Below are 144,179 nucleotides of genomic sequence, written 5' to 3'. Positions count from 1 at the left end.
TTTTTTTACATGCTAATGCTTTAATGGCTGAAAGGCTGCCTGATCTTATGTTTGAGGGGAACAGGTACCTTCAAGGTACATTGAAGGCTTATATTACCTTGAAACATCGAGGTGTACTTCCCTAATAAACTCAATTGTTCATGTTTTGAGCTTGTTCAAAACACACCTCATCTAGCTCCTTCGCATGTTTTGTAGCCATCATTGCATCCAATTAATTAAGGTTTTTAGATGAGATAAAAAAGTCAATGGCACGAGCGAGATTAGTGAATTTAATGATTTAAAATGAAGTAGACTTCACTAAAGCTCTCCATAGTGCCATTTCATTTGTCGTCGAGAATCCAAACCGATTACACGACATTTTAAAAATGGCAAAAAGGAGGGAAAATTCAAAAGGTGCGGTTGAGATGGGAAGTTAGTGTCCGAGTGGATCGAGGTCACGATAGCTCAAGTGGTAGAGCAGCGGCGTATCAAGCCGAAGATCGTGGGTTCGTATCCCGCTCGTGACACTGGCTTTTTTATCTCAACTAAAAACCTTAATTAATTGTAATATATTAATTGGTCAAGCGGACCACGAAATTAGTGAATTTAATTGCATCCAATGTTCTCCTGAATTCTTCTTTGTAAACGGTTAAGACTTTATAGGATGATATAGTGTTTCTTGGATCAAGTCGAGTGTGTATTTCTGTTTTTTTTTCTTTTCTTTTTTTAACATTTGATAGTAAGGTAGAATACAGATGCATTGCTGTACATAATTACATTGTAATTTCAATAGAAATAATAAATAACTTTAAAAATATTGAAGGTTTACAAGTAAACTGCCTATTCCAAATTAAATCAAGTCCTCTCATTGGAAAAGGATAATAGACTTTCTCTGCTGAAATCGAGGTTTTTTTTAGGGTTTTTTTCTAATTATTTAAGCCGCGAGTTTCGATTCAAAGAGTTAAATTGTATTAATGACATTTATCATAATTAAGTCATTTCCGTTCAGTTTTAAAATTAGTGTAGTATTTAAATAGGCATTCCTTTCCGCATGATTATGTAAGTCGTAACTTGTTACCAGTTAGTAAATTACGTAATTAACATAGATTCATGTCGGCCGTATAATTGTTTTGAAATGTATTACACAAAACCAAACCACTCATCGACATCTGCTCTTGAGGTATTGAAATCCCGCCTGTAAAATATGCAAATCGTCGCCGGATTGTGTGCTAGTGTGTGTTTCATAAGAAGTGCCACCAGTCGCCAATGACCGGTGAACGTGGGTGTTTAAAGGAGAAGGCAGGAGAGACAAGGAGCTATTTGGGTTGGGGACGAAGTGGGAAGGAAAAGGCGAATCGTACCACCTTCGGTGCCGTGGGACGCGAGTGTAGGCTAGCTTTCAGCCCACAACAAAATTCCCAGCTTCGTCTTTCACGGGCCTACTCAGAAAATAACTTTGGAAAATTTATTGGAGAGAAAGTGCCGGATCCGAATCAACGTGTCCGGAGGAATTCGCCTTCCACCAATACTTTACGAATTTGAATTTGTTCCCTCGCTTTGTTTCCGAAAGTTCGTGCTGCTGTTAACGCCATCCACGCCACCCGACCCAAAAATGTTTTTATACAATAAACTGTGAATTTTCACATCTACGATTAAACTAAGGAAACCATAGTTTTCCAGCGTTAAAAAAAAGATCTCCCTGTTTCTCCCTGGGCAACCAACGATTGTTCTTCTTTTCCTTCGATCCCGAGCCTTTTTCACAGCCTGTAATCCGATTGAAACTCCTCGACAGTTTGGTTGAGAATAGATTAATGGTCATCACTGTATTTGTAAAACTCCTAATGATATTAATCTTGTGTGGTCAGTTTGTATTTAAGTCACTACCACAAATCTCATGTTGTATATTTAAAATATTTCTTGTCTTTGTCAAAGTAAAAACAGTCTACAATTTATGGGTTCTGCTGCTGACCGTCAGTTTATATTACACTTTATGTGTCTGCACCCATTACGCACTTTTATTATCAACGTACCTTTATTAAGAAACTTATTGTTATTGTGAATGAAAAGAGACACGAGCAAATACGAAGAAAACCGAGTTAATGGTTAAAATTATTTTAAAAAGTTTATAATTATATACGTAAAACAGTTATGTTGTGACTTTTTGTCATCAAATACATTCGACAGATCTATTCATGAGAAGAAGAAAGAATATACTTTACAAATAGTCCTGGGGTTTAATTATATCGTGTTTCTTTCTTGAAATTGCGGCGAGAATCTTCAGTACGCTGCATCTTGAAGTTTTTCGACCGGTTGATAAACAATTTTTTTGGGGGTTCACACACGCCGATGCCGACCGACATATGCTGAGTTCGTTAGCCTTATCGGTATTTACTAGTTTAAATAAAAACAAATAACATTTGTCAGTAAAAGAAACATTAGGCGTTTTTTTGTTCTAAGCGTCGTAAGATGCAACTTCCGCCAGAGATTTTTTTACACGGACACGTTGTGCGCTAACCCCTAAGATTGATGGGATTATTAACAGTTCTCGTTAATTCTAAATACGCTACAAACAATTTCTCGTTCGGATTAGGCCGACGTGACAAGCAAAAGAGAAAAGTTGTGATAACATCGATATCGAGAGGACCAACAAGAACAAACCAGCAGAACATTTTAGTATAAGAATTGTGATCAATGGCAGCTTCTCTCAATTCATTCAGGATCGATTATACCGTAAATGATTCATCAGATCCATTAACAACCATTTACAATGTTTCGCTTAAGTTCTAAAGGAATGACAATATTGAAATCGTGCTAACAACGTTTAGGAAGAAGTCAAAGTCTTTTTATTCAGCATTTATTTGCTGAGCATTAAAATTTATCCTTATGACGGAAATTGTGAGATTTTCTCCTAGGGCTTGCGCCTTGATGTTCTTTAGCCGTTTCCGATCATTCTGCCGATGTCTTTCATGTTTCGGCTACTCGCCATCTTCAGTTCTGGGTCCTAGAGAGAAACACGTCTAACAGGTCAAAATAGCGAGGGTGTGCAGTACAAAATGATCGGAAACGACCAACCTACAGGTACACGAAAGAACGTTTAAGACAAGCTTTTCGTTATTTAGGCAATATAGAAAATTACAAAATTACACGAAGCTGCATAATTTGGTGTTAATTTTTGTTAATTGTAGTCCAAGATAAGCACAAACGACACGAAATGAAATATTAAATATCAATGTAAGAACTATTCATTAAACAATAATGTCATTAACGAAGAAAATGCGATCATTCCATATAATTTTAACGACAAATTTGAATTTATTTTTTTATATTTTTTTAATGGCGATAAATTTTGACACGTGTTCTGTCTAAATTAAACTCATGTGACCGAATATTTAGATTTTGGTATTGCTTTGTACATGCCTAAATTTTCAGTTGTACTTTTGGAGTGCTAAATTTTTTCTGTCGAAATTTATTGTAATTTTACGTAGTTAAAACAAATTGAAAAAAAAAATGCTTCGTTCTAAAGTGAGTTTTGCGACAAAATTTTTCAACAGGAGATATTCTTCTATTCCCGAGGAGTGCCAATCCGAGAAGAGGGTAGGTCGCCTTATTTTGAACAGACTCCCACTGTTTTACTCGTGTGGGTCTAATTGGTAAAATTCGCATAAGATGTTTTCCGTGACACGCCAAAGTTGTGTTTTAGTCGGGGTTGGTGATCGGCATTTATCAGGACTGCAACGGGAAGCAGATGTTGACCAACTCGGGGGAGGCGTACGACAACGACTACGGAGGAAGAATTAAGTACATTATGGAAAGGTGAGTGACTTTACCATTCCCTCGTCCCTGCGACTTACAAGAGGACGTGGCCTTAGGTTCAAACTTTCGGAGGGGAAAGCGAAACTGTTGCATAACATCAGCGACCAATTCTCAGCGACCGCCGTCGCATCTCTTGGAGAGCCGTCGAAGACCTATTCGGAGACCGAGAACCTCGATCAGTGCAAAGAATCCATCAGAGTGGCAGCGGCTGCCGGGGCGAGAGCCCTCCAAGACAGCGGGATAGAAAAGATTTTCGTCGAAGCGTTCAGGAACGCGGGGGCGGCTGCTGAAGGGGCATTGCTCGCCACTTGGAGGTACCAAGATTTGAAACAAAAAAATAGACAGAAGACAGAATGCACGATCGATTTCTTCAACCCGTCGGCGGAGTAAGTATGCCCACAAACGACTCGGAAGTGGTCGTTTAAAGAAATAACAATCGTGCTTTGTTTCCTTCCATGGATAACTTGTAGCGAAGAGTGGAATCGAGGTTACGCCAAAGCGGAATGCCAAAATATCGCTAGGATGTTAGCCGAAAAACCAGCCAACATAAAAACACCGATGGGATTCTCACAGGTGGACGTAAATACATTTAAGATAAAAAAAATTGGCATAATCTGTTCTTTCTCCCCTAGTCGGCGGTGGAAATTCTATGCCCTTGTGGAGTTTCGGTCGAAATCAAAGATAGAGATTGGATGGACGACAAACAGATGATACCGGCTCTCGCTGTAGCTCGGGGTTCTTGTCATGCACCGCTCTTTCTGGAGCTGAGTTACTGCGGCGGTAGCGAAGACGACAAGCCCGTCATTTTAATCGGTAGAAACTCCACCTCGACTTTCGAATGCAGACAATTAAAACTTGCGATTACAGGGAAAGGGATGACGTTTGACTCAGGCGGCCTCTGCTTGAGGCCCTGCGAAGGGATGGGCGAACACCGTGCGGACGTGGCCGGGGGTGCAGCCATCGTCGGTATAATGAAAGCACTGGCTGTGCTCAACCTGCCGATAAACGTGAACGGTTTGATCCCCCTCATGGAAAACATGCCCGGCGGTGCTGCTGTCAAACCGGGCGACGTCGTCCTCACGAAAACCGGCAGATCGATCAAAATCGAAAATCCGGCATACGCAGGGCGAGTGACACTGTCCTCGGCTTTGATCCACGCGGCATCCTTCAGCCCATGCCTCGTCATTAACATCGCGACGCTCACAAGTGCGTCTGCGTCTGTCGAGCATGGCCCCCAGATAATCTTAACTCTATCGTCATTACAGGTGGAGAGACCATGGCTATGGGCTCCGTGGCTTCTCCGACATTTTCTACATCCGACGTCGTCTGGAGGGAACTGAAAAAAGCAGCTGCGGAAACGGGAGATCGCGTATGGAGGATGCCATTTTGGGATCATTTTACCAAAAACGTTACAGGTTGAGCGAGACTTAATTATTATTTATTTTTTATTTTTTTAAATATCTTTTTTTTCCAGAACTCCCGACAGTCGATGTGGACAATGTCGGCCTAGAAAGGGGCGCGCCTCTTTGCAAAGCAGCAGCATTCCTCCTTGTCAGTTTCCATCATTTCTTCCATATGGATTTTTAAAAATAAGTTGATTTGGTTGTTAGTTAATACGATTGTTGTAAAAAGCCTCGTTGGACATAGAAGTCACAAGTGTTACGGTTACTTATGAGTATGCATTTGCCATTAGAAATTTGCCTTTGAAGCCGACATAACCAAAGAAATCGTCTTTTTTCGAGTGACGCGGATTTACGATAGACGAAATCCAGTCGATCGCCCAATCGAGTTTCGCTTTTGGGATCAGTAACGAATCTGATAACCCCTGATACGATAGGCAAAAATCCGAGAAAATTTTTGTACAGTGGAACCCGGGCTTATTATTTAACCACATTTTATAATTTGTAATTCTATGTTACCTGATATATGTCCTATAATATATTCAATGTCACTTTTTAATTATATACTTAAAATTAAAACTTATAAATTAAAGTGTTGTGAACTCGTCGATATGTCGACAATGGTGAAAAACAGCGCAAGATTCCCTAATGGCAACATTAAATCTATTTATCAATCTTCAACCTTTCAGGAATTTGCTCCTAAGGTCGATTTCGCGTATATCGACATAAGCGGGACCGGAAGAGAAGCCGAAGACTGCCCAATCTACTACAGGAAGGGGCTCATGACCGGCCGCCCTGTAAGAACCATAGTGCAATTTTTATCTCAGATGGCCTGCCCGCAAGATATTCATTCCTCGCCTTGCTGAATAAACGATTCATATCCTCAAAGCTCTTGTTCTTGACTAGTATTTGTTTGAATTATGAACAATGATGATTGAAACACAATCTCCTATATTTATATACTTTTTGAACTTTTTCTCTAACAAACATTTCTCTTTTTACCCTCATGACTATAAATATGTAAAAGTGGTAAAATAAATGCTTGCTTATTAAAACCCGATATAAATGTGCGTGTGTATATTGTTACGTACGTTGTCCGTAGATTTTAAATGTTATTGTTTGAATTCTCCAGGAATGTTTGACTTGTTTCCCGGTCAGAACATGCTTGGCCAAATTCTTTTCTACCGTCATTTACTCCTCGGTTTTCCTTTCCTAATCATCCCCCTATCCCATTCTCTCCACATGACACTTTTTCCTGTATTAATTGCGAGCATATTAACAAGGATTTCAATCTCTTCCATAATATATCTGAATGACGCATCCTCGGCAATCTAGAGCTTATGTCAGATCGACTCCACAAGACCATTTCTAGGGCTTAAAACGTCTTGTATTTTCTACTTTATTCATTGCCCAAAATCCTTAAGATACAAAAAAATTCAATGTATATGACTTTTTGGATCCTTATCTATTTGCCGACAGGAAGGACAGAGTGAGCTCAAACGGCCTGCTCTTCCATTCAAGGTCCTTCGGTCAATTTCTTCAGTGTTCCCCCTTGGTATTCAATTACGGAACCCAAATATTTGAAGTATTCCACTTTCCGAAAACGCATGATGGCATCCTCTACGCTTACTAATAAGAGAGCGTTGAGACATGTTTAAAATAAACTGCAATTGTTCTGTGTGCTGAAGGTCTTGTATGACAATGTACTGAGTGAAAACTGCCGAGAGGTGCAGTGCCAGAACTTGGCCTTTTTCTTCGTCAGATTTGACCCCAATATCCAACTTCACGTTGTAGGGGGTGTGAAGAATGTTTGTTTTTACCTAAGAATTTTCTTTGATGCTGTCCATTAGGGCATGTCTTCGGTGGTAAGGATTGCGTGAATTGGAGTCTTGGTCATTAAAGAGTTTTGTACATTTGTTAGGTGTCTAGTTAATTGGTTGAAAAGTCTCTTGTTAGAAGGGTATCTGCTGCGATGCCAACTAGCTCGCGCTCTCCGTTTACAGGTTATCAATTCTTGCAAGTGAGGAGATAAATTTTGTGGTATTTTTGAATATTTAGTCGGTTCAGAGTAGAGTTAGTCAAATGTTCTATAGTATCGCCTAATTGTTGAGGTGTTTTAAGTGATGTTTTGGTCTGGTTTGTGTTCTAGTGAGTCTCGAAACAAGTTCCATTAACTTCCGTTTATATGTTAGGTGGGGGATTGATGTCGAGTGTGATGACAGGGCTGTGATCCGAATATAGTCTTAAACAGTCAGTGTATGAGGATATAATGTTGGAACAGATTAAGTAGTCAAGCAGATCAGATCTTTTGAACGGAGATGTTGGCAATATGTCGGTTGAGATGGGGCGATGATAATACATTATTGGGACAGGATATTTTGAAAAAGAACTTCGCATTGAAGTCGCCATCGCAGATGAATCGAGAACTAAGAGAAGATAGGGTAGAATGTAACTGATTCGTATTGATGGTGCGGTTAGGTGACAGACCATCAATCAAAATCCGTTCCATTTTACCCTATTTTTTCATAGTTCTCGATAACTAACCTATAAATATAACCTATACTATAGGTTATTCCAGAATTTATCAATTCCTATGTGGAAAAAACTATTGATTTTTTTAATTGCCGTATATCAGCGTCTAAGGGATGATTGGTATTGATTCATGGACTTCTTCTTTACGAAAAACTAATTCACTATTGTTTTTCTACTTATGAGAAACTGTTTGCTTTGATAAAGTGTTTATAGATAAATTGTCTTTCAATTCGCTCTCTGGTAAGAAAATCAAACCAAAAGTCTTAAAAAATTCACCATTCTTATTGGAATAACTTAGTGGAAAAAATACAAGTCAAAATTATGATTTTTGTTGTGTATTTTTTAATTAATCAATGTCCATTTATGAGAAAAAGGGTGTGTACTCAACGTGTCATAACCATTTTTAGGAGCACCTTGAATACACCCACTCATAAAGAAACGAATATAATTATTGGGGTAACGAAATTGTCTTTTATGACTTGGAAACTTAGAGTTTGGTTTAATTTTAATAAATTATTTTGTAGCTGTTGTGTAGGTCATTTGTATTAACATGTCAGCTTCAATTTAATGACAGCCAGTTGATAATAAATATCTTCACAAGTTATTAAATAAACCAGTTTTTAATTTTTAAACATTCTGACCATTTTCTTTTAAGTATTAGTATGTACTCGATAAGCCAATTTTTCTAAGTCTGTTGAACTCTATAGCTCACTTTCACTGAGTAATAACGGCCCAGAGTTGGTCTACAAAAGTAAAATATTAGAAGTCATCAAGTAGGTCGTCAATATAAAAATTTGTCGTTAAAAACGTTTCAAACTAATAAACAAAGTAAAATTTTCAAATCCCTTTGAAATGTCATTTATTTGACTACATATATTTATAACTGATATAACACTTTGGTACGTATTATCACATTCTAAGGTAGTCGTTTAAATCACAAATATCAAAAGAAAAAATGAATCCGCTCTTCTTACTAATTGTAACAAATATGGATTAATCATGATTTTCTAAACTCCAAATTCACATTACGTTTTACTAATTCTACAACATGCAACGTATAACCAAAAAGCACCACTTTTAGGATGAGAATGGTTAGATAAAATATTTCTTAAATATAAATAATAATTAAATAATGTCTCTTAATTTGAAATATAACAGTTAAATGGTGGTGTTTAATTATTTCGGTTGAATGAAGACCAGTGGCAAAGATTATCCTCCATTATTAGCTAATGCCATAAAAATAATAAAGGGAGTGAATCAAAAATAATGCGAATAAAATAAAACACAAATATAGATAAATTAAATGTTCTGTTATTTTATATATTTGTTAACGTTTACATGTTTACATTTTTTAATTATATATATAGACTATATATATACATATACATATATATGAATATATGTATATATTATTTATAGGGTATATACAATAATTATGCTTTTTCGAAGCATAAATTTGACTTTATATAAATAAATTGTTACCACACAGAAATCCTAGGNTTGCAAAATAAATTAGATTGACATTAGAATGAGTTAAAAGACGCCTCAAATTCTTGTGATGTTTTGCCGTTCTATACGCATATGTATATAAAGATTGGGTAAGAATTTATTTATAAGGTTTATTTTTTTTATTTTTTCTCAAGTATATATATATATATAAAAATTAAATGCATGTTAAATAAATTATATGCATTATGTACAAGTTGTTTCTTCTTCCCTTTTCTTACGTCTTGAGAGGGGAGGAGCGACTAGATAATACTGTTTTGTTCCGTAAAGGTTTTGAGGAAGGGGTGGCGAGGGGGGAAACTTTGTCGTTTGTTGATGATTTTTTGTTCTTCGGGGGAGTGTGACTGCTCTTAGGCCGCGTCACAGGAACACCCCCGGCGGGAACAAGCGACATACGCGGACGTACACGAGTCCGAACACGCTTTTAAAGGGCAATAACAACAAAGGCATGGGAAAAATAACGCCGTAAAACCTAAACAGGCCCACCTCGGGAGCCAACCCGCGCTCGAACAGGAACACGGGTCTCTCGAGTAGGCCTGCCCTTCCGTCGAACAGTGGTACATGATGCCCTTGACGCAGCAAAGGCACGAGGCATAATCCACGCAGGATTCCGGCGAACAGTAGCATAAATCCCGGCAGAGCCATGCAGATGGCGGTTCTGCTGGATTCCGACACGATTCGCACCTGCACCTCCCGCACTCCGAACAAATGATCGAATTGTCCTGCTGGAGCAACGGTGGCGCCGGTTTCGAAGGTTGAGTCCTGTGCACTGGTACGAGTACATCTTTCTTATTGTTATTATCCGGAAGGTGGTGTCTAGAATGCCTCCCTTCTCCTCCTTCCTCTTGCAATGGTAGGTGTTGCTGGCGTAGCCTCTGCGTCGGATGGGGCTGGTGTAGCCTCGGAAGTGGTGTCTCAATGTATTCGTTTGCCGCTCGCTGACCTATCGGTCTCGGAGCTGTGAGACTCACTCCGCTTTTGGCCATCTCCACCTACACCTGTAAGACAGAAACAACAATTCGTTATTCGCACATACTTCAAATCAAACTACCTAATTTACAATTTAATATTACAAACAAGTTTAAAATGTCAAGTTAAGCTAAATAATCTGGATTAAAATGCAATAACCGATCAGCCCGTTTCACCAGCCTACAGTCAGTCAGTCAAAGGAGTTACAGCTCTGCGATGCAGGCCAGAGAACTTAACTGAACCCTTTAACTGAACTGCTGGTATTTCATCACAAAACAGCCTAAATATTCATTTAACAATTGTTGGGATTATAGGCAGACTTTCAAAGGACACAATTAAATGCCGCATTAAAAAAATATAAAATACGTCAGAAAATAATCGCTAGCCAGGAAATTACAATTTCCAATCTCGAGTATATTAAATTTTTCAATATTACATTCAGATTGATTGATTATGCTGTGACAACTGCGCTTTGTCGTAAATTAATCGAATTAATCTTTCTTTGATTGTGCGTTGCTGACATTTTCAAGCCGAACCATTTTAATATATACGAGTAGATCAACAATTATTTTTGCCCTGGGTTTATAATTAAAAATGACAATTACATATTCACGGTTAAATCATATTCTTTTACGTTCTAATTAATCATAAATTAATTAGACCTCCCCGCCTCGCCCCGTCTGTTCAAACGACAATTTAACCAAGCATTGTTGCCAAGTTATCACAAGACGAGAAATGTCATTGTTTTTTGTTTTGTTTTTCCGCAGAAAAAATGTAAGCAATTAAGTGATACACCAAAATTAAGCTCCTCGTGGCATTTGAACAAATAAAACGTTGCTTTAAACTCGGGACTATTTGTAAAGATGTAATAACATCAAAGTTGACAGAATGAACACAGCAATGGGATAAGACTGCTGCAAGCATAGATTGCCGGCCTGCCACCTTTTGAACATTAAAAAGCCTCGAAAACAGCGTCTGCTCGCACGCTAGACTCTCTATTTTTAATCTCCTTCCCCTCGCCATTGACTAATACACCCGCTAAAGAAAAATATATCCGGAAATAGCCCGGGCTATATAAATGAATTATAATTATGCCAAAAATGAGTCAGACTGTGAAAAGCTAAAGTTCTATTTTCGATTCAGAAAAGATATGGAATTAAATCGACTACACACCGTTATTATAATCGAAGCAAAATGTAATCTAATCGTAACTGTTTATTATTGGTCCACCCAGTTATGTAACAAATGTCTAAACACAAGGGTCCGTTGGGAGAGAGAAAAAAACACTCAATCACTTCTCCACGGTCAAAACCAAAATCGAGTCTATCGGAAAATTGTTATTTTGAGCGGACGTTCCGATTAATCAAAGAATCGATACCCTGATGGGTTTTGGAAATGTGAGAACAAAACCACTCCAATTCGCGTGTAACCTGGTATTGTTCTAATATATATCGACTTACTCGTTCTTATTTTTCATCATATTGAACGACAATTTCGACGACAATCGAACCGTTTCAAGAATTAAAAAATTGTCATCTTCGTGAGCCTTGCCTAATTATTCAAATCCAGCCCGTAAATAACATAATAAAATGGGAAAGACAGTTAGGCGTCGAGCTAATCGCAAATATTTACTCTCTGATTAAACTGGACGAGCGATTACAGGTGTTTACACCTTCGAAGCATCTACTTCAATAAATTGTTGTATATTTTAGAGTGCATCGAGTCTAAATAAATAAAACTGGTGATACTTGATTAACGCTCGAGAAAGTCAATAATTTATAAACGTGTCAATTGACAATTAGATACTCATTTCAAGAGTATATAGAAAATAAACACATAAAAAAAATCATACACGCAACGCAGAATAACACCGATATTCCATATTTTGATATAATATACACAATAAAACGATGAAGTTTGTTCGTAGAGAGTCGATCGATTTGACGTGGCTTTTATGACATGATGAATAAACTCCCGGAACAATCAAAATTTTCATAAAGAAGGAAAAGCAAATCGGCCTCCCCCGATTGCTCAATCCTTCCATTAAGCGTTAACGGTACGTGACAAATTGTTAAACAAATCGTGGAATGCGTTTGCCGATTTCACACCATCACGGAGTCGAGGAAACAAAGTATCGACCTGCCTCCGCGATGATAATGACTTGGGAAAGGAATTAATTAATTGCAAAAGAATGTGCGGAACCCAGGAAAGCTCAAATTAAAATTATCCATCAGCAAAATCGTTTCCTGTTAAGAAATATGCAATTGAAAATTATTCTTCCCAGTCTAAATATTAGAATCACTACCAAGTTTAAATTGATTAATCTTTTTTTTTTCTCTCGCATAAACGTTAATTTAACTGCCGTTGCAACGAATGCTCTAATTAGTCTGAACGAGTGATGAATTTATGAGTTAAATCAAATCGAAACGATAACATTCCTATTTTAGTATAACAGTTAAATGATAAAGAATAGCCGATTTGGACAAAAATTAAAGCTCAGAAATGATGAAGGTGGGGTGAGAATGTAGATTTACTTGTTGTAAATGATGGTTCTACTCACAGATTTGTTGTTTACCACTATCTGGATTTCAAGCATAAATGTGTTTGTAACACCTTCAACCTGATGATGAGCGTTTAATGCTTGAAATCTGGATAGTTGTAACCAACAAATCCGTGAGTAGAACCATCATTTACAAAAAGTGAAAATTAAAGCGTGATTAACGGGTCATTAACCGTTTACTCTTAGAATTTGTAACAGGACAAAAAAAAGTTTCAGCTCTAATTTTACTGTTGAATCAGAGAGAGTGGAAAAGGTTAATTATATTTTAATCAGAGATTATTTTTCAATTTATTCGATTGATTGTTTGAAAGTGAAAAGATTTCTTTCGATTTAATCCAGCTGTTGAAATCAGAAAGAGAAAAAATATTGCGATGTAACATTCAATTGTACAGAATGAAGTGTTACTAAAGAGGGGGCATCTGTGGTCGTATCGGTTTAGGAGTTGACACGGCGGTCATAACTGTAAGGTAAAGGTCCCTGGTTCGAATCCAGCGGCCTTTCATTCGAACCCGACTTACAAATTACTACTCATTTCTTTGTTAATATTATCAAATAAAGATAGATTTTAATTTGGATAGTAGATTGTTTACTTTAACTACTCCTGCCCAATAAATGTCCAAATCACTGTGTTCGAAGGGTAGGTACACATTCTTCTTTCTGGCTTTGGAACACGCATTGTGAGGAAAATGCATCTTGTGTATCCTGCTAACAAGATGAGCACGTGAAAATGAATATATCGCCAAATTCAAAGGGGAATGCCGTCAGGTCGCAATATAATATATACCGTGTGGCCCGAGGTAAGCGTAAATAAATCGCTAATCCTTCCAGATTGTAATTTTTCACACAAAACGAAGAAAAGAGTTTGTAGAAAACGTGCCATTTCCAAAAATTGTGGCATAGACAAGGAGGAGGTCAGATGTCTGGTTTTCGTCGGAAGGGCCCTGCTCGCGTACTACTCGGACCCCAACAACGATATTCAATTACTCGAGAGACCGGACGTTGAAAATAACCACGGCGTCCACCTTGCGAACATCTGTTTAGGCCGGTATCTCGTTAATGAGTTGGCACACGCCTATTGAGCAGGAATGCCAATAAAGTGTATTTAAAGCGTGTGCGGGGCCGACCTTCAAAAAGGATCGTTCCATTAATAAAAGCCCAATAAATGAAAATGGGGCTTTTTTTCAATGGGGCCGAGGGTGGAGATGATATCGGCCGGATTCCTTTTGTGGGCCGGGATTTCGTCAGTCGGCAGATCTGCGAGCGTGTGCGTCCGTCCCTCGGAGAGCGTGAAAGAGAATGAGGTGGGGCATAATTTTAGGGAGTGGGCTGCTGCTCCTTCCATTCAGGTCGTACCGCTATGTTGCCGTCCCAGATGGATCCCGGTTAAAACCGACAACGTCGACGTCCAAACCGAACCCTACGCGCTCACAAACACCAACACAAGAATGCCCACCTCTTCCCTTCCCCGGGGGAGAGTCCCGGTCTCGAAATTCTTCGGAACCACTTCGAAAAAGGCAAGTTTTCCTACAAGGAAACTTCCCGTACAATCGATCGGAGTCTAGGTGAAAAATACGTCTGTCGCGGTGTAAAAAAATAATCCAAATAAAAAATTATTTTTACCTATTAATACGACAGAGAAAGAAAATAAGTCTCTAATACAGGAAAAAACCTATATAAATGTTCACAGAGGGTAAGTTTTCGAGTACTCGATTAACTCGACATACCACAAGTTTTTACCATTTTTAAGTAAAAATTCTATACGTCGACTGTTACACGTCGACGTGTCAAAACAATACGAGAATACATAATAAATCGTAAATAAACTAGTTCTAAAAATAAAATGAAAACATTATTACTTCTAGCGGTTCCATTCCGGGAATTAAGCCAAAAAGAAAATCGTTAACAGAAAGAAAACGGATGTTCACGAACTGACAAACCCCACGGGATATAAAACACTGAATTTATCCTTTCTTCAGTCTGATATTTTACAAATTATCTCACTGCATCGATAGACAGAATAGAAAAAACAAGTGTAAAACCGATTGGGCAACACGAGAGTTTAGAATAGTTTAAAAACCACACCTCATCGGTTCTGTAACGATAATGACAGTTTCTCCTTAGGCATAAATTCTGTAACGGAATCTATTTCTATGGGGTAACGAATAAATCGCTTTATTCGTAGAAAACAAAACGCCACAGAGCCATGGCGGCGTTGCAATTTAAAAAGTCAATTAACCTAAGTTCGTGATTTCAAATCAGGACACAAATTCAACTCGAATAGAAAGTTAATTATTATAATTATCAATATTATAAGAGTCATAAGCCGAAACATTGAAAATAATTAAATATAGACTTTTTAATATTTCTATCTGTTTTTGTCCGACTATTACTTTATGCTGCGAAACTGTTCAATTAAACCCAATCAACTAATGAACACGTTATATTTTTATTTCTCTACTATAAACTGATCTTGTACCTGTCAGGATGAGAACTTGAGTGAAATGTCTAAATGAAAGACTATCGTTTTGAATTGATACAGGCCTATTTTATTTAAAATATCACTTTCTAATTTCATGTCGAGTTTTTAATAAAAAATAGAATTGTATGTGTTTCCATTGCGAGTGAATTTGAAAAGAAATCGGTCGATGATCGAGATTCTCCATCGTCAATGAGATTCAAGGAGAGAAGGCGCCCTCAAAACTCGGTTATGACCTTTTCAAACATATGAATGTTGTGTAAAATCGATTTTTCCCCCATTTCGATTACAAAGATTCCGATTATAAAACTCGGAATCGAGTTCACGGACATACCTCAACCTCAAAATCCTCTCAATCCGATTAGTAAAACGTCAGAAGGTGAGATTCCTAATATGAACCGTGGAAGCGTGGGACTGGAAGAGAGGAGTGGAACCGGAAATCGGCCTATTAAGAGGATACGAGGGAGGACCGTTTCCTCTCTAGAAATAACAGACCGTCCTGGCCTGTCAGGGCTTTTTCCGAAGAGGGATTTTACAGGCTTTACAACATAATAGAAGTTAACAAGGGGGCCAGTCCGGCCTAATTACTCCCCGTCCGGAATAGCCGGATCCTCTTCTACACGCCCATTTCCAATTTTTGGAAACGTGACGAAAATAATTAGATTTTCACTTTCGACCCGCGACGGCAGATGTGTCCCATTCGGTAAAGAAAAAGTCAAAAACAGTTCACATCCCGACTCATGCAGGGGCTTCTGGCGATTTTCCGCTTCTTGCCTGTCCTTTGATTCTGATTATCAACTCTTAAAAAACTCCCTTCAACATCGGCCAAACCACATTTACTCGCATTGGGGGAGAAATGGAATGTGACACAACAAAAATGTTCCTATTCCCCAAGAACTGCAGCCTTTTGGCTTATTACATTTCATCACCTTATATAAATCGTAAATGTACGAAAATATAAGAAGATAAATACTTGCCAAATTGACCGAATAATTCGCCTAACGAGAAAAGACATAAAAATACAAATTATAACGACCTATAATACTTTTTTGAAACTACGGGTTCATCGGCAACACAGCACACAAGATGAAATTTCACATTTAACTTGTAAAATTGTTGCAGAGTGATCGACAGAGGGGTATGGAAGAGTTTGTTGACAAACAAATTGGAATCTCGGACGATAGTGCGATTATACGCTTCTAAAATCACGATTATTAACATATTTTTCCAAGATTTCGAGACACTGTACAAAACGTAGCTGCTATATAAACTAAGATCTTTCACCTTTGATTCGATGATGCGAAATGTACTCAAATAGATATTTTTTGGTTTTGTTTGTCTTTCCATGTGGACAATTCACACAAATCGGGAAAGACATACCGAAATATAACTATAAACTAACAGGCGTAAACATCCGGCAAGCAGGCGATTTTCTGCGATTTGTGATAAGTTCACTTCGTTACAATCACTTTGGAGTAAGAACGACTAAAATAATTTGCACGACGAGTGTACTACAATCAATAGGATTAGTACAATCCGATATCACCGAATTTGTAAGAGTCTATAGACTCTATAGTGTTTAAAGAACTTTTGAACTAAAAAAAAAGTGTTTTGTTTTATAGGAAAGCTGTGTGAAAATTGAAAATCACGAGAAAAGGAGATATAACTGGAAAATTCTGTTTCATTCTTTGCTGAGGCAAATTTTTATTTTTATTGAAAATATAAACTTTTAAAATACGATATTGTTTTTAAAAGAAAAATAATCGTATAAATTAAGTCAATAACAGTGCAGAAAACCCGACACTATTTCATAGTTGCATTTGTTGTGAAGGTCAGTAATTACGCTCCAGAGCAGATGTGAATTTAAAAAGAAGTGTCAACGGATGAAGAAGGGGAAAAGATGTCACGAAAAAAAAAACAAGAAAAGAAAAAAAGAAAAAGCAGAAAAAACAGTTTATTTATTCGAGATGAGAGAGAGTCCTTGTAAATGACCTCAAGAGTGCTGCCCGTGTTACACGGGGAACGGACTTTTTACCCCCACCTCGAACAAAGTTTTTAAGGCCGGTGTGCGAGAGGATCTCTTTCTCATTTTTCCCTCGGCCCGGGATAAGTTTCAGTGCCTCGGCATCACTGAGAAATACGTCGACGGCCAGTGTTAAATTCGAGGGAAACTTTTTTAACAAGCTCTCAGGGGAAGCACGCGAAGTCGAGTCGTTAAATAAAACAGACCCGGGGCGTCGGAATGCGAACGAGATGACAATGTGGAGATCGAGATAATAAGACTTTATAAATAAGATAATCAAATACAGTAGTACTGATCCGTGAAATTATGAGGCCTCATTCACTATAATAAAAATCTGAAGGAAAATGTCCAAAGGAAAATTATCTATCGACTACACCTAGTCAAATCCGATGTTTATTTGAGAAAACAAAACTCTTCCTACGAATATCAATTTGTTCCGCATGTGTTGTAACTAATTTCCTTCTATAAAAAATGGATTGAAATTATCGTATCATGTCAAACCGTTCAATAAATAAACTTTTACACACTTTATTTACAAACTTTTATCTTCTTTCTCCAAAAATTACCTCACCGATTTCAAGAAACATTTTCATATAAGACTTTCAATTGTATATACAGGGTGGTTTCAGGATTATTTAAAGTTTCGACTACAGTAACACCAATTGTCCCTCACCCTTCTATGTCTAACCTTGTTTCTTGCCGAAAAACAGCCGTAGATATTACCATCTGAAACGTAATTCCCATTTATTAGATCAGAAACGTTTTAAAGATAAATTATATCCATTATCTATGATGTGTAAGCGATAAATAAAAAGATCTGATATTAGAAAATGACCTAGAACTAGAACCATACGGACGTGAATAAATTTATCAGAGTAGGGGGGAAACGAGATACAGTGTTATGTAATGTGTAGCATATTAATTAAAACAAAAGTACTAATTTTAATTGAAGTTTTTATAGCGGTGTCGACGTGCGCGAAAACACGCGGACCCGAGCGTCGAGGAAAAGTGAATTTGAGAAAAATCGACATCGTTCGCATATTCAAAAGTTAAAACTGGACATCCGTCTTAACAAATACAGACATTTGAAAAAGCTCGAAACCTATCGCAGGGTCCATAAAGAGCAAGAACGCCCACATTTCAAGCAACCGGAAACGTGATCTACATAATATAATTTTGCGGGGATGGCCATATTTCGACATCGTGTAGAAACTAGGAGGAGAAATTAAAGTGAAACCCAGCAGGGAAAAACGGGACCGCCACGTGTCGTAACCCTCCAAGAGATCTTGGCCGGATCAAGAATGAAAAAAAATTTACATCATTATTTGACAAAAACGTGGGCAATTGTTGACTGGACAATGATCTTATGTTATACTGTATCACTTTTATAATCGAGTTTTGATTTTATTTCGATTATTAGTTTCAATTTTGTTTCTATGCGTACTTGACTTTTTTCTAAGTTATATCGCTTATGTTATAAATCAATTCAAACTCCCAGTCCAAATCTTAAGATTCTTTTTTCCCATTTCAACTGACGAACAATCGATAAGTTGCGTATTCCGTAGGGGTGGGTATGTGCCCGACAAAAATGACTTGCTGATCGGTCAATGCATGTGTCTAGACTTATCACATTAAGAAAGAAGTGAAGAAAGGATACACATTTTTTCACTATATGCAAGACATTATTTTATACTCCGACGATTGGTTCTTGACCTTTTTTTTAAAGTCTTGATTAAAGCATCTTGATCATTTGAAAGGACGGTTTTTCGAGAATCGCACGAGGCCAACGAACCAGATGCAATTATTAATAGAATGCGGCTTGAACGAGAATCGAAAAGAATGGAAATAAAGGTAAAAACGAGACTGAATAACGCTTCAATATAGAAACGTTTATGTTGCAGGGTTAAAGAGGACAGGACGGGAATCACGGTCCGAGGGTGGGTCGCCGAGAGTGGGAGAAAGAATGGGACAGAGAAAGAAGTAGAAGAGAGAAAGAGGAAGAAGTAGAGGGAGATAAAGGATACCGGAAGCGATCAAGGTCTCACCGGAGAGGGTTCTCTTTCTCCATCGGATCTACAGCGGCCCTCGGCGGTTTTGGTGAAACGTGAAATTTGGCCCATGGGAGAACTGGTGTACCTCGGTTCAAAGAGGTTTCGCTTCGAAGAGGGGGTCAACACGTGTCAACTCGGTTTGACCTTACAAGGCAGTCCGGGCCAGGTCGGATCCTTCGTCTTTACGTTCCTCTCACCTCTATTTTCGCACGGATTTCGATCGAGAAATGGTCAGATCCCCGATTGCGAATCACTAAACCTCCTAGCAAATTAATTAACACAATTAAGGAAATTGTCGATAGATTGTAATTCCGAGAAACGAAAAAAAAACTGCTAACTAGTGTGATTTTTTCCCCTTTCGAAGGAAGCGGTTTTGCGATAAAAGACACTGTTTTCGAAAAATTTACTGCGGACTCGTCGAAACCTATATCACATCCTGTTTTCACGATAAAGGAGTCTGCGATTCCCACTTTTGTAAAAATAAAACAATAAAAAATCGAACTTGAATGTGACAGAACATCTAGTTCACTGGATAATTTTTGAAAAATTTAACAAATAAAATAAAATAAAATCAAGTGATGTTAACAAGGAGAGATTTCACATCTCAATCGAGACCTAAACGCCTAATTATACAGTTCGTTAACAAACTTGTTTAAATAAATTAAAAAAAAAACTTCTCAATGTAGATAATGTAAAATGAAACGATACAATAGGGTATATATACATTGAAGGGAAAAAACAATCTAGTCGTATTACTTAAGACTGAAGACATAATTTAAAAATAAATTTGTAAGATTTCCAACGAAGATGATGTTTAAAATAAAATAAGAAAAAAAGAATTAAGATTTCGAATATTTTCCCAACGCTTAAAGACAAGCAAATCATTTCAATAACGATTTACCCATCTTGCTTCCTTATTTTCATATAAATTAATATTAATTGAACCAATTTATTCACTATTAATCATTAATGCTTTTTAAAAACAATCAAATTCCCGCCTAGAGTAATTGTGCACAAAATATCAGTCGTCCAGCTACAAGATGATGTAGGAATTTTAAATGTTTTAACAATTAAGTCAAACCCCACTACAATTTTTCCATAGTTGACTCTTGAATTAGTTATTAACATTTAATAGTTTTGTTTCATTTTTTCGGATTTTCGCATCGGCTCCCCCCCCCCCCGATAAGGAAATCTAACTTGGAAAAACTACCAATTTGTTCTTCTCACGGTCGATCGAACACGGGTATAATTTTTTGAGAAATTCTATACTTTACAGTACGAAATCTATAGCTGACTTGTTTTCTCACCGGCGACCTGCTTAGAAATGCTTTTTTGCCGTAGATGCCCATGAATGAAAACGGCGGCGTGCAAGTCAGCGAAAAAGAAATTCACCTTTCCAATAGCATTATTTAATACTCGTTTTCAACCGAAATTACTCAAGACGAAGATGAAAATCACTTCAGTTTCTCGGAAAGGTTTCGTTTTATTGCAACTGCAGGTCAAAAGGGGTCAATTAGTCAAATTCCACGTGTGGCGGATTACTTTTATCGGCCTTTACCCTTAAAATAAAACTTGGAACTGAATGAAAATATTCATAAAAATGAAACTATACTGGCCTCACAAATGTTTACTCTCAACAACACTGAAATTGATTTTTTCTCCTCACATCCTACGAATTTCTTCGAGATTTTCGCCAAATGCCTTTTCTTGCGTACGCATTACTTGTGGGCAGATTTGGAAGAAAAATATGTAATGAAATGCACTATAAATAATAAGTAACAATGAAATTTACATTTTTATCGATGCTATTAAAAACAAAAATACTTCTCTCTGAACAAGCAAATTTTTCAAGACTTAATTGTAAAACAAACGAAACAATCGGCGATAGAAACTGCACGTAAAAGCTTTCCGATTTATATACACTGAACTTGGTTGCTTCACAACATATTTCATTGGCGATTAATAAATACTACACTTAACGATAAATTATAAATTACGGCTGTATTTTAGATTTATCAGTTTAGTTTTTACATTATCTTTGTATTTTAAAACATTCATAATAATTCGAAATTTTACTATTTATTTTTATTCAGATATCGATTAACGGTCACTAATCTCTACACACTATTTATTTTAAGTAAAAATTTCAAGTTCGTCTACCGGAAACGTGTTTCTGATTTCTTTCTCCCGTTCTTTATTTTTATTTTTAACGAAAATTTTATTACATACGATTATTATGCAAGTAAGGAAATGCGTGGAAGATTCTGGGCAAATCCTCTGTTGTTTGCTTAGATTTTCTCGTTAGAAGCACCACAATGAAAAATTAGGTACGTATCATTTTTTAAGCTACACAATGCCAATATTATTCTATGATTTTTATAAATTATATTAAATGTACAATTTATTCTAGCATTTTATTCAAAATAAGTCGATGCGATAATACTAGAGATGACACATCGCTTATTATACGCACATACACATAATAAGCACACTCATAAGAGTGACCAAAAGACATTAAAATTTAACTGACTTTTTGTTACCTAGTTTTCCTCTTGATGCGTTATAAAAAGCAAAACCAGGTAATAAATTGTTAGTTTAATTTTAATCTATAACTAAATGATTTTCCGGTGTTTTGGTGAGATTTCTTTCAAACCATCAATCGTAATTAAATAGTTTGTTTTAAAACTCATGAATTTTTGATCTGATTTAATTTGGTTTGCATTAAAATAACATGCTGTAATTTATACAACGATTAAAAAAAAACTGATAGTTTGAAATAACAAAATACGCCTTTTTCCCCCTTTGAATATACAGGGTGTATCAACTTCTACAGTCCACCCATTTAATTCGGAAACGATTAACTTAACCATAAAAAAATGGTCTTATACAAACCCGTTAATTTTGGCTAGGAATCGCGTGGTGGTAACAGTTTTAACATACTTTCTCATCTAGCTGGGAAATGACGCTGACTTTGTTATTTTAAATGAGAATGCCACATTTTAATTGTACAGTTCGATTCTAGAGCTTATTTTATGCCACTTTTAATGAAAGGAAAATTTTTATAGGACTGACCATTTCTGAGTTATGCGCGACGGAAGATGCGTGCAGGGTGTTTTTGGCACCAAAAATTAACTTGGAGTTTGTATAAGCCATTTTTTGTTCAAGTTAATCGTTTCGGAATTAAATGGGTGAACTATGTTAGTTGATACACCCTGTATATCAATGCATATAAACCATAAAATACGTTTGCTTTTAGCCAACATCATCGTCCTAAAGGGCCATCCGTTCGGGAGAGATGGTTGTATTGATCAAAGCCAAATGATAATTTAATTATTATTAGATGTAGTAATAGTTTTTTTCTATCCGTCAAAAGAAATCATAATCCAGCTCAGCACCGAGGATGTTTATACAACAAAAGAAAGCTTGGCATGAAGATGGGCGTTATGCTGAGTCTGACCTAATACCTGATAATTAAACCCATAAACACACACGGTCGATCCATCACTCATCACCACACCAACATCTTTCTGGAATCAGGCTGACGATTTAATTGTTTAATTGATTCGACGAAGGATTCGAAAACGCTGCCGATATTTGGTCATCATACGCAATTAACAGGGCAATATTGTTTTATTATTTTTTTATATTTGGTAAAAGAAGAGGGCTTTGAGCCAATCGTTTTAAAAACCTACGCAAGTGGGTCGGTACTTTTTGAAGTGAAGCACATTTCACTGATGACTTTTTGGCCACTCGACTAGAATTGAAACTCAACTAAGCCGAATTGAAAATATTAATCGTGATTATGGACCCGTCCTCTCGGATAGGTAAATTTCGTCAAAAACGGGAGCGTGGGAAGAGAGAATTTTATTGAATCGTTAAATGACGGGACGAAGGGGAGGAGGAAAGGCGGTGCTTGAAATATTTCCTAAACGGGTAATCATCTAACGGGTGACTTCCGGCAGATTCTTCAAAGAAAAAAATAGGTTTTTTTTCTCTACCTGGGCTGTACTTTTATCCTCTCCTTAAATGGTCAACAGCAAATTTCCTCCTTTAATTTTACATATTTCCGGTGGGTCGATAATCGGAGAAATATTACACGGGAGATCGGTATTCCGCCGACGGACGTGTGGGGGGAGGGAGTGGAATTGTGTGAAGTGACTGTACAGGAAACGGCGACCGGATGTTTACCATGAATGGACGGCCGAGGGAGGGAGATAGAGAGGGCATGAGGGAGAGAGAGCGAGTGTGAGAGAGAGCGAGCGAAGAACGGACCGAGGGTGGTGAGAGGGAGCGAGGGGGTGAAGGAGCGTGGGGGCACGGGTGAAAGAAGGGCGAGAAGAAGGACGGACGAAAGAGAATGAGAATAGAAAAGAGCGAGAGAGAAGGTCGGCCGGGGCGGGGAGGGTGGAATGAATTGGTCGGACTGGTGGGGGAAATCCATTCAACTCGACACTGAATGAACAGCCGTTGTATAACAGCTATCTCTTGTCCCTTCCCGAACGAACGCAAAACTTTTACAAACTCATTCATGGCCAAAATGTGTGATGGCTGAGCGAGGGGGGCGGAGGCACCCCGTGGAAAGAATTTTTAAAAAAATCCTCGACGGGAAACGTGTATCAACCCCTCTTTTTTCTTCTCTTCCCCCCGACAGAATTAAACACGAGAGGCCGAGAAGAAGCAGGAAATGGGACTTCCTGTTTCTCCTGCCTCAAATATGGCCTCCCGGGACAGGACGTGACGTAGATATCTCCTTCTGACCGATCTAGAAAAAAAAAGAATAGGTGAAGAAATCGTGGAAGACGCTCCGAAGACGAGAGACGGGCCGAGGGGCGGGATCGGCGGGCCCGTCCGGGGGCGGCTCCGGCGGATAATAGTTTCGACTTTTTATGAATGGTCGTATTCAAAAATGAATGAACGTTCGATTAGATCTGTCCCGGGGAGGAAGGGGGCAAAGCCGGGGGAAGGGATTGTGAATTAAAAATGAATACTTGAGTAGTCACCTTGGCGGATACGTCATATCCTGTCAGTCCTAGTTGTGAATGGGATATCCAAAGAAACTATTATCATCACCGGACACATCCGCCCCCACCACTCCGCTCTTTTCCGGTGGCGGCAGATCGTCCTACACGATCCAAAATAATAAAGGAGAAAATTTCTTATTTACCTGGTTCGACATCGGCTCCATACTCTTTCATAATAGTTCGCTCGCACTAACACTTTTCACACTTTTTCTAATATCAAAAAATTATCACTTCTACTCGGAAAAGAGTCCAGGGAGAAAATGATTGCGTTAGACAGAAAAAGCTTGTTTTGATAACGGCGGTGCGGAGTGAGCGAAGGCCTCGTGGAACTGTTAGCCTACGGTGGCCATCTTGTATGCCGAGTCTAGAACGCTCGAGAATGCGGCTGATGGTCGTCACGTCGGGCGGCGGGGCTCTCTCTCGTCTCGGGTCCGGCGAAGGGAATCCGGGCGTGGGCTCGGGGGGCGTCGGAGGCGGCTTTTCTTCCGGGGGCTGTGCCTTGGGGCCTCTAGTCAACGGGATCGTCTTTACCGTCTCTCGGTCTCTTCCCAACTGAATCCCGATTGAATGTCGGCCCCGGCCGGATGGAGGGGGCGCCCAGTTCAATGGTGGCGTCCGCCGGGCGGCCCGCGCATGCGCAAAGCTCTCCGCCTCTTCCATTCATGCCTCGGGAGCCGGCCTCGGGCCGGGCCCCAACGGCCGACACGCACTCACGCAGACGATGCGACACGCACTCCGCGAAGTCCGAGCCGGCGGACAGCGCGGAACACGCCCAATGTACCTGCATTCTCAAATGACAATCTGCGCCCACTCCCGTCCGACACAAAATTGAACACCATGAGATGTTACTTTTCCAAAAATTAAGCTTCTCGCGTTGTTGCTCAAAAAATATCGATTATTTCACAACACTTTAATTAAATATTGCAATTTTGGCGTTTCCGATCTTCTTTTGGGCCTGTGGGATGTTTAATCGTGTCCTTTTCTGCACAAGTTCAGTCAGATATCAACACCCGATAAAGGGGCGAGAGAATTGCGTTTTGTTTTTTGTCTTTGATTTATCGTGGAGTACGTCCGGGCCGATGGCAAAATGCCGAAATGCGTCATGACAGGTGAAATCAGCGAGAATTGGCGGACCGTGAGCATCAGAGATCTAGTCTCATCAGCTGCAAAGCTCAAGGATCTCACATTTCATACCATACAAATTCAATATCGATCGTCCTGCAAAAGCGACATTGATCCTTATGTTTAGTCCAAATTTTAAAATTTCTATGAACTGCTTTCTATCCTTCTTTTGAACATGTTGGCCTTAATAAATGCTACGGATGCATATTTTGCCTTCTGAAAGTCTTTTTGGTAACCTATTTTGAAAACAATTTTAAGAAATTATGATTCCGTGATGTTCAACAAATATCCTTTCTGAACTGCTGACCGAGCAACGACAGCGGAAACTGTTGATGTGATAGAGAGGAGACGTAGTTGATATAGTCAGATCGGAGAATTGTAAAACATTCGTGTTGTTTCAGATTTTTACAATAATGTATGCGATTTTATTACAAATTAGCAATAATGACCTGGAAAAAGACCTGGAACTCTTCACATTTTATCCCAGCCCAGGCATTCATAACGTACAGCTAACACGGTTCATTATAAAGGATTCCCTGCGATACATTTTATAGGATAAATGTGTATGTTTAAGTGAAAAGTGTGCAGCCTTAAAGACAAAAAGAGATTTCGCGTCTCTGGCATTTATCAAATAGAATTCACATTGGAGCAGATCAGATTGTCCTATTAAAAACATGTCAAACTGGACGCAATGTAATGCAGCTTTCATTGGTCACGTTCTAAAAATTATCTTGATTTATTGCTGCTTTGATAGCAGCTGTCTCCTCGCGAAACTATCACTTTAGTAATTTAGCTCCGACCTAATATAGATATATTTTTGTAGATTTGACGTACACACGATACGACACGCTATGCAGTGTCATTTATGCTTTCTTTTTTGTAAAACATAAAACAGTTTGTGTTTTTTAGCCAGGTTTTCCTGTACTCGTTTATAAACCGGATTTTCAATAATAGATCATTTACAAAAATAGGCAGCTAAATGCCTTAAAAATGACCTGGGCATAAAGCACTCATGCTCGGAGGTATTTAGGAGACTTACATTTTGAATCACCGGATATTTTTATTATTATTATTATTACTATTATTTTTATTGACAGAAGTAATACTTTATTCGTCAAGGAGTGAGTACAAATATATAGTTTTATATCAAACATTTTAAAATTGCCTGTAAAGTTAAAACTAAAAATAATACTTATTAAACAGCGACTACAATTGATAAGTATCAGTATAAGTTAAGCAGTATAACATATAAACATAACGTACAAAAACATAAAAATACTGATCATTGCAGGAGTACCTAAAACGTAGCTTGTAGCTTTGATTGTATGTATAATTCTAGGAGAGAAAAAAATAAAATGAAATAAACAAAAAGAAAAAGATACAGTTTGGGAAATTTTACCATCCTTACAATTTTACAATACTTGTTAACTGAAGAAATCAGAATTCATATTTTATACATATTTGTGTAGTGTTTAGTGATCATTAGTTAATGATTATTTGGAGATCGTGAGATGCAGTCTGGTGTTTCGTAGTTTTTAGAAAAACATTTTCTTTATCGTGTTTTTCTAAAATCTACGAAACACCAGACTGCATCTCACGATCTCCAAATAATCATTTATACATATTATTTATCACCGGATATTTCATAAAAATTTTATATAGATTAAAATACAATATTATATAATATAGAAAGAGAAACCACGTCCAACTTTATATTTCACATATATTCACTTATAAAAATATATCAATCGTTCATCATTCAAATCACATATCAACAAGAAAAGATGATTATAATAAAAGATGCAGATTATGCAAGTTAAAGCATAAATTTTACTCAAGGTGTGTATGATTTTTATTAAAATAACGCGAGCTCCTGTATAAGAAAAAGTAGTGAAGCGTGAAAGAAGGCGACGGATGTTCGTCAGTGGGTGAATTCTGAACGCCAACACAAGAATTTCTCGTGTCGGTAAACGAAGAACAGATGTTCCTGTTGCGAGGGAAAAACACATCCAAAACCAAAATTACTAATTCGCGAAGAAAGAAGGTTGTCAAAGAAAAGTTAAGGTAAGTCGATTTTCCAGCAGTCTTTATGAATTTGTGTCCTTGGTTCGGCAAGAATGAATAATGAATAGGATGTACAAAAACCTGGAAATACTTTTTTTAAACGAAGGCGTTTGTGGGTTCTTATATTTCTACAATTTACCCTTTCTGCTAGTGCAGCTCGTTGTATGCTTGAAATGCAACCGTTCTAGATTCGGCATACTTTATGTTCGATAAAAACTTACTCACCCTATAAAATTTATCGTTTCGCACGATCTCTGATTTGTCGCTCGCGTTCAGCAGAGATAAAAGGGGGAATGAATGGGTGTAATCTGTGGTTACAATTCACTTGATCCCGTTCATTGAACATTTTTATCTTTCGGATTGATGTCGGAGATTACTACAAACTCCGATTCTCCCCTTTCCTCTCCGAATGCTCTTATATATTTAAATTCAAGTTGTATCTAGACGGCACTAAAACTGTTTCAATAAAAGTTTTATGGAACTCGCGGTCGCTACTCGCTTACCGTCTTCAAATAATTCCGAGGGACGTTCATCTTGAAGTAAACGACGCCATGTTAATTGGGTTGTGAAAAGCGGAAGTCTGCTGTCCTCAAAATTTCCCGAAGGTCGGAATAAAGTAATATTCAATTCAATAAAAAAATATTGAACGTTTTCATATTGATGATTATTATGTTACATCGCAGGGTTAATATACTACTACCTGCCTCATTCGCCCATTCCGATTCTGCTGTTGAAGTTAGCAAAATGGTCTCCCAATTTTTCCAGGTGGATCTGGGGTTAGATAGGGCTGTGTCCTTAGGCCCTTGTTGTTTTCCTAATTTACTAATCACCTTCCTGATACTCTAGATTTTGGAATTCGCTGCTCTAGTTTATTAATACTAAAGACTCCACTATGATGACGCCTTACAGAGAAAAATTAAAGGTTTAGAAAATTTTGCTATCAATGGAACCTGACAATAATTTAAATAAATCCTAAATCATAGTTTATCGTCGGGGGGGGGAGGCAGGATGGTATGTTGGGAGCACTGCTTCTTTGGAGGCAATCGAATTGACGTTGTGAGTGAGCCTCTTCGCCGAATTCTCTCTGACATCTCACCTCAAATAGAAAATTTATACGGAAAAATTTGCAATAAATTCGCTTTGGTCCAACCTCTCGTACTCTCTACCTAATATTACGTTCAATGAGTCCCGGGTTTCGTGGGTATCAGCGTTTCAATCTAGTCGAATTTATTCAGCGTTTTTTATTCGTAAATTATTTCAATTAATGAATTTTACGGCTAACAATATGCTCTACTTACAGAATCAACTGACCTTTTCATGTACACCTTAAAACACCACCTTACTTACTTAAGCAGGACACTTACGCTGCCTGACTTCAGACTTCCTAAAATTACAACGTATTATGAAAAGAGAGAAGTGGCTCACACAACATGTATTTTAACAATGTTTTCAACAAGCACGTACACAGAGAGAAGAGAGAAATTGAGAGCTGTCAAGGTGTAGCTTTGGCAAAGATTCTTTAACCATGAGCTTATTATGTCTGGCTCCTCTAGAGGTCGTCCATTTCACCTTTTGTTTCAGACGGGCCCATTCTGAAATGGAGGAGTCTATGTTTATGTCTTCTTATCACAATTAACGTTCTGGGCCTAGTTGCTCTTGCAGATCCCTCTCATTCCAGTTTGTCTCAAAATTCCTTTGTACCCACACACCCAACATAGTGTTAGGTAGTGAGATATGGTATGGTCTGCAAGGTGATGAACATATAATTTCGTCGTTACCGATGATTCTGGTCCATTTATTCTCGCTTGGTCTGTCGTGGTATTTTGGCATTTCGCCATCTTAAATATTTGGTCTGTGTGATTTCTGTGAAGTGAAGTATCTTTTATAGATACGTGAGGGTTGCAGGCTTGTGTCGGCGTTTTATTTAGTTTTGTTTTTTATAATGGCCTTTAGTGAATTAAGCATTGTTTTTCATTGGTTCCGGTAGGTCTTTTTTTGCAGTGTTTTGAAAGATGAAAATTATTATGTCAATTGTTGTTAATTAGCCAAGTTTTCAAGTATGTATGTTGATTTTTCGACCTTTTGTACACTGTGTAGTAGTTTCATTTATGACGGTACCGTTGAGGTTGCGTGATGATTTTCTATCATGGGTCGCTTAGTTTGATTTTCCTTCCTTAAACCATCTGATATGTCCTTATATCTTCATATCTTTATTTTCGTCCAGTCCGTCGTATTTGTCTCCGCATTCGACTGTTTTAGTCTTGAGGGTTGGACATGTGCATAAGTGTTTTTTTTAAATGATGTGACAGCAACACCACCAGGCGGCGTAACCATATGTTAATATAAATTGATTATCAATATAAATAATAAATAAATTTATAAATCAAAAGTGTACTCTTATTGGTCAAATAATCTCTGTTCCACAGCGGAAAAAGCAATTTACGCTGTTTTGCCTTTGTTTACAATTGCATTATTATTAATTGTTATTAAATGTAAAATTCAACCAATAAACCATAAAATGCAGCTATTTAACGTAGTTTTGAAAAAACATTTCCATGTTGTTTTTTATTCTGTTATTTTTTACATTTTTGGACGTTTTGCTATTTACACTATCATCAGCAACTTATTGTAATTTTTGCGTTTTGAAGAGTTAATTAAAGATTTAGGGCCATTTTTCGTTAAAGTTGGGATGGTCGAAGACTGGAAGAAGAATACGTATTTATACTGTTATTTTATGTAGTGCACAGTCCATCCCTAACTATTTAACAATTTAAGGAAAAAGGTATTTTAACGATGGTGACCGTGGCACTATATGATTCCAGTGAGAGAAAAACTTGTTCATATTAGCAATAGACCTGACAACCTGTCCACTACACTACAAACACTTCGAATACTGTATCATCAGAAAACAAACCTATAAGTAATTAGTCTTGGTAGATTGTGCAAATACAACAAGAAAAGTGTAGGGCCAAGCTGAGACTACACAGTGGAATTATACGTACTTTGGACGTTTGGAAGACATTCTCCATTTTATACGTCTATGTGAGCAATGGTAACGCTTCATCGTTTTTGAAACCTTTTTTAAAAAAATTTTATCTCTTTTATATTTTTATTTTTTATTATCAAGATGTGGCCTACGTTAATGTTAATACCTACGAGTTGATGTTAATTGAAAATTAACATCTTGTACTTCGGAAGTGATTAATCCCGAATAAAAAATCGCACCAAGAAGAAAATGATTATCGAAGGTCAAAAATATGAAGTGTCAGTAAGTGATGTAAACAAAAAATCCACAATGTGAAAACGGCTTTTCATCAGGAGCATAAAAATTAATCAGGCAAAGGATACGGGGCCAACCATATTTAGCAATTAACGAGGAACAAGGCATTGTATACAGGCGACCAAGTCTCTGGCCTAGTCTTTATACATACAGTCTACATATCTCTGAGTCTCTATCCATGCCTATAGACAATCGGTCGACTATGTATGCAAGTGTGTACGAGACCTTAGACACAACCAGGGTTCTGCAAGTAGGTTTTCTACATGAAACCTCACTCTTGTGGTCGGGCTTTAGAGTTGAAAAAGTCTCAAAAGGTAGCTCCAAGTTCTTTAAAGCAAGTATTTATAAGATGATAAAGTAAATAGTGTTTTCCGCGAATGTCAGGATCGGCCCGATAAGTCGCCCAGCTTGCCAAATGACGTCTGTGCCATCCTTTCTACTACCGTCGGTTTCTCGAATGCAAAACGAGATGATGGCCTCAAGTGTGTACGTCTGGTCCGTTGAGGTCGTGTGGAGGCGGGCCGAACGGATGTCAGTGAAAATAGACAACCGGACGCCGAGAGCTCGTCTATTTATAGGGGTCGAGATGGGAAAAACAACTTTTCACGTTCCTCAGTCGGGCTCGGCTTCTTTCCTCCTCTCATCCACGATCTCGGCTTGTATCAACCTTCGGAAAAGCCGGATGGACTTTCGGGGCCGCCCCGGCGACGGATACCCGCGACCCTCTGCCGGTCGATAACGGCTCTTTCCACTCCGTTGCAAGCCTCATTGAAAGAGAAATTCTTCTCAAAAATAAACAGACACTTGCGCAACATTTGGCATCCAGGCCTGTTTTTATTTTTAAAATTCTGCGATCAATTTTATTTTCAAAGTGCGACCATCGTAAAAGCAAACTTCGACCTCAGTTTTACACGATTTGACCTCTTACAGAAGGAAAACAAATTTACAATGCAAAAATTCTAACCGCAACACTGGTATGAAGACTTTCCGTAGTTTGACGGAGAATCGACCTTTTCTCCACGGGCCAGATTTTTGCATTTTTATTTTGTAAATATAGGCAAAAAAACGGTGTATTTATTCATTACGCAGTCTCAAGCTTCTGTTAAAATGTATTTCTACCTTTGTAACGAATATCTGTTTTAATTGTAAAGAGTGAGGCTTGGGATGTAGTCGTTTGTAGTGTGATCTCCGATCATCCCGGTCCGCTTGTTCCCGTCGGTTTTGCCTGTCAGACGCGTTTCGGCATTGTGCCATCAACCCTGACTTATTCCAGAATAAATCGAATACGACGACAAAACAAAATACGATCCCGACACACCCCTTCGTGTTTTACAAACTTATAAAAAAGGTCTGAATGACACATAGGGCGACCACCGAAGACGGCTGCAACGGGCTGACAAACTAAACCGGCGTGAATAGGCCGGTCATTTAAACTAAAAGATTAAAATGTGTTTCAGTAATACATTTATTATTAATGTATTAATCAATATAAATATTAATAGTCATAATTGACATATTAATTATTTTAACCTTACCTGAACCGGAATCCGCAGGATCGCGACCATACATTCATTTTCTGTTAATACCTTTATGGTTTAGTTATTAGTTGATACTTCTCGCTAACGCGTTCGTTGAGAATTTGTTTCGCAGCGGGGGTTAGCTTCCTTTTACCCACTTCTATGGCAACAATTCAACTCCACATTTCCTTGGGTGTCATCTCGTTTCCATTTCGCTAACAAACGCCTGCAAGGAATTCTGTTTGGCACACATTAGAATCCTCCTTAGACATTGCCACCTTGAAGTGCTTGTAGGTTTTCTAAGGTCGGGCGTATGGTAAAACGTCGTAGCGCCCATCTCTTTTTTCAATTGGTAGCCTTGCGGTTGTCATTCTACCAAGGGACACTTTGGAGGTGAACCCTGCCCACTGTTTTAGGTAGTTATTTGCTGGGACGTGGATCGCCTTCGTCGTATTGTCTAGGTCGGTCGATATGTTGCCCGTAAGCGGGGGGAACTCGACCGATGGAGTGAACGTGGGCCAGTCTTTCTTCGTATTCTGAAAAGAGTCAATGATTAAGATGGTGGTCACTAAAATGGAAATCGTATAGCGTGTTTCAGGCGAAGCTGGATACTAAGAAAGATGTATTTTCGTCCATACATATTTATGTGGATTTATTCGTATGCAATAATGTGAAGGTGGTTCCTTCAATCACACTTTCCAAATCCTCTCCTTTAATGTCAATATGATTTTAGCCACACCGAGAATTATGGGGGTTAAAATCTCCTATAATCAAGACTTGGCTCATAATCCGAGCAACAGTTCTTATCGGCCTGACAAATATATTGAACATAATGTTATTTTTATCTTTTCATTCTCAGCGTTAATCAGACTGAATGCTGCAATAATTCAAAAGCTTCACCATTGAAAAGAAACAGTTTAACCCATTACAGGGAACATTTCGCCTCGAATTACATCTGTTCTAGCCAACATAAAATGTTTATTGTTGTAATTATTAAAACGGCAAAATTGTTTATGTCGATGGAAAAAATATTTCATTTGAACCTAGTTTCTATCAAAAGCCGACAGTTATTTTCCTTTAATTTGCCTGGAAGTTGCAAATGATTAATTGAAATGTACTGCGATGATTTTTTTGTTATCCCTTTTGAACTGTAGTGCAGTCGTGCAAAGTCCTTTGGTAGTAAGCCAATTAATTAAACCGGCCACGCGGCTGCCGTCCAATATTATTAGTTATAATAATAACGGCTTAGTTATTTCTCAATAATTAATAGCGAGGAAAAAACGCAAAAATTCTCAAGCCTTTCCCTATTAGCTGGTTAATTGACCTTCCTCTCATATCACGTGTGAATATAATAACCGAGCGAATTCCAAATCGTAATCCGTTGTTAATTGTTATAATTCACGCGGAGTGAAAAAAAGGAAGGAACGATCGAGGGATCCGATATTAAATTTAACATCGAGCACATTTGGGCAATGTTGTCCGGCCGAGAGGAAAAGCGACAACAGGGACATTTGGCGGATTTAATTAATTCGTTCGAGGAAAGGGGACGTTAATACGAGTCTGAAGGAACGAACACGAAAAAAGCCGGGATCGTAGGAGTTGTGCCCTTGACGACTTCGGCCTCATTTTTCTCTCCTTCTTGTAAACAAGTTTGTAGACATTAACTTCTTTGGGAACAAAATTTAACAATTTGAACTATTGCACTTTATATTCACAATTTTTACACAGTATATAGTGCAATAATACAATAAAGAAAACGCGAGCACACATCTTGTACCTTGTTTTACTGCAACCCTAAGAGTGCTTCCTACGTTTCATTGAATTTCTAAATCAATTGCCAAATGAAGAATTCTAAAACTTCAGATCTTATGTAATAAAATAACGCAGCTACAAAAATAATTGTCGGGTGTCGTATCCAAAGAAATAAAAAATAAGTATAAAGTAGAGGTAATATTAATGCAAGCTAGATCCAATCGTTCGTCAATTTGTATGTTTTCAGTTGTAATTATGTACTAAAATTATATAATGATAGAAATAGATATATGGAAATCAAACTAGAAATATAATGATGATGAAAGATAGGTAGGTAAATAGACAGATAGATAGGAAGAGAGAAAGAAAGGGAGAGAGAATAAGAAAATGTGTAAAAGGAAGCGAAAGTGTGAGAGGAATAAAACGAGGAGAGAAAGAAAGAGAGACAGACAAAATGGAAAGGAGAGAAAGAGGAGAAAGAGAGAGAGAATGTAAAAGGAAAAGAAAGATGAGAGAAATATTGAATGGCAGAGAGAGACAAAGTGAAAAAAACGAGAAAGAGGACAGAGAGAGAGAGTGAGAATGTGGAGAGGGAGGGAGGTGATTCTTGACCCTTGGCCACAATCACAGTTAATTTTATTTCTTGATTAATATGTTTGCTTTAAAATATGTAAATTGTTAGAAGTAAATTTAATTTTTTTTGTATCTTTGTTGAAGTCAAAATATGCAAATATGCATATGCAAGATAAGAAGAGGGAGAACTGGAAGCAAACCTATAGTCAAACACAAAAAACAAATAACAAAACCCAATGCATTTAATTTAACAATAATTAAACGAAATCAGGTCTTAGCTCATATCTTAAATTTTACTGAGGTTTAAGTTTTTAAACCGTAGTTTTTTAGATTGTTCTATTTGTAGTGTTTCGGAACTGGGCGAAAACAGGGCTCACGTCATCAGGGCTATCAGGAAAGTATTTTTTGATTGTTAAACATTCTACTAGCAATTTTAGTTTTGCTTTTGCAATGTGTTACATGTTGATGTTCAGTGAACGAGCCGAATTTGAAGATGATCAATGAGATATCAAAATTGATCTCACGGTCCGCCTATTTTCGTAGCACCGCTGCTACACAGCCGACGATATTAATTATTCGAAGTGGATCCTCTGAGCATTTTCCACAAATGTACTTATTTTAAATTTACACTGCCAAATATTTCACAGACAAAAGTGTAACACAATGTGGACTTAAAAAATAGATTTTATTTATTATGTGAATAAGTTAAATAAGACATTTATTCACAAAAGTTAAGATAAAGAAACATGTTAAAGAAGTACATGACTACGAATGTTTCGGTACCAAAATATTCACGAAGAACTAACTATTGGGACTGGACAACTTGTGACAACTTACATATTTATTGCCTGTTTTTAGATCTTTTTGGTTGATTGGATTTGTTTGGTTAAAAAAAAAACAACACCAAAAGAGTATAAAAAGATGATAATGCAATCTTATTCTCGTTTCCTTTGTTTAAAGAAACACATGGACTTCCTCTGAAAACGGGATTGTTTTGTATACGGTCTAATCTCTTTGTGTACATAGCCCATAGAACAGCGGGTTATGATTTTAAATAATAACGACGGATTGAAATCCTAATTGATTGTCGATAACGGCTGGGGGGTCGGGGGATTGAGATTGGAAGTTAAAGGTAGAGAGGGCAGAGGAAGTAGTCTGACTATTTATAAGTGTGAGAACCGGAAGTCTAGCTAGAATTGCTTCCGCTCTCTCCCCCAGCGCCTAATTAGACTTCCCCCCTTCTTCCCGACAAAACCAAACCACCCCCACGACCTACAATACAGGTCCAGAAAAAATAGGGGGAACGTTGCGGAAACATATTTGACACATAACACCGGTAAAGTTCGGTGTTCAGAAACCAGGAGGGAAAACGGAAGACCCTTTTTTTTATAATGAAGCTTTAGAAAACATTGTAGTTGGCTCGTTTCCGATCATTTCGATCTGCCTGGCCTTGCTGTTTCGGCACGTCAGACGTTAAAAAGGACAAAATTGACATAAATTAAACACGTACCGACCACTGAAGATGGCGATATGCCGAAACGCGTCTGATAGTTCAAAACGGCGTGGATAGAACCAAATGTAAGGTTCGTCACCCCTCACACAGTAGAATTTAGAAAGATATGTTTAATATAAACTTATGTTGATCCACAAAAACCTCGTAGAATCGTGGAGCAAACGAAACGGGTGGGACTATTTATTCATCTTATCCGTGTGTCTGGGCGTCGTCTGAAGTGCCTGCCGGTGGTGCCGACGATTTCCTCCTCTCAATCATCGCAGACCGTATTTCTTCCTCGAGAGAGGAACTGGATTTGTGGGAATGGGGACGACAAATATTTATCGCATACACTCTCATTCTCTCACCACTCTCCCCTCGTTTGTTGACGGGTTTAAACAATCCCCAACTTAGTTAATACAAGCTTTCCAAGCCGAAGCGAAAAATCTTAACTGGCAAACATTACAAAATTCTCAATTTTTATAGAGCAAGTGTAATACGACAGAATTTATTAATCCAGTCTATATTCCTAGCAATTTTCAAACAGTAAAATACGGAAGCAATTTTTTTTCTTTTTTTCTGTCTGATTAAAGGTTTTAGCAGATTTTCTTTGAGTTTTAACAGAGCCCAAATATACCACATGTACAAAAATTGAATACATATATAAAATAAATGTAAACCTTTAAACTGGAGTAAATAATATTAGGTTGACTGAAAAATAATGCATGTTTATGGTTATAAATAAATTATTTTAAACATGTTTTATTAATCATCCTACATCACTACATACATTTCTCACGCCGTGATGTCAACTTCTCTATACCCTTTGAATATAATTTTGAATCTTTATTACTAACAAATTCTGTAAACAAATTTTCTAAAGAGTTTTGATCAATAATTTTTTATGCTGTAAAACGTTATCCAGGCGTCTGAAAAAATGGTAGTCGGTAGGCAAGAGGTCTGGAGAATTGTCACAAGCGACATGCGTTGTCGTGTAACAGAATGGGCTTTTTCCGTTTAATCATACATGACAACTCATGTTAGATGGCTTCAATAATGTCGATTTCAGGTGCATTTTTTTCAATTTGAGAGCAATATAATCCGGCATTGATTGTTTTGCCAGGATTCAAGAAGTTGTGGTAAATCAGCCCAAATGAAACCTACCAAAGAGACACCATCACTTTTTCGATCAGTCGGGGGCTTTGGAAAATTTAGTGCTGCTTCTCCTCTGACCAAAGCCCGCAGAACATCTAGGGGAGAAATCCATCCACGCCCTTCTTTCTCTTCAAGATTAAAGTCTCCCTCTCGAAATGTTTTAAACAATCTCTGAACTCTCACTCACACTGCATTAATATTTTTGGCCGTTTGGGCACCGTTCCGATCAAGTTTAAACTCGTAAAACGAAATTACGCGAAAATCACGTGTTAACATCTTGGTAAAGACTGAATTATTTATTCCCAAATAACGAAATGCTACTGAGGTAAATACATTTTTCTTTGTAAGAAGATTAAAAAGTGTTGACATTCGTAAAAAAGAATACCTTATCAAACGTAAACAGTTTATTATATAGACGAGTAATGAAAGAAAACATGAAAACCTGGATTATTTTCCGGACAACCCAATATATTAACACCAAAGAATGCTTAATAACAGAAATTTAGGTATATTCTAAAAAAATTAATAAAGAAAATGTAATGCACCAACGATATTATATTTATTGGGTCATTTATTTATATTTTATGTTGTATTACAGATACCAATCTAAAATTTTTCCAATAAGCTTGTTTCTTCATATCTATTGTTTACTATAGTTTATTTATCTATAATATTACAATATTTAAGAAACATGTGTACATCATTATGAAAATTTCTGCTTCTCGAATGTCTGCAATCATTAACTCCTGATTTAATGCAAAGACTGATTGTGGATTTTTTTTTTTTTTTTGTCTACGTCTGCAGATAGATATTCATGATTTTTGTGTTTTTTAACGATCAGAAAACGGTTATGAAACGCGATTTTTTATATTTTTTGGTCTAATAATCCAAGAAAATCTGTCGAGTGCAAATTTGACCCGATGGGCAATGATAATCTTATCGGTCAAAGTTCAAAACAAAACTACTGTCAGCGGTTTGACCAACGCGGGGTCCATCTGATTCCGCTGTTTGTCCTTGGTCTCTGATCAAGTCGAGCGCTTTGACAAGTTTTTAATTGAACCTCGACGCTAATGTAGCTTTACTTCTGATCTCTGAAAATTGTCTTGCCAATAATAATAATTTGGAAATTTTACACTATGTTCAGCCACACGGAGAGCCTTACCTTTAGCTTGGACTGAGAATTTAGATGAAAGTTGATCACGTCGACCGCATAGCCATACTATGACGTCTAACATATATTTTCTATGTGAGTACTTATTCATTTATTTATTCAGGGAGTTCACCTACCCTATTATGTGGCTGGGTAGATCGTCGCTTCCCTACCATCGGGGCTAGGTTCCGACGGGTGGCTATGAACAGCTAGGTCATTTCAGCCCATTGCATACTATAATCTAGCCTAATATTAATTAAATTAGAAAAATTAGTCGCACAAATAAATACATTCATGCATTCTGATTGGCCGCACCTGGCCGATTAGGCCTTATCACACGTTTTTATATTCAAGTTAGGAACACTCACCTTCGCAAACGGAAAATCTGCATCTTCCGTGAGGTTCGGTATAGAAGCCCACATCATCCTACTGCCGACTTCTCCCGCTTGCCCCTTCCGAGGGGGTTGGTCGGCAATATTGTGAACTCAACCGGGCGCGTAAAGGGATGCCCAAAAGGGGTCGAAATGCACCGACCAAGTCTCCCTAGATGGACCCTAGAGAAGGCAACTCTATCTCCCTGGGTGTAGGGGCTCCTCCAGAGTCGAAACCTCAGATTCGCTCCGGCCGCGGTTTCGATTTTAGTGGAATCTTTAACCACCCCCTAGAAGAGACCATGCCTTCGGTACAGGTAGCCCAGGCGTCCTCCACCGAAAAACATCCGCCCCTGCCCACCATTCCTCACGCATTCGAGGGACTCCGCAGCGTAGTCTTAGCCTCCTCGTTGGCTGTACGCTTCGGCAGTCCGATCGCTCCGATTCCCGCCAGGTCGGGAGATTATTCGGAGATCATAGGCAAGGGCTCTGGTCCACAGCCACGACTGAAACACAACCTTTTCTCTAGGGTCTCATTCCTAGACCACTGAGAGTCCTAACCCATGCAGCTGGGCTTGAACTTGGAAAGAAAATTCACTGCCACGCAGTTCAGACGGTTGTGCACCCTTCCCCGTTCATATGTTCGTATATATAAATATCTGGCGACACAGAAACCGACTGCTGTGCTCGAGAACCATTCAATACGGCTACATGCTCTCTAAATGGAGCCAAGACATGACACGCCTCTATTATATGAAACACTACGAGCAACCTTTCTCTGCAATAAGGGCACCTTTCATTTATTTAATTTATTGCAGTTCATACGGGTCAAATGACCCAAAACTGAACAGTCAGGAGTGCAAACATAAATAAAAAATCATAATTTAAAAATGTAACAAAAAAAATCCCTATGTTGGGAACATGGAATAGCTCAGGGGAACAGAGTCGTTGCTGCGGGGACCTTAATAACAGCAGGACAAGATCTCCTGGAAATCAATCCTATTGTTAAGTATCTTCCTTAAGAACAAAACCGAAGCCAAAATTTTTCTGTCTTCCAAAGAGACCAGTCCAACCAAATCCAGTCTTTCAGTATAAGGGAGCTCACTATTTTATTTGTAAAAGTATATTTAGAAAAGAAAACAAAATATTACATTTTTTTTACAAAATAACAAAATAATACTTGTAATGGCATGATCTAGTCGTCTGCCAGTTGACCCTTACATATGGGAGCTCACTATTGCCAGGTATATTTTGATCGGCAAATATTTACAGTTCCTCTTGTACCCTCTCAATCATAAGGGATCCGCAAGTTTGATCCGCGCGGCCAAATAATACTCCCAAATGGCAACTTATAAGGGATTGGTAGAGAATTGGTAGTCACGAAAACCGCAGTTCCCCATGGTCCGAGATAGAAACATGGTCATCAGTGAGATGCCCATTGATTCGACCTTTTTCTTGTAAAATTGTTTGATCTCACACTTATTTTGAGAAAGTGAACCGATTCTCCTGCAGTAAACTATATTGCTCAAACGAGAAAGTTGGGAAAAATATTTTAGGTCGTCAGCTAAGATGAAAATTTGGAGTTACTAATAACTTATCCAACATCATTGAAAAATATCAAGAAAAATATTGGCCGCGAATGAGAGCTCGGGGGTACACCGTTGTAGATATAAACATAAATCCTTCCCCGAATCTTACTATAATCTCCCCGACAGAAAAGAATTGATCCACCCAAGAAGTTACCTGCCCACTACTAGTTTTTCCATTTTTTTTCACCGGTGATTAAACGGTTCACTATGTCGAATGCCTTAGACGTGTAAAAAGAATGAACACATGACGGTTTTCCAAATCATTCAGAATGAAATCCTTGTAAGGAAGCAAGTTGGTTATACTAGAGGGTCCTTTCATGAAACCATGCTTTTGCCGAAGAATTTACCATACATTTATCATAAATATGCTTATTACCATAAAGAAGAATGGTAGGCTCAATACATCTACCACTATGGAATCCATAATCTTAGATGTAATAAAGCATTTGGCGATAGTTTTCGATATTCCTACAATCAGTTTTTTTTAAATACTGTAAAGGTCCCTTCCCGCAAGGATTGACCAAACCGAACAGTCTTTATTAACTAACAATTCAGGGATCCATTTGGAACCCAATTACAACTCAGTAATTTTTTATTTCAACATTTCTTTACAATCTACAATTTTTTGATCACAATATGTAATTTTATGACATATCGATATATTTACAATATATACATAGAGAGAAACAAATAATAAATATTATTCCCCTACTTCACTTCACTAATTAAACTTCACTGCCAACTCCTCAGAAAGGAGGTCGCGAGGCCTTTGAGTCGCCTTACGGGATTGTAGGGATAGGTTCTGCTGGACAAGACTATTATGAGATGATGGGAGAGATTATTATGGAACTTGGTAAATTTTTGGGGAATTGATTTTTGGATAAATGGGATTGGATAGATGGGGTTGTAGAGGGTACTATTGGAGATATAATGGAGCATTTATGATGGAGGACTTTAGACTGAAAAGATTGAAGACGTTGAATATTGGAAGACTTAGCGATGCCCCACAGTTCTATTCCGTATGTCCAAATCGGCTGTGTTAGGGTTTTGTAGAGAGTAAGTTTGTTTTTCTTCGTTAGCTTGGATAGGAGCTTCAGTAGAATTTAACTGGAAAGCAGACCCCCAACTGTCAATGAAGTTTTTGCTAGAACAGGGAGGCGTAAATTGTTCACTAACATGGAACTTTTTTAAATTTTATTAACATAATTAACTATCGTAATCGATCCATTCCAGAAGGGAGTTACATACTCCTAGCTTTTCCCGTTTTTTCACCAAGATTAAACGGTCCACTGTGTCAAAGGCCTTAGGCAAATCCGTGTAAACAGAACACAATGACCATTTTGTAAAGAAGCAAGTTATTGTGTATATCCATGTGTTAAGACTTTTTATATATTTATAGTAAATCTTGTAATCTAGCCGCACCCTGGAGTTTTTGTTAGTGAGTTCGCCGTTTTCCTCTTGCGAATTGTTGTCTGTCCAACATTTTTCGATGTCGAGCGGGGGCGTTTCGCCGCGTGGCCGTCGGTTCATTGGGCAGGGATGTGACGTCAAGACTCATTTACGAACCGCCGGAAGTCTCCTTTTGGAGGGGGGTCCCAACTCATATCCGCCGGGGCAAACTTACATCATCTCCGCCGTCGTTTTCATCCGAGGACGGACGACCCTCGAAATTATTCTGAAATAATAAGCGATCCCGACGTGCGATGGATCGATTTCATTGGAAGAGGACGTCGAGCCGTCTGTCTCTGGCCCTCCTATGCCGGGTGGCCGCGACCCTCGGCGAAAATGCCCCTACTCGACAAGATTTATTGTCCCTTTCTACGAATTACGACTCGAGATCCCATTAAGTTTAACTGGGAGTATATATCATTATCGCCGTAAAATACAGATAAACCCGAGAGTTACTCAAACTAGCGGGGAGTGGGTGAAATTGGTATCTTCCCATCTTGTAAATATGTACGCAAATGCGGAAACTTCAGCGCGTGTCAATTCTTGATCCCAAATTTTCAATTTGTACATCGTTCTTTACACTCTTGTCAACAACTTCACAGAGTAGTGGAAGACATCCTCGACTCCGAAACAAGAAGTCTGTCAAGGGCTTTTCCTGGACATCGAAAAGATGATGATCTTATTGTACAATACTTCATTACAATCGGACAATACAAGATTCTACGAAGCGCAATCGATAAACAATAAGATAAAAGCGTCCCACAGGGAAGTGTATGGGGTCCATTACATTTCTTGATGTACGTCCACGAACTACCCATATCACCAAACACAAGCTTATCCACGTTCGCAGATGATCAGGGACAATTTCTTTTTAACAATTTCTTACAACCTGCAATGACACCTGGATCGAATCCAATCATTGGACGACCGCTAAAGAATTGCTATGGAATACCAAAATTCTTCCCCAGAACTTTCACTTTAAAAAGATGATATCAAGTCAATGGTATAATCTTACACAACAATTAAATACCACAGGTTGTTTCTGCGCGTTATCTTAGAATAAACCTTCAGGAACGCCCACCCTTCAAAAAGCATATAAGGAATATAGTTAAAAGAACTCGTACTCGCATTCATCTATTAAAACCTCTAGTTATTAATTTTTCTCATTTAAATCCAGAAACGCAGATTTATCTATATTTCATTTGTGCGCCCTATCTGGCAATGCGGATGTTCAATCTGGGGCCTTGGTATTAACTCGCACATCAAGAGCATTCAAGTCCAGCCAAATCAGAGCGCACGGCACCAGTTTCTGAAGCAGTGAGGAGTCTGGAACTTTTTTCACTTCTTGTGATTTTTCTACCTTCCCTTCACCCACCTCTCCTGGGTGAGCAAACATGGTCCTGATGTTTTATTCCTTATTCAGAAACTGGCCAAGTGTTAACCAATAAAAATAAAACAAGTATGTTGCTCATAAAAGTATGAGTGAAGTGAGGTTGGCCACAATGTAGATAGATATCACTGCTTTGATAGGCTGATTGTTATTGTTTTTAGGAGGGAGTCTAGAACTTTCATCTTTTCTTTTGAGTTCTCTCAGGTTATGGACTAAAAAAAGAACGGACTTGGCCACAGTGTATATACATTGATGGGATATTTTTTTTGGAGGGGGTCTGGAACTTAGTCCTTTTTTCACGGTTAGGTTTTGTTGGGACAGAGTACTAGGCTTTGTGACAGATGCGCCATGGTACATCAGGAACGAAGTACTGCATAAATCCCTTAACTTCGTAGAAGTTAAAGTTGTGATAAAGAATGCATCCACCCGACTACACACCTCTATTAGAGCTCACAACAATGCAGCCTTGGCGGAATACGCGACGATCACCTAGACGACTCAAGCGGAAACTAACTTTAGACACAATCTCTTATCGAAGAAATGATCAATTGTTATTAAAATTGTTATAATTCAAATGTTGTTACATGTTCTTGTTATGCATGCAAATTATTTCACTATTTATTTTTGTTAATGACTGTCGATGAGCAGCAACCTTACTTCACATGCCATATTACGACCATGACGATACTGATATATTTATATACACAAAATTAACACAACAAAGAGCAATGAATTTGTTAAAAGTTTAAATTTAAAAAAAAGTAAAAACTATGCAAGCGAACTAATGGTAAGTCTTAAATCTTCGTTCTCACTATAATATATTTTTGTTAATGAGAAAGGCATTCTATAAATAATGTTAATTCCATCAGGTCGGAAACATTAACTCGTCAGACATGTTTTATCAATTTGACTTTGTCATTTCAGTCCTCTCGCTCCGAAACCCACTCGCAGACCGGGGCCGTTTCACGTAGGCCTGAGGACACCTACTTGGAAAATGAAAATTGGGCTGATCGCAGTTATGTAAGTAGGCTTAAAGAGGTTTTTGAATAAGCTGTAAATGTTATGCCACATTCATCACCTAAATTTTGTTCTTCTGAACATTGGGCCATACAAACACTCATACACTAGATGCACTCCTACCGTATCGTATTGATTAGACGAAAATGCTAAAGGGCTATTAAAATACATTGAATACAAATTGGTAATAAACAATGTTTTGTCGAGCCTAAGCGCATGTTGCGAAAGGTTGTTGGATGTGCATTACAAGATCAAATGTCATGAAGAGACTCCGCAGTGGTTCGGAATGAGTTATTGAGCAGAGAACGAATTTCTTCGGCCTCTGTTCCTATTTTTGGACGATAAAAGGGTGTCTTTCTATTGCATAGATTTTTTTGTGTAATAAACCATTTTGTAATTTGTTTGTTACCGTTGGGTCAATCCAAACAGTTTTTGAATAAAAATTGGCAACGAGACGCTTCACAAAATTGGGAGTATCGTAAAAAAGGTTTAACTGTTAATTTAATTTGGCCTTTATTGATAATTTTGGTCTGCCTGCCCTCGCTGGTAATCTGTCAGACGAGCATCGGCATTTCGTCAACTTGGTTGTTAGGTCCGAAACGCGTCGATAGGCCGACCAACATGATCAGTAAGGACAAACTTACAGGTTAGACCGCACAAATCTCATCAAATAATTTTATGTTAAATATCCTGAAATTGAATGTATTTATTGGCGTGAACGCATAGTGTGAAATGGCCTTGATTTACACCGGAGTATGTGATACCAAATTAAAAAACAGTCTATTGAAGAAAACAATATCAATATATTAAAACTTTCCTTTTTTCCTCACTTTCAAATATCGTGTAATAAGGATTCGTTTTTCGGCGACTTATGAAGTGGCCACAGGATACTGTTTGCGAAGTAAATACTTAGGTAATTATTATATTAATCCATATATGCACTTAGTAGCCATAATTGACTGTATTAATTATTTAACGACAGTAGAGTCTAGTTGGTGTTCGAGTGGATCGAAGTCTCGATAGCTCAAGTGATTAGAGCAGCGGCGTATTGAGCATACGCCGAAGATCGGGGTTCGAATCCCGTTCGTGACACTTCCTTTTTTCATCTCAACCAAGACATTAGATTAAAAGTAAAATTAATATGGTCAAGTATGACTACTAAATGCATATATGGTTAATTTAATAATTTCGAATACAAACATGTTCCATCTTTCTAAAACAGGTTATTTTTTTAGTAAAAATCAAGTTAATATATTATTCGATTATGTTCTAATTTATTTACCTAGAGGAGTTCCAATGAGTAAGACATAAGCCCAGGTGGGTTCTGAACCAGATGAAGGGGATGAAATAATCTATAACATTTCCGTACGAAACATATATATTCACTTTTTTATTTATATATATAGTATAATACATATAAAGGGAGTTGCGAGATGAGTGGTTGTTATAATCGTGGATTATAATTAATTTCGAAATTTCATTTTTTGAGGCAGGTGGAGCGGGGCGGAGATTAGAGAATTTGGAATTGCTTTTTCAATTCTACCATCAGCTGCCAGTCGGTCTTGACCAAGTCTTCTCTGAAATAATCCTTGCAAGCGTCTATGCTCTGTCTGGATATCTGGAAAAGAAATTCGGCCGGGTCAGTCGGCTGGGTAACCGGCAAAATGTAGACTCCAAGTCGGATTGGACTTACTTTGGAGACCAAAAAGTCTTTCTCGTCGAAGTGCCTGCCGAACATTTTCGGTGACTCGCCCGGGATCGGCTCAATCTTGATGCACACTTCCTGCCCCTTCCGTGCACTCTCGACCGGCTTGTGGTTGTTCTCGATACTCGTTACCACTCCCAATTCTACGAACTGAACATATCAAAATTAAGTTTTCATTTTTAAATTGCTCGCCTGAAGACTCGGCCGGCGGCTTTTCACTTTTTTACATATCGTTTAGCTGCGCAACGTACTCTCGGACTTCCGTTGCATTACGCGCCTTGCATGCCCTATTGGGTTTACCTTTCAAAATCTTTTAATTGTTATCAAATAAAATACACGGTCAAACGAATCATATTAATTCTTTTCATGCATGAATTTGGTAAATATGAACGATATTTAAAAAAAAAATAACACTAAGAAATTTGGTAAAGGCAGACACGAAATTGTTACTACTTTCTCGTAAAACGTATTTGATTTTTAACAGGTCGGTAGAAAAACTAAACTGCTTACTAAAGAATTTTAAAAGAATAAGCGAATGAAGATCAAAAAAGTACAATGGTTACGGAATTAGTACGACAGGTTCACTTTTTAACAGAACTCTGTATTTATTTAACATTCATTTTGTATAAATCGACCTGAACAATTCTGAACAAACAAGTTTAATTAAAATGAAGATCCCATCAACAAATGGACGGACAGCCGCCCTGCGTACACTTGACTACCAAAAACCGACTTTTAAACGTCTTAAGTGTGCACTTTGACTTTTTTTTCCATCTCAAACTTTAAATTCGAACCTCCGCACGGCCTGCTCGTAAATAAATGTAGGCCAAGTTGTTCGTTAAAAAACGCAATTCAGGTCAGACAATGAGAAAATAAAAAGAAGAAATAAGAAAAGGAAACATGAGTCCAATTGAATTGAATAAAATTTTTCATCAACCCTGCGCTTTAAAGGAAAACGAGTTGGGTAGATAAACTGCGTCTCGAGTATCGTGCACATTTTCTTCTCAATATGATGGTATCATTCAAATTTTAAGTTTACCTGGCAGTAAAAACAGTTTTCCAAACGCTATAAGTTCATCCTGAACGTCCCTCGAAAGATCTATCTAATTATCAAATGACACATTCGTTTAAGTTTAATGTATTTTTTATCAAATTAAATGAACTGTAAAAATAAGAAATTAAAAAGAAACAAGCGATCAAAATTAAAATGATTTGAATTTTTCTAGTTCTTTTAGTCTACTTTTCGTACAAGAGTGTACATTACCAAGAATGACATACAAAAACATGTGTTGCGTTTAGTCTTCATAAAAGCTTTCCTGTTACGCTGATGCTTTCACGTCGTTTATTGTCAAGGACGTATACGGAAATAATAATGCAAATCAGTATATAAATATCTAGTTTCTTATCTTAATATTAGCTTTCAAAAGCCAATATGCCGGGCCTGTCTTGCATGCACACTATGGAATTTCAATTGTTTTAATAACTGGTGAATATTTTTTTTACGCTCTATGTATGTACGGTTACTCTAGTCTTATGATCAAACAAGAAATGAATATAGCGTTTGTGTTAAGACGTTAGCATCGACCAGAGCATGAAAATAATTATTTACTTTTTCTATTTAAAACAAAAATATTCTCACCTCTTTGGTTGGCACACAAATCGGGGTACCCTCCCGGACGATTCCGGCCTCGACCATAACACCGACCACAATCGGGTCTCGAGAATTAAAAACGAACTAAAACAATTAAGAGAAAATTTGCATTCAACGTTTAAAGAAGGCAAAACAAAAAATGATCATGAAGAACAAATACGGCACTAACCTGAGGAAGGATTCGAAGCTTGCAAGGGAAGACGGCGATAGATTTGAATTCTTCCCTCTTCTTCGCTTTAATTTCGTCCCTAAAAGCGATGAACTTGTCGAAAAGGTGATAGATTATGTCAGCTTGGAATATCTTCACACCAAGACTATCAGCAAGCTCTTGGGCATCCCTGTCTATCTTAACGTCGAAAGCTAAGATGACGGCGTACCTGAAAATAAACAGCAGATTATCAATAAAACTACACTCACAAACTGAAACATCAGAGAAAAGTTTAGCTTTTGATTTTGAATATCGCTGGGCTGGACAAATAAATGGATTCTGGAGTGAAAAGCTCGTTAAATGGCTTTTATTTAAAATATGGCCTTTCTTTCGGCGATTTGCTCTCGAAGAAGTCCATTCCAAGATTAACAACATTAGCAAATGGACCTGCACCAACCGATTATATTTGTGTGCTACTTCACCAAAAGAAAAAAATGCGCGATCGGTGGGATTTGAGAAAAATTCTTTACTATGAAGTCATCATAATAAGAAATCGATAAGTTTTCCTCCAAGATAAGCACACAAGTCGCCGTACTTCCTCTAATTATCCAATTTTACTTGAGTCTCTGTGCCGACAGACAAAAAAGCGAAAAAATGCGGACCAGGATATAAAAGAACCAAAATAAATAAATAAACAAATTGTTAAACATTTTGAATAAAAACATGGACATTGATCGAAGCCGATAGAACGAGATCTATTCGGGGAATTATTCTAAGTATGTTATTTCTACTATAGAAAACCGCTTATTTTCTGTCGAATGAGAGATCCACCTCCATTACAGAAGTTGATTTATATTCAGTCGTAAAACGCAGACGTACAGACAGGAAATCCGGAAAAGGTTTGCATTATTTTTTTACACTATACGAATAATAAGCGTGAACTTCTCAAGGATACTACTGACGATCCTATCTTGACATTTTAGCAGCAAGAGCAGCTGATTAAATACAATTTTTAAAGACGTTTTATTTGTAAACATTGCCCTCTAGGGTGTAAACAACTTAAGACGATAATTTTTTGTCGTATAATACTGTTATTTAATGTTCCGTTCGAATAAGTAAGTGGAGAACGTTTTTATCCAGCGAGGTGAATGAATGATCATGTACATAAAAAATAACTTTCAGTTCAATCATTTTTTGAATTGTTTGTGCTCACTTTAAATACATTGAATTTTTAAAGACGAACTCTTATACTTACTGACTTTCGTGTTCCAGCATCGTCGAGGCTTTCATAACGTCTTTCTTGACAACAGGGCCAATCCTTATATTAGCGTACTGCAACAGAGAAATTATTATTATTTTTTTAAAGCAATGATTATTTTATGTGATGCTGTGCCAGTTTCGTTAAGGAAGGCAACATGGAAGTGGTTTGTTTAGCACGGTTGATGGGATGCATCCTGACGTCGGGGAGTTCGCGTGGGACTGACCACGTGACAAGCCAAGAATGAGTTGTTTTTTTGATAATTATTATTATTAATATGACACTACAAAAATAGCACCACACTTTATGCCCTGAATATGACCCAAATAAAGGTCGAAACGTTGGCAAAATAATGAAAAAATGTTTTTCCAAACTAACTCATTCTTGACCGTTCCTCACTTCAAAAATTATTAATTCAATAGCTTAACAAGAACAAAAATTGAATCGTATAGGTTAAATTTAAAAAGGCCGACGTCGTTTTATGTTGTGCGTTCGCCAGGTTTCATAAGATCTACCGTCGCATTTTTCGATTTCAAACATTAGGCTTGGCTACGCAAGCGACAACGAGTTTATTCATTGAACTGGGAGAACGTAAATAAAGCGAGGGAAAGATAAGATACCGTGTAGGCAAAACTTTGCACTTTAAGACGATGTTTATGTGTATTGTGGGGGATTTTTTTTTACCCCTTTTCGTTTGTGTATTTCTTACGTGCACTTTCCAAATACCATATCTGGAGTCGTTGAAAACGCAGTTTATTCAGAGTTCTAAATAACCTTTTCAACATGACATTTTCAAACCGCATGTTTTTCTACTCTATAACTACCGTTAAAAAATTATAATTTCTAATTAGAAACAGATTTCGAAAAGTGAAAAACTATTTAAGCGCTTGAATTTTTTAAACCAATAAATGGAATGGACCCTCAACAAATCGACAAATTGCAAAAAAAAAAAAGAGGGCTACTATTATTTAGTTGTTTATTTCAAAATATATGTATTTTTATCGTTATATCAATTACAACATACTTATTTTTATGCAAACCCAATTAAACGAGATCAGAAATACATGTTTTAATAAAAATTGTGTAATTATGATGGCTTGAAAAAAAATTCAACAAAACACCGGACAACCATTTAGTGCTAGATTAATTAAACTAACCATTTATAACCTAGTTTTATTCTTAATAACGCTTATTGTCAAATATATCCCATTCTTCAACAAGAGCGGTTTGAACCTGTTCTCAACGCTTGTTAGATGCCTAACATGGTCTAACCCGTCTCTTTATCATGTTCCATGGGTTCCATGACAGGAAAAAGTGCTGGCCTATTCATTGTAGTATTCCTGCACCTCCAAGTAACAACTCGAACTACATGCGATCGAGCATTATCATGCATACGAAGTTGTCCCCCAATAAATAGAGCGAACGGGACCACAGCTTTCAGAAGAACGTCCTCATTGTACCTTAGAGCAGTCAAAGATCCATTCTGTATGGTAATCAGTCCGGTGTGGGCATGGACGTTGATTCCACCCCATGCCATAACTAACTCTCTTTGTAAAGACTCACACAATGTACATGAAAGCGTTCTCCATGTCTTCTCCAAACATCTGATTGCCACAAACCAAACTGGCACTCGTCGTTCCAAAAGAGAACAGCCTCTCACTGTTCAAGTGTCCAAGTGATTTAGGAATAGTCGCCATTCTACTCGATGACTAGTAGCACATCTGATGCGGATCGTCTAGAGGCAAGGTTATTCTCACGAAGCTGTCTGATGACTGTTTTAAAGCTCACCCTTACAATATGCACCGTTTCTGTACAAGGCAATTCCGTAGTGCGGTGAGAGCAATAAAACGTACATCGAGGTCAGCCACTACCTTCTTTTCTGATGGCCCTAAACCGATGTAGACCATCGTGGATCGCGGACTCAAGATTTGGGCTATGTACGTAGACTGTATGTACGCTACGGCCGTCGTGGCCAAAGCATCTGCCCTGGCGAAATCTCGACTTAAGAACCATGCTTTTAAGAAAATAAATTTTTTACTCAAATTTATTGTTTAGTCAAGTAAAACATTAAAAAAAACTCACTCGACAAGTCGGCTCTGGAAAAGGTGAAATTGAACAACTACTATAAAATAAAATAAAATTTGACACCCGGTAGTGACACTTTTAATAGTGTCTACGTGCTACATCTCGCTGCCCAGCAGGTCGCGAGGTCACTGCGTTTTAATCTCCTTGAGGGATTATTGGGGATAGTTCGGGATGTTAGGTTTAAAACTAAGGGATTGGGTTGTAATGAAAGGAGGTGTGGAATTTTATGTATCGGCATTTTATAACACTTTTACAAAGGAATTTTAAGGTCATTGTGGATTGTGTGATTAGATACATAGAAAAGAGCGTTTACTGTTGGCGGAAGATTTTGGAATGGGAAGTTTTGGTGCGATGATAGTTGGAAGGTTTGGTTGAACCCCACACTCAATGCCGAATATCCAAATGGATTTAATTATCGTCTCGTATAACAGCCGTTTATTATGAAGCGTCAGTTTTCTTTGTTTGTCTAGAAGTCGTGAGAAAGTTTAGTAACGTCTAGTCAGTTCCTGATTTTTTCATCTTGTATTTGGATTCCAAGTCAGTCTTTTGTCGATATACAGCCTGAGGTAGCGGACGTCATTAACTGTAGTAAAGGATATGTGATGTAGGTAAAGTGGTGGAGGGGAAAGGTTATGTGTTGGCTTTTATCTGCATTTATTTTTATCCGCCCTTTTTCAGCCAAAGTTCTATATTGAATGTGTGCCTGTAGGGAGCTACGTATGATCTTTTCTGGAGGACTGCACAATCATCCATAAAAGTGTGAATGGATATCTCGGGTTGGGGAGGGAGGATCATGGGACATCACTTTTTGGGACTCCAGCCTTAACGGAGTAACAGTCCGAGAAAAATGCTCCCCGATTGACCTGAAAGAAGCGGTCTGATCGGAATACGAGGATGTAGGTGAACGGATGGTTAGGGATGGTCTGGATTGTAAATGATTAATGTTGGGTTCACGTTCTAAGTCATTAATCTTTATATCTAGTTATTATGAAAATAAACAAATAAATACTTTTTTTTAGTGTAAAACCAGCCATATTTTTCGCATTGTTTCCCATTTAATATGTAGTTTTTATTTGATAGTTGGCTAAATTTATTATATGTAATTATAAAATTTATACTTAAATGTTGAAGAGGTAAATTTTGACTTTTCAAACTGTTATGATATCAAATTATGAAATCGATCACACTCAAAAATTGAAGAGGCAATATAAAACGAGACCCATTTCTTGACTTAGAGAAAACCAAGCCGGGCCTTCTCAATAATCGATGGATTAAAAATTCAGTTATAATGAACGAACTGCACAATCTGACGCGAAATGAACGAAGACGACTTTTTGTGTTTGAGTATTCCTGCTAAAAACAAACTTCTATCAGAGCGAACAAGGAAGTGGGGAAATGCAATAAACCACGTTTCATTTAGCCAGCAGTGGAAGTTTATTATCGCACAGAAGTCATTTGCCCCAAGGCTCGTTACCGATATTATTTTGCTCCGGCGAATTATGTTCTGTAATGTTACACCGCACCTAAAGAACATGTACGCCGCCCTTATACTCTGTTTACTCAGGATAATAGCATGCCTTCTACTGTTCGAGGTCGTGGGTTTTACTTTCACGAGATAGCCGATTTGAAAAATTATTAAAAAATTAAACCGTCAAATTTTCGCAATAATCTGTTGGTTTTTTATTTAAAGTTAGGAAGAAGTAATTCAAAGCACAAGGTCTTTTTTTACTAGATCCCTGCAATTATTAACTGAAAATTAGGAACTAAACAACTAGATCTGAAGAAATGAATTCCTTAAAAATGGGGACGAGTTCTATTTATAGATGAGGTGAGACGCTCAGGAGAAGGTAAGTCCCATGCTGTACGGTTATTCAGGTGGCATAATACAGTGGGTCATTTCTGTTCTGGGGTGGCATTTCCTTGAACATCCTCACCGAATTGGTTGTTGTAACTTCACAGAAATATTTACAAGACAATCAAAAACATGTAGTGCCATTTGCCATCCACATCGGTGAGAGATTTTGCTAATACAGGATAATGCTAGGCTCCAGAAAGCACGTATTGCGAATGACAACCTAAATGAGGTTGGCATTGACTGCTTGGTGTGGCCAGCTTGAAGCCCAGATTTGAACCCAATCAAACTCACTGGGAACCAACTAAAGCGACTGGTACGACGGCGAATCCCAGGTCCTAACACCCTAGAAGAGTTGGAAACGGCTGTTCTTGATGAATGGGAAAGAATTCCTCAGGATTTTATCAGAAATCTTTTCCGAGGAATGAAATGACGTTTAAGGCCCTCCATGCACAGGTCGACTCGCGTTCAATGCAACTGCTACGCACCTTTTGTCACAACTCAACTTCCTGTCGAAGTAGGTAGGCAACCTCTCACGGTTCGACACCATTTCGATCCGTTCTCGACTCGGTTGCGACGCAACTTGATTTCGACTCGTGCAACCTGCAGTGCACTGGAAAAATCGAGCTTTCGGGTTAATGTCCCATGGAGGCGTCAAACATAAAATTTGTACAAGAGGTGAAAAAGATTCCTGATTTGTACAATTACACCCTCTCTGCTTATTCCATAAAGGACACAACGGCGAAAGCGTGTAATGAGGTTTTTATGAGTTTTACCAATTATTACAATCTTCTGTATGTTTAATGATGTATAGATATAAAAAATATCTATGTCGTAGCAGCAGAACACGGCAATGCCCTCCTCATCAGTTGAACTACCCCCTTTAAAAAACAGTTTAGGGGTGATAAACCTCCTGGCAAAACCCAAATAGACTGAACAAAAATCGACCCGTGTACGGATATACGTTTAGGTTGAGCAGTTGCATCGCGTTCAAGTACGGACGTGATTCGTGCCAGAGGGGGAAATATTCCTTATCAAAGGGGACAAAAAAGTTTGTTTAAACCTTTTTATTTATTTTTAAAGTTTCTATTTATTTGTTCTTTATTTAATAATTTTTTTATAGATACATAATAAACGTTTTATTTTCAAATGTCTTATTTTTGCAATTAAACCTAATTTTCGTATGCAAAATATGGATAAACCTAAATACAGTAAAATTTAACAGTAGTGCGTTTATTTTGTCCATCAGTGTGTATTTGAACCTTTATTTTTTGTTTTTTCTGTCATGCCTGCCTGTCATAAATCGTCGATTCCCGTCAGTATTACTTCACGCCTTTTGTGCATTTGTTCGCAGGTTTATGAATATCTTCTTATTGAATTTATGCAAAATATGAATATAACTAAATACATTAAAATGTATGGATGGTGGTCCATCAGTTTTTTTTTTTTTTTTTGTGGGTTGTCACTTTCCAGCCTATAATTCATTCACATTACCGTACTTTCATCCCAACACGAAAAGAGAGTAACTGCGGTTGAATTGAAAGCAGGGCGGCCTGCCTTTGAGTACATCGGGCCTGGACCATCCGATCCTGTCTCATGACTCGTTCCATTAACGGTCGTGCGGAGGACGCATCGTTGTTTACCGTCGATGCGAACACGAGACGGCGATATAAAAAAAGTGTGGGGCAGTGGAGTCACATCCTTCACGAGGTGGTACGATCTCTCTTTTAAGGAAATCTCGGAGGGAAATGCAAAATCCACCTGCTCACCACCAAGTGGGCGATGCTGGTCGAGTCTACCACTCCGGATTTCACAAAGGCACGCTGCGTAGGTTCGCCGCTTTCTGCGATATATTTTAAACTTGTATGTAAGTGGGTGAAAAAAAGAAAACATAAAATGGGGATTGAAAACTTGTTATAAAACATAACGGCGATATTAGTCCTCATGGATTTCTTAAAAAATCAATTTTCCAAAGATAAAGCCACTCCCTTTAAGCTTTGAAATCCAGCTGAAAGAAAATTAATTTGTTGAATCTTAACTATAAATAATTTAATAAAGATAACATCGTCCCTCCAACCTTCGATCCACGTGTAAAGTAATTACAAACTGTAAACCTTTTAAATCAGTATGCCCCATACTCAGTAAATTTAGAGTACTGCACTCAGGAAAAGAAATTGCCAGAGTAAAAACTCGTACACCTTAACGGAACGGAATGGGAAGGTTTGTGATATCTAGAAGAAGCGACAAACTACTTAGGCAGATGGCGAAAACCATGTCTGAGTGGTTTTATTTCTGATTAAATATGCATTAATGGTTAATTACAAACAAAGCGATCTATCTTTCCATATAAAAATCAATGTGAAATTATTGTGATTATTTTTATTGTCCCATCGATCGAGAACCTGTTCTACGCTATGATTTCATTTTTATACAATCAAAGATTATCGTATCACAAAAAAGTCTTGTAGGTTATAAAAAACCAAGTTCTGATAAGTAGAAACTTTATGCACGTTAGCCCGGAGCGATCTTGCTTGTATTATTTCTAAAAATCGACGATATTGATACTCGTATAACTTAGACTGAACAATATTTATGTTCTAGCTTGATATACTCCGATCTTGTGCAACGGACACAATCGAATAAATGACCGACCGCCGAAGATCTAGTATCTGTCTGACAAAACCTGCGGGACTAGGCAGACTGAAATGATGGCACACGACCATAATCAACGGTATTTGTATAAAACTGTTAATCTTAAAACAAAATCATATTTATGCTGTATCATAATCTTGATGATAGTTCAGCTCTTCGTAACTGTGTCATTTTATGACCTGATCGGAGTCGATCATCTACAGGCTCACCTCGCAGACTGACACAATATATGTTTAAATACGAATGAGAGAGAGTTTTTTGATTTAACGGAGTTCAATAAATCAATCTTATTCATTACTTATTCACAGGATCCACACACTGTGCAATTGATATTCGCAGAATTATACCAATCGACTGCACTAATTTAATAATTTTAAGGTACTATGGCTAATCCTCTGAAAAGTCGATTTGAATCAAGAACGAAGAAAAAAGACGTGAGCGTTCTCGGGAGGCCGTGATATCCGCTTGCGCAACTTTTCGCTGTTGACAACGTTCTTTTACTTTTAACAAACGTCGATTGAAATACGAAAGAGTACCAGGGCCAGGCCAGCCGGCCGTAATCGCTGGCCCGCTAGTTGCGAGAGGACGGACATAAAGGAAATGGATCGATTAAAATTGAAATAATTTCAGGCACATATGGTTTTAAAAGTGATAGAGGCGGAGGATATATCATGTGGGTAGCTCACCGTGGGCATATACACCACAACGTCCCACGTGTTTCTCTTCGGAGTCGAGTCTCTTTTGTGCCAACTGGTTCCATGGGGTCGGCGGACAGGGGGCCGAGGGGGGCGAAAAGAGAAGGATAGAGGCGGAAGAAGGAGAGAGACGGAGAAGGACCGACCTCCTGCCTCCTCCATAACGGAGGCGAGTTTACAAGTACTTCCCCCCCTCAAGCTTTCCATCGCACACAAATCCCATCTTGACACTCACAAACCCACGATCCACACATTAAAAAAATATATACGTATTACATCAAGCCATAACTTACACATATATATAGTCACATAATTATCTACTTTCTATTTAAAAACGTGGTGCGGCGAGAGAACAATTTGGATTGTACGGTGAGAGGTCTTTACACACCTGAACCAATTTTTTATTTTAAGCCCTTTCAAATGGAACACAATCACTACAAGTGTTTGGAACCAGACTCGTATTACCAAGAGTACGAAAAATAGTCGAAAACAAAAAAATTAACTATAGGCAATAGTTAAAAACGTATTTTTATACTAATTTTTTAAATAACATCTCTTTAAAAGATAGTAATTACTCCATATGATAACCATGCTATCCAACCCTAACCATCCCCAAAATGTGTACATACTTTTACAAGTGCAACAATTACTAAATGTACTACATTAGTTTTATTACATATATGAATTCAGTAAATAAACGTTTAGTTTATTTCATGAACCTCCGATTTAAACTTGCATAGCATATGTTACGTTGCTACAACTAATGCATTATGTATACAAATAATTTAATTTCATCAACATATAAAAAAATAATGTCATGGCTTACTATTCTAGTCTCTCGAGAATATATCATTTTAAGCCCGGGTACAAGGGTTAACTTTGCTTCATAAATAACATGCACTGACTCAAGCACGCTAACAGTACACAAACTCACACATTATGCGGCAAATGTTGTTGGGAGGCAGTAGGCCCGGACTACCAACACTAGGCGGGTGACCTTCCTGGGCTGCTACGAGAGCCGAGTGGCTCAGGGAAACTATGAGGGCTATGGTTGGTACACATCCCTACCAAAGACCTCGTATTCAAGATTAATTAATTATGTTCGTTCAGTGGTCAGTCCAGGTGGGCCGCCCTCTGCCTGGTCATGAGGTCTCGATGAAACCGCACTAGATGTTAAATATCTCTCGTACCTTGTCTGAACCGACTCCCTTGGCAAGACATTGGTTATTGTCTGTGTCCCCTGAAACTGGTACAGAGGGTAACGAAAAGGTGCACGAGGCGGCCAAGGCTGAGACGTCCCAACCTTCGAACTTAACCTGTGTGGCCTTTGCCTCCGACCTAACGTAAAAGAGGGGTCATACTCTCCAGATTAAGAATAAACCATGCGAGGTTGATACATAGACTCTTACTTTTAGACTAAAGCCCGCGTATGTGCCCGGTATGTAAACAAAGATTACTAGATATGTCCCACGTATTTGAAGAGTGCCATTCCTTGGCATATAGAGAGCGCGATATGAGAATTGTGCTAGCAGCTAGTATCTGGTCCCATGTTCCGATTTTTAGAGAAAATATAAACTGTTTTACTGAATACAGTACTTTATTTCTTTGTGTATATGGAGCCTGAATGTATTTATTAGCATGATTGCGGAATATTGAGTACCCATCGACCCTCAAATAGATTAGTTACATGTAGGGGGTTATAGAGGAATCAAGTTCTCTACCACTCTGAGTGAATGGTATGTACATAGGAAATAATTTATTTAAGAGTGAGAGAGTGAGTGGGTGTAGATCTAGTAACTGGTTGTGTTGGGGGCTGAATTGATCTATCTGTTGACAACATCCGAAGCCCAACCTCGGTGGCTGAATGGATAAGACTGAAGTCTGACCCCAGGCTGCCAACACCCGAGGTGGGTGATTCTCAGGGTCTGCCAGTAATTTATTGTAAATTACACAAAAGCTGGAATTGCCGGTGGGCTGAAGAAGTGGTAGGTTCAGCTTCATACACGTGCATGAGTGCATATTCAAGTGTGCAGCAGAGCTTATATAAATCAGTAATCAGTACTATATTATTTGAAATGACTCTGGAAGAATGCAATTTATACTAACTCATGTCTAGAAAACATTAGTGTTCAAGTTAGCATTTTAAACAAAATAAAATAATGTTAAATGTGTTATCATATGTACTTTTGTAGGACCTGACTAAATAAAAAGCAGCATTAGTCATTTTGTAATAGCTAAGTTGTTAACAATGGTTAAATTTAAAAAAAAATCATCAACCTAGGTGTTACAATTTAATTTATTAACCATTTTAGAGGGCCTATTGTTTGAAAAACTATTTATTAAAATAAAATCATATTTTTTATGAGTGGCCATCTTAAATGGACAATGGAATCAGCCCTAACATATTTAAGAAAATATATAATTAATGATAATGATCAAATACTTAGTATAACATTGTTGGGATAAAACTTGAAAATCTATCTGTGCTATGCACAAAAGAAAGTAATACATATTTAAGTTAAATTTAAATGTTACTAAGCAACTTTTTTGCATATTGAGGCTCAAGTTATTAATAGTAAGCCTTTAGTTTGATAATAGTAAGCCTGGAAATGTAGTAATAATAGGCATAAAACAAAATAAAATTAATTTAATTGTAAACGTCAGCTTGGCAGAATAAGAGATTGAATAAATATTTATTTCATGACCGGTTGGAGTCACAGAATACTTCCTGCCTGAAATAGGACAGGAAATGGAGTTGTGGACTACTGATTAGTCTTGATTATTTTACAATTACAATCACTCATTTAAAATCAACACTAAACAATGAAATAAGTCTGTGTACTATTTTTTTATCGTACTGAAAATGCTTATTTATTTCAACCTATAGAAAAAAGTAGAAAGGATTAAAAACGAAAATCTTACCGGTATGTTGGATGTTCTAAGAAACTCGAGCAAAGCTTCAAGAGAACCTAAAGTAGACGCTTGAACATAAACTCCTCGTTCTTGAAGTTTTATGCTACTAAGTGCATGCTTCAGTTCTTTGGCGACTTCTTCCTTCAGAACATCGACTTCATCTGGCTTTTTGGCAACTCTGAGATTTAAGCCAGCAATGACTTTCTCAAAGTCTTTGGCAGCTATTTTTACACCTTGAGCCGCTTTGATCTCCTTATATTCCACATATGCATTCTGAAATTATACAATTGTAATTTACTGATTAATGAGTTTATTATTAAAAGGTAAAAGCTGATGACTGAAAATATACTGAATTATAAAAAATATTCAAAATAGTAAAGAGTAGAAGCAATTCGAAGTGATTGTTTTGAAATTTGATGTATAATAAAAATAAATCACTCTGGTGTGGGGTTACGTAGCAGCCAAAGGTATGGGCAAGGGAACGCCTTATAACATCTGAAGATCAGTAATGGAAAGGTTAACATGGTAACTTTTTTGCTTAGGTTTTAAAAAGATTGTAAAATAAACTAACTCCATTGTAGTAATGACAATTGGTATGAAAATTTTTTAATTACTTTCCAACTTTAAATATGGACTGTTTGCATGAGCATTTTTGATGGAAATTAAAAATTATATTTAAAAATTATTATTTTATTCAAATTATCAGAACTTAAATATACTTTCCAAATATAGCCATGTACAGTAGCAATTCTAACTTTTTTGTTTGTTTATACATAATTATGCATTTACAATGACAACATTTAAAAATAACATTTTTTAAATATTTTTATTTTTAAATTATGAAATGACAAGTGTTTACGTAGCTCATTTATGGAAAAATTTAACAAAAAATCATGATGATTTTAATTATTTATTATTATTACAATCATTTGAATAATTGACATTATATAATTTAACATTACAATTATGAATTAGGGTGGGTAAAAATTGTATCAAGAGTTAATTTGTTTCAATAGTAGAAACAATCAATTTTAGTAGAGTAGGTATTTTAATTGCCATCTAACTACATCATCCATAGTGATTAAAGTCATTCACCGAATGAAACTAATTTTTTTTTTAAGACGATGTAGTATGAAAGAGCAAGTCAGAGTCAAAGGATGGGAGAAGTTTCAATTCCATAAATTTTCAATAGAGTGACTTAGAAATATAACTTCCAACCTATTAATCCTAGCCAACTGGACCACCCGAGTGTGTCAGCTTGACTCCATAGTCATGTGTTCAATTCTCACCATTGGCCCTGGAATTTTTGACAGCCCCCTCCCCAAAAAACATCATTAAATTTGAAAAAACCGCATTTATTAATTTTAAAAAAATATTAAATTAAAATAAAGAAAAGTGCAGGGTTGGATACCACCACAACTTTCATGTCACGCATTCGCCTTGACTTGTAGAGATTAACGTAGAATTATTGTCTAAACTTTCTCCACTTTCGCTTACATTTTACGTGATTACTACCTTATGCAGTTTATATTTTTTAAACAACCTTCCAGAAAAATAACAGTATAGTTTAATAAAACTTAAACATAACTATCAACGTACTTTAACCCTGAGTTCTTTAAGAGGTTGCGGCATAAGAAGAGACCTAATTTGAGTTACTATTGGAGCTTCAGTTCCAGCCAATACTACTGTGTCCCCTTCTCTGAGATATCCATTAACTAAAATAACATCTATAGTTGTCCCAAGGCCAGGAAGAGCTTTAACTTCTAAAACAGTAGCCTGTAAATAAAATTGTGTATTATTCCTTTAAAATTAATCGTAGACAACATATTTTACAAAATAGTAATAATAATAATAATAACCTGCAGCTCTTCACTAAACATAAGTCTCTTTGCAAGCATGGTTTGACACGATTCGACTATGAGGGCTAAAAGATTGCCCATACCTTCACCAGTTGCTGCGGAAGTTGGTACTAGAGAAACATAACTTCTTACATCTGGATTATTGTAAAAGAGTGCAGCATTTAATCCCTACAAATACAGGTAATATTTTTTTTGTAAGATTGTAAATATTCAAATTTAAAGCCGAGTGAACAAACCTGTTCAGCGAACTGAACAATTACTTCATTTGTCCTTTGTTCAAATTCTAACTGTGTATTTGCAGCTTGCCCATTTATAACATCCCTAATGTCTTTCCTTGCCATCATTTGCCAGTCATATAACCTTTAGGAAAAATATTTAAATTATACTCATATGTTTGTTAATCAAGAAATTTGTCCACATACCTGTCAATTTTGTTCAGAGCTACAATGAAAGGAGTTTTCCTCTGTTTAAGTAAATTTATAGATTCAATAGTCTGTGGTTCCAATCCGTGCATAATATCGACAACAAGAATGGCAATATCACACAAGGACGAACCTCTAGACCTCAAATTGCTGAAAGATTCGTGACCGGGCGTATCAATAATTAGAAGGCCAGGGATTTTCAATGGCATTTGTGAAAACTACAATAAAGATGCACTGTAAGAAATACCATTACTGAAAGAGACGAGGGATGCTCACCCCTTTGACGATCTTGGCCTGCTCCTTAATTGCTTCTATAGGCACATTAGTTGCACCTATCTGTTGTGTGATTCCACCAGCTTCTCCGTCTTGTACATTCGTCCTTCGTAGTTTGTCCAATATTTTAGTCTTGCCAGTGTCAACATGTCCTAGTACACAAACGACAGCTGCTCTGAGTTCATCAAGACTTCTCTTTTTCTCGGCAGCCTCTTGTCTTTTCTACAAAAATGAATTTGACGTTTTAATAAATTTATAATTTCACTCTTACTAAAGAGAAAAATATTTTCCACAAAAAATACTGAATCTAAATACTAACCTTAATCCTATCAATAACTTTTTCCCTTTTCCTTTCTGCTTCAGTCCTTTTGTCCGACTTGCCCTCTTCATCTGAATCACTCCCCGAATTGTCAGTCTCACTCTCTTCTGAACTAGATTCACTTTCAGACTCAGTCATCGAAGAGCTTTCCTCTTTGCTCTTCTGTCTGTTCACTTGGTTCGGCTTCGAAGCCTCTTGAGGCTTTGCTTCTGGTGTCTTACCTTTTTCCCTAACCTCATCCGCTTTAGGCGCATCTAAAATGGAAAAAACTCATTCTCTGCAAGTGCAGTTGTTTTTCCCATATAAAATTTTAAATAAATTACCATCTTCTTTGTCAGATTCAATATCCCAAGAATCCTTGACATCATCCTGTTCAATTGGTTCTACTTTATCAATAATTTTGACCTCAACCGATTTTGGTCCTTGAGTACCATTGGATTGAGGTGGAGCTTGTGGTGGTTGTTGTTGTTGCTGCTGCTGCTGCTGTGGTATTAAATTCTTTTTAAGTTTTGTATAAACCGGTTTTTGTTTCACAGGTTTTTCTGTATCTTGAGCAGAAGAAATACTACTGTCTAATCTCATTTTGTTCATTGCTTCAAGCATTGCCTGGGCTCTAGCACGGTCGGCTTTTTGTTTTGAGTTCAACAACTTTCCTTCTGCTTTTAGCCTTTCCTTCTTTTCTTTTTCTTTCTGTTTCTTCCTCTCTTTTCTTTCTTGCTCCAAACGAATCTGAAATGTAAAACATTAAATTTTATAGGAACAGATAGAAACAAAACAAAGTCTTACTTGTTCTAATCTTGCTTGTTCAGCTTCTTCCTCCTTCTTAATCCGTTCTGCTTCTTCTGCAGCTAATCTTTCTTCTTCTTCCTTTATTTTTTTCAAAGCTGCTTGCATAGCAGCAATCGCTTTATTTTTTGGTTTCTTTTTGTCTTCTTTCTCTTCCTTTCCTTTTTTCTTTTTCTTCTTCTTACTTTCATCATCTTAAATTATTTCCATAAGTAAAAACAAAGAAATCGTAATATACAAGATAAGGGCTAGTTTACCTTCGTCTTCATCCCTATATTCAGTTTTCTCTTCTGTGGTTTGAGGTGGTGCTTCCACTTCGAGTTCTGGGGATTTTTCAATAGTTGGTTCATTTGAAGCTTGGGCCTAAAAATGTAAACAGTTTAAATTAACAGAAATAAATATCAATATTGGAGTATAAATAATGCAATTAATTTTTTTTTTATTACCTTAGCTTTGGCCTTTTCTGCTGCTTTCTTTGCTTTTTCTCTTTCTTTCTTTTCTTTTTTCTTTTGTGCAGCTGATTTAACAGTTTTTACTTCTTCGCCGTCATCATTTTCATTTTCATCATCAACCGGCTCCACAGTGGCCGAAGGTTCCTCGTTCTCAGCTTTTTTTTCTTTTTTCTTTTTTTTCTTTTCATCTTCTTTTGTTTCAGGTTTAGCAGACTCGGTTGGTGGCTTATCACCAGCACCTCCAGCATATTCGATTTCAAGTTCAGCAAGAATTTGATCTAGATCTTCCTCATCTTCATCTTTGCGCTTTTTTCTATTCTTCTTTCCTTTCTTTTCGTCCTTCTTGTTTGTTTTAACAACCTCAACCTGTTCTTCTTCTTCTGTGTCGATTGCATGAGGAGGTTCCTCCTCCTCCTCATCATCATCATCAACAGCCAATGAAGCAAAACCTCCTTTAGAGGTTGTAATGGGTACATCATCACTATCACTATCAGACTCCTTTGCTTTTCCTTTTTTCTTTGATTTACTTTTATTTTCCTCAACTGCTAACCCACCTTTTCCCTACAACCAATTATAGAATAATATATGAGAAGCATTTTACAATTATATCTGGAAAAAAAATTGTTTAATGCAAATTAAGCAACAAAAATAAGGGAGGAAAATAACACATATTAATGACAATTAGTATTTAACATACTTTTAATTTGATTTTATTAATAATTGTTGTTAGGCCATTGATTTTGAAGGCAGAAAAATTATCATTTATATTTATTTGTCTTTTGATGTTTTAGCATCATTCATGCAGTTGGATTTATTAAAACTAAAATTAAACTAAATACAACAATAAATAAAATCAATAAAACTTGAAATCGACAATGTGTAACATGGTTGCAAGAGGCCAGACACAACTATGTGAAATATTGCCAGTTTTATGTTGTTTTGTTTTTTTGTAAATTCAAGGTAATAACATTACATCAATATGGCCATGATGCCAAAACATCAAGAACAGATAGATATAATTTAATATACCTACCTTCAAAATAAATGGCATAAAACAATAATTAATACAACGGGATAAGGACAACAAAAACAAGGAAAGAAAATACCTTACATAAAGATTAATTAATTGAAAGATGTTATTTGGTCAATCGGACCCCGAAATCTAATGACTTTATTTTAAGTTTATTTTAACTAATATAAAAGAGTTACCATCAAACAAACCATTCTTACATTGTCAAAGCAAGAGTATCTATAAATGCACCAACAAGATAGAGTTAATAGAAATAGGCATCTCCATTTAAACAAATAGCAGTGCTTAAAACACAATACTTTTTCAAATGGAGGATTGGTTGACTTGGCAGCCCAGATCAAATGGTGACAGATTGTTCATTCTGCATTTTTATCATTTGCAATTCTTAAGCCCTCTTGGCTCCTTTGACTCGTGCACAAACACCGCCCCAAGAGCAAGTGGTTCGAGGGTGAGGCAAGAACAAGTACATTCTTGCCTAGGGTCCCATTGGCGAGTGTGTACTGACATCATTGGTTGTCACAAACTTTTACTCCACACCTCCCACCTAACCAAATAACAAGTTTCACAACCTAAAAGAAGAGTGCAGAAAAGAACCCCCCAAGGTTCAATGCACCATAATTTTTTAGAAATAGATAGACTAACTCTGCTTTGATCTCAAAGAAGAAGTCAATTACTCTCGAAAACTGTTTTAGTTCACCAACAGTGGCTGGAAAACCTTAGCACCATAGTAACATGGTACTTAGAAAGGGGTGAAGAAAAGTATGCCTAATAAGAATTAATATAGTTTTGCTGTTTACGTCTGCTCTAGAGGGGTGAATAACTCTGTGGAGACTGCAGCAATTTCCACGACCAGTATGGAGTGATTCTGTTATCGAATTGTTCAGATTTTTTTTTTTTTAATAACCAAATAACAAGTTTCACAACCTAAAAGAAGAGTGCAGAAAAGAATGCCGAATTTCCTAACAGCTGTGTCAAAAGACTAAATTTAAACCAAATGTTTTTAATTATTTCTCAATAAAGGATTGTGTGCCATGTCGTTGGCTTTAAAAAAAATTTAAAATGGTCCTAACAAATATTTTCATATGGAGAATTAATATAGTTTTGCTGTTTATGTCTGCTCTAGAGGGGTGAATTACTCTGTGGAGACTGCAGCAATTTCCACGACCAGTATGGAGTGATTCTGTTATAGAATTGTTCAGATTTTTTTTTTTTATTATTGTTGCCCACTCATCCCCTCACGAAAAAGCTAGTAGGCACTAACCAGCTGCTGTGGGGCAGCCCGGTGGTGAGCGAAGACCCTGCTAGTTTTATTTAATATCATATATTTTGTAATAAGTAAAAATGAGCAACTCCAAATAAATAAACGCAAAAACTTCCACGCCTCTTAATTTTTGCCAGGCTTACTGGAAAAATAATTTATACTACTCCACCACTTTGTCAAAAACAATATTTTCAATGCATTTTTCTTTTAATTTGTATTATATTTTAATGCCTAGCTTTATTGTACGTCTCGACAGAGCTACATACGTCCATGTGTCAATGTTGTGTTTTTTGAATTTATAATCAAACTTATTTTCTCAAAACTTTGTTCTCATGACTTGTTTATGATCATAGCAAATGAAAGATGGACCGTTTAAAAAAAAAAAAAAGGCATTTCGCTATCTCCTCGTGTGTCTAAATATATTTCAGGGATGTGCACATCTCCCTTTTTATTCCCAGTTAATATTTTGCAGTTTAGAATTGTCCGATCAATTTTTCTATTAAACAAGTCCTGTTTCATAAACCGTCTCCTATGCATAAATTTCTCAATAGCATAGCAACAATACATCCTGCTTTTAAGTACATTTCTTGGTAACCCGGCTACGTCACCAGCTATTGACTTAGTATGATTTAAGAAAATACACTTAACCATTTCCCCTGGTAGTTGTTGTTCAATGTTAAGATTATTAGTATTTTTCACTTCCTCGTTTCTAGCTTCTAATATAGCTCTATTATATCAGATAAACCTAATGGCCAAAACTCTTCAGTTAAATTATCGCGTAACAATTCCTGGGGTATTTCAAGTTTTTCATGAAATTATTTCTGATATGTAATAACCAATCTGAGAAATTAATGGAATCTCCATCTGCATTCTTGGACAATTTGAATTGCTGAAAGCTATTCATAAACTATTTTTTAAGCATAAATTGGTCTTCTGCCTCGTTTTTTAAAGACTGGTAAAACCTGTTGAAAGTCATCAATATAAAAATTTCCCCAGCAAATGCACGATCGACATTAAAAACATCTAATGTCCTATCAATAGGGGATAATAAAATTTGGGGAATCATAAACACCTCAACCCATACAAAAATGAGACCAGTTCAGCGTGATATGGTCTTCAATAAAATTTAACAGTAACCTAAATGTGATAAAAACGTTCGTAACTTTGCAAATTGAAATCAGTTTTTAGCAAATTCGATTGGTCTTAAGTAGTTATTTAATACTATGTAAAAATGATACAGCTCCCTGGAAAATTGTTCACAATTTTAATCCGAACAAAACCAAGATGTAGCTAATTTCCAGATTTAAAAAAATACTTGTTTACAAATTAGGCTTATTTTGTAGAAAAAATTTTCTTCTTTCCAATGGAGAATGACATGATTTTTTAAAGTTTAAACTGAGAAAATAGTGAGAGAAATAAAAAATTCTATTAACACGTTGCGTTTACCCTCCCTCTATCTTTTTCTCTTTCTACACCATTAAAATCCTTCTCTCTCTCTCTCTCTCTCTCTCACACACACACACACACACACACGCACGCGCGCACGCACGCACGCACGCACACACACACACACTTCAGACAAAACTTTATTAATATTATACAGAGAAGTAATAATAAAAAATGAAATTTCAGAAAGCAATGTGGAATGAAGTCAGTATTGTCAGGACATCTGAAAAACACGGTCATCAATAAACACATGATGTACAGATTCTAGAAGGCGCATTCACTAACAGGCTGTGGAGACCTACACTCTCGTGCAAGAAGTTTGAGGCTCATAACACAACCTTGAAAGGAATAATATCGAATAATGAACAAAGTAGAGGGATTATTGGGTTGCCCGGAAAATAATGCACGTTTTCATATTTTCTTTCAATTACCCCTCTTCTATACAGGGTGTCCTTTTTAGAAGACCCGACTGAATTTCTCTTGTACCAACACCAATATCATAAAAACAAAAAATACATATTTAATATTTTTTAGTCTAGTTTCAATTTTTTACATTTTTTTGTAGAAAAATTATGCAGGGTACCTGAGACCCAGTTCGACTTCAAAATTTCAAATACGGCCCTCCCTATACAACCTGACATATTTTAAAGGATTTTGTACTCTGAAAACAATGGTGCAATCGGATTTGAAATTAGTCAAAAGAAAACAATGTTGTTTGAGAAAAAAAAAAAAAAAAAAAAAAAAAACCTAGGGTGACCGAGGAGACTATCAGATCGGGCCATGAAGTCCTTCTATCCCCTATCCCGGAAATTATCATTCAAATAATGTCTACCCTGAAAAAACTTGTGTGCAGGCCATCCGTTAAGCTGGAGAATCATTTTGTCATCGTTGCAGAGGAACGTCATCTATCTCAATAAAGTGAAGCACTGAGCATTATTCAAATTATTTTCGTAGAAATAAGGCCCAATTAATTTATTTCCGAGAAGTCCACACCAAACGTTGATACTGTGAACCACCTGATGATGATGAGAGTACGAAATTCTCAGATTTTAGTATGCCATTAGAGGTGAATTTGGATTCATCCGTCCAAAGGTTGTATGGAAGAACTTCAGCCTCCCAAATCAACATTTGTGCAAGGAACATTAGACGCCTATCATAAACAGAGTCCAAAAGTTCAAGCTTTTTGCCATAACATTGTCATCTTTTGACCAATTTAAAATCTGATTGTACCATTGTTTTCAGCATAAAAAATCCTTTGAAATGATGTGTCAGGATGTATAGGGTCGTATTTCAAATTTTTAAGATGAACTAGGCCTGCGGTATTCTTTTTCTCTAAAACAAAGGTAAAAATTTGAAACTTGCCTAAAAAATATTAAACGTATTGTTTTTTGTTTTTTTTTTGATAGCGACAATGGTTCAAGAGAAATTCAGCCAAGCCATCTAAAAAGGACACCTTGTATAATAAACTGATTACGTTTGATGGATTATTCTTTTGTACGAATGTCAACACTTTTTAATCTCTTCCAAACAAAAATGATTGTTTACCTTAGTATTATTTTGTTACTTGGAAAAATATTCAACCTTTTCTAAGATGTCAAGGCGTGATTTTCGCGTATTCTCATTTTATGAGTTTAAACTCGGTTGGGACGGTGACCAAATGGCCAAAAATATTAATGCAGTCCGGGGCGACGGCAGTGAGAGCATCATTCAGAGATAGTTTAAAAAATTTTGAGAAGCTTTAGCCTAGAAGACGAAGAATGTCGTAGAAGGATTTCTTCCTTAAATGATATGCTCTGTGAGCTTTGGTCAAACAAAATCTCAGAACAACTGCTTGAGAATCTTTCAGTTAGCAAATCGACCATCACTGATCACCTTAAAGTAATTGGAAAGATGAAAAAACTCAAAAGTTGGGTTCTTTAAAAATCGGAACAGAAACGAACCTTTTCGGCATATAATTGTTACTTGTTGTACTGTTGAAAAGTGGATTCTCAAAATTCTATTCAGCAAGTGTAAATAAGTTGCAATCACGCGGGGAGAAGTGTATTGAGAGTGATGGAAGGTATTTTAGTTAATAAAAAAGTTTAAAATCATTTATTTAATTATTTTTATTTTATAACCATAAACCTGAATTATTTTCCGGACAGCCCAATGAAATCAGTGTTCTATAAATAAAGAACAGGGCATACAATAGCTCTTGAGGATGGAAGTATAAACACCCTGAGTTTCTACATTCCAGATGTTTAACATATCCATGATAATAAGAATAATAATAACCTCCTCTCCACAAGAGAAATGATATAATGAAAAATGTCATTTTCTGCTTAAATCCAAATAAATATATTTTGCAATTTTTTATGTCTTCAAGAACTCTTAGCAATCCTATTTTGTCTTACGTTAAAGATGAATTTAAACATTTATAGAAACTTAATCCATATATGTTTAGCAGTGATAATTGGCCATATTAATTATTTCAATTAATTAAGGTTTTTAGTTGAGATAAAAAAGTCAATGGCACGCGGGATTCGAACCCACAATCTTTGGCTTGATACACCGCTGCTCTACCACTTATGACACTATCGTGACCTCAATCCACTCGGACACCAACTTCCCATCTCAACCGCACCTTTTGAATTTTCCCTTCTTTTTGTCATTTTTCAATGACTTTTTTATCTCAACTAAAAACCTTGGTCAAGCGGATCACGAAATTAGTGAATTTAATTATTTCAATTAAATTTTTTTTTTTAAGTTATTAGTTGAGATGAAAAATAGCAAAAAGAGGGAAAATTGTACGTTGAGATGAGGAGTTGGTGTCTCAGTGAATCAAAGCCACGATAGCTCAAGTGGTTAGAGCAGTGGCATATTGAACCAAAGGTTGTGGGTTCGAATCCTGCTCGTGACTTTTTATCTCAACCAAAACCTTAGATAGAAAAAGAATAATTAACGGAAATAATTTATAGAAAAGATTAGCACGTTTTAGAGGTTGAAAAAAAGTGAACATCATGCAATAAAGCCGTATGCAACAAGTGCCAAAATATTTGACCCAAGACAATAAAATATCTCTGTGGATCAAAAATGAAGTTTGTTTGTATTTTTTTACCTTTTTCTCCTTTTTCCCTTTGGTAAAGGCATCTTTGAGTTCTTCAGTTATCTCTTCCGCGTTATCTCCCGTTTTCCCTTTTTTCTGTTTAATTTGTATCTTTTTCGTGTGGCCCTCCTCTTCCGACTCGGACAGTTCCTCTACGTCTCTTCTCCTGGAAACAAGTGAGGAGACTTTAGAAAAATGTCGAACAAGCGAGACACAGCGGACGACCATATGGACGTAAACGATACTGACTTTTTCTCCTTTTTCGCTTTCTGTTTTGCGTTTGTATCATCCTCCACCTCCTTGTCTTGAACTCCAGAAGATTCACTAGGACGAGAGAAAAACGGGAAAATTTAAAAATCCAACAAAGTTAAAGGGAAAAGTCGGAAAAAATCCGGTGAGGTGGGTATTGCGCAAAACCTTTTCCCCGGTTGAAAAAAAAAAAATACAATTGTAGGACATTGTAAAAAAATGCAGACTCACACATTATCCTCGTCCTGCTCTAACTTCCTCCCTTTCTTAGGTTTCCCCATCCTGACGGCTTTGACCCAAAATCCGAACTGGATATTCGTATATTGTCGAACATTAAAAAAGAGCGAATTTGGTGATAATCCGGCAGAAAGTGAATCGGTGCGAGCCCTCGAGTAAAACGCGAGCGACGGGTCGAAAGGTGAAGTCGGAAAGAAAATGCTCCGTGTGATTCGAATGTGTGTCCGTCACTTCGAGAGCGATAGACTGGTGTCGAAACAAAGTACGTGAGTCGTGAAGTAACCAAACTAGAAACTGGAACCGGACTGGAACCGCACTGCCAAAGCCTCCTTCATCGGCGGCGAGCGCCCCTCGCCAAGGAACAAAAGCCTCTCACACTCTCAACCCGGCCTCCCGACCGTGTACGAAAATTAACCCGATGCCGATCCAACCTGCCTGGAACAGCAATTTTCCTTTTAAACTGTTTCCGACAATTGTTGACTTTACGCTCAGACGCATCAATTGATGTAACTTTAATAAATAATAAACATTTAACATCTATTTACTACTCATAAAAAAGATATGTGTACACAAAATGGAATGGTCATTCTTTAAAATGTTTATCTTGTGACCATTGCTAAGTTTATTGTATAACTAACTATTGTAGTGTATATTTTTTATACCTATTCATGTACACTGTATTGTATATGTATTATATTTAACTAAGTCATTTTTTATACAATAATGTATAGAGAATCCAAGATACCAACAGAACCCACTTTAGAAGCGTAAAAAAGCGAGTCGTTGAAAGTTAATAAATACGTTAATAAAGTAAATAGTTCAAATCGTAGTAATTAAACAAATCGAAGAAATTTTGTACGTTGTAAACTAGTTTATCCTTAGAAAATTCTAAAATTGCCACGTTTTCTGTCGAATTTATTAATTAAATTATTATGTCCTCATTAAAACGTCAGTTACTTAAAGCATAATAATTTTATTTAGTTAAAAAAAGCTAAAATGTAGTTATAATGCTTTATTATATTATCGTTTATATATTTTTTTTAATAATTCATAGTCGTTATAATATAAATAAACAGGGTGTATAATTAAATCTTTATGATGCTTATTTATAAGGATTCTATTGTCCTTTTAATTGAAGTATAGTATAGCGTGTAGTATATATAGCATTGTATTGTGTATATTTTTTCTCTTTACATTTGTACGTTTTTTTAAGAAATGAGTTTATGACTCGTAAAAAAAAAAGAAAAAAGAATTGTCTCCTCACTGGTGCGGGGAGGGTAGCCGTCGCCCGTCTTCGTCTCGTCATTTCGAAAGTGGTCAGTTCCCCCAGAATGCGGTCGCGTCGTCGTCTGTTTTCGTTAAACGTTTTTTAAGGGAACGCTTTTGAAGTGGAAGTGGAAGTGGAACGCCATTCTTGTAATATTAGTCTAGGTCAGTAGATAAACAACGGCGGCTATGAATTGTGTTATCTGAGAGGGAGCGTTTACCGTTTTCTAGTCCCTTGTACAAAGTCGTCGAGTCCGTTTTTCCGCCGTCCGCCCCGTCTCGCTCCGCCCCGGCGAGTCAATTAAAAAAATTAGTTCACCGTTAAAAGTAGGTTATTCGGGTCGAGTATGTGTCGGGTGTCGCGAGCCGTGTTGCCCTCATTTTCGGATATTGCAACAAAAACGATGGCCAGGAGTGAGAAACTGGGACACACCACGGTTTTTTGAATATTACGCTTAATCCAATTATTCTGATCCACCGTCCGCCCCCAAAGCCGGGTGAAACACCCGAGGGAGTTATGTAAGTTATCGATTTTGAATCAACAAATTATTTAAAAGTCCCCTTTCGCCCGAGGGGGTCGAATCGGCCCGGAATATCCATCCGTTCGCCCACTTTTCCCACTGGCGGTCTAGCATGTCCCTCGAGGAAAAACCGATGGGTCAGAACGAAGCGGATCCCCTGCTCATCAAGGAAAATCATCACAACAAACAGGACGACAACGAAGAAGTCAGCCACCAAGAGTCAAATCTCAACACCAACTACGACTCTTCCGACGGAGCCATACCTATGCACAGGTATTGAATTCCTTAGCCCTTTCTTACACCATTATTTAAATTTTTTATAATATATAATTTTATTAAATAGTTAAACAGAGTTTTCACCCCCAATCGTCCTCTGCCAGACCTACTTTCGTCATAGGCCCTTCAAAAATATACAGATGTCATTTCCGTACTGTATAATCTCACTACTCACTAGAATGTTATAATAATAATACTTTATTTTCTAAATATAGTTACAATAAAACAAATAATGTGTATTTAAAGCTTGGAATTATTCCATTCCATCATCAGCCGGAGGCTGTCTTGACAATATATTCTCCTCTCACTCACCCCCTTCCTCGACAGCATTTGAGGATTTTCAAGTATGAAAGGTATACAAAGCAAGAAAGAAAGAAAGAGAGGGAGAAAGACACACACACATACACGAAATAGAATGTAACACTTAACTAGATAATAATACAAATATAGTGTAAATAAACATGTAAAAGGAACAAGTTTCCAGAAGGGCTTTTAGACCCTTGACAGTTTATTCATGCATACCAACATAATTTATATACACTGGTCTCAAGGGAAAAATATATTGTTTTTTCATAGATCTAAAATTCTCTTTTGACAGCGTAGACCTGACTGCAGGTTGAAAAATACGCATGAAAGACCAGGAAAAAAATACAAACACACAGAGGGCCTGTGATGACCTCAGCTTTTGGTATATGAAAATTTAATTTAAATTATTAATGATATTTAGAAAAATAAAAATACATCTTATGAGCTAATGGCTTCATATTAAGGTGGCTCCGAACATGAGGGATTAGATTAATGCCAAATATTTGCCAAATGTCAAGATGCTCAGCTTGGCATTCGCCAAATAATGTGCCTGTGTATCCACACATGCAGGGTTTGTACAACCACCCAGTTTGTGCTTGACAACTAGCTGAGCGAGGCGAGCACTGACTCGGTGAGTAACCGAGCACCCTTCCCCACTAGTTGGGATTCGGCGAAACACATGTTTGACCCACTTTTAAACTTAATAATTTTTAATAGTATTTATTTTATTTTTAATAAATAATTTAAACTTTGAGTTTAGTTTTCATAAGAAAAGATTTATTTCAATATAAAGGAATTCTCACGACAATTGTCATCACAAAGTCATTTGCACCAAATATTTTAGGTTATAGTTGGCACATCTTAAATAATTACACACTTCATTGCTTAATTGATAGCTTTATTTTTAGATGTGAAGGGTGTGATTATGAAGCGATGTCCAGAGCTGCACTCATTCGCCACAACCTCACATGCTGTCAACAGCAACAGAAAAAATCAGATGGCGATGGCGGAGGGGAAGGACGTCAGACGGGGAAAATGTTTGAATGTGATGTGTGCAACATGAGATTCTCTAACGGGGCGAATATGAGACGGCATAAAATGAGACACACAGGAGTGAAGCCGTACGAGTGCCGGGTTTGTGGGAAAAGATTCTTTAGGAAAGATCACTTGGCAGAGCACACGACCACACACGCCAAGTCACTCCCTTGGTCGTGCCCAATCTGCCAAAGAGGATTCCAGAGGCAGATCGCCATGAGAGCACACTTTCAAAATGAACATGTTGGTGGCAATGGCACATCTGCTGAGCCTAAGTCCTGCCCCCTTTGTTCGTACAAAGCCGCTAGCATGAAGAGTCTGCGTGTGCATTTTTATAATAGGTATAAATTCATAATTTATGTTTTTGCTTTTTTATACAATTTTTCCCTCTCTTTTAAGGCATGGGATAGATCTGGATAAGCCTTCCTTGAGTAATGGTTGTGGAGACAGAACAGTTGATAACGCAACTCCACCTATGCATTTTTTAACTCCACATGTTGAAATTTCAACTCAGGGTTCACCAAATCAGGTATTTGTTTGGTATTATTAGACCTAAAATTTCTTTATTGTGTACATCATTCTATAAATTCATATTCATAATATCTTATATTTATTTGTATAATTTTAAAAATGTTTACAAATCCCAGGCCCCGAAGACAATCTCAATAAAGATTGAAACATTGGCACGATAAAGAAAATGTTTTTCTAAACCTACATCACACCAGACTGCATCTCACAATTTCTAAATAATCATATATTATTAATATAAATAAAACAACCAATTAACAGTAATAAGCTTATAATCGATAGCAATATAACAATAATGAAAGTAAAAAATAAGATCAATTTTGTAATAATATCAAATGTGCTTAACTATGATCATTAAGCCATCCTGTATAAAAGGAATTACTTATTTATGCAAATTGAGTGTTTTTGTGTTATCTGAATAATCAATATAGTAAAGAATTAAAATAACATACAATAGGAAAAATTGAATAAACATGTAGAAAAGCTGAAAATGGCCATCTTATTTACCCTTATAACTATGCTAGCTAATGCACATAATACATGCTTTTAATGATAAAATAATAAAAACCCAATTTTAAATAAATGCTCTGAATGTTTGCTTTTATAATTTTAATGTATTAACAGCCTCAAGAAATGGCAGAGATGGAAACTGATGTTGATCAAGAGAGCCCTAGGGGCTCACCTGAGTCTGGTGATTCGATGACACCATCATCATCTATTGCTGAGAGAGTCATCAAACTTGAGCCCCAAAACGTCGAGGGCGAGGAGGAGTACCAGGAGAACGAACGCAACAACACCGCATCCCCTGTCAATTTGAGCACAAGGGTTTCTCCTCTCGTTCGGTTGCTCTCTCGGAATGAAGAGTCACTCTCAGACTCCAAGTTTCGCAGCGAACTTCGTCAGATGGTGCAGATCGAGCCGGACACCTGTGGCCATTGTGGAATCCGTTTTCCAGACCGGACGCTTTACTTCCTCCACAAAGGTTGCCACGCCGAAGGCAACCCCTGGAAGTGTAACATATGCGGAGAACAGACTAGAAACGTATACGATTTCAATAGTCATCTTCTCAGTAAAAATCACCAATAAGTCAATTATCGCTATATTTCAAGGTATGTACTTTTCGTACTTTTAGGAAACAGATTTTTAAAAGAAGCACATTCCTTTTCTTTAAAAATAAACTTCAATACATGAAGTTTACAAATATATATTTAGTACAAAACTTATTACGTTGTATGCCTGATATGCAATAAAGTGTCTTAATAACAATTGCCTTATATTAGAACAAAAATCCAAGGGTAATGATATGTAATGAATTATCACTTTAGTCAAACTTAGATTTGAAGACAAATTAAATTATTTTTAATAATATGATACCTCTTACTTGGATGAACAGTGGGAAAAGTATATTTGTACCAAATTTTATTTTACACTTACATCTTAAAATTTTTACAGATTAAACTTATATAATTTACAATTCAAATTTTTAACTTAATTTTATGTAAATTTGAAAATCTAATTGATTTTGTAATCCAATTGATGATATTACTCATGAAATTTGGTACATGGTATTTAGGACCAAACACTCACCATCACCTATGCTTATGTTTGTTAGATTTTTCGATAAGCACTGGAACATCAAACATTCCATTACATGACACCAATTTAGGTAATAAGTTATTTTTGTGTGCCCAATATTTTCCCTCAATTTGTTTGTACAGTATTTATTTTTTCACTTTTGTTCATTAATTTAATCAAATGTAATGTATTTATTGTAGGACTTGAGTTAGATTTTTTTTAAATTAATGTTTTCTAACCAATCAAATAACAATTAACTGGTCATTTTTTTAATTTATGAGTTACCACAATTTTTTGTAAACTTTTTAATGCTCATTTTATAGTAATGTAATTTATATCTTCTATCCAGCTTTTATAATTTCATACCTGTTAACCTATTTCTTCTTATTAACCAGTATTATTTTTAACTCAACCATTCTTTGAAAATAATATGGGAATAAACCAAAGTTTTATTGTGTTACCATTTCCTTTTCTTCTTATCATTTATTTTTTTAATTTTTATAATCAGTAAGAAGAAATAGCAATAATAGGAATGTTGATTGACAGATAATTTTAAGTTTTATTAGCCACATCTTACCGTTGTAACAATTTAAAGATTTCTTTATTACACTAATTGAAATTGTTCTATTACATTTTATTTTGAGGTGTGTTTGAACTTTATTTCTTGTACAAGAAATATATTATTTTTAACAAAAGGAAAGACATTTTTTTAAGCTCATAATCTTTTGTATTGGTTAAGTTGTAAACATAAGGGTTAGCATAGTATTGCTAGGCGTATTAACAATTAGAAAATTTGGCCTTGAAATATCTAAGAAAAAAAATATGCTCTAAATATTTAGAAAGTGCCTTGAATCAAATTAAAAATAAGTAAAAGCTTTCATTCAAACCTCATGCTCTGAGTGCCTATACATATCTTTTAAAATTATATATTCTGAATTTGACAAATATTTATTCACTTACGAGTCATTCCAAAGATCGTGCCTTAAAACGAGGTAAAGAGATTAGACTTTTTTTCTCTCTCACAATAATAATTCCTTATAATTTACACTTTAGTTCCTAATCAATTTTTGGAAATGATGAATTTTTGTTCTCCAGTTTTCTCGAAGTAGTGCTCTTATTTATTATACCATTATAGATTATTTGTAAAATTTGTCCATGATTAGTCGATTTTTAATGTAATAGTTGTATAGTAATGACTTTTTTGTTTATCCAGGTTTTTTTTGTACCTCATAAACTCATAAAATAAAGTTACAAAACTGGTGTTCACTTTGTTGTAAACCTCTGCAGATTCCTCTGTGTAGTTGGGCTTGAAAAGTATAACAAAAACAATAATTAACGTTTCAAGATTTAATACAAATCAATTAAATGTGTTTAAAAAATTATTGTTAATATGAGTGTCATTACTGAATTTACAGTTTACTCAATACGAAAGGTAAATTTATGTGGACATGTAATTCAATGGAAGAGAGGTAATATTAAAATTATAACTGAATTGTTTGGAGGTTAATAAAACTCCAATTAAATGAAATGAGGGACAATCATGCAAAGTTCAATTGTAAAAAAGTAAAGCCTAGTTCTGCCATATGAAAAATTCAAATATACTGTAATCAGTTGTTCATATAAAAAAAAACCAAGTCAAGATATTCGAGCTTTAATGAAAAATTTAACATTACATGTAAATTAACTTAATCAGCTTTGTTATGTTAATTTTGTTAGCGATGATGCAAAAAATACATAGCTGAAAAAAGATGAAGTGAAATGATGACTGAAGAAAAAAGTATAGAGGACGTGTCAGATTCATCGTACACTACAGGTCTGCTCCTTCTTCTAATTCTTGAATTTCTATATAATTTGTATCAATTTTCACAGTTGAGTCTTCCGATTCAGAACCAGATTCATACAATATCAACAAATATAATAAAGGAAAAGTAAGTACTTCTTTCCATTCAACATTTTAATGAAAAATGGTGCTAATACATTGTTCAATGAGTTACTTGCCTTCACTGAATTGTGCATCTTCTGTACTGATTTTTTAAAATTTTGTAAACAAGTTAACTAAATTGAATTTGTTAGTATGTGATTTTAAATCCTATTGTCATATGTTTTTATAATTAAATTTATCTGGGATAAGAAAAATAAAACATTGAAAGAATTAATTAAATTAATTAAGAATTAGCTAAAACCTCTGTGCACTGTTAATAAGGTTGTCACTAATTTCATAAGGAATTTCATTCCATAGATTTTGCAAAGCTGTACTCAGTTGTTGCAGGTCAACTGACTGCAAATGGTGTTCGAAAAGCCTTTTCTGCAAGCATCCCACATGTGCACAGTGGGACTGAGGTCTGGATACAATGGGGGAAAGGGCAGATGGGAAATTCCTAAACATTGATGAACAACTACCCCTATGAGATCTGACATTGACATCCAGAAAACTAAAATCCCTGCCAATGACATCCTTGGTTTGAGGGATGTATTCCTCGATAATTTCTTGGACATAATGAACTGCAGTGAGGTTGCCTTCAACAATATGGAGACCAGTTTGTCCTCCAGTGTAAATCCCAGCCCAGAACATTACACCACTCCCCCAAACTGCTCTGAAGGTAGCACGAACTGGGGAATATATGCATCCCCTGGCGGTAGACTCTTCGGTGCACTCATCAGTAAACATAACAGCATTCCAATTGCAGTTCTCTTATAGGTGCTTGCTGCACCATATTCCCCTTAGTTGCTGGTTGCTGGATGTCGATGCAAGTTGTCTCAAAGGGGCATACGATACTTCCCCCAATGAATTGTTTGTGTTGATTAAGGCCTTGCCAAAACATCTTGTGCTTCATTTAGGATCTGGTGGGCACAATAATAGAAAGGGCAAGAGACAATATTTTTGACATCTCTTAGCATCGTAATGTGCTCAGATCCACTACCAGGCCTCCTGTTGGCACTTCCAGTCTCTTGGAATTGGACTAAAATTTGCGAGACTATGTTCTGAGAAACACCAACCTCCCTCTGGAATATCCACTTGCTGGTGACTTCGATTGCTCATTCTCACAACAATGTTGCGAACTTCTGGTTTAAGATGTCTTTCAATGGTTAAAGAGAACGCAACTGGATTAAAATGGAGAAAAAACGAGAAAAGGTGTTTGTTTGCTAAATGAGTAATCTCTGCCTGCTATTCTTAAGTAAAAACGTTATTAAAAATAAGGATTAAGATTTGTTTGTTTTTGGTTTGTATTTTTTATTTTGTTTTATCCAACTAACACAAATATATCAGGTAATTTTATAAAAATTAATAGAATAAGAATATATTATAAAAATATCCATATTCTGTTTTGAGCAGTTTATATAGCACATAATAATTTATTATTAACAAAATGCAATTTTAACTGCAAAATAAAATAATAATAGTTATTGACAAAATAAATCTAATAATCAATCATTTATTTTAGTGGTGTAAATCACGAGATTGGGGTGCATTGGCTCAAAAGCAAAAACGTAAAAAAGGTGAATTGGATTTTCAAATCCCTTTGAGCAGGAATGAAAGTGAAAATGAATATGAAAACCTAAGCTATTATGGAAATGAACCGACTTGGAATGCAATTTCCTCAAAACCGAACCGAATCATATCAATCACGGCTAGAACAGAGTCGCCGAAAGTAGGCATACTCAAAGACACAGAAGGTTCGAAAGCAAATAAACTACGGAATCATAAAGTACAATTAAAAGAAAAATATGTGGGTCTAAACATGTTGAAAAAACCTAAGAAAGGCCCTCATAAAGTGATAAAAGTGAATGAGGCGGCAAAAAAAATGCACAGGCAAAAAGTGAGTGAAGGAGCCAAAGATTTTTTAATAGAAAATGATAATTTGGAAGAAAACAGTGTGACAACTACAAAAGCATTAAAACCTAATGGCCCATCGAACAAAAAGAGTAACAGGTAAAATAAAGATTTGATTAGCTATTAATGTAAATTGTATTAGAGATAAACTTTTTTTTACAAGGCATAAACCTACGACAAGTAGAACTAACCCAACTGCTTTTTCTGACTCTTCATCTTCACACTCACCGATTCCATCGGTTTCAAAAAGACACCCTGCACGAAAATCACCGGCAGCAAGAAAGCATTCAGTAACGAAGAAAAAAACTGACAAGAAAAAAAGCAACGAGAAAAACATGCAACTAAAACTGAAGATCTCATCAGTTAATATTGAAAGGGAATTCATTAAGGGGAAAAAGGTAAATATAATATTAAGAAATGCAAAATTGACAGAAAACGCAAGGAAATGTACATGTGTATAAGTTTTATAGTTTTTTTATTATTTATTTTTTTTAACGAGGGTTCGCAACAGCAGAGGTCATACCAACCCTCGGGGTGCCGGTGTTTTTGAAAAAAAGCCCATTTGTAAGTATGTCGGATTCGAATGCAGGGCCACTGGATTCGAACCCAGGACCTTACAGTGATGAGCGCCATGTCAACGCCTAAATCGTTGTGGCCACCGACACCCCTAAGTTTTATAGTTTATGCTACTAGAAAAACTGTAACTCTTTCTATGTAGTATATTACTGGGTTTCATTCTCTCATGATTTGTATTTGTCTAATTAAAATTTAGTTATTTTTTTTACTCTGCTTTTTTGTCCTTTGTCCTTTTTCTTTTTATGGAATGAATTTTTTATTTTATTTTTAGACCTTTGTGTTGAAGATGGTCCTAAACAAAATTACATTCTACTGATATTTCAGTCATTCTCAAAAAACTATTTTATTCATGCTGGAGCGGGAACTAGGTCACTTATTGGGTCGGTCTTCACTCGTGGCTTTGTTGATCTACTCAAATGTGCTTCGGCATTGTGCCATCTTCAGTGGGGAACTCCTCACTTACTCACTTGGATGAATAGAGCAGTTCCTCAGTGAAGATGATGCAATTCTGAAATGCATTTGGGTAATCCAACAAACCCACGAGTGCAGATGGACCCAATAAGAATCCAGTGCCAGTTCAGCATGAGTTCACTGACTTGCAGACCAACACCTAACAAAAGTTGAAAACATTGAATTACCAAAAATGGCTAGTGGTATTTTTATTGTTGACAGAAAAATTTTTGCAACAATGAAAACAACACAGCAAAGACATTACTTTGAATGCAGCCTTAAATAATACAAATCTTTTTTTCTTGAGAAGATGCTATAAATTTTTTCATTCATAAATTTTGAATGCTAAATACAATTTTTAATAATAATAGAGTGAGCCATAAAAAATGATGACTTTTGATTTCATTTTCTTGGAAATTGTATTCCCCTATTGGCTTTATTTGTTTTTTAGATTCAATACCACTTTGATATGTAGACTATACTAAATGAATGTGTAAAAAAATTATCTCATCTTGCCTTCAGTTTTGTCTTGAGTTTGGTTAAACAACATGACAGTAAAATTTGAAATTTTGGTAATATTACACCATTATTGGAAATGTAATTTTTCTGCTTCTGATACAACTGTTGGTGTGGCAATTTAAAGAAGACAATGCTCTCTCTGAACAGACAGTATGCAGATGGCTCCAGAAATTCGAAGCCAGTGACATTAGCCTCAAGTGGAAAGATGGTTCTGGACAAAAATCATCATTCGAGGAAGCTCTGTGGGAGTCTGTTCAGGCTGACCCAACGAAAAGTAATCAGAGATTGGCATGTGCCATGATGGACTGCAAAACTTTGGAAAAAGCGAATGGAAGTGAAACTCATGAGCTGCCTATTGAGCAGGCACAACGCCAAGTAGAAATTTGTTAATACCTTTTGAAAAATCTAAATGACCTTTGGTTCATCAAAAGAATAGTTACTTGTGATAACAAGCGGATATATTTGAGAAACCCCAATACCAAGAAACAATGGCTAGACTGCAGGCAATCAGCCTGCTCTATCAGTTGCTGAACAAGGCCAATTTGTCAAAAAGACAATATATTATGCAGGGTGGGTGACCAAGACCCGAGGGGTTAAATGCCTGGGTAGACTCGTACCCCAACCCTAAAAGGTTCGGGACTTGGTCGACTCACGTGTTTTGCCTAAACCTCTCGGACCTGTTCACAAACCCCAAGATTTTGGACCATTTAATCTCGGGGAGTGATTTGGTGATGTCCTCTCCTTCAAAAGTTTCGAATCTAGACCAAAATGCTTTCTGTATTTTGGAATTACGAAGGCAAAATTCATTATGAGTTCATTCTAGAAGGTCAACCCATTGATTCAAAACTTTAGTGTGAGCAGTTACAAAAATGTACAATGTTTTGACCCAGTTTTACCCAGAATTAGTAAATAGAAATCGGATTTTGTTTTAACAAGACAATGCCTGACCACACACTTCTTGTTACACAAAACAAAAGTTACAGAATTGGATGGAATTGAGCTTCTACCTCACCCTGGTTATAGTTCAGACTTAGCACCTTCCGACTACCATCTGTTCTGGTCCATGGTTCAATTAATTATCTTCAAGGGAACACATTTAATTCTCTGGATAAGATTATTTGGATATCGTGAGATAAAGTTCAAAATGAGTTGCAAAATTCTTCCATTCAAAATCCAAAGATTGGTATTGTGAAGGAATCTAATACTTGGCCTCAAGATGGCAACAAACCATAGAACACGGTATATGCTTTGAATTAAAAAAAAAGTGTCAAAATTATTTTCAAATTAGCAAGAAATACTTATTTTTTGTGACTTACTGTATTATTAGGCATTTAAATGTTTGATTAGTTAACATAGCTAAAAAATTTGATTTGTTTAAAGAAAATAACTAATTTGTAGAACAACTTTTTAATTATATTTAATAAAGTTAAATTCTTCTACTTGCAGCCAATCAACCCCAAGCGAGTTTCTTTTCAGCCTGATATGGTAGAAGTGGTGTCATTTAATGATAGCGAAGACTCAAAGGAATATGATGTTTCTAAGCATGATCATGCGAAAGAGATCAACCAAAGTAATACATACTTGTTGCATTTAATAAAATTAGTTTAACACATTTTATTTATTGCACAGGAACAGCATTAGATAGCAAGGAAAACACAAAGAAACTTGGTGCTATGACACCAGAGAGGGCAGAAAGGATTAAAAATTTTTACAAAGATTGGGCGAAAAAACCCAGAAGAACTGAAAACATGAAGCAGGAAAAGAATTTTTTGGCCTTGAAGAAAATTGAAATCAGGCACAATCCATTCTAAATCATTTTTATACGATTACAACTTCATAAACCCAGTTATTATATATCAAGAAAAATCATTTATTGGCTGCTTATAATACCTGGAAAATGTATTTTCTCTTAGATGTAAATAAAGAATAATAATCAGCTATGAGAGAAGTACTTGGTACTGTACAATCTGTAGGCAGGGAGTAGTTAGGTGCAAGGGGCTCAACTATTGCTTTATTGAGATTGATGTTTGAACAAATTGACTACAAACTATAGAATTTTTGATTAAAAAAAGCATAAAAAAATATTATTTCTGTATTTTTGAATTGCCTAATTTGTTTAAAGTCATTTCCAAATTAAATTTATTCCTACTTAATTGTATATGTACTAGGTCTTATTAGTAATATAATTTTGCTTATTTTTATATTTTTGTAGTGACCTGGGGGGTAAGGAAAAATATTCTCCTGAAAAACGTCCATGACATCTAGCATAGATGAGATCGTGGGTACAATCCAGTAATTAGATTTTAAAAATAATATAAAATGTGTATATTAATTAAAATTTATGTTTTTCCAGTAAAACCTAACTTAGATGTAGGTTGGAGAGTATTAAGGTTCCTGCTCCAAAACAAGAAGTTAGAAGAATTAATGGAATAAGCACTTGGAATTACAAAACCCTGCTGTTTTGAGCTTCATTCTTAGTCACTTTTTACTTTTTTAATAAAATATGTAATGTTATTTATGTTTACTACAAATCTCATAACAAGACAAAATAATTTATATGTCATATTTTGATTAATTAAGTAATAAGTTTATAAAAATACATTTATTTATACACCATTCAAGAGCTATTACATCTTTCCACTGATTAAAACTTATTTGGATGTACATTTCAGTGATGATTGCTGTGTCAACATCTTAAATCACTGACGCCCCATTTCATTTAAGCATTTTTGTAGTCCAGTTGTATTCATTCTAAAGCTCTGCTATAACTTATGTGTCAATATATTTTTGTTTTTGGCTTCATATTTATTTATCTATTTTTGCCTTTTGGGCCAGTCCTCTGAAAGGATTTTCCTTTCCTTCATTCAGTAGAATTATGAAGTGGTTACAAAGAGCCAATGATATATTACAAAATAATTACATTGATATATATATATATATATATATATATATATATATATATATATAAGTTTTAGTGTAAAATTATTTACTATTTAGATCACAATAAATATAAATTATTATTATCTGTAAGTTATGTAATATAAGTATGCAGTTTAAAAATGATCAACATTTTCCTATTGTTAATAACAAACAAAACAGTTTAAAACCTTAAAAATTAGTTAATCGGTTCATATTTTATAATTTTTGAAATACATTTTTTGTATTTGTTACAGGACTTAAAATCAAATTTTCTGAGTACATTGTATAGCTATGATACACGAATGACTGTAATAAAAATCAGTTCTAATGACTGGTAACTTGAAATTAGCATTTTTATTACAGGTATTTGTGTAAGAAATATGAGTATTAAATTTAAGAACAACAGACAAGTAAGTAAAAAGTTGTTTTTCACTAAATACGAAAAGATTTTTGAAAAAGTGAACTGAATTATAAATTCATTCTTTATGTAGGATAATTGTCATTGCAGTGTTGCAACATGGAGGGGAGAAATTGAAGTTTTCTTAGCAGAATCCCCGTAAATCGATTTCATACGTCAGAAGAGACTGGCTAAGTGCAAAATTTCCATTTTTATGGTATGAAAATCAAAAATATTTTTAAGAATGCGAAATTTGAAATAATAATTGGCTGATGTGTTTCAATATTTATGCAAAGTAATATCAAAATATTTACAGGTGTGAACAAATTTAATTCTATCACAATCACATCAATCTTTTGAAGATTTTTTCAAAAATTGTGAATGAAAAATAAACTGATTTGATAAGTTGAATTTATAATTTGAACAATGAATCAGATGTTTTACTTTTCTTATTGATAAATACACTGATATAAAAAATTATCGCACCAACCTTCAATTTTTAATGTATTTAGATTTATTCATATTTTGTATACCACAAATAGGTTTGGTTGTAAAAATAAGATATTTAAAAACATGTTTATTAAAAAACATGTTTATTTAAAAAAAAGAGTAAAGAACAAAAAAAAAATGTAAAAAAAATTCCTGTTTAATATTGAGTATTTCCCATTCATCAAGAACAGCCTTGTCCAATGCTTCCACAGTGTTAGGACCTGGTTTTCGCTGTCGTACTCGTCATTTAAATTGGTCCCGAATATGTTCCATTGGGTTCAAATCTGGACTTTGAGCTGGCCACACGAAGCACTCAATTCCATTAAGGTAGTCATCCACAATACATACTTTATGGTGCCTGGCATGCCTTAGTAATTCTCACTGATGGGGGGGGGGCAAATAGCACTATGTTTCCATCGATTATGTCTTGTAAGTAACATGTGAAGTTAGAGATCTTCTTCGCACAACAACCAATTCACTGCAAGCATCCAAGAAAATGCCACCCCAGAACACCTATGACCCACTGGAATGCCACCTGCGGAACCATGCAGTGTATGTTTCTCCTGTCCCCCTATGAAATTACACCCATCTGAAGTTTGGAGGCCAACTCTGACTTTAACTCAGTCGGTCCTTTTCTGAGTGTGGTAAGAAAAGGTTGCTGGGCATTGAAGTTGAAGTTATTTATTTGCCATTAATGTTGCAGTTTCATAGAACCTGGTGATGGATGAATACATCTTCCCTCTCATCTGTAGGCCTAGGTCGACCCTGTTATGGCCTTCTAGTGTGAAGCACCAAAGAACCCTTCCTATTCTAAAGTGATTTACACTCTGTCCCCTGGCGACTTCGCATTGGCTGTATCCTTCCTCTAATAATTTTATGACCCCGACCCTTCACACTTACTCAAATGCTTGACTGAAGCCATTGAAAAAGGTTTAAAAATAAGAATAATACCAAATAAAAATCAATTAAGGAAAAAGATTAACTAAAAGCAGAAGTTATAATGCTACTTTTTGTGCAAATGGGATTAATGTGTACCAAAGTAAACAAATCATTATTTACTGTTTATTTTAACTACAATAGCTCCTAATTACTAACTACTAATGTAGAAAGGTAATGGATTTAGTTTTAAATTAAATAAGTTGAGTGGTTTGTTAAATTTGTTCATCAGTGTAGTTTGATACAAACCAATTTCTTATTGAAATATAATGTTTAAGATTATTATACAGGACTTCAAGTTGATGGATTGTCAAATACAAAAGTGCTGTATCTGAGACTGCCAGAGTGGAAAAATGAAATAAAAGAAAATACAAATTTCTGGGTAATAAACTACAATGTCCAAATTATTAGCATGCTATAAGGGCATGGAAAAGACCGTCTGCCAGAAGCCAACCAAAACTTTGTCATATAAAAAACAAAACCAACAATCAAAGATTTAAAAAAACAATTCAGGGCGTGTTGATATAAGAAAAACAATGAAAATACCATACATAAAATTATGAACTAAGACGTTACCGATTTATATAATAAAAAACAAACAAAATATATAAAAATAAAAATAAACGTATATCTCTTTGTTCTAAGAGAAAAACTCAATTTTCAAAGTTCTGCTAGTTTGTATCTGTAAAACCATGCTTCACATGCTTATTGAGAAAATGCCTAACGCTGAACATTTATCGAGTTCAGTAGGCAAAGCAGCTGAGCTCTAGCCAATTTCGCTGCCCCATATACAAAAGGCGAAACTCGGTCAGCAAAGTGCACTCAGCAACAAAATGAAGATGATTTTTTAAAAATTTCCTTGACAAACATTGTTTTCTTCCAACCTCTCTCCATTTTAATACACTTGCTCACACCTTACTTTTAGCACCAGCGAAGATCAGATAATCTAAGGGGTGGTTACTTCTTTGGGCAATGAATAGATTGGATTACGGGTTTAAATTTTTGTGTAACAAAAAGCGATCTGATGATCTTGCTTGATGTAAACACTTTTCTCTGTGGGTGAGCTTAGTTCTTTCTAATATCATTTAACTATTTATATACTTATTTGTGGGGGTCACCAACCCAGTTCAAGTTAAAATATGGTCATATATTACAACCGCTACTTGTCGTAAAACGAATAAAATAAAATAATACGTTTATAATTTAAATAAATAAACAAATCGCATAATCTTTTACGCAGTTTATAATCGTAGTGTATGGAAATCCAGTTTCCTACGGTAAACATACATATTAAATATTACGCAGGTAATAATCTATAATTGAAAAGGCGGAAGTTTTTCAAATATATCGCATGGTGACAGTTAATACAAATTTAATGCGAAAACGATTTTTATAGGCGTGTCCAGCTGTCAATCATTGCCGTCGATTGACACTCCAGAGTCACGCTGGCCTCTTTTAAACCGAGTCTGGCGAGCTTTGGCACAGGGCAATTATGCCAAACGGTCGGGAAAAAGTTGCGGACTCGTCGGTAGATCGATTCTGTTTACATGATCGGCGGCTATGGCAACAAATTTGGCCCGTGAAGGGCTCTCGCAGGGACCAGTCGTCGGTCAAACATGAAGACATGCACCTCGCCAACGGCCCTTCCAACGGCTACACGCCGCAAAACAACACGCAAGGAACCGATGAAAAACTTATGGTAAGCATTACTGCTTCCCTGGCGGTGGGAGGTCATTTCAAAACGAATAAACACATTTAAAAATAAAAATTTCAAATATTGAACTGATTAACTTTAAACAAGATTTGTTTAACTTGGATTGTTAGGGTTGATATAGAAAAAATAAATTAAAAAATCGCCTCATTTTGGGTGGACAAATCTGGGAAATGTGCATATGCCCGAGGTTAGTCCAATTTCAAATTTGGGATCGTTAACGATAAATTCTAATTTAACCAAAACCGTTAGTAAATTTAACGAATCCACGATTCAAGGTTTTTCGCGAAGCGGAGAAAAATATACGCGTGCGAAGTGCAAGTTTGGCTTGGTTCTCTTCGAAGGAAGAAAGTCCCTAAGTAGTAGAAATTTCTTCTTAGCAAGGCACTTGAAACCCCCCCCACACACGACAAATATGTCATGCAGGTTTAGCGTCCAAAAGCGCCGTATTCCTACGCTCATGCTTATTTTAATTTTAAGTTTCTCCTGTTTGTCGTACAGACACAATTGAAAGTTTTATTGGAAATAATAAAGGTGGTCATGTCCATAGACGTGTTTGTAATTTATTCAACCTGACTATGTGTTTAATGCTTGAAACCAGGTTCGTAGGATCGTTGTAACCAACAAATTTGTGAGTGGAACCATTATTTATGTACAAAAAGTGAAAAAAGTGATGATTTTGTTTTAAAATGTCTGAAGTTGTCGTTATTATGAAAAAATGGAGGGGGGGAAATCGGCAAGTAATGGTTTTATTCAACCTTCATTAAAAAAAAAAAAAAAAAAAAAAAAATACAGACCATACAGTAGAGTACCGTATACAATGGTATAGGATGTTTTTTTAACTATATTTTCATAATAGTCATACAGTAATTACTGTTAACCAAGATTACTGATTGGAGGTCATTTGTTGGTAGACTATTTTGCATTTAGATTAACATAAATACATTTTTAACTAATAATACTTTTTATCTAAGGTCTTGGTTGAGATGAAAAAGCTAGTGTCTTGAGCGGAATCCGAACCCTACGATCTTCGACTTAGATAAAATCATTATATAAAACGTATAGATAATTAAAATAATTAATGGGTTCAATTGTGACTACTAAATACATATATGTATTAATGAATATGAATCCCATATATATATTTATATATATACCGGGGGAGTCCTTTGTAGAAGACCCTTGTTTAATATTTTTTAGTGTAGTTTTAAATTTGTACCTTCTTTGAAGAAAAATTATGCAGGATAGCTCAGGCCCAGTTCAACCTCAAAATTTCAAATACAACATTATACATCTTGACATAACATTTTAAAGGATTTTTTACGCTGAAAACAATAGTGCAATCGAATTTTAAATTGGTAAAAAAATTAAACACTTATGGCCTAAAGATTAGTAAAGAAAACAGTCATTTGATTTGCTATTTATTATTCATATTTCATTTTCGGACTGCCTGCCTTGCGTAAAGATGCAAAGATTTACGCTTTTTAACCACCCTTCCTCAGTGCTCAGAGCAATAGAATCAGAGGAGATGGATTGACTAACATTTTCTGACCTTTGCCGCAGTTCTTCAACTGAGATTTCTGGGTTATGATTAGCGTAGACGCTGTTTTTTAAATGGCTTGACAGAAAATTATCAAGTGGAGTTAAATCGGGTGACCGAGGAGGCGTTACTTAGCCAAAATTAACTTGGGGTTTGTATAAGATCATTTTTTGCGGAAGTTAATCGTTTCCGAATTAATTGGATAAACTATAGAAGTTGATACACCCTGTATATATAAACATTTCAACCAGATACGTGTTTGTTAAAATAATCGACCAGTTGTTTTTTTTTTTTTTTAGTAAAAAGGATGAAAGGATTGGCCATTCTTACCTGTATTTTGTATAAGTCTTGCAACGTTTTGTCAATTTTTATAAATTCAGTACATTTTATTATTTTTAGTATGAACTACCATTATAATGGCGATATGGTGTAACATTAAGAAACTACTGTAAGAATTTCATTCTTAAATACGTATACAGGTTAAGATTAACTTCTGTTCCCTCCATATATTTTTTATTAGGGCTTTTTTGTGAAAAATAAACTTCAAGACACGTGAACTTTTAGTTTTAATTATTTCTTGAGGATAGGAACTTAATAATTTAATATGGTATACTCGAAAATGTACATTTTTGAAATGATGTTTGATGCTGAATTTAATGGTGCAACTATTTAGTTTGGAGCAACCGTTCTTAATTTATTCACAAAAAACTTTTGCCACTGTTTTTCGGATAAACGAAATCTTTATTATTTTTGTTATTATTTCTACTAAAATTTCAATTGGGTCTATACGACAACCACGAGAAAATAAGCATAAGCGAAGGAATACGGCGCTTTTGGACGCTAAACATGCACGACAGATTTGTCGTGAGTGGGAGGTTTCAAGCGCCTGGATAAGAAGAAATTTGTACTTAATGACTTCGAGGAGAATCAAGCCAAACTCGCACTTCGCACTCGTACATTTTTCTCCGCATATAGATTCGTTAAATTCACCAACGATTTTTGTCAAATTAGAATTTATCGTTATTTATTTACCTGCTGTGGATCTCAGGAACTATCGGATATCAGATTGTTAACAGGCAGATATTTTTTTCAGGTCATATGTCGGTTGTAAAGTGTAAGTTGTATTGCTGTTCACTATTTTTCAAAATCAGACATTTTAATGTATTAATCGATAACAAAAGGCGAGCATAACGATAAAAAAGGAAGGAAGACAATTTTTTATTCCATTGATTTTTAATAGGGGAACTTTCGATTTGATGAAATGACTAAGACTGGATATTACTTGAACAAATAATTCTGTCTTTTAGCTAAGTATATAATTGACCTAGCCCAAATTTTTTAGCATACATTTTTAAAATGCTTTCAATTGAGCCTTCATTACGAAGGAACCTAGCCTTTTTATATATAAAAAAAGTTGGCTTTAGTGAAATAAATCTGTGGTTGCAGTGAAAAGTGAGAGAACCACTTCAGGAAGCTAAAGTGTTGAAAGAATCGGAAAACATTCGTGGGAAATTGTATCTTTTTTTTTTTTTCCCATCCACCTCCCCGCCGTACCTAAGGGAGACCCCATACCGGCGGACCACGGCCACTAAACTAATTCAAATGGGATGCAAGTTTAGGGGATCTTATTGGGAAATTGTATCCGCAAATAAATAATAAGTACAAGTGATCTCCCAAAAATTACTATTTTGGACCCATTTTCACTGTAACCAGAGAGATATTCACAACAACGAATGTATATGTACATTAATAAAATTCATTCGGAAACGGAAACATTCACTAAAAGAGAGCTTGAGTAAGGTCATGTTCAGGGAAATCCTCGTGACCTTTCATGTCATAGCAATTAAGCCGTCCTTCAGTAAACAACGTCGTCAATATTTCATTTAGAAGTGTGTTGTTTTTGGATTTGGGGAAAAATTTCATCCACAACTTTCGCAGGAGAAACACCTTGCCAATTCGTAGCTCTGTGGGGGAGTTAGCACGCGAATCCCCGAACTTAATACCCGGTGTTCGTGAGTCATAATCATATTAAAACTTTTCAAGGTTTGGAAACTAGGGAAAGATAAACACTTTAAAAATGGTCTTTCATTTCCATCTATTTCTACTTTAAGGGGGGAAAAGCTTTAATCACGCCTGATTTAGCCTTTTAAAAGACTTAATTTGCAATTTAAACAGACATCGTCACTGGTTTTTTAAACAAGCGTGTCTAGTGTTATTGCTGATATAAATTACTGTTGTCATTTATTATAAAAAGTACACTGTGCCGTTTAAAGATTTTGATAATTTAAAAGCTTATAATTGTGTTAATTTTTCCTCCTTGTTGTTGTTCATATAATCAGTCGTCAGGTTTGTTAAAAACTTGGAGCAATAAAAACCAGCTCTCTTACATATATGGAAAATATTTTACACGTCCCCACTTCAGTGATAACTTTCACCAGCATGGAAGGATGTCTTTCATCCTTCATGTCCTTCATTCCGCGAAGTCCTTCATTCAACCTTCATCCAACATCCTTCCAGGCTGGCGAAAGTTATTGCTGAAGAGAGGACCTGTGAGCCCCGAAATATTATACTTATTATTATCTAAGGCATTGGTTGAGATGAAAAAGTTAGTCTCACGAGCGGGATTCGAAACCACGATTTGGGTTTTTATGAGCCAAGCCCTTAGATAAAAAAGTATTTAATTGAAATAATTAATATGATCAATTATGACCGATAAATATATATGAATTATAATATTTATTCTCACATGTACATAGCTATAAGTGAAAAAATGATATATTGTATATATAATTTTGTTAAAAACGTAAACAGTTATAAACCAGAACGAAATAATCTCCCTGGGAATTGATAAAGGTATTTTAGATGGTCGATAATTAAAACAATTAATCATTGTGTGCAATTAATCCACCATTCGATAATAATACTTCATGTGTACGTAGCTGAAAGCACGGAGTTGTTTTTATATCTCAAACCTACATGAAGACTTTTATATTTTATGACTTTTATCATTACAGTTTATGAATTTATTTTTTAATAAGAGACGCATGTTTGTTTGAACAACGCTTTTGATGCAATCAACGTTAAAATATTATGCACGACTGTTTTGATTTGACATACAAATTAAACGACTTAAAGCGGTTTTCAGTTTGCCTTGTAAAATCAAATATAACAATAAAAATAATAATTTTAACATTTACTGTAGAATCAGGGTTCTAAAGATCTTTGAACACTGTTTATTTCTTAATTTTTTCTCGATACAAATAGCAGTTCTAAAATTTTCATTTTTGAGGGCTAACGTATTTTAATTAATATACGTTTTTTATTGATGTATTCATATTTGTTGCAGGTAGCTGTGAGAGTCCGGCCTTTGAAGCAAGATGAAGGGGAGAGGATCATCCACGTCATCGATGATCACGTAAGAGAGTCGGATATATCGCAATTTCTTTTGCCCGTATCACGAATTATATTTCCATTCCGGTATAGTTTAAATGACACGGGCATTAATTTTAAATCGGGTCTCGTAGTTTGTTGACCAGTAATTCGTGGATTGTCAATCGATAGCGATTTTTTCCCTTCCGGTTTTAATTTATTCATCCATTTACAGAAAAAATTCCCTCTGTAAATTTTTAATAATTTTTGCCTAACTTAACGTAATATTACTCTTTTCAGTTAATAGGTCGTTTGTCCTTACCGGTTTATTCTTTACGAGAAAAAAATTATGTAAAAATATGAACGTTTTCCAGTTCACATATTGATGTGTACTCCTAAATTATATATAATCCATTTGCTTAGTTTAGTGGTCTAATTGAACAAATTACTTATTTCAATTAATTATTCATTTTTTATGTAAGGTCTTGGTTGAGATGAAAAATTTAGTGTCACGAGCGGGACTCGAACCATCGACATTCGGCTCACCTGATATCACGATAGCTCAAGTGGTTAGAGCAGCGGCATATTGAGCATAATAGCATATAAGGTCGTAGGTTCGGATCCGCTCGTGACAGAACTTTTTTGCTAACCAAGACTTTACAAAAAAGAAAAAATAATTATACATAATAAAAATTATAAATGAAGCAGCTATCTTCATGATGTAGACTTTTGGAAGAGTTCAGTTAAAAAAAAGACATATATGATCGTTAATCGTTTCATATAAAACAATTTATAGTTCTATTACATATTTGGTATTGTTTTCCTTTTGATAAGTGAAAAACTGTGAGCCTGAACGATCTTCTTTCTTCTTTAGCTTCTTTAGAGGCAACGCAAATGAGCTATCTTAGAAGTTGTTCAATTGTTTTTTAAATGGCGGGGTTTGAATGAGATAGAAAAGATGATGAATCGAGGCAAACTCAATAGTTATAAATAGAGCCCTGATTTATGTGCAATTGCATTTTTTTGGTAGTACTTACGACCATGGTGGTCAGGTATTTATCCGAATCATATTTTCGTTTTATAAATTTATTTGTCTTCATCGGTAAGCCGAATTTTTATGATTCGGAAGCAAAATAATAGGTTTTAATTATGATTTTGTAGGTTATAAAATTTTATAATACTAAGTCGGACGATTTATTAGTAATTACATTATTAAACAGTTGTTGAATCATTGAAGGCTATGCAGTTATATAAAATTTTTTTCTTCATTTAACAAACGCCGTGAATTTTTTTCTCTCATTTTTGATATTTTTAAAAGATTTCTCAAGTTTTAATGAGATAATTCAAATATACTTCATGATGTTCTTAGTAAAGCCGTATTTAGAAAACCATACAAAATAGAATTTTTTACAGATTTTCAAAGACAATGATATTTTTGTCACTTCTAAATGATCTATGACTTTTCGTATTCTACTTACAACCAATTTTTTTCAGTATTTATTTTTAAAATAAAATGTAAAAATTGCATTGTGAAGGCTAGTTGATTGAGCAGCGAGCCGTTCATAATCTCGGTTCGCCTAATCTGTCTTATCTGCCGTTCACTGGTACAAAGTGCATTTCGACAATTTACTACTTCTGCAGTTGACATCGTTCAGAAGAATGTGAAAAAAAGCGAAATGACAAAAACTAGCTTTGTTTTGAGATACAGTTAAAACATGGAAAGGTTATTTTTTTATAGACTGAAAATGATAAAATGAAGATAATTTAAAAAAGAATATTGAGAGAAATAATTTTTTCTACTTTTTGTAAATGATGGTTCTACTCACAGATTTAGATTTAAATATGCAGTATGTATTTATATTTAATTGAAATATATATTTAAATCTGTAGAACGATCACTTACAAAACGTGAATCTACATACTCACCCCACCTTTATCATTTCTATTAATTTTTCTACTTCTGAATTATGGTAGAATAGCATAGCTCACTCAGTTAATAGTTGTAGTTTGTTGAGAGATGACATTTAAAATAAAACGTGTGCTCACCCTGAACTGACGAAACGTGGCTGGATTGCAACCGCAACGCCTTGTCATTTTAGACCTGAATGAAAATGTACATACCCATTCAATACGCCAATTATCAAATAAACACGTTATTGGCCAAGGGAACAAACATTAACGAAGGAATTAAAAATTTGACTCAAAATTTGACTAACAATTTGAAAATTCTCTCCTTGAAAAAAACAAAAACGCAATTTGACTGTCGTCCTTACTTAGTAGGGTTAATGCAAAGTCCTATGAGGATCAGTACCTTACTAAACATGATATCGATTTGGATGGAGTAGATCCATAGTTTTACATGTATATTCTATGGAATATTGTATGAAATACTGGATGCTTCCAGCTAGTCTTAATTTTTTTTCAGACGATTGTACTGGACGATGAAACGGACAAGAAAGACGTCTTGCGACATAAGAGGCCTTCCGACAAGCAGTACACTTATGACTTCGCCTTCGGGGAAAATTCCACCCAAGTAAATATTTTTTAAATTATCGTTGTTTATTTTTTGGTAATATTTGATTCACGGTTATAAATTGGCATGGCAACTCTGTAAAATAAACTGTGTGTGACCTTACAATTTGAAGTGTTTATTGCATGCAATTTTTTGTTTCAAACTCGAAATTTACCGATGTCGGAACCCTTGAAATAAAAGGCTTTTAAAAATACCGGGGTCAATTCAATAGACGCGAGCAAGCCACACAAGTCGGGTCATTTATCGAAAATTAAGAGTGTGATTAATCGGTTCAAGTCGTATTCCGACAAGGACGGACCGAAATAACACGAAAACATTTCGAGCGCATGCAAACAGGGCTGTGTTCATTTTCTAACGGCTGGGTCTAATTATTCGAAACCGCTGCTGACTTTAATCAATTAACTACAAAAATTAAGTTTCAAGGGTGACATTGAAAGTGCGGAGAGTAATCGACCGCCGAACCGCACCCCTTTGGCACTATTCAGCTTGATTGCTATCCGGTCAATAGTCACGCGAAGGAGAAAAGGTGAAGGATGTGCTTTCCCGCCTTGAATTTAATCTAACAACATTCGTGACCATTCATGCTAATTTCAGGGACTTCTTTAAGATGTCGGACTCGTATTCTTGATAAATATTTATCATATTAGTGGATTTACTGCTGTCCGCAACTGCCAATTTTATCGCAAGCATGTAATTTTGACCAATTAATCGATGTCCATAATCGCTTCACAGATATGCAATTTTTTCCAAATATAAAACTTTTATTAACAACAATTAAGGTCGTTTTGTCTCTCACTTTTCAAATTTTACAAGAGAAGCAAAAAACTTCTATAAATTTTAAATTTTTTTAGAATTGTTACGAATCTTTTTTTATTAGCAAGGGTCTTGTGGGATATAAAATCTTTGTTTTGGGCAGTTGTTTGCCCGTTCTAGTACATTAGAAAATTAATTTTTCAGAAGAGCGATGACCCATTTTCAAAGTGAACTTGAGTTTTCAAAAGCACAACACAAATTTTTTGTAAATCTGTATTTGCATTATTTTAAAATCCACAAATATATATTTTGAACTCACAAAAAAATCTTGATAACGGCATGATGGTGCTGGAAAGTATGCCCGTGTAAAGAAAAAAGTATGAAAATGCTTCAGGAGCTTCATCGTTCGTGGTGGGCTAAAGCTTGATCTTGTCGTAAAATTCCTTGTGTACAATAATAATAATAATACATACTTTACGGAATTAATCCAATTTACAAAACAGGCAATACATAAAATATAACAATATAAAAGTAAAACTAAGAAAACAAAGAAAAATTACTTAAGTTTTAAACTATATGTAAAAAAAATGTATAGAAAAATAGCTTAAAAGAATGTTTCATATAAATATAACTTAAAAGATCACAATTATTATTGTTATTGTAAATTTTTAAACTGTCATTAACATAACATACTTTAAAATATTTTATAAAAATATATAAGTAAGTAAAAAAAGAGTATTTTATGCATACCTCGTTGAATTATATTCAGTTAAAATTTGACATAATTTACAGTTAAATAAGGAAATAGATATACATACATACACATGTAGAAGTGCGAGTAAATCATTCATATGAAAAACATTTTATTGTTATTAGGATTTTTATTGTGTTAGTAGAATGGTAGGAAATGTGAAAAGCCTGGTAAAGTAAATCGGTACAGAAAAATTAATTTGACTAAATAAAAAAGGACTGTTAATATACATAATAGTTAATTATTTTGAAAAAAAGTACGTAAATCAGAGCGACATCTACGTGTCTGTAAGGGAAGAACATTAAAGTACTGTATAGTAAATAATAGTTACTCCTATTTTAAAGGCAAGAATTCTAAGAAATTTAAATTCTACAGATTGGAGTTTATGAATAGATTTTGCGATGTAGGCATTAGGAGTGTATCTGGTATTATTGGTATAACTGTTTTAAATTTAACATTTACAGGAATTTTCCCGGTTTAAGATGGATTATTTGATGAATCTGGGATGAATAGTGAGGGGTCAGCTTGTGGTTTCTTCACTAAGCGAAACCGCTCTTTTGCCATAAAGAGTTTTGCTATCACAACTTTTGGTTCTTAACTTGTAAATTCAAATTCGTAATGCTTATTATGACTTTTCTTTGCTAGACACTGCTCGGCCAAAACTTCGAGTTGAAAAGACTTTCTTTTTGAAGTCAAGCCACCAAGTCTTAAATGCTGCCACATCTTGATGAGTAACAAGTTTTACATTGAATGTATTCGAATTTGATGATCTTTTAATACGAAGGATAAATCCTAGCCTGATGATGAATTTTTCTCTTCAAATTCGCAAAATCTCGGTCGCAATTATTGAAAACCGACATTTGAAGTCTGTGGGTGATGTACGGGCATTTTCGATCATTTCAGTCTGTCAAGCCTTGTCTCGCCTATTTTTCGTAAAACACACAATAACATTCTTATATGTTAGTGTCCTCATATGTGATTTATACTGGTGTTGATGAACTATATGGCGAGTCTGTCAAAACGCATCTGTATGCCATAAAGTAATTATTTCCAAAATTCTGTAAAACATTTCTGCGAGTATGGCTGAAGTGGGGTTGCCAATACCTAGACTTTTAGGTTTTTAGGTATCTGTTCATTAAAATTATTAGTTTTATTCTGTTTTCGTTTGTGTTATATTCTAAAGTGGTGTGTATTAACTGCTGCAGGTTTTATGCGTATCCCGTAATCCATCGTTTCCTTTACAGGAGGGTTTCCCAAACTGTGGTCCGATCTTCGAAAAAAAATTATAATCACAAAAATAAACGTAGAATGAATACATTTTAACCCATTGGCAGCCGCTGTGGATTAATAAAATTATATTAATCATTTAAGAGATATCTTATCCAGATTATTTTAAAACGTTTGCGAGGTGTGGGTAATGGAGTAATTGTAGTTGTGTGTTAGTGTGATTGACTATGAAAACGTCTGTAATATGTTTTGATGGATGAAAAAAATTTTGGCATGTGAAGATCTCGGTGAGGTGTGTCATTGTTTACGACTTATGTAAAAAGAGGCAGAAACTATTAGTCTTAAAATTTTGGATTGAAAACTTTGTAATATTTGGCCGATCCATAAGCTTGGCAATTCAAAGAGATTTGAGGACGTATGTGTATGTCGAAAGTTTTGATTTTAATGGTAATTTGGATTGTCGGCTGAGTAGATTCTAAATAGTTAACTTAGACGGGTTGAAGAGCAAGTTCACTGTATTTGCTAGGATATATATACACAAGGTCAAATTGGCCAACATTTTCAATGATGAGAAATGACAATGTGTACTGTCGTATTTATCAAATATTTTCTTTAAAATGAATGCGATGAGTCTTTGAAGGAGACTCATTAGAATTTCACTCGGTTAAAATTTTTGAAAACTTAATTATTTCTTCCGTAAAGCTTCTGAAATTCAGTCAGTCTCAAATTTCCTTTGTGGGCGTAACACTTTTTTTGATATAAACATAATTTTTGTTTATTGTGTTGTTAATTCCTCAATTAGAATACTGATAAAAAGGTCAATTCTTCCGAACTCGCCAACCGTCTTAAAAGGGAGTTACGTTGAATTGCGGCCGTACGTTTAAAGATATCCGGAAAAAGGTCTTTATCTATCTCGTTAATTTGGTACAGCCCGTCATAAAGTTTATAATTGACCACGGTTGGTCCGGCCAAAGTTTCGGAATTTTTTCCATTTCGTTTTCAATATATCGCGGTAATTTTCTTATTGAGGTTTGTGATTTTATGATTGCTGTCTCTTTTACTTCGATTTTCTCGTGCACTAAATCCGCCGAATCATTTTGCGGGACTTTTATCTGCGTTATTTCTTTACTCGCGATTTGAGTAAGCACGGTAGTTAATTTTGCTATCTCCGCAGTTAAGTTATCAATCTTACTTTCAACCTTTTTGTTGCCATCTTTAATGTCTTTCGCATTTTGAGTTGTTATTTTTTTTAAATTTTCGATTTCACTCGATAACTTAGAATTCAACGCGTCCTGGGCTTGTTTTTCCATACACAAATCGCATTTCCACTTATCCCGTGTATCTTTATTTTTTTATCCAAGTTTCTCGGGACTCTACTCGCGAGCATTCAAAATGAAAACTCCGAGTGCACTTACTGCGTTTAGAATATGTTTTTATTTCTGCGGCCGCATTGTAACAAAACCCACATACTGTTGTCATTTTATAAATGAATGAAATTTTGTGGGAAAAAAGAGAGAAAAAAGGTTATAGGTTCTTACGCTAAACTTAAGGGAAAAATAAAATAATAAATAAACTCACTTCTCGAAAAAAGAAAAAAAAAGATGACTGTGGAAAGAAAATTTGCTCTGCTACCATTTGTGACAAAGGGCCCCTTTTAAAACCAGGGTTAAAAAAATAAAATAAATTCCCTTTTTTGCCATTTAACATACACTAAAATTACTATTCTATTTTGGCATAAGTTTTCCAAATTAATTAAATCCTTTGTAAGGAGGTAAAGATAATGTGCAGGCATAAAAAACACAGAGAGCTAATAAAGTAATCAATCTTACCCTACCCTTAATCAACGAAAAGGCTCTTTCCTACACGGATGTCCAGCTTACTGTTTATTTTTTTCCTTGAACAATCCGTGTAGGGCAGGCGTCAGTGATAAGGGAGAATGTCAGGGGATTAGTGAGTCAATCATGACCCTGACAGTTTTGCAAGAGAAGAGTAACACAACTTTCCAAGCTGATGACAAAATTCACACTTTCAAAAGAAGAATAAGTTTTGGGTTGAATCTGTTTAAAAAGAAGAGATGGAGTGTTTTATGATTTTTTTAAAAGAAAACAAACTGGAGCTTGCCAACGGCACGTTGATTGATGAAATATGTGAACATCTTCGAAGTTGAGAGATGTACTTTGAACACTACTTCTCAACAGCTCGGGTTGCTGGTAAACCATGAATGGGTCGGGTCGTCAATCCGTTTTCAATTTCGACTAAGCCAACCAGTCTATCTTCAAGTGAAAACTAATGTTTGATAGAAATTACTTTAGACCTTGAAATCTACTTTTGAGTCCGATACCTCCATTTTTGACTCCATCTGGAAAACAAAAAATTTCAACCACTCGTTGAAAAAATTAAGTGTTCTTCTTCCATTTGCCAAAACTTACCTAGCGAATCCGGATTTTCTGTCGATACAGCCACCATAACTAAATACCGAAACTGTTCAGATGCTGAACCGGACATCCGTCTCCACCTATCAAAAATTAAATCCAACTTATCCAAATTGTGCAGGCTCAAACAATCTCACTCTTCCCATTAATTCATTAATCAGTAATTTTCAAATTACTTTTAGGTTTTATATACCTATTGATTTTTGTGTTCCGGATTTTGTAAATAATGTTGTTTGTTTTCATAGTGATATCTATATCAAAATTATATATCTATAATCAAATCCTTCATCACAGTTGGGGAGTTCAAAGTTAGTTTGAAAAAGGAAGTATATGACACGTCGAACAAGCAACTAGACTCCTACTCCACTGGTAAATTTTACCAGGATATAAACCCGACGATTAGCAGGAGGTTCCTTAACTTTCCAATGTCTAAAAAAGAGTGCACTACAATAAATCAGGTCAAAACACGGAATAAGAGAAACATATTTGAAGAAAATAGGGCAAGACAGAGTGAACTGTTTAGTATGCGAAGAGAGTGAAGACCTGGAACATCTCATAATGAAATGCAAAAAGTATAATAATGAAAGAACAAAGATGTTGGACAGGCTGTACAGAATTGAAAAGCTGATCAAGCGGTTTAATTATAAATCCGTACAACAATTAAATGATTTGGATGTGTACAATGCCGTTTTGGATTTTCTTAGGGATACGGACTTAAAAATTTGATCAGAAAGGGAAACAGATTGTCTTTGAGCCAAAGAAGCAAAGGCAAAAAAATTATGATATCCCTCTCCATCATCTATTGAGGAATCGACTGGCTAGTTAATAAAACTTTAATTTACTACATGTACTATAAGTATCTAATTTTAAATACTTGAATGCGAGGGGAACCGCCCTGAATTTTGTTCTGCAAAAGGGGTTCACTGGTTAAAAAGTTTAGGAAGCCCTGTTTTACAGGTAACGACGGATATAAGCTTTTTATTTCAAATAAGATTAGTTTTGTTGTAGTAATTTTTACGTTTTTGATTTTTTAATCAAATTATTTTTCATTGGCAACCGTTGTTTTTCTTAAATTCAAAATGTTCAAAATTAGCATGTGACGTGTAGTGTGTGTAGTGTTTATTTGCCTTAATTACGGTGACATTTCAGGAGGAAGTCTACGCTGCGACAACTCGCGGTTTGGTCAGGGACGTCCTCCTGGGTTACAACGCCACCGTTTTCGCCTACGGTGCTACTGGGGCAGGAAAGACGCACACCATGGTCGGGACGGCAGCTCAGCCGGGGATTATGGTTAGGGCTCTCAACGATCTTTTCACATCCGTCTCAAACGACGAGGACAAGTACCAGGTGCGCTATTCATCCACGCTCTTATCATAAAATCTTCATTTATAAATCAATGTGATTTATTTATTTATTTAAGGTGAAAATGTCATATCTAGAGCTGTACAACGAAAACATAAGAGACTTACTCAACCCTACTTCCGGATTTCTCGAATTGAGAGAAGATTCTGGCCCCCTCAGAACACCGACGGTGGCCGGTCTCACTGAAATCGAGGCCACCTCTACCCATGAGGTAGTATTTATTTTAAAACTATACAACTAAAAATCTATTAAAACGCTTGATCATGATTATTTTATGATCGGTAATAAATTTGTGGTGAGATAATGCACAACTTGAACACTGCTTAAAAAATAAATAAGAAATTTCATGCTCATCTTAACGCCAAACTCCGTTCCACAGGAGAATTTAAGAAAATGAGAATTTCTTCAATTTGGATTATTTTCAAAACTATATGTATTTGCAATATATATGTATTACAACAAAATTTCATTTGCCGTAAATGCAATGGAACTGCTTTTTATTTTCAGAATCCACTTTTGAACTGTCAGTTTTTGTAATCTTTTTATAACTATGAAATGGAACCACTTTATAATTATATTGTTATATATAATTATATAGTTTGCTTTTCTTTCGTAACGCAAAAAATTAAATAAATAGAAGAACGAATCTATTATTATAACAAACAAATAGTTTATTAATTTTTCTCAAACGAATCAATTATTATAACAAACAAATAATTTATTAATTTTTCTCAAACGAATCAATTATTATAACAAACTAATAGTTTAATTGTTCTCAAATGATTATTCGGAGATCGTGAGCGCGGTCTGGTGTGACGTAGGTTTTAGAAAAACATTTTCTTTATCGTGCCAACGTTTCGATCTTTATTGAGATCATCTTCAGGGCTCAAAGTGTTNATGGTTTTGATGGGATTTCTGATATTTTGACTATCAAGGCGTAGTTTCACCATTGTGTAAAGTATGTAGTGATTAGTGACCGATAATCGATGATTATTCGGAGATCGTGAGATGCGGTCTGGTGCGACGTAGGTTTTAGAAAAACATTTTCTTTATCGTGCCAACGTTTCGATCTTTATTGAGATCATCTTCAGGGCTCAAAGTGTTTGTTTTCTGCGTATTTGTGCCATTCTTGTGTGTCGTGTTGAGAGTGCCAGTGAGATATTGCTGATTTATGTTTATAGCAACATCATTGTTCTCAAACTCCCTTGAAAAACCGATCCTCCTGATAATTAAAAGAAAATATTAAAAATATGTAAACATATTTATGTATATAGTAATAGATATTATTAACACTAATAATAATAATAATAATAATAATAATAATAATTGCTAATAATGCTGTCATTTTTTTTCTTTTTGTCAAAACGTTTCATTTTAAGTAATTTTCGATGTGATCGAATCGCTGGAAGTAGGTTAATATCTATAGAATCAGGTGATGAACCTTCCATTGATTAACAATTCGGGTCTTGCGAAATATGTTTAAAAAAACATTTTTGCGCACTATCGACTAATATGATATGATATGATAAAACTGTATGCATGTACCTATTATAAAGGGCGTAATATAATTTAATATTTGAACAATTTTAAATTGATTCTAACATAAATAATAAAAATATTGTAATACGCTATCTTATACTTTATTGATCAAAATAGGCTTCGACATAATCAATACGTTTAAACCGGTAGGTCATTTTATCAATTCTTCCACATTCCAAAATGAGAAATTTTCCACGCGTGAATTTACAAATTTAAAAAAAAATGTAGATACAGGATTTCGATTCCCAAAACCCAGCAATGTCGATACAAGGAATTCGGACGAAAACAGTTGGAAACTTTACCGGCAGTGTAATCCATATACGATTTAAGGAAAAAATTTGTTATCGGCCATTGCGGGTTGGAATTAAATTGGCAGTCCCCACTTTCTATTCAATACAATATCAAAACGTTAGATCGTTTTTTTTTTGACACGCTCAACAATTCAACATCATTTAACTTTATTGTAATTGCCGATAATAATCGGTATTGTATTTTATTTATACATTAATTACATCAAAGTCGATGCTTAATACAATTGAATTAGTTAGAATTAGGCGGGTATTTTTTGCTAAGCTAAATAAACTTGGAGCTAATTAACGGATTAAATATTAAGATCTGTTTCAAAAGACTGCATTCAGGAACGACTTCTAAGAAGAGCGAGTAGTACGTTTTTTTCTAACTCAAATTGTTTGCTCTATTGATTGATAGATAAAAGTCCTTTGATGCGATAATGCGGCACTTAAAAGCTTTTATCAATAACTACAACAAACAGTAAAACAAACAAACATTTCGACTGAAGAATTTAATAAACTAGCAGACATTAAAATTAAGTCCATAATCTGTTGGTGACTTTTTCTTCTGCTTCTTTGCAAAACTACCGTGAGAAGAAATAAAGTTCCATTGTTAATTTCCTTTCTTTCGTTCTAAAATTTTCTGTAATCTCTCAGAAGAAAGCGTTGTTCCGTCATCAGCACTGCTTTACGTTTCCAAATGGTCATCCGTTTGTTGAATTCAATCGATTTCTCTTTCAATGTGCCCCGAAATGAATCAAGGATAATGTTTTTTTATTCCTAAGGAGATTAATTTCGCCTTCACGACGTTCGAATTTACTATTGTGATGAGTGTTTGGCCATTTGTCACGATACCCATGTTATCTCTCGTGCAATAGGAATGCACACTACCAATGAGCACCTCAGACAGGAGGATAAAGGGAAAATGAGGGAGCAATGGAATTCACTCATTGGACACAAACAATCTTCTTACAAACTTTGGAAGGATAAAAGTAACAGAATACATTAAAGGAAGCAAGAAAAAAATTCTTAACAGGACATAGCAAACGAAATGGACATCTGAAGAAGATTAACATAAACCAACACGGCAAGTGCAGATTTTGCGGAAGAAGAAGAGATTTTGAAGAAGCAGAGAAAACACCAACATACCTACTAATAAATTATAGTGATACATAGAAGGAAGTGTTTTGGGACATACGATGTAACCGTAGAAAAGATTGAATGAATGCAACCGGACCTACTAATCAAGTTCTTTGATGAACCACCAGGAATAACCGGTGCTATAAGCACAAAACGGGAGATACAACAGCTCTTAAATGGCGCACTATAACACACACCCAGACTAATATATCTACATCTACATCTACATGTTATCTCTCACATGAACTTCCCCTCGTAATACATCTGTACCCATGTGATCTTTGCCCTTAGATTTACAAGGTTTTTCTAATATTTATCCTTTTGACTTAGGTTTTTCGGAAAGTTTAGTTTCAATACAAATCCTTAATTCACATCGTTGGCGCCATGGATTTTGTATTAGAGAAGTCTGTCTTTTCAATTCACATAATGATCGTTGTTTTATTTTCTGTCCTTGTTCGATGGAAAGAATCTTTCTATAGGGCAACTAGTTGCTCCATTGTACAATAGCCGTAGAACCAGTGGTCGTGAGCATGTTTATTTTAGTGAGTTATTTTTGTTTGATTTGCTCGATTTTGTTTGCCCAGGCTTAAAGATTGATCAACAAAATTTGTATGCCAAACTAAGGGAGATGTATGATTTTTATTGATAGAATGTGACAGGACAGAAAATAAAATTGTTGTATATCGAATTTCTTTCATTAATGCATATGTGATTCAGGTAATGGGCCTTTTGCTAAGAGGCAATAAAGAAAGGACGATAGAGCCGACCGCAGCGAATAAAACTTCATCCAGAAGTCATGCACTGCTCAGTGTCACGGTCGTAAGCGAGGAAGGTGAAGATAGAAGAAAAGGGAAATTGTACATGCTTGACTTGGCAGGAAGCGAGCGTGCTTCAGTCACAAAGGTAATTTTGCCTCCGATGCTAAACCAGCAAAGATGATACGTTTTACCGTACTGTATCGTGAATTATTTTCGTTTTTCTACCAGTATTTTGAACACTGCTTGATACTTTCCTTTTATTTCTTTTTTAGAACCGAGGGAAAAGACTTTTAGAAGGGGCTCATATCAATAGATCGCTCCTTGCGCTGGGTAACGTGATAAATGCCTTGTCTGGAAACGGTGGAGGGACGTCTTCTTCTGGCAACGGTGGGCGTTATGTTAATTATAGAGACTCGAAACTCACGAGGCTGTTGAGAAATGCGCTTTCCGGTAACTGCAGGACGGTTATGGTCGGTCACGTCTCACCATCTTCTATTCATAAGGACGAAACGAAAAACACACTTATCTACGCTTCTAGAGCAGCCAGGATAACCCACAAGGTAGGCTTATGACTTCTCTGAATTTATTGTACACTTAAGTAAGGGATATTTGCTGTAATAACAGGTCGAAAAGAATGAACTTGAAGTCGGTTTTCAAGTCTCCCAGTATCGGGAAATAATATCAGATCTCAGATCGGAAATAGGAAGGCTGAAAAACAAACTTACAGAAAGCCGTCCGACATCAGCCGATATAAGGGGAAGGACTACAGGCACCCCTGTGAAACAACTGAGGGAACAGATAATTGCCACTTTTAGAGAGCAAATGAAACTGAGGTAATCAATCTGTACCTGATTCAACTACCAAAGTTATAATGAAACGTTTTAGACGTAGGTTGATGGACATAGATGGACATTTAATGTCGCTCGGTGTGGAAGCTGAGAGGCAACATCAGATCATCTCACAATGGGAAGCGAGGAGAAGTAAACTTTACAATAGGGCGAGGCCTCATACCAGTGCAGGTTATTTAGTTTCTATCAAAACTCTCCTCAAATTATGTATCTAATAAAATCCAAAATAAATTTTTCCATAGTTTCAAATAAGTACGAGAAATAATAAATTGTATTATTCTTACACCAAATCAGCAGTATCATGTATAAAAGAAAACGTTTTCATTCAATTGTAATTTGTTTCTACAATTACAATTTGACAAGAGATCCTTATTTTCATTATTTATGTAATATAGTTAATAACATATTGAACAAATATAAACAAACAAATAATGTAAATGTGTTTGTACAGACCACAAGCCTAGATTTTTAGGAAGTATGATGCTTATGAGTCATATATATTGGGTTCATTCCAGGCAATAGAATTTTATTTTATAATTTGATTCTTTGCAGAATCTGACTGCATGTTCTATAGTGCATTCCGATATAATGCCTTCTCACATGGCAAGAAAAAAACGGTTCTATTTGCATAATTTATTGAAAAAATGGATGTTAATGTTCCTATAAATTCTTCAGCTTCAAGCTTTTTCAAGCTTGAATGTTTTTAATACTTTAGAATTTTTCTTTTTGTTAAAAAATGAGATATTTCAGAGGAAGGTGGAGAGGTTTCCATTCATGATGCTTGGTCTGAGCTCAGCTATATTGAGAGGGAACAAGAACGCTACGTTGCACTACGCTCTGCGACATTAAAAGAATTGGATGCTACAAGGCAAAATGCAGTGGCACTTGAAAATGTACATTATGTTAACATAATCCAATTCTTAATGAGGTCTGTTTACATTGAAATAAATATTAATAGGATTTGCCAGAACAGCTAGATTCAGAAACAGAGAGGGAGATGTTGTCGTTATTGATAAGGGTTCATGAGCTAGAAGCAGACAAAGTGGCGATGCAAGGGGAAAGGTTAGTCGAAACACATGAGCTCAGAAGGAGGGCAGATATGTTGCAAAGATTTTATCGACAGCAGAGGCTAACTGATGAAATCATAACAAGGCAACGACATCTTATTGAAGGTCTTAAAAAATAATAAATATTAAAAAATAATACTAATACCACTAATTCTACAGAAGGAAAAATTCAGCTTCCAAATGATCTTCAAGATTTGTATAGTCTGTACCAACAGGAAATTCATGCAACTACATTCAGCACGGACACGGCCGGAATTCCTTACACGGCCTATGATACCCTTCCACCTATCAAAGAGTATTTATTACATCTTAATAAATTAACACTGCAAAACTTATTTTAATAAGTTATCTTAATATATTTAAGAGTAGAGACTGTTCTTAGCAGAAGGGGATATACAGCGATGATACCTCCAACAGCAGATTCAGAATATGGAAGAACTTCTACAGGGTAATTTTTTTATTGTTTTACTTATTGTTTAAGGAATGATTTTAATACAAAAAATGTTTTCTAGGGGTTCATCTTCATCAGACTGGGAACTCCCAAAATTGGCTAATTCTCAAAACCATGTAACTGCCAATGAACCGCTTCCACCAATTCCCCAACCGATTCTTTTCCCACCAATCAGTCGTTCTTAACTTTTATCGTGGATCTGATTCACTTGTAAAATCAAAAATTGTATTATAATCAAAACTGTATGGCAGTGAATAAGAAATGTGTTTATGCAGGTTAGGCTATTTCTGTATACAAAAATTAAAATTTAAAAAACAAAGTATTTTGATAGTTTCAATATTTCAACATTCATTTAATCAAAATGTGACCAATTGTAAATAATTTGCCTTAATGCCTAATTTGTAATATGCATTAACTAAATAAAGTCGTTTTCCTTACAGAAAATTTTATTTTTGTGTGTAATAGTAGTTGGTATGCTTAATCTTAAATAGAAGGCATTGTATATTTTCTAATAGTCATCATCATTTTTATCTTTTTTCAAAAGTATTAAAAATTAGACAAAAAATAAATTTTGCTAAACTTACTGGGTTGTCCGGAAAATAATGCAGGTTTTTCATGTTCTATTTAAATTACCTAACCCTCTATATAATAAACTACGTTTTATGGGTTATTCTTTTGCAGGAATATCAACACTATTTAATCCTCTTCCAAACAAAAATATTTGTTTACCTCAGTAGCATTTCATTACTTGGAAATAATTTAGTCTTTACTAAGATTTCAACACGTGATTTCGTTTTACGAGTTTAAACTTGGTCAGAACGGTGCCCAAACGGCCAGAACCATTAATGAAGTCTGGGACAATGGCAGTCTGAATAAGATCCCCATTTGAGCAAAAATTTCAAGAGGGAGACTTTTTTTAGCCTTGAAGACAAAGAAGGTCATGGAAGGATTTCTTCCCTAGATGATGATGTACTGTGAGCTTCTGTCTAAGGACATCCCGGAACAACTGTTCAAGAACTTGCACATAATCTTTCAGTTAACAAATCGACCATCTATAATATTTTAAGACAATTGGAAAGGTAAGCAAGCTCGAGAGTTGGGTTTCTCATGCATTAAACAACTGCCAAAAAAATCATCTTTCTAATGTTTGTGCAACTGAAGACATAAAACATAAAATCACTGTAATGTTCAAAACACTTAAGTTGCACTGTAAAAATATGAAAAATAAAAAATAGAGACAATTCTTATATGCAGACTACTTACTGTAGCAGTTTGTCACTCCACAAATTAACAAAAATCCCTACTATTATTAAAAACAAAATAATCAATAATTCTGAGAATCATAATAGTTTTAAAATGGCATTTGCTAGCTAAACAGAGCTAATTTACGGCGTCGGTCCTTCCTCACCGGTTTGACCTGTGTGTGTTGAGGGTTTAGTGTGACCGTAATGGGTCATAGCGTCATTACTGCTGTTTCTGCTATTTCTTCAAATCAACTGTCGTTGTCCACCTGGCAATTGGAAAGGTGAAAAAGCTCGAGAGTTGGGTTCCTCATGCATAAACGACCACAAAAAAAAAAAAAAATCATCTTTATGATGTTTGTGTAACTGAAGACAAAAAAACATAAAATCACTGTAATACTTAAAAGACATAAGTTGCACTGGAAAGATTAAAAAATAAATTAAAATAAAGACAATTCTTATATGCAGAATACTTACTGTGCTAGTATACTACTAATACTATATATATTATTCCTGTATATAATAAATTTTTTACGATTGATGGCTTATACTTTTGTACGAATATCAACACTTTTTAATCATCTTCTTAACAAAAATGTTTGTTTATCTCAGTTCCATTTCGTTACTTGGGAAAAATTCAGTCTTTATCAACGTCTTTATCTTTGTCAATGTGTGATTTTTGCGTAATTGAGTTTTACAAGTTTAAACTCGGTCGGAACGGTGCCAGAAACGTTAATGAAGTCTGGGGCAATGGCAGTGTGAATTAGAGCACAGTTCAGAGATGATTAAAAAAATACATAAGAGGGATATTTTAGCCTTGAAGACAAAGAATGTCATGCAAGGATTTTTCCCATAGATGATGACGTTCTTTGAGCTTTGATTGAAGATAATCCCAGAACAATATTTGAAAACTTGCAGAAAAAGTAAGCTTTTGTTCAGTAAGCAAATTGACTGTTGCCGACCACCTTAAGGCAACAAAAGGTGAACAAGCTCAAAAGTTGGGTTCCCCATACATTAAATGACCGCCAAAAAAATCAACCTTATTAAGTTTGTGCAACCAAAGACATAAAACATAAAATCACTGTAACACTCAAATGTCTTACATTGCACCAAAAAGACATAAGAAAGAAAATTCTTATATACAGAGTATTAACTGCAGCTGTTTGTCAGGCTATAAATAAACAAAAATTCCTACTATCATTAAAGCCAAAATAATCAATAATTCCTCCAATCATATAGGTTTTAAAATGGCATTTCCTAGCAAAACAGAGCTAATCTACGGCGTCGATCCTTCCTCGCCTGTTTGGCCTGGGTGCGTTGAGGGTTTAGCAAACAACACTTCTTTGCCAAAACAGAACCTTTTCTGGATAGAATTGTATCGTGGTGAAAGTGAATTCTCTATCTCTTAAAAAGAATTAGTGGTTGGATTTCTCTCCTGTCATTGTAACAAAACTTTGCCAACAATAAATTGTTCAGAAATACAGTATATAGACTTATGTAAATAAAAGTAAAATGCCCAAATTAAGGCCTCATTTATTGGACAAATTGATAATTTTTATGCCTATTAGAAATAGTTATAGCTATAACAGTTTCACAATTAATAACATACTCTTGGAGACATTTGTGTGTGATGTCACATTTTTATTCCCCAGCGGATGAGATAAAATAATATACATAGAATTTCACGGAATTATGCAATGGCTTTTTACAGTAAAGATCAATGTCACAACCTCAATCACAATTCCACAGGATATACTTGGGCTGATCCAATTAATACGCAATCGTGCTCAGCAATTGTAAATATGAACAAACATTTTATTATTGAACAAGGAAAAAACTTGGATAACTGCATGAGCACATTAAAGCAACTGTTTAGTTTTGGAGAAAAGCGACATGGTGTAAAAAGCATATTGAGATTTTATAATACATCTTTAATTGTATAGGGGACCAGGCTGAGTATTCGGGACATTTGACTTGTATTTGCCACACTAGCTGACCTGGGTTTGAATCAAGGCACAACTCATGTTTTTTTTAAAAGTGAGAATAGTATGAAAGAAGTATTTAAACTAGTTTGACCCCTCATGTGTAGTTGTAAACTTTTAATTGCAACAAAATCCCCCTTGGTCTGAACATGATTGTATAAGATGCAATGTTTGTATCATACTGCCTGACCTACCAGGTGCCACCTGCACTCTCCTATCTATAGTTTTCAAACCCTATCCCTACTTCATCCTCTACACATTTTCATTTCTAATTCCTCAGGCTGGCAAAGAAAGGTTTTAAGTGTCAACGGTTATGCACCTAATTTTTTCAAATAAAAATTACTTTTTTGGGTTATTCTGTTAAATTTTTTTTTAATAAATATTAAAATTTTATAATAATAACATATTATTTTCTTTACCAAATACAGGTACAACACATAAAGATATACAAGTATCTACAGCATGGCAAATTTCATTTTGTCAGTTGGAGTACCCATTTTATGATACTGAATAAAATAAAAAGAACAATTTTTTTTATTCACCTACACACAAAAATTGAACATAAGTTTTGCACACTACCTAATTCCTTTACTTAGCACTCTTGCATAGTTACATTTTAAACATTTTTATGTGTGATTTACACAGGTACAGTGGTGCCTTGAGTCTTGAGATACGAGTGCTCCATGAGTTTTTTTTTAGATCCGAGGTGGTATGGTGAGGACATCATGTCAATAAGATTCCTGCTCACTTGCTTATTCAGTTCACACGTTTACCTTATTACAGAGTATTTCAGTTAGGTTGTTTTAATTTTGTTTTGCATATTATTCGTTAATAATTAAGTTACACAAAAGTGATGTGAATTACATTTAGTTTGTACTACTTATACACTAATCAGCTCTACTGAATTTTATTTCTTTTCTTTACATGATGTTTTACATGTACATATCCTTGTATGAATTCAGCTTGTATACAAAATTTGTTCCTTATAAAAACATTATTATAAAAAGATGAAGTTTTTTTGAGGACTGGTACGAATTAATCTTATCACAATTAATTTCAATTGAGAAAATTGATTTGAAGGCTTAGTTTTCAAATTTACAGGTTGGCCAAAAATTAAATTTAATTTTTGATTGAGCCGGTTTTGAAACAATCCGTGTAACTAACCAATCATTTTGATAGAATAAGCTGAAATTACTTTCAATTTATTGGTCCAAGTCCCACCTATTTTCGTAATGCTAGTGTCAATAAAGACAAAACAATATTACAATTTCTTAGGTAGGAAAAAAGTAGTGAAAATAAAAATTTTATCGGAGAAAAAAGCGTAGGTGGTGAGCATTGGATTGAGCTGATATTGATCACAATTATAATTTTTTTCCTAACCAACTGTTTGGAATGGTATAAGAAGAAATATTAAAATCAATAGTGTGAAAGTGTTTTATTTAATTAACTTAATATTACAAAGTAGTGAATTAAAGCATATTATTTTAATCGTTCACTTGTTAATAATCAAAACCAAGATTATTTTCTTTCTTGACAATTAGATCGACGTATAAAGCAAGTATAAAAATATTACATTTACATCGGCCTTCTGACCGGCTGGTCGCCCATTCCACCACTGCTGCTTTTTGGGTTCTTGATCGTCTCATCGACAGAGAGAATAAGGCAAACGGCTTCAGCAGCTGCCGAAAGAGCATTTTTCTTGACCACTGCTGGTTCCCAAACACATTTTTTCATGATGTCCGAAACATCTTCCGTCATTACGTCGATACCATACCAACAGCTTCCTAAAATTATAAGGGTTCACTTTTATCAGTTTATTATAACAGCATTGTAGTATAAAAAGTTCAAGTTCTCAGTAGTATGTAAATAAGTACTGACGGCATTTGTGCTAATTCAATCCGATTCTTTGGATATTTCTTGTGTTGCTGATATTATTCTTTATAATACAATTAATTAAGGTTTTTTAGTTGAGATAAAAAAGTCAATGGCATGAACGGGATTCGAACCCACGATCTTCGGCTAGATACGCCGCTGCTCTACCACTTGAGCTATCGTGACCTCGATCCACTCGGACACCAACTTCCCATCTCAACCCCACCTTTTTGTATTTTCTCTCCTTTTTGCCATTTTTCAAATGTCGTGTAATCCGATTGGATTCTCGGCGACAAATGAAATGGCCACGGAGAGCTTTAGTGAAGTCTACTTCATTTTAAATCATTAAATTCACTAATTTCATGGTCCGCTTGACCAATTAATAATATATTTTTATCTCAACTAAAAACCTTTAATATATTAATTGGTCAAGCGGACCACACAATTAGTGAATTCTTTATAATAATAAAAATTAATAATTTATGATTATTCAGAAATTGTGAGATGTGGTCTGGTGTGATGTAGGTTTCAGAAAAACATTATCTTTATCATGCCAACGTTTCGATCTTTATTGAGATCATCTTCAGGGCTTGGGATTTACAAACATTGTTTCAATTTAACAAATATATGTAGGATGTGGAAAAAGTGAATTTATACAATGCAAAAATATTTTTTATATTCAATCTAAGTATTTCTACTCACTTAAAGTGTTTGTTTTCTGTGTAATTGTGCCATTCGTCGGGCGTGTTGAGATATGCTCTCTCTCTGAAAATGTTTTTCTGAAACCTACATCACACCAGACCTCATCTCACAATTTCTGAATAATCATCGACTAACGGTCACTAATCACCACACATTAATAATTTAAGTAAGATTTGAACTTACCTTGTGCATGCTTTTGCCTGAGTTTATTTAAAAGTGAAGTTGCATCGAAGCCGGCGTTGTCGCAAAGCTGTCTGGGGATCACTTCAAGGGCTTTGGCAATAGCTCCAATCAAGAGCTGCTCTTTTCCCGCAATCGTCCTTGAGAAATCCCTAAGGGCCTTTGACAGTTCCATTTCAATAGCTCCTCCACCTGGAATTGACATAATTTGATAATTAATGAAGTGTCATACATGTTACAACAAGTGTCATACAATGTTACATTACCTGCCACGACAGCATCGTGTTTTATCGCTCTCCTCACGATCATAATTGCATCGTGCAACGAGCGTTCTGTTTCTTCCAAAAATTGTTCAGAACCACCTCTGAGGATCAAAGTGCATGTTTGTGCATGAGGGCAGCCGGAGAAAACATTAAACCTAAAATTAAAACACGATCAAATACTGATATCAAGGTTATAGGCTACAAGAAATTATCGGACCTTTCACAACCCAACTGTCTTTCTTCAAAATCTTTGCAAGTTCCTAAAACACTAGCATTCATGTCTTTTGTTGTTGTAACGACAAAACCTCCACAGGCTTTTTGAGTTCTTTTAAGATCTTCTTCTGGCACTCTTCCAGCACAGAACATATCCCTGTGGGGGAAAGAAAGATGTAAATGATATTTGTAAATGTATAATATCTAATAAAATAACAAACCTGTCTGCAAAATATTGCGTGGCGACATCACCAATTGGCAGTTTTGACAGTACCACATTAGCACCAGATTTGGCAATTGTTTCAAGTTTTTCATATAGAATTTGCCACTCCATATCCACTACTTTTTGATATTCCTTAAAAAAAGGAAACGAAAAAATTTTCAATCATGTCACACTTTTATAATATATTCTTATTTAATCTGTAACCATTAATGTAATGTATTTTAAGGTCATCATCAGGGCAAAACTATCATAAATATGTCACAAATTGATATAATTAAGTATGTAAATAAATGGTTTCAAATTTATTTGAAGGCCTACTAAGTCCCATCATTGCCAAGAACTGTGTCGAAACTATCTAAGATTTATATGATTCATAAATTCATAAATTTGCAAAAATAATGAATAGTGAACAGATGTGAGAACTCCGCACCATGGTATAGTGAGTATTAAATTTATTCAGGCACTTTATTATGTACTAGTTTGGAATAATAATAATAAACCAAATCCAACATATCAAATTTTGGTATGAGAGACTTTAGTCAAAATGCTCAAATTAAAATCAATGGACAGTAATATTTTTATAGATAAAACAGATAATCACCTTCACACTGGTCAATCTAATTTCAGCGTTGTCTCGCTCTGCTTTTAATTCCAGCTCAATATTAAGAAGAGCAATTTTTGGATTCTGGTAAACTTTCGGCTGCATTTCAAATCCGGCATAAGAAAATGTCTTTTTAAACGCAACTCCATCTATCAGGAGAGAATCCTATAAACAATGTTTAATTTCAATTAAAAATTTTCACTCGAGGCAAATTAGTTGAGTGCTACCTCAAGAGCGCCTCCTTGGACTTTTTTAATACCAATCATTTGCAATGGAAGGAGTTCGTCCAAAAGTGAAACAGCATCTACTACCATCCTAGAGAAGAAATCCTTCTGTTGATGGATTAATTTAGAACCAAGTGCAGTAGCAGCACACTTTTCTAATACTACTCTGTGTTTGTCAGTATCAGACTTGTCAATCTGGAAAAAAATGATTGAAACAGTTATGCCTTAACAGATAATTATAACTCGAATTCCATACCTTGAAAGCTAAGCTATTTATTTTATCAAGAGCTAATGCTGTTGCTTTACGGACTGCATGCATCATTACTCTCGGATGCACACCTTCTTCAACATAAGGTTTTAATTGTTTTAAATACTCCGCTGCAAAAAGAACTACACTGGTCGTCCCATCGCCAACCTAAAAAAAAAAAAAAAAAAAAAAAATTTAAAAAAAACAGCATGCTCTAATGTGAATATGACACAAAAAGCCTAAAGAAAAATCACCTCAGCATCCTGAGATTTTGCGATATCAACAAGTGTCTTTGCAGCGGGATGGACAATGTTGAGCAGCTTCATTATTGTGGCCCCATCGTTGGAAATTGTAGCTTTCCCTTGCATGTCGACCATAAGCTTGTCCATCCCCCTTGGCCCCAGGGTGGTTCTAACAGCATCAGCGACCACCTGGCAAGCATTGATGTTTGAGATCAGCTGAGATTTTCCCTGCGAAGTCTCAGTGCCTTCTTTCAGCAAGATAATTTGTGGTTGCTGAAAGCAAAAGGAAAAAAAATCATTACAAATAGCAAAGCTGCATTTTACTATTAAATATGCAATAATAATTAAATTAATATTTATTAGTAAATTGTACATTCACTAATTTATAAAGAGAATTAAGCTAGATGTGGTATGTGACTACCGTGTAACACAGTAGCAGTTGAGAACTTTCAGATCACTCTAGGTGTTACATCTGTGAGCATACAATTAAACTCAGGTGGCTAAACATTCCGTGTACTTAACATCATTTCTATCCAGAAGGCAAGCCACTCACAAACACCTCATAACACATACATGTGTTACAAGTGGAAAATAAGAATTTTTTTTTGTGGGGGGCCCAGATTCAGCTCGAGACTAGGGTTCCCTTAGCAAGGTTGAACGAGGTCGAAGATGAGCGGGCGCTCTTTGGGAGCCAAAAGAAGCCCAGCCGGTACATCAGTGTGGAGTGAATTCGATGTGCATCTTTTTACATATGATTTTATTATATAGAATATCCCAAGAAAGAATTTTCACAACAGTTATTAACATATATAACACTACTGATTTTAATTAATTAAACTTTTAATCTAAGGCGTTATTGGCTGAACTGAGATGAAAAAGCTAGTTTTCATAAAAAGCCATGAGCTGTGCTGTGATTCGAACCCAGGATCGCTAGCATGGCCCCAACCTCTCACCACCGTGGTCCCTTTACTTCGAAGAGTCAGTTAACCATGGAGTGATCGACATTAATAAAATTACATATATGTGTATGTGTGATAATCAGGTATTAGGTCACAGAAACATAGAAATTCCCAACTTCTTGCCAAGCTTTCATTTAATTTGTAAACATCTTCAGGGCTGAGTTTGTTTACAATTTCTTTTTCAGGTACATATGTAGATTTTTATAAAGCCTTGATAATAAATAAATAACATAAAAACAACAATTAAAATACTAAAAACAATGATTAGATAAATTATTTTACCAATGTGGTTAATTTAATAAATACTTTTTAAAAAAATATATTATTAAAAGAATGTAATTAAACGAAAGCTTGGCATGAAGGAATTTTCACAACAGTTATTAATATATATTGCATTATTGATTTTAATTAATTATACTTTTAATCTAAGGTCTTGGTTGAGATGCTAGTTTCATGAGCAGGAATCGAACCCACAACCTTTGGCTAATATGCTGGCTGCTCTTGCTATCGTAACTTCGAGCTCAAGTGGTTAGAGCAGCAGCATAAGACCTTAGATAAAAAGAATTATTAATTGAAATAATTAATATGGACAATTTTAACCGATAAACATGTATGGATGTAAACCAATGTTACTAATTCTAGGTAAATTAAAAAACTAGAATTCCTAGACTATGTTTAAAAATTTTGTTTTGAGGTTTCCTCTGGTCAGTTTTTGTTGTAAATATAGTTAGCGGAAGCAGCATTTTTAATAACACAGGAATTAATTGTATAAAGTTAAAACTAATTTTCACAATTACCGGGATTTGGGTAACAACGATTGGTGGAAGGTTTGATAAACGACGCTCTTAAAAGAAATAGCAATTCAATTATCGAATAAATAGGGCAAATGCTTTATTTTTTCAAGTTTTTGAAGATTATTTAAATAAATCATTCAATGACATATCGCGAAAATTTTAATATCGAGTAAAAAGTTCAGACGGGCGGTACGGAAAAACCGACCTTGCCCCCCGGGCTGGGGAACGCATGAAATTTCGATTGCCAAATAGGGCCAAATGAAGCGAATTTGGGCCGGACTGACGATTTTCCCTGGAAGGACGAATGCGGAATTTGATCGAATCGTCGCCCTTTGAAAATCAAAAAGGATTTCAAGGATAATTAAAGATAAAAACACGATACTTACCATTTTTTCTGGTTCGGTTGTAACCTAAACGATAACAAGTAGTTACTGGGCCGGCCACGCGTAGGCGTAGCGATTCGAACAATGTATCGATAAACTCCGACTACATTCACCAGTAGATACAACAGACATCTAATCAAAAAACTAGAAATAGCAGAAGAGGATTGGGAAATTGTTATTGTTTTGAGATTCTAATGCAAGCGAATTGGTTTTCCTTCTTTTTCTTTTATCGTGGTTTATAATTTTTGTATCGAAAATATAAAACTACTTAATTTTGCCATCTCATTTTAATTTTTCCTTCATTTTTATACCACTTCTGCTACATTAGTAGTTCAATTATTTGGTCGGAGTTTCCCACTTCATATTTATTTATGCGTTAGTTGGACCTTTTCAAAATATAAATGCAATAACGATAATAAATAATAAAGTACAAAACTGTTGTAATTAAAAAGTATTTATATTTTGGGTTATTTTTTACGATTCAGATGGCTGGTTGATACTGCTCATAGCCAAGTCGGATTATTAATATAATTAAAACGCTCCATTAATTTTAATTTCGCCACGTTTCTACAAAGGTTTTATTGAATTTAATACAAGAAAATGGATGTTTTAACACTTTTCGACTATGGATTAGAAAAGGAATTGGTGTTGCTGAAACAAATCGCCGATTATACTACGGCCGATATTAAAAAACATAGCAAAACTTTAGAGCAGGTCGAATTAGCTGCAGTTATGTAATTATGATTTCATACATAATTATGATTGACTTTTAAATTGTACGAATGTGAATTGCACCTAATTTTATTACGATATTTGGCTATTTCAATTCAAAACAGTACTTTAGTAATATTTTAGGTTAACCTTAGAACTTACATGATTACTTGAATAAAAAATATATGTATGACTATATTTTAATGCACACGGTGCTATTAGCCTGTAGCAGATAATCATAATAAAAAATATATCTAAAAAATACTAATCCTTTATTTCTGAGAAAAAAATAAATCTTGAATTATCCACTTATGGATGATGAGAAACTAATAATTTAATCAATTTATGTTTTAGTGGTCAATTGACCAAGTTACTTCTTTCAAATAATTATTCGTTTTATGTAAGGTCTTGGTTGAGGTAAAAAAGTATCCCGCATGTGACACTGACGTTACATAAAAAGAATATTTAATTGAAACTAATAATTTAAATTCATTAAAGTTTTTATTTGAGATAAAAAAAAGTCAGTGTCATGAGCGAGATTCGAACCCATGACTGAATCTAATAATTGAAGTTCATAATTTTATCATCCCCTCTAAATAAAACAACAATCAAATAACACATTCACCCACTGAGGAAACTAATTTTAAATTAACATTATCCTCAAGCATTAAGCATTTTATTTCATCGTTCTTACTATAATTACTTTTTTTTTTGTTACAGCGGGTTGTTACATGCTCATGTGAACCGATTACCAAGCCCTGGGGGAAGTTTGACATGTCATGATAGAATCCTGCTTTGTAATTTACGGAATATAATGGATGGGTTTTCGGTAGTATTTAAACAAAGAATGGTTCAAATATTTTCTAAATATGAGTGTGAGTTTAAATCAAATGCAAAGTGTTTATATTATTATATGTTTATTTATATTAATGTAATAATATTAAATAGTAAATATTAATATAACTTACGTATATATTAAATAGTAAATATTAATATATACGTATTAATATTTAGTTATGTGTGAAGTATAAAAAAAAATATGGCAAAGTTCCTATGAATATTTGTTTAAAATAAAACAACACAAATGGACATTATATAAAACATTAAATGGAGTTTATGTTAAATAATTAATTTAAAATGGACATGCCTAAAGTCGATTGCTAAAGATAAAAACTAAACTTTAATTTCAAAAATATAAAATCAACATATTTGTTGTTAATATTGCAGTATGTAAAATGTAGAATTTGAGCTTTGAACTCAGTGCCCTTCAACAACTTTTCTTTCTCAGCCATTTCCTATCATTTTGGTCTGCCTATTCTTCCTGTTGGACACACATTAACTTTTTTCTTCATCAGTGGTTTTGTGTAGGTAAAGTAATGCACTAACAGTCAATGATGGCAGAAATATAAAACGTGTCTAGTAGACCAGAACAGCATCAAAATGATCTGAAACGACCTAGCTACAGGTTCATTACTCACTGTCCTTTGAGCTCAGAAGAAATCTCAATTATTCTTTACTTCCAGAGAGTTCTGCTTCTTCGTATGCATTTTGAATTTGTTTTCTTTTCAAATTCAGCTAGATTATTAGATTGTCTATGTCCAATCGAAGGGCTTTATTATTTACTATCTCCTGTTCCAATTCATTAATATTGCCTATTCCTGTCTCTCAGAAGGGATTCTCTTTTTCTTCCTCTAGATTTATTTGCTCATTGCTGTTGACCCCTGTGAACTGGATAGTGATTTTTTATTGTATTACTTATGTTTTTGGTTTGTCCTTACAACTATGAATCTTTTTCAAAACTGAAATATTTATAAATTTGTTTTACGTACCATTCAAATGGAATTGCAGCTGAAGATTTTGGTGGAAATTCCTACAGGGACTTATATTTGAATTTACGACTGTTCCATACATTTTTGACATTTATGATTTTTTCCATTTTATTAAAGCTATTTTTCCTGTTCCACGCATACCCTCTGGTGCACTGCCGGTCTCATGGGTGAGAGGGCTGACCCTTTTTTCCCTATTTGGTCATCAGACTGTTTATTTCTTCATGTCCTGAAACCCACTTTAAAGTAACCTTGTTGTGTTTTCCTAGAACCATTAAGCAATTTAGGCATTCTCAGACTAGTTTGGAGCAGAAAGCATACACTCTGACAGTATATAAATCTGTGCTTTCAGTTTCATATTATACATTTTTTCTATATTTCTCTTTATCGACTACTGAGCACAGAGTTGTACACATGAACCTCAGCTTGGAAAATTGTTGGGATTAGTTCAAGGGGTTTGACTAGGTTATAAGGCCCTCTTACTCATATATCTATTCTCTACGGCCTTTTTGATCACTCTCTATCATATTAGAGCTCCTTCCTGAAATTGAAGCCTTTATTCCAATGATCTCTGTTATCAATGACCATTTGGAATTGTCTGTCAAAGTTTTTCTTTCTAATTTTGTCAGGCACCGTTATTAGATACCTCTGATTGTAATTTTCTCCAGAAATTTGTGATTGCTTCTCCTTAGATCTGGATTTATTTTGTATTTTATATTATTTACTTTTTATTATAATATGCTTATGATTTTTCCTTCTTGAAGGTGGGATAATAGGTCATGACCTATTATCCCACCTTCAAGAAGGAAAAATCATAAGTTAAACTGTTGAGGCCGAAATATAAGAAGAAAACATTGTTATTATAATATACATTATGACATTTTATGTGAATTACATTGCAGACCTTGTGAAAATTAAAGACATTCATAAAGAAAAAAGTATAATCCCTCGACCAGTATCTTTTTCCGGGTATATAAATTATTTTTTAACTTCATTTATTGTTTTAGTTTTTAACTAAAAATTTATATACTTTTCAGAAAAAAGCATAAGAAGACAATAAAAGGTAAATAACAAGGATGACAAATTTTATCTTTAAACTCAATTGTTATTGTTGTAGAAACCAAAAAGCAATGGAATGTAGATGAAACTCCTAAAGTCAGCTTAAAGGATGATGTTTTACTAAAAGCGGTATGTTGCCATGTTTTAATTTCTATAAAAAACAAAAGTTCTATTACCGAAATTATTATTTTTTTGTTGTGACTACTATATATACAAATGTTATAAGAATTCTTGTTGTATTTTATGAATCTAGAGTTTCTATCATGATCAGAAATCACCAAATTATATATGTTTTTTAAAATTACACATTATGTCTAATAGTGAACTTGCTGGTTCTTTTCCGCGATCTCAGTCATATGAGAACATGCTACGTATTAAAAACTAGGTAGAAAAAAGGAGGGAATAGGTTAAATCTTCACACATTTGTACAGTACATTTTTGTTTTTGTTTTTTAATTGAGACTGCTATAATCAATATGAGCCTGTTGTTTTTCGCAGCCAAAGGATAAAAGTTTCTACATGCAAGAAGTTGATTTTGATGGGTAATTTTATGTTTATTTAATTTTTATTTTAATTCAATTAAACAATTGACAATTTTGGCCAGTTTTCATATAATTTCAAACCAAAACAAAATTATGTAATTGTCTTAAATTCTTGCAAGTTCCATTAATTACAGGGCTAAGCAGTATCTCAATGAACTACTGGAAATATCACATAGGGTAAAGTATAAATTAAATGCATTTTACCTTAGAGTTAAAAAATTCAATATAAAATTTTTTAGAACTCGTCAATACGATTAGATAAAATACGTGAAACGCCTCAAATACATGAAGTTCCTAAAATAAGTGAGCCACACTTTCAAGAGTCGCACATTCAAAATGTGCAAACTTTACATGATATGACAGTAGGAGACATTTCTAAATTGATTCCGGAGAGAAAAATGGTAATCAATAAAGTTTGATATATTTCTTAATATAAATTTATTTTATTTTATTTTTAAACAGAAAACTATATCGTACAATTTAAGTGGCATAGTAGAAATACAGGCGGATAAGAGTAGAAAAAAAAGTGTTGACATTTATAAGAACATTTATCGGGTAAATACAAAGTTTGATAAAAATTTTCTTACAAGACCAGCAGAATTAATGGTAATTATTTATTTTAAATATTAACAGTTTATATTTTTCTAACAATTTTTTATGAAAAGGATCCAGTTGTTGTCTACTGTGATGTCAACAAAGAAGATAATATGATGAGCTTGGTTGCTAATGAAACATCAATTGATTTTAACTTCTTAACTGATAATGTATACATTTTGTGACAAGTTTAGGCTGTGTTTGATTAATATTTTGTTATAGGACGAACTTATTGATATTGTTCAATATTCTCATCCAAGGTGGGATTAAGTTCATACAATTATGTTTAATTTTAAATTTCTTAAATTTTATTTTGAAGAATCTGTTTCAAAGGGGTATGGATTTTGAAGAAGAATCCTCAAATGTTCAATTAGATGGTGCTTATCTTATGGAAAGCACTGTTGAAGATCTGACAGTAAAGGAAAAGGTTGTTCACAAAAATTCAATATCGATATCTAAAAACTTTAGCTGTTTTTTGAAATTGATCTTACGTTCTTACCCAATTTAATTATACAATTAGGTTTTTTTGTGTAAGTATGTAAGGTTATGTTCCAGGAGAATGTGATCAGACCCATACCGGCAATTTCACCTTGTTTGCTAACACCAAACATTGTCATTGAGGAAACTCACAGGTACATTAAAGTAATGGATGATTGACAGAAAAAAATAATCTAAATATTTTAGCGAAATGACTGATATGGTAATGCTACAAGAAAGGTTAGAAGTGCTGTTAATAAAAAAGAATGGCAATGTTACATTCAGTGAGATCTGCCCTCCAGACAAAACATCAAAATTAATTGCTGCAAAAACATTCAAAAATTTAATGGGTAAGAATTGCAAGTTTTTGTTTTATGATATTATTGTAGTTTAGCTATTTTTATCAGCAGTTAGTGTTTAATTTTGTTATTTACGTTTCTGCATTTAACAAACAACAACAATGTTGTTCTGCTTTTGGCTTGCTTTTAAATGTATTTTCCATGTGTTTGCGATAATGGAATGTTTTCATCTTGTAGATTTTTCTCAACAAATGGTATAATATGACTGCGGAGTTTTATAACCTCTGCTGTTGCAAACTCCCATTAAAAAAATATAATATATATTTAAATATTAATACATATAATAAAATTCTTAAATTAAGCTATATTATTATTATTTAATTACAGTCTTGTGGAGTAAAAATGCAATTTGCTTGCGTCAAGAGGGTAGCGAACCACATGAGATTTTTATTACAAGCCAATAAGGCTTATCACCAAAATAGTAGCAGTAATGACAAAAATTCTGCATTTTATTATTTTTATTTTTTTAAACTTATTTTTACTATATTTATAAATATTTATCAGTTTAATATATACTTTCATAAATTATATACTTACAGTTTTATGTTTGTTGCATTTACTGGTGATATCAGTTTTAACATAATTCCATTATTTAATGATATTAATTATTAATACTATAATAATACTTTATCTAATTAATTCTTACTGTTTTTTGCTGTAATATTTGTAAACTTAACAAAATATAATCTTTTAAATGTTATTTAGTATTTTTACTTTTTGGTGTAACACAGTATTATTAAACTCAGGCAACAGAACGAATGTTGTCTGTGTACAAAGTTAATCCAAAACCTTTTTTGGTTGGACGCTGAAAGATAAAATTTGCACATATTACAATAAAAGTGATGAAATGAGTTAATTATCTGTAGCATGCTTGCACGTCGGATTTTAATTTTTGTGTATTTGTCAAACACAATAATTTCTAAATGCTCAGCTACGTGAAGCTTTATTTGTAAATGGACCCAAGGATAACTGTAAATAATTTTTACACTGGGGCTTTGTGTGTGCATGGATGAATTTTGTAGACTAATGTACTATGACCTGGCCTACATTTTAGTACTTTTTAGTACTAATAAAAAGGATTTTACTGCATGAACTTCAAAAAAATTAATAAGAATGTTTGTTTGATGCATTGTTTAATTGTGTTGTTTATTTGTAAAATCTTAAATACATCAATATCAAATTGTAATAATTATTCATTTTTTATGAACTTAAAATACATTTTTATTGTATTGTTAATAATTATGTATTGTATTGTTTTATTATATGTTAAGATGATGGGTTGGAAATAAATAGTCTTTTCCACAATAGGCATTTATTTCGTTAGACATGTTTCAGTCTAATGTAGATCATCAGCAGTGGCTAAATAACAAAAGTGGTACAAATTATATACAAACATGGTAATAACATAATTAGATTTGATACTATTATTTATTAGCTTAAATAAAATCTAATTACATACATTAATTATGTAATTACCGTGTTTGAACATTATTTGTACAGCTTTGTTATTTAGTCACTGATGATGGTCTATATTCTACTATGGTAACACATCTAATGAAATAAATGCCTATTGTGGAAAAGACTATTTATTTCTAACCTATCATCTTATTATGGGGTCCACAAAATCAGGATGGAAACCATCAAAAAATTTATTACACTTATTAATTATTTATACTCTTTTTTAGAAGGTGTACACTGACTAGTAGTATGTTGGTCATCATTGAATGATCAATTCTGATTTTGGTATTTCAAATTTCCATTCTTAAATCCAAATTATGCATCCAATGTAATAAAAATGTTTTGTAAGCTGGTCTAAAGTAGACTTTTCTATCAAAAGAAAATGCCTTTGATTTTTTTTTTTTGCTAAACAAGAAACCCCTAAGATTAACAGGCTGTGACTTGTATGTCGTTTCGTTATCTCAATCTTAATCAATTTTTTACACAAATAAAGTAAAACTTATGTAGTATTCACACAACTTTATGTAGGGAGTTCTGGTGAGGCTAGAGTGTCACCCTGGAGGAGTACAGGGATTATTGTTTGTATCATAGTTGGTAACGACAATACATCAGTTGGGAAAGCTTTGACTTTGTAAATGCCATTTTATACATACAATAAATGCTTGTGAAGTTTAGCTTTTTATTTTAGTTTTATTGTTATTATTTTAATTTCATTTTTTTACTGAGATTTGACAGGTACCAGGACCTTCTCCCCATCATACTACCTTTGTGCCAAGATTCCAGTTCCCACTTTTCCTTTTTCATTCTATTATTCTGTGCATCAATTTTGCATCTCTCAGAAGCAACTTCTTCAACTACTTCTCTGTCCTAGTAGGGTCATCACGAAGAGTATTTTAAAACTTGTTAGAGATTGTCGTAATGTTATTTAGCATGTTCATATTGTTTGAAATTCGTCCATTCTACTTCACAATACGTCTCCACTCACTTCAATTGCTACAAAAAGGAAGGTCCTACCCTAACCATCCCTAGCCATGAGGAACAAATGGGTGAGCAACATGACCTATCCTAAGCCTAGCGTGATAGCCTCTTTCTGGTTGGTGTTGTATGTTTACATTTTTAACACACCTGAATTAAGTGGTTCTTGTGATGTGGATCGTAGGCATCATTTAACATTTCATTTTTATGTTTTGCCACCTTCTTACCAATTTTAAATATTATACAACCAGCAATTTATTTTAAAATTTCAGGTACATTTTATATGTTCTGAGAGATGAAAAATAAGCATTTGAAGTTAGAATGTCATTATGCTTTTTTTGTTGTTTGTCCATATATAGCCATTAAACACAATGTTTCTGGTTCTTCCTCAGACCATTGAAAATCCACCTGGTCTTCGAATACGTGGGGCGGCTCAGTGCAGATTTTTTTTTCTTGGGGCCACTTTGTCTCCAAAAATAAAATACTTGGGCACATTTTTTTTTCTTTTCCGTTTTAGGAAACAGTGAACTCTCAGGGTGAGAAAAAATAAAAATAAAATAGCAATGTACTCTTTATTGCGAATAAAATGTAAAACAGAAAGGAAATAAAACAAGTTCTCTTCTACAATAAAAAAAGAAAACAAAATAACATAAAAGTTCAAACCTTGAAGTGGTCCTTTTCCTTCTTGTTCCAGGGGTTCTTCCCTCGCACAATCTCTCTGTTATACAACAATGAGAAAATAAACTCCAAATTCCAAAATAATAATTCAAAAAGTCGTTTTTCATCTGACTTAACCACACTGACTCATTCAAGCCTGAGCCTCACCGACCGGGCCCCACTTCTCGCTGATGTCCACACTGAGCCTTCTTTGGCTCGCAAAGACCACCCATGCTTCTTTGGCCTCTTGCTGGCTTTCTCAACCTTGCTGAGGGCACTTCTCTGTCTGAATGTGGACACCCCCCTCAAAAAAAAATTTCTTTCTTATTTTCCACTTGCAATAGCAACCTTGATAATTAGCAAAAACCCAGCTTTTAGCAGATTAAATAAATATAAAAAGAACGAAAGAAAAACTTTATTTTTTTACATATAAATACAATTGAACTAAAGACATATTGGATAATTTTAATTTTAGCCTGTATTTCTCAGGATAAATTTGATCTTAAAACCAATATATAAATATAAAACATAGAACACAAATAAGAATTGTTTGTTTATCTAGTTTTATTTGATTATTGACAAAACTTTTATTTGACAACAATCATAAGAAATTGATTTATGCAAAATTTAATATTACAATATGTGGAAGATGTTTATTAAAAAATAAAAAACGTTTTTGATCGATTGAAAAATATACATCTTTACAAATTTTTTTTCTTTTAAACATTTTATGATGGAAAAAATAAATATTTCACAATATTCAAGAGAGAACCACTACAGGTATTGGTATGGGTACTGTCGAATAGGTACTTTTCACCAAGAAAAAAAGATTTTATTCTAATAACAGAAGAAACTAGTACTTCTTATTTTGACTAAGTCAGTTACTCAAGTGAATGAATTACTAAAAGATCTCAGGAACATTAATTCCTGACACTTTTGTGTCCTACAATGTATGGTTACTTATTTTTAAACTAGTCTTCTAAAGTTACATTTTTGAAAAGATAAGACATTGACTCTTTATTATGTATACGCCGAATTGCTTCAGATAATAAAACACTAATATCGACTGTCTTGATTTTATGACATTGTAATTTTTGAAGTTCATGTGGAATAGTATTGGTGACAACCACCTGAAAAACATGATTGCATTATTGCCTACATTTGAATATAGTAAACAGATTTTTTACCTCATCAATAGGAGAATCTTCGATTAATCTAGGAGCATCAGAGCTCAGAAGGCCGTGTGTTGCCATAACATAAATTTTATATGCACCTCTTTCTTTTAAAACCTCAGCCGCAGCCACAAATGCTTGCACGTCATCGATCATATCATCCTGCGTAAAAATAAAAATATGAAACATAACTAAATAAAATTTAATACTGTTTCCGTATACTTACAACCATTATAGCGATCCTCCCTCCGACATCACCGACAACATTTATCGGTGGTTTTTCCTTTGCCTGAGGTCTTGGTACACCCGGAGCAGCCATAACTCTTACAACTGCTGGGTTGTACGAACTGCCGTAGGATCCGCTCGAGCTTGTAGTGCCGGTCCCTCCCGAGTTTCCGTTTGACTGAGGAGGAGGAGAGTATCGACCATCGACCAAGTCGCTGTCGGCTTCTTTCTGTTCACCGTGCAAAACCGCAATTCCTAATCGCAGCCTTTCAGCATATGATGTAGCTTTATTGGCTGAGCCTGGGTTTCGAGCGACTATTACCGCATTTCTGTAATCAGGTATGCATTCCTGAAACATATGTATAATTGTTTTAATTCTGAAAGTTTTATGTTAATCAATGTATAAAAACCTGGATATATTGCAGTAAAAATGGAGAAGCTCTTAAATTGTCGACTGGACAATCGAAAAACCCTTGAATTTCTTTTTGGTGCAAATCCATTGTAATGACATGGGTCAATCCTGAATTACACATCATTTTTGCTAAAAGTTTTGTCACAATGCATCCTCTTTTGCGCATTTTACCTGATAACAACAATTAAAAACATTAAGGGCTTTTTAAATTTAACACGGCATATAAATTACATTGCTTGCTATAGGGCAAATATGGAATAACAGCAACAATATTTCTGGCCGATGATGTTTTACACGCATATGCCATAATCAGAAGTTCCATTATGTTGTTATTAACATCTCTGAAATTAAAATATTTATACATTTAAATGAAGCGATTGAATTTCAAACTCTAAAAGAAGATTATAAACTTACTTAGTCCCTGTTTGAATGATGTAAATATCTTTCCCCCTTACAGAATCTGCAATCTCAACCATCGTTTCCCTGTTCGTTTTGTGAGCCACACTGCATCCTCCAGTTTTCACTCCAAGTCGACTATAAACAAAAAGTAAATATATGTAATATATTACAATAATACAGTTAGCACATTTTGAAATATGATATTGGCATCAATCCTGAATAAGTTGTGTGTAAATTAAAAGGACTAAAATATCGTGTGAAACCATGTACTGATGGTATCACTACAATTTATCTAGCTGTGTGCTGCAGTGCCCAGGCTTTGCTTTTATGCATAATTTTCAACAAATTTGTGGTAGGTGGTCTTCTCATCAGCTTGGAAACATGGTACAATTGTACCCATTCATAAGAAGGGAGGTAAAATGAATATAGTCAACTATCACCCCATTTGGAAACTTCATTTTAGTGCTAAGGTCTTTGAATCATTGGCAGCTGACATCTTTACTCCATCTGTCACACCAGTAACTATTAGTTAACAAGATGGATTTATTAAGAGCCACTCTACAACTAATAATCTTGTGCAGTATAAGGACATCTGCAGACAGTATAATGTTAATTTACATTTTTTTATATACATTTCTTTTTGTTGTTAATAAATTATTATTGTATATTTATACATATAACAATTCACAAAACGCGAAATGTAGTTGGTCGATTAACTTGAAATTTTGACACAGTTGCTTTTAAATATGCCATGTTTTAAAAAATCAAATTCATTTCTTTCGTTAATTTCCAATTGATCATCCATCTTTTTTTTTTGCTTTTTTTTCACCGTTTTAGCTGTACAAAATAAAATAAATGACATGTACCTCGCTATTAAATTTGCCAACTCTGGATGCGAGTTTCCATGGATAATCATAATGTCAGATGAAGCCGATTTAGCCTCCATCATGCGCCACCTGAACATAAAGAATTAAAATGTGTTATAATAAAGAAAATAAATCATAAGGCTTTGAGAGATAGTAAGCAACATGTTCTAATGAGAATCAATTTCTAAAAAAATTGATAGTTTAATAATTTATACTCTCTTTGTAACATTGACCTATATGCTCATTAAAAGCAAAAACTTGTTTTCCTTTTTTCTGTTTCACTTCATTCACAAAAGCACAATATTTCTTATCCTCTTTTTACATAAAAGTGTAATAATAATGTAGGGGATAGGGACTTCTGCATCTCAACCCGAGTAGATCTTCTGTGCTCTTCTAATTTTATAAATCGCTGGCTAACTTCAAGTTTTTAATCAACCTCCATATCCTTGCCAGTGGCTCCTTAGGATCTTGTTTGTGGCTTTTCCTCTCCTAGTTGCCGGAATCTAACCTGCATAAACCTTCACATAAACATAAAACATGTTCTGCCGTCTCCTCTTCTTCCTGGCAGTATCTGCACAGCATTTCTTAGGCAGCAGTGCCCTGTAGTCCAAGCAGAATCCCAGTTCTTTGCAGTCCCTTCAGTAATTCTTTTATAAATCTTGTGAATGGTTCTTCTATGTATCTCTATGTGCTTCATGCCTAGGGTATTGTTCCATCAAGTGTAATAATAATTTAGGGGATAGGGATAAAAGAGGTGGCCACAAGGCCTTCTGCATCTCAGCCTGAGTAGATCTATTGTACTGCTCTAATTTTATAAATCACTGGCTAGCTTTAGGTCGTTAAACAACTTCCATAGCCGTATGGATCCTTAGGATCTTGCTTGTGGCTTTCCCTCTCCTAATTGCAGCAATCTACACCTACATAAACCCTCACAGAAACATCAGAAACATAAAACGTGTCCTAAAGTCTCCCTCTTCTTCCTGGCAGTATCTGCACAGTGATTCTTCTGTCAGTACTCCTGTTCGATGTATGTACCTTAGGTGGCAGTGTCCTGTCAGGAGTCCAACCAGAGAATCCTGGTTCTGTTCTGGTTACTCTCCAGATCCATTGGATGTACCTTTTTTTTAGGCAAGGTGCTAGGCCACAATAGGGTTCCAGGCCGAAAAATTCATATTGGCTCCTTTTTTAGCCAACATATCTGCTTTCTCATTACCTCTATGTCCCGAATGGCCACGTACCCATGCCAGGAAGAAATAATGTAAAAACGAAAACACTTTTTCCCAATTGTAATGGATAGCAAGAACCCAAACTTATTAGATTTACTTCAAATTTATTATTTGCAAGAGCTATCTTATGTCAATACATGTACAGTATGCAATAAAGTGTAATTCCAACAATATTGACAACAAGAATAAGAACAATATGCTTCCAGAATTGTAATATCCCTAATGGCCAAATGGTACGTAAAATAGCACAAAAGCATACGTAAACAAATCCGACTTTTAGTCAGGACGGTGGCATCTGTCAACAATCTGTAAATATAAATCTATTCCGAAGAGTTGAGGTAACGATAAGATTAAAGGAGAAAAAGAAAAAGAATAAAAATAATCTAGTTACCTGTTCATTCGTTATAAAGATGATAAAAAAAATAACAGACTAGACACGCGTACACATAGAAATAGAAGTGTGCACAAGTGGACCCGATAGACAAGAGGTCAAATGGTACACGATTAACTGAGGAAATAATTAATTAAAAGAATGTAAAGATAACAGATTAGTCAAAACTTGGTGTTAAGGATTGGGCTGCTCATGGCGCTTCCCCTAACGGCGGTTGCCACGAACTTCCGCTCATTTCACGTCATTTTGAATATCTCTTTACTCAATTTTCTATTTTATTTCTATTATTACTCGAAAAAAATTGAAATTATTCATAAAAATTCCCCAAAAAACTCTTCTACTAATATCAGAATAATCTGTCAAAAGTATCTCACTTCTTTCCAAACATTAACAAAAAATATATATCGGTTTTTGTTTTGTAGTTAATTTTGAAGGGATAGCTAGGAAATATTTCCGACAACTTGAATGATTAGTCCCCCAGGTGATAAAGAGATCAATTACACTACAAATAAACAGAGATTTAAAAAAAAAACAACTAATTAGTTCACTTATAATATGTATTCAGATAACAATTATTGCACATGCGCACCTTTATCTTCCGCTCATTTCATTAAGTTATGTATTTATTTTTTATAGTGGCAGTTAACAATTAACATGTGTAATACAAAAGATTGATGTTACAACAAAATTTAAAGAAAATATATTACAATAATAATAATAATAATACGGGCTAGGGGCGTCAGTGCATAGTTTTCTTTTTGTTAATATTTTTATTTCCCCTTTCTACTTGCTCAAATTAACCATGTGAATATATCGTTTTACAGTATTTTTTATGTAGATTGCAATGAAAATATAGTATTTCAAAGTTTATCGATAACCAAAAAATGTCTAAAAACCAAATATTTTTCAAGTAAACTAGGTAATAATTTTTTTCCGTGAAACTATTTAAAATTTCGTTTTAGCACCTCTAGAGACCCCTAGAAAGAAATTTCTGTTGGAATTTGAATTTATCGATTTTTTGAATTCTAAATTGTTTTAGATTTTTGAGAAGTCGTGAAACTTCTATAATTCAAAACCACTCAAAGGATTTTAACATTAAACACACAATTTGAAAGAAGAGGAAAGTAGCTTTTTAAAGACGTATATACCATTAAAATATATAAAATATTTCTATAAGAAAATGCACAAAATAGCAAAATTATTATTTTTTTTAATGGAAATAATAATTCGATTTTAATGTTTGATGTTAATGTCTGTACGAACCAGGAACTATGAAAATCGGTGGTCGAAATTATCAGTCAAAAAGTTAATTTACACAGATTTCCACGAAAGTCGGTATCTAATGGTTTTACAACGCTAGAATCACGACAATGAGATAAAATCCAAGTTTTGACCATTTTCTGACGTACTTTCATTACAGAATGGCTGTTGAAATATGCAACAAAAGGATTATTTTGTTGATTTATCTTTTTAAGTCATGCCAAATATTCTATGGAGAACGTTTATGTTTTTATGTTAACCAACAATGAAATTAACACACCAAAAATATTTTTTTTAAATGTATAAATAACGATTTATAAATATAAATATATAAATTACGATAAATAAATAAGACCAAATCCGTGTCCCACCAACCGGGTCGTCAACTTGTAAGTCGATATTGTAGAATGCTAGCCTCTCGTTTGTACCTCAGGTTGTCAACTACAGAGAAAACATACAATACATACATATAGGTATATCACCACAAATATTTAAGTGGGGTCATATTCACTATCCCAGAGTATTCGATATTTCTCGGGGCGGGGTTAAACAACCCCTTTCTTTCACGCCAATAAATTATAGTTATTATAATATGTGTGATGATTAGTGACCGTTAGTCGATGATTATTAGGAAATCGTGAAATGCGGTCTGGTGTGATGTAGGTTTTAGAAAAAACATTTTCTTTATCGTGCCAACGTTTCTATCTTTATTGAGATCATCTTCAGGGCCTGGGATTTACAAACATTGTTTAAATTTAACAAATACATGTAGGGTGTGGAGAAAAGTGAATTTATACAATGCAAAAAAATATATATTTTTTATATTCAATCAAAGTATTTCTACTCACTCAATGTGTTTGTTTTCTGCTTAATTGTGCCATTCTTGCGTGTCGTGTTGAGAGTGTCAGTGAGATATTGCTGTTTTATGTTTATATACGTTGAATTTTGAAGGGGTGGGGAAGGAAGTCGGTATAGAAAGACAAGTGTCTTTGAGTGAGTAGAAATACTTTGATTGAATATAAAAAATATATATTTTTGTGCATTGTATAAATTCACTTTTTTCCACATCCTACATGTATTTTTTAAATTTAAACAATGTTTGTAAATCCCAGGCTCTGAAGATGATCTCAATAAAGATCGAAACATTGGCACGATAAAGAAAATGTTTTTCTGAAACCTACATCACACCAGACCGCATCTCCCGATTTCCGAATAGTTATTATAATAAATTAACATAAACAGTACTTGGTATTAGTCGGAGCGGGTTAAACAATCCCCCCAAAAATAAATATAAATATACAAAAATGTCTGAAAAGAAATAACTGGCAAAAGTCATGGCAGCTAGCTAACCAGGAAACATAAAATATAAGGAAATTATACGAAATAAATATTAAAAAAGATTAATAATAATAATAATAGGAAGGAATAAAGTAATAAAGATGTAAACAATATACATGGAATAAATGAGAATATTTACGAATCCTCTGGATCAAGTTATGGGCTTGAAGAAGAAAACAAATTTAGATGCTACTGTCAAGTTTTCGACCTACTTTAAGGTCATCATCAGGGCAAAACAATCCTAAATATGTCTACAGATTGACATTTAAGTTTTTACTGATGATCTCAAATTTCGTTGAAGACCGACTAAAATACGTCGAAAGCTTGGCAACTAAATTTGCATTCTACTTCAAGATCATACCTTCATAAGGTAACAAACGTCATGGTCATTGAAGTCATATTATATAAGTTTATGAACCTTTAATCCTTAAACAGTTCAAGCAATTAAGGAGTCAGTCTCGAAGAAAATTTGAGATCGCCCGTAAGAACTTAAGTATGTCAATCTTTAGAAATAAGGTTGTTTTGCCCTGATGATTACCTTTAAATAAGTCGAAAGCTTCGCACTAGCAATGAAATATAAGCAATAGAGAGTTCCCTGTCTTAAGTCGTAGGTGAGTTCTATTAAGTAGGTAGTTTTGTTTGACGTAAGGTAGATTGTAGAGATTATTATGTCTTAGTGAAGGAAGAGGTTTAGGTTTTTTATAACAAGTAGAGAAAACGAGTCGATATGTTTATTTAGGATTTCGAAAAGGAAAATAAATAAAACATAGAGACTGTAAAGAAGGAAATTTTAGTGTTGTCATACGGTATACTTAAACAGTGGAAATCAATCCTTCAGTTTACTATTGTATTTAGCATTTTCCTTTGTTCATTTTCGATTGCCTGAATGTAGGTATCGTAATATAGTGACCAAACTAAAGAGCCATATTTAAATGTTCTGAACATTGAACAAAATAGTAGTTTTATTATGGAATGATTTTGAACTTCCTTTTCCCTTCTTATAAAACTAAGCGATTGACCAAACCGTTTGCAAATCTAATCAATATACAATTGGAAAGGTATATCGAAACTAAAGATAATTCCCAAGTCTTAATGGTGGTTCGTCTTTCCATGATATGCCCATTTATTAAACAAAGATGACCTGAACAGTTTTATGTTTATGGTAAGTTATTATATATTTTTTCTTTCCTTTAGTTTCCATTTTAAAAATCTTTAATTTTCAACAACTTCAAGTAAAACAAATTCCGTGAAAATGGCAAATAATTTATTTGCATATTTTAAACGAATCGATGGGAAACGTCCTCTAGATTCACGAGTCCGCTTTTTCTCGCTATTCGTTCTTTGTCAGACGCGAATAAGGGACATAAAAGAACGAAAGATACCCGCCGATATGGTGTGAAGCCGGAACAAAAAGCGAATCGGTGAACGATAGACAATCTATTGTGAACAAAATCTACACAACAGTTCATGAACTTGCTTGGATACAGTGTTTAAACAAGTGTTTTAAAAGATCACGTCCTGCGCATTCTTAACTCTTAAATATGCTCAATCTTTTTTTCCGGACAGAATGTACACTTTTGAGTAGTTAAGATAAACGATAGAACACAGACGTTATAAACGAAGAAAAAATTATTTATGTAGACAATAGCTAATTTTAATACAATAATTACAAAAAGATAAAAAACATTAAAAATCATTGAAATATTAAACACTGGAAATAATAAAAATAATAAAATGTATAATTATACACACGCATATGTATACAATACACCAGTATGTATGAACACACATATTCATTCAGGCATATGTTTACATATCCACATTATTCATAGGGCAAGGCCCGAGGAATACGAAAAGCCCAAATATTTCCCCTTTTTCAGTTTCACACCCCCAGCTTTTAGTTTGGCGTGGTCCGCGGTCTCCCTAAGTTTCGGCAAGGTGGTGGATGGGAAAAAATTAGCATTATCTATGTACACCAGATATCCCTAATTGATTGTTGTATAAATTCCTCTCAAATACCACCTCAAACTTGCTTTAGATATTTTTATCTATACTGCTGGGTAGCATATTGATTAGATCTATCATCCTGTATATGGGTGAGAGAGAGGGGGGAGAGTGTCAGAGAGAGAAGTGTAGTTGGTTCGGAAAAATTGATAAAATACCGTTTTCCTGTGGTGTGGGTGTGGACAGATGGGACTTGAAATTGAGGTGTCGTAACAATTGTAGGGCTTCAATATTATTATTAAGATGCCGTTGATAAATACATCAGTCATATTTCTTCTTGCATGATGGCAATCTGTTTTTAAAAAACCTTGCGAACAGATCTGCTGAAGGGGACTAATATCAGAAATTTCGCTCGTAACTTTTCTAACATTTGAATGTTGATATTGGTATGTGGAGGCCAAACAGAAACAGCATATTCTAGAACTGGTAACTATTGAAGTGTGCAGACAGATCAGAGGAGTGGCTTCTGTGAAGTCAAGGGAGGAGCTATACTGGAATACTAGTAGTTTGTTTGCCCTTTTGAAAATGATTACTATGTGAATATTAATTTCGTATTAAATTTTTGTACACTTTTCCTTCTTTTCTGTCTACCTCATTTTTCTTTCTTTCACGGTTCTTTTGTTTTCAGAGGCTAAGGCATGCTGTTTATATCTTCTTTATTCGTTTTTAATGCCTAACCCGGGTTCGACCTCAGTATTTTTTAACAAGTTCTTTTTCTTCACCATCTTAAGATAAGAAACAATTTAAAAAAATTAATGTATTTTTACTCTATTAATTTTATACATATTTGCGAGTTGGTAACATTGCTGCCGTCTCAGTGTGACAACTATCCGGGTTACTATAGCACGATTTAAGCTTTTTAATGTGGTCCGCAAAGTTTATTGATGTGTAATTTAATTTCTATTTCAAAAAAGTGTTAAAATGTATTTAAAAAACGTGGACCAAATGCGTAAATTGAATGCATGCAGTAAAAGAGTGAAGTGTGCGATTTCGAAAATTTTAAATAGTATTGTTGATGATGCAGGATTTTAAAAAAAATTGAATTATGTAAGATTATTAAGTCAAATCCCTTTATTTTGAAATAAAATACTAGAGACTTTAAAGTTTGCGTTGATCTAGGTTGAAGGATTGATCTTTTGGAACTGGAAGTTCATTTAACTTAGAATTAAATGAAGAAGTTTTTAAGATATTTGACATCCCTAAAAATATGTTTGCTGAAAAATAGTTATTTTTGGAAATTTATCAAAAGTTTCTCCTTTTGTAAAATTCTTCATTTTGGGTTGAATTAATAAACATAAATTGGCGTTTGATACGATTAAAAATAGGTCCTTCTTATAGGAAATTTAAAGCAAAATTAAAAAATGTGGTGAAAAATTGGAAGAGACGCTGTAGATTTTGAAAAAAAGGCCAATTTATGGCTTAAGGTCAGGATCGTTTGAAAACACGTAAAAATTCCTAACTTCCAACCGGATTGAGATAGAAAAGTTCAATTGGTTGCATTTTATTCTATTTAGGATGTACTATAACCCGTTTTTTCGGGTTTATGCTGGTCCTGGTATATATCTGTCCAGATTTGGCCTTATATAAATCTAAAAATCTTTAATCTGAAAACCGCACAAATTAGCCTTACAATGTTACAAGAAAATGCATACAACCGACAACCGACCGCAATTACAGCATTGCTGGTATTAGCACCTCCACATTCAGAAGATGGAGCGTGAAAGTGCAATACTGCACTACCAGATTTTGGATGAATCAAAAGGTGAAATAAGGGGGACCTAACATCATGAAAAAGTAGTGGGTGTGAGAACAAATGTATCCACGGCAAATCTTTAAAACCGATCTTCCGTGCTGTGGCTCATTTTAATTCAACTCTGGGCACAAAATGGTCATGTGGTCATACTCTCAGATAGCCAGCAGGGTTAAACGAATCACATAAGATCCAAACTAGCCATAAAGTACTCATTTCCAATGAATGGGTTAAAATATAAGAACGACTAACGCTCTCGATTAGAACCAATGCATAACTACTTTCACAACGAACGATTTTTTTCTGTAGAACACGTGCGCGAGCTTTGAACCAAAAGTGGTCCTGCCCATCCATCTTCGCTGGTTCAGATTCAAACCTTGGTCTTAATGCTCAGTGGCTCAGAACCAGGACAACGAAGATACTACATATATAAAAAAAAATCTTATTTGTTTGTTATTTTGTCGTTTCCCTTTAGACTTGGGAGTTCTGAACTCAGACAACTCCCAATTTTTTGCCGAGAAGCTAACGATTGTACATATCAATCGATTGTACACATCGTTTCTTATATTCACGAGAAGAATAAGAAAATATAGAGAAGATTAATACTGAATGTGTTTTAATCTCTGGGATTATGAAATGATGACATATGTTGTTCAGATACAGAAGGATACAAACTGTTTAGCGATAATAGATTGGAGAAAGCCGAACGATGGTTTATTACTACAGAATGAGACCCAGAAGTAATAGCATAACATAACAGATAAGTTTCAACTTACAATTGTTGGAAACATTCCTGTGAATAATAGGTTATTAAAAAATAATGCATAAAAACGACATAGTTCGTGCGAAAAAGCGACGGGGTTTCCTTCGGCCAACACTTCGACTGACCATTGCCAACTATCCTTAAATACTTCAGGCCGAAATGTTAAAATCACTGGTATTGCAACTGTTGGCAACATTAAAAAAAATCCAAAAGGTTTTATCAAATGAAATTTAAGAAATGTATTGAAACAAATATTTGTGTATAGCCGATTGGATATGTAGGAGGATCAAAACAATTTTGATGATACTACAAACGTTAAATGTTATCTTTAGATTCATTTCCCTTTTACCGGCTTCGATCCGATCACGTACAGCACGATTCCGAAATGCTAATCTGCAAATTACCGGAAGGTAGGTTGTCTTTCCCGTCGGTCTAAATGTTTTGGCGTTTCGTGTCCACAATAGCCAAAAGTGGGGTGTTTTTGACTCAGGGACAATTTCAACGTAAACAAAAGAGATTAAACCTGTTGCGAATTTTTAATAAACGTGTCAATCGTTTTAAAAAACAATTCATTCTGAAAATGTAAACATTTTATGCAATATATTGGGAGTTTTTGTATTTGAAGCAAAATTTACAACTTTGATAAATCAGCGGAATAACATTAAATTTCAAAAGTAAAAAAAAATATATTAAATATCTCAATAAAACAATAGCGACACAACAAAAATATCTTAATTATATTTTATATATTATATGGCTCGGTCAAATCCTCCAACATATATACAATGAATCCAATCCTTTCAAATCAATCCTTCAAAGTTCTCCGCAGTATCTTCAAAGCTATCTTCTAAGTCACCAATCAAATGGTCCATAAAGTCTTAAAATCTCATTCGTGAAAGATCTGATCCGAACACGTTTCCTCAATTACCACACTAAACTATTCCTAACCCACTATCCCAAACTTTCTCCTCAACGTCCCTCCTATCCTCTACATTGTTGAAAACGACTATGGTCTCGTAACCTCCTATTTTAACTATCCCAACTAAATAAAAGAGAGTTCCAGCACCGGCTGGAATCTCTCCCCCACTGCCTCCTGGTCTGACAGATCTGTCAGATTTGTGTATAATTATCTATACTATTTGCTGAATCTATACTATTTAACATATTGACGACAGTGAAGACATCATGTAAATTAATTCCTTTCATGGTCAACATGCAGTTTTACTGTTACAATTGTGAGAGTTTAATTGAAAAAAATAAATTTTATTTTTGAGCACAACTCAATGTGTACTTGATCTTTTTCTGATCGTCTGTTCTTATCTAATACTATATACTGCGATCGGTCTGTGCGTTTTTCTGTGACCTTGCCCTGAGAACAGGCAGTTTTAGGACATTGTTTTCTTGCTGAAGTCTACGGGGTGATGAACGTGTAGTTCGTCGTTTCCCCATCATCCTGGACTGCCTACCTTTTGCTGTTTTTTACGAAGTACTTGTTTAAACATTAACAGTTGATCGGTGTGTTCTCCCGTGACGATGTCCTGAGGACAGGCAATGCCAGCGAGAATAGGCGGGTTTGGATGATCCTAGACGATATGTAGGTCCATCAAACATCATCTTCCAAAAGGAGCGAGCCCAAATTTTACCAAACAGTGTGTAGTTTGTGTAAATCCAGGCTTATAACTTGTACGTTATTTAAAAATTAACTTTGTCCACTATAAACTGCCAAAGTGCAAGCTTTTTTCTAGGTTTACGTTAATCTGTAATAAAAAGTGTCGTTATGACAACACATTTCAAAATTTCCATTTTTCCCATTTTTTGTCGTTGATAATGTATGGTACGTGACTCGATGATAATTCCAGATTATCGTCAGTGTTGCGGATTCGGCAGAAAGTAAATGACCGACAGCGCTTTCCATTGTCGGAAGCTATCTTAAAATCGTGCTGGAAAGTCTGTTTTTATCTTTAGGCATGTTTTTGAAAAAAATCACGTCTACGATTTTACGAACGGAGATGAAAAATCCTAATCCGGAGATTCGTCGTACGGTGATCTAAGATTATTTCCAGAGTCGAATTTAGAATCGTTTAATGTTTTATAAAAAGAACGGTTGAAATGCAACGGATATACAAAAAAGTGTTCGCATATATATATTATTTAAAACAGAACATCCTTTTCGTTACTTCAGAGGAATTGCCTTTGGGGCTACTTGCCTACTTAATTCTACGCATTGAGCTTGTCCACAGAACAGGAATATTAACTATATCAATTAAGAATTCAATTGTGCACCTTATATAAGATTTATATAATTATTTATAAACTATAACAACTTTCTATTTAGATAACAATAAAGTTTAATTCAATGATTTCGCGCCTTTATGAATATTAATAATAGAACATGAAATGAGGGCAGTCGATAAACATAAAGTTTCATACCAATTGTGGAATAGCATTGGTAAGTAGCGGGTTTGGTAGAATGTTTTTTAACAATTGAAGTCTAATTATTAAAAACACTCTATTTGTATTCGCCAGTCGAATGTTATTAAAATCTGGAAAATTCTGTTCACACAAACTTAACAAAGTTGACTAGAAATTTATAGTGTCGACAACCACAAAGTACTTGATAACTAACCGCAGAAGTAGTTCTGGCCGAATCTTCGCTAATGAAAATGAGTTAGTGCTTGTTCCGCACGATTTGCGGCACCGGGAAACATGACAGTTCATCAAAATCCAGACTGTGCAGTTCAACGTTTTGTTCTAAACATAAACACATGATTTTGAACATTAACCATAAAAAATTGTATTATTTCCAACTGATTGTAATATATAAATATTTAAAGAATTGTCTGAGGAGCAAAGCTGTTTCTTTAGTGTTAACCGTGTAAAACCAGTAACTCCTAATTTTAGATCCTAAATGTAAAAATGTCGTTATATAAAATATTTGAATTCTTTTAATGGTTTTTATTTTAATTTTATTGTTTATGTTTTTTTAAATGTCCGGTCTTGTGAATTCCAATTAATAGAAAATACATAGTACGTTCTTTTGGCGGACGATACTCTCGGATTAAATGTACCACCTAGCTATAAAATTACGTTGGCCTACCGATTTTTTATCGTTCACATTATGAGATTATGTCAAACCTTCATCTGCAAAGAAGGCTTCTGGGGCTTAGTTACACAATTACATTATACAATATTGTTACTTATAACCCAATAAATTCAGTTATTGGTTTAAGACGATAAGAAAATATGTCAGTATTCAAGAAATAACGGTTACGTCAAGTTTTAATCGCACTGTCTCGTTATTAAATTTTATTAATTTCTTGTACATTAATTTATAAAATGGAGGATGATAAATAGAAAAGAAATAGGGGTTCGGAAGTGTGTCTGTCGAGGGCTATTTAACTGACAGCAATTACACAGTTCTCGGTTCTCCTGGTCTGCCTAGTTTCAGTGCAATTTTGCCACTTTTAGTGGACGTACAATTGCAAGGGATGTGAGTAAACTTCTGTCAAGTTTGTGTTTGTTTTTATGTTCAAAATTACGGAATAATAGATTTTTAGCAACGATCGTTCTTTTAACGTAATAATCTGTGTTCAAAAAGAAATAATGCGGATGTTCATACATTCAGAATAAGTTGGATGGTTTGGCCCTCGTAACTCAAAATTCTACAAGTGTTTTGAAAGATCCGGAAGATCAAATGCCGGCTGAGACACAGATTGTGGTTTCTGAGCCCTACAACGATAGTGCGTACGGTGACATCGCTGTTGGTGTAGAGAATACCGCGAACGAAATGTACATTACACCAGAGGAAGATAGACCATAAGATGAGGACTATGAAAAACTTATATATTTTTTATTATAACAGAAAATGTAGACATATATAACTACGGTCCGTCTTCCCTTTCGCAGATATTAAACTTTTTTTTTACTTTTTTGCATTTTGTTACATTTTTCATTCTTTTTGATTAAGTTAAAGTTGGGAAATAATTTTGTACAGAACAAAAAGTTGATTACTAGATTAACCCTATTACCCCTTTTCACCCTGTCACCAATTTTTTCTCATCTAGCATAAAATTGCTGCATTTTGGTTCCATGTAATTAAAGAAAAGGGTATACCGGTAGAAAGCTTATTAAACGAAGAAGTTGTTATGAAAGTTGAAAAAACTACCCTGCATTTTTCCAATGAGGTTTCAAATTTAGTTTTTTACAAATTTTAAATTTAGGAGTTTTTGAAAGATTTAGGATTCATTTTTAAAAAAATATATTGATAGTTTTAGAAGAGTCTTTCTACAGGAAAATTTTAACCCTCTTTTCAATTTGTTTATTTTTTATTTTCCTTAATGAATAGTTCAAAAGCTACAGTAGATTTATGACGAAAGCCGTAGATATTTGAAAAAAAAACATAGAATGTTGAAATCTGGGAAAGGGTTGAGACGGACGGACCATGCTTCCAATTTCTGAAATAATGTTGTTTTGTTTTTATTTTTTATAATCAGATGGTCTTGTACACAGATTTTTTTAAAGGCATTTGACAGAGTCGACCACAATCAGTTAGAGTTAAAACCTAAATCAGTTGGAATTTCTGTACGATTTTGTCCTAGATTTCTAGTTATCGGACTAACCATGAACAAATTGTTATACCAGGCAGGTTCCGGCCTGAAATAATAAAGTTTTCTTCGGGTGTTCCCCAAGGCGCTCATCTCTCTCCATTCTTATTAATAATTTAATCAATGACCTTCCTTCTATTCTGTAATACTCAACTCCTCTTCCCTTTGTTGATGACTTAAATTTTTTATGCCTATGGCCTCTAAAAATCACTGCTTACTCCTCCAATCTGATTTGAATGCTCTGTATCACCGGTCTTTAAAGAACCACCTGTTTCTTAATATTGAAAAATGCTGTTCTATGAGTTTTTACCTGACTAAAGCTAATTATAATTTCACTTACTTTATTACTAAGACTGCTCTTCCTTCTAAAACTACTATTATCGACCTTGGTGTTATTTTTGACTACAAATGAAATTTTACTTCCCACATAGAACATATTAAATCTTCTAGTTTAAAAATTTCTTATGTCGTTCCTCTTCTGCTCTCATCCTAAATGCCTTGATCTGCCTAGTTCTAGTAAGATCAAATCTTCAATACTTCCCTTCTGTTTGGAAACCCGACACTCCTAAACCTATTTCTAATGTTTTCTCTAGTATGTGCAATTTAAATTTCTCAGAATTCTTGCGTGTCCCATGTAATGGACGGTTGCCATGGCTTGGATCCTTACTGAAAGCGTTTAAGCAGGGTTTGTACAACCACCCAATTTGTGCAGAAACAGCGAATATTCGCCAAGTGCCATGCGAGACTTCAACTTATTACCAATCGTGATGAACAACAGTGAAGCTGCGGTTACTATTTTGTGTAGTCGATAAAAACTCAATCACAAATCAGTCACAGAATACTGTTGCCCTATCTTACTTTCGATCCGTCTCCTTGCTTCGAAAAACTTTTTCCGATTTATGTGATTCGGAAGAGAAGAGTTCCATATTATTGGTTCAGCTTGGGCGAGGAACTCCAAGAT

The 144,179-nt window shown here is 35.0% G+C and overlaps 9 protein-coding genes across 22 annotated transcripts; 5 read left to right on the top strand and 4 right to left on the bottom strand.

The window, feature by feature from the left end:
- Positions 1-3,314: 3,314 nt before the first annotated feature.
- On the top strand, positions 3,315-6,080 carry LOC106672402 (cytosol aminopeptidase-like). 2 transcript variants are annotated; one of them, XM_014403798.1, is made up of 9 exons: positions 3,315-3,573; positions 3,680-3,792; positions 3,849-4,178; positions 4,263-4,365; positions 4,425-4,605; positions 4,660-4,998; positions 5,058-5,207; positions 5,267-5,343; positions 5,882-6,080. In XM_014403798.1, the coding sequence occupies exons 1-9, from the start codon at positions 3,487-3,489 to the stop codon at positions 6,056-6,058; spliced, it is 1,557 nt and encodes a 518-aa protein (XP_014259284.1). In that variant the 5' UTR covers positions 3,315-3,486; the 3' UTR covers positions 6,059-6,080. The 2 variants fall into 2 exon arrangements, with proteins under 2 accessions (XP_014259284.1, XP_014259285.1); XM_014403799.1 differs by having other exon boundaries at positions 3,374-3,614.
- A 3,144-nt stretch (positions 6,081-9,224) lies between these two features.
- Positions 9,225-24,895, bottom strand: LOC106672387 (protein sprouty homolog 3). 3 transcript variants are annotated; one of them, XM_014403770.2, is made up of 2 exons: positions 24,474-24,895; positions 9,225-10,228 (listed from the first exon to the last, which is right to left on the bottom strand). In XM_014403770.2, the coding sequence occupies exon 2, from the start codon at positions 10,214-10,216 to the stop codon at positions 9,581-9,583; it is 636 nt and encodes a 211-aa protein (XP_014259256.1). In that variant the 5' UTR covers positions 10,217-10,228; positions 24,474-24,895; the 3' UTR covers positions 9,225-9,580. The 3 variants fall into 3 exon arrangements, with proteins under 3 accessions (XP_014259256.1, XP_014259257.1, XP_024083942.1); XM_014403771.2 differs by lacking the exon at positions 24,474-24,895 and adding an exon at positions 24,310-24,427; XM_024228174.1 differs by lacking the exon at positions 24,474-24,895 and adding an exon at positions 23,308-23,526.
- A 20,716-nt stretch (positions 24,896-45,611) lies between these two features.
- On the bottom strand, positions 45,612-71,084 carry LOC106672370 (eukaryotic translation initiation factor 5B). Its single transcript, XM_014403746.1, has 19 exons — positions 70,624-71,084; positions 70,393-70,467; positions 70,156-70,309; positions 63,316-63,882; positions 63,127-63,232; positions 62,870-63,063; positions 62,407-62,812; positions 62,084-62,337; positions 61,768-61,986; positions 61,492-61,709; positions 61,306-61,429; positions 61,070-61,237; positions 60,810-60,986; positions 59,220-59,483; positions 49,011-49,087; positions 47,777-47,984; positions 47,596-47,691; positions 45,945-46,106; positions 45,612-45,869 (listed from the first exon to the last, which is right to left on the bottom strand). Exons 1-19 carry the CDS (start codon positions 70,671-70,673, stop codon positions 45,762-45,764), a joined length of 3,627 nt encoding a protein of 1,208 aa, XP_014259232.1. The 5' UTR covers positions 70,674-71,084; the 3' UTR covers positions 45,612-45,761.
- Positions 71,085-71,961: 877 nt separating this feature from the next.
- Positions 71,962-76,347, top strand: LOC106672404 (zinc finger protein 568-like). The gene is made up of 4 exons (XM_014403805.2): positions 71,962-72,689; positions 73,907-74,374; positions 74,433-74,562; positions 75,186-76,347. The coding sequence occupies exons 1-4, from the start codon at positions 72,529-72,531 to the stop codon at positions 75,645-75,647; spliced, it is 1,221 nt and encodes a 406-aa protein (XP_014259291.1). The 5' UTR covers positions 71,962-72,528; the 3' UTR covers positions 75,648-76,347.
- Positions 76,348-77,748: 1,401 nt separating this feature from the next.
- LOC106672390 lies at positions 77,749-84,027 on the top strand. Of its 5 annotated transcripts, none has more exons than XR_001341255.1 (8): positions 77,749-77,949; positions 78,006-78,064; positions 79,580-80,067; positions 80,111-80,366; positions 82,960-83,083; positions 83,143-83,428; positions 83,726-83,791; positions 83,867-84,027. XR_001341255.1 is itself a non-coding variant. In XM_014403781.1 (8 exons), the coding sequence occupies exons 1-7, from the start codon at positions 77,895-77,897 to the stop codon at positions 83,769-83,771; spliced, it is 1,173 nt and encodes a 390-aa protein (XP_014259267.1). In that variant the 5' UTR covers positions 77,749-77,894; the 3' UTR covers positions 83,772-83,791; positions 83,867-84,027. The 5 variants fall into 5 exon arrangements, 4 of the variants coding, with proteins under 4 accessions (XP_014259267.1, XP_014259264.1, XP_014259265.1 ...); XM_014403781.1 differs by having other exon boundaries at positions 80,132-80,366; positions 83,143-83,308; XM_014403778.1 differs by having other exon boundaries at positions 83,143-83,308.
- A 1,436-nt stretch (positions 84,028-85,463) lies between these two features.
- On the top strand, positions 85,464-108,457 carry LOC106672407 (kinesin-like protein KIF19). 2 transcript variants are annotated; one of them, XM_024228180.1, is made up of 15 exons: positions 85,464-85,645; positions 87,651-87,953; positions 92,852-92,920; positions 95,300-95,407; positions 101,720-101,917; positions 101,991-102,143; positions 105,619-105,804; positions 105,932-106,219; positions 106,284-106,492; positions 106,545-106,678; positions 107,258-107,400; positions 107,481-107,679; positions 107,734-107,869; positions 107,939-108,022; positions 108,087-108,457. In XM_024228180.1, the coding sequence occupies exons 2-15, from the start codon at positions 87,747-87,749 to the stop codon at positions 108,208-108,210; spliced, it is 2,238 nt and encodes a 745-aa protein (XP_024083948.1). In that variant the 5' UTR covers positions 85,464-85,645; positions 87,651-87,746; the 3' UTR covers positions 108,211-108,457. The 2 variants fall into 2 exon arrangements, with proteins under 2 accessions (XP_024083948.1, XP_014259296.1); XM_014403810.2 differs by having other exon boundaries at positions 107,466-107,679.
- Positions 108,458-112,668: 4,211 nt separating this feature from the next.
- LOC106672399 (T-complex protein 1 subunit eta) lies at positions 112,669-118,262 on the bottom strand. The gene is made up of 10 exons (XM_014403792.1): positions 118,155-118,262; positions 116,028-116,288; positions 115,783-115,941; positions 115,530-115,721; positions 115,303-115,467; positions 114,700-114,833; positions 114,483-114,635; positions 114,269-114,420; positions 114,006-114,194; positions 112,669-113,032 (listed from the first exon to the last, which is right to left on the bottom strand). The coding sequence occupies exons 1-10, from the start codon at positions 118,155-118,157 to the stop codon at positions 112,824-112,826; spliced, it is 1,617 nt and encodes a 538-aa protein (XP_014259278.1). The 5' UTR covers positions 118,158-118,262; the 3' UTR covers positions 112,669-112,823.
- A 389-nt stretch (positions 118,263-118,651) lies between these two features.
- LOC106672408 lies at positions 118,652-126,579 on the top strand. Of its 4 annotated transcripts, none has more exons than XM_024228181.1 (15): positions 118,652-118,885; positions 119,583-119,737; positions 121,591-121,657; positions 121,726-121,751; positions 121,806-121,876; positions 122,245-122,288; positions 122,423-122,465; positions 122,528-122,689; positions 122,751-122,894; positions 122,954-123,052; positions 123,105-123,142; positions 123,216-123,309; positions 123,438-123,514; positions 123,567-123,709; positions 126,544-126,579. In XM_024228181.1, the coding sequence occupies exons 1-15, from the start codon at positions 118,752-118,754 to the stop codon at positions 126,549-126,551; spliced, it is 1,305 nt and encodes a 434-aa protein (XP_024083949.1). In that variant the 5' UTR covers positions 118,652-118,751; the 3' UTR covers positions 126,552-126,579. The 4 variants fall into 4 exon arrangements, 3 of the variants coding, with proteins under 3 accessions (XP_024083949.1, XP_014259297.1, XP_014259299.1); XM_014403811.2 differs by lacking the exon at positions 126,544-126,579 and adding an exon at positions 124,046-124,182; XM_014403813.2 differs by lacking the exon at positions 126,544-126,579 and adding an exon at positions 124,046-124,182 and having other exon boundaries at positions 118,864-118,927.
- Positions 126,580-127,235: 656 nt separating this feature from the next.
- On the bottom strand, positions 127,236-131,705 carry LOC106672401 (phosphoribosyl pyrophosphate synthase-associated protein 2). 3 transcript variants are annotated; one of them, XM_014403797.2, is made up of 8 exons: positions 131,500-131,705; positions 129,883-129,972; positions 129,032-129,151; positions 128,849-128,958; positions 128,616-128,788; positions 128,207-128,554; positions 127,996-128,142; positions 127,236-127,938 (listed from the first exon to the last, which is right to left on the bottom strand). In XM_014403797.2, exons 1-8 carry the CDS (start codon positions 131,505-131,507, stop codon positions 127,780-127,782), a joined length of 1,155 nt encoding a protein of 384 aa, XP_014259283.1. In that variant the 5' UTR covers positions 131,508-131,705; the 3' UTR covers positions 127,236-127,779. The 3 variants fall into 3 exon arrangements, with proteins under 3 accessions (XP_014259283.1, XP_024083943.1, XP_024083944.1); XM_024228175.1 differs by lacking the exon at positions 131,500-131,705 and adding an exon at positions 131,368-131,387; XM_024228176.1 differs by lacking the exon at positions 131,500-131,705 and adding an exon at positions 131,096-131,280.
- Positions 131,706-144,179: the final 12,474 nt, after the last annotated feature.

The sequence above is a fragment of the Cimex lectularius genome, unplaced genomic scaffold (assembly GCF_000648675.2).
Source record: "Cimex lectularius strain Harlan isolate CLEC.00 unplaced genomic scaffold, Clec_2.1 scaffold230, whole genome shotgun sequence".
Classification (NCBI taxonomy): Eukaryota; Metazoa; Arthropoda; class Insecta; order Hemiptera; family Cimicidae; genus Cimex; species Cimex lectularius.
The sequence above is the reverse complement of the archived record's forward strand: the minus strand, read 5'-3'. Positions and strand labels throughout refer to the sequence as shown.

Coding starts and splice junctions, on each gene's coding strand:
- LOC106672408 (XM_014403811.2), top strand. CDS start 118,752: ATGGATGTTTTAACACTTTTCGACTATGGATTAGAAAAGGAATTGGTG. Junction 121,658..121,725: donor CGACCAGTATCTTTTTCCGG/GTATATAAATTA, acceptor TATACTTTTCAG/AAAAAAGCATAAGAAGACAA. Junction 123,310..123,437: donor ATCTGACAGTAAAGGAAAAG/GTTGTTCACAAA, acceptor GTTATGTTCCAG/GAGAATGTGATCAGACCCAT.
- LOC106672370 (XM_014403746.1), bottom strand. CDS start 70,673: ATGGGGAAACCTAAGAAAGGGAGGAAGTTAGAGCAGGACGAGGATAAT. Junction 70,310..70,392: donor AAAGCGAAAAAGGAGAAAAA/GTCAGTATCGTT, acceptor ACTTGTTTCCAG/GAGAAGAGACGTAGAGGAAC. Junction 61,430..61,491: donor GCTCTGAACAAAATTGACAG/GTATGTGGACAA, acceptor TTTTTCCTAAAG/GTTATATGACTGGCAAATGA.
- LOC106672402 (XM_014403798.1), top strand. CDS start 3,487: ATGCTTCGTTCTAAAGTGAGTTTTGCGACAAAATTTTTCAACAGGAGA. Junction 3,793..3,848: donor ATTAAGTACATTATGGAAAG/GTGAGTGACTTT, acceptor ACGTGGCCTTAG/GTTCAAACTTTCGGAGGGGA. Junction 4,366..4,424: donor CACCGATGGGATTCTCACAG/GTGGACGTAAAT, acceptor TTTCTCCCCTAG/TCGGCGGTGGAAATTCTATG.
- LOC106672407 (XM_014403810.2), top strand. CDS start 87,747: ATGCCAAACGGTCGGGAAAAAGTTGCGGACTCGTCGGTAGATCGATTC. Junction 92,921..95,299: donor TCCACGTCATCGATGATCAC/GTAAGAGAGTCG, acceptor ATTTTTTTTCAG/ACGATTGTACTGGACGATGA. Junction 108,023..108,086: donor TATGGAAGAACTTCTACAGG/GTAATTTTTTTA, acceptor AATGTTTTCTAG/GGGTTCATCTTCATCAGACT.
- LOC106672401 (XM_014403797.2), bottom strand. Junction 128,959..129,031: donor ATCATTCAAACAGGGACTAA/GTAAGTTTATAA, acceptor TTTTAATTTCAG/AGATGTTAATAACAACATAA. Junction 128,555..128,615: donor TTTTACTGCAATATATCCAG/GTTTTTATACAT, acceptor CATATGTTTCAG/GAATGCATACCTGATTACAG.
- LOC106672399 (XM_014403792.1), bottom strand. Junction 114,421..114,482: donor AGACAGTTGGGTTGTGAAAG/GTCCGATAATTT, acceptor TTTTAATTTTAG/GTTTAATGTTTTCTCCGGCT. Junction 114,195..114,268: donor ACACGATGCTGTCGTGGCAG/GTAATGTAACAT, acceptor TGTCAATTCCAG/GTGGAGGAGCTATTGAAATG.
- LOC106672404 (XM_014403805.2), top strand. CDS start 72,529: ATGTCCCTCGAGGAAAAACCGATGGGTCAGAACGAAGCGGATCCCCTG. Junction 72,690..73,906: donor GGAGCCATACCTATGCACAG/GTATTGAATTCC, acceptor CTTTATTTTTAG/ATGTGAAGGGTGTGATTATG. Junction 74,563..75,185: donor CTCAGGGTTCACCAAATCAG/GTATTTGTTTGG, acceptor ATGTATTAACAG/CCTCAAGAAATGGCAGAGAT.
- LOC106672387 (XM_014403770.2), bottom strand. CDS start 10,216: ATGGCCAAAAGCGGAGTGAGTCTCACAGCTCCGAGACCGATAGGTCAG.
- LOC106672390 (XM_014403778.1), top strand. CDS start 77,895: ATGATGACTGAAGAAAAAAGTATAGAGGACGTGTCAGATTCATCGTAC. Junction 80,068..80,110: donor TCGAACAAAAAGAGTAACAG/GTAAAATAAAGA, acceptor AAATTGTATTAG/AGATAAACTTTTTTTTACAA. Junction 83,084..83,142: donor TGCGAAAGAGATCAACCAAA/GTAATACATACT, acceptor TTTATTGCACAG/GAACAGCATTAGATAGCAAG.